The following is a 144,179-nucleotide window of genomic DNA, read 5'->3' on the forward strand; positions in this document are numbered from 1 at the left end:
CTTTTACTGTCTTATCATATCTAGTTATTGTTTAATTTGATTCAGGTGCTACACATTCTTTTGTCTCTACATTTTACATTAAATTATCTGGAAGTGAGACCCAGTTATTAGATATAGAACTGCCAGTAGCTACACCGTCTGGGTCAGTGATGAATTGTCAAAGGGTACCCAAAGGCTATCCAATAGAAATTCAAGGGAGAGTGCTACCAGCTGACCTGATTGTGTTTGATATGTGTGGGTTTGATGTAATACTGGGTATGAATTGGTTGGCAGTTAATGATGCCAGTATCAATTGTTATCAAAAAGAAGTAATTTTCATACCCCTAGCAAGCAAAAATTCAGATTCACTGGTTCATATGTACGTGCTCTTTCGCAGTTAGTGTCCGCTATTCAGGCAAGTAGATTGCTCCTGGACGGAGGTCTGGGGGTTTTTGGATTTTATAAAGGAATTGTCAGAAAATGAATCGAGGCTTGATAGTACACATGTAGTACGATAATTTCCAGATGTTTTTTCAGAGGAGCTACTGAGGTTGCCTCCCGAACGCGAGGTGGATTTTTCCATAGATTTACCTCCAGGGACAGCACCAATTTCTAAGGTTCCCTACCGTATGGCCCCTGCTAAATTAGGAGAATTGAAAGATCGATTACAATACTTGTTGGATAGGGGATTTATACGACCCAGTTTATCGTCGTAAGGAGCTCTAGTGTTGTTCGTCAAGAAAAAGGATGAGTCTATGAGGATGTGTATTGATTACAGAGAGATAAACAAGGTCACTATTAAGAACAAATATCCTTTGCCCCGTATAGACAACTTTTTTTATCAGCTCCAAGGTACGTGGATGTATTCCAAGATCGACCTCAGATCAGGTTATCGTCAAGTGAGGGTAAAAGTAGAGGATGTTGCGAAGACAGCCTTTAGGACCAAGTATGGGCACTATGAATACCTCATTATGCCATTCGGTTTGATGAACACCCCAGCTGTGTTCATGGACTTGATGAATAGAGTCTTTTACCAGTATCTAGATTAGTTTGTAGTAGTTTTTATAGATGATATATTGGTTTACTCAAGGAGTTTTGAGGATCATAAGACATATTTGAGACAGGTACTACAGACGCTCAGGGAGAAAAAGCTTTATGCCAAGTTTAGCAAGTGTGAGTCCTGGCTTGAGGAGGTGGCGTTTTTGGGCCATGTGATCTCGAGAGATGGTATTTCAGTGGATCACAGCAAGATAGACGCGGTGGTAAATTGGACCAAGCCGAAGAATGTTCAGGAAGTCATAAGTTTCTTGGGACTGGCAAGTTATTACCGTCGATTTGTTGAGGGATTTTTAGCTTTATCAGAGCCTCTCATGCGTCTAACTAGGAAAAATGCCAGATTTGTGTGGGATGAAGAATGCGAGCAGAGTTTTCAGGAATTAAAGCAGTGGCTCATCACTGCACTAGTATTGACGATTCCATCAAGAGGTGATGGTTATGTAATTTACAGTGACGCGTATTTGAAATGGCTCTGTTGTGTATTGATGCAGCATGGTAGGGTGATAACTTATGCATCCAGTCAATTGAAAGAATATAAAAAGAACTACCCTACTCACTATCTGGAATTCGCTGCGGTGGTACACACATTGAAAATCTAGAGGCATTACCTATACGGTGAGAAATGTGAAATATTTTCTAATCACAAGAGTTTAAAATATTTCTTCACACAAAAAGAGTTGAATATGTTCTAGAGGAGATGGTTGGAACTCATCAAAGACTATGATTGCACCATCAGTTACCACCCAGGTAAAGCAAATGTGGTGGCTGATGCATTAAGTCGTAAATCAGAGGATACAGTCCAGTTAACAGCTGTAATTCAGCACCACTTTCCATCCTCAGATAGATGGTCAGACATAGAGAACAATCTAGGTACTTGAAGATATGCTGCGAGCGTGTGTGTTGGATTTTCGGGGTAGCTGGAGCGAGTATTTGCCACTGGTAGAATTTGCCTACAACAACAACTGTCAGGCTAGAATAGGCATGACACCTTATGAAGCGCTCTATGGTAGGAGGTATCATTTTCCTTTATACTGGAGTGAGCTAGGTGAAAGGCGAGTTTTGGGACCAGAAATTGTACAGTAGGCGTACGATAAAGTCTCACTTATTCGAGATAGAATCAGTGCAGCGTAGAGTTGGCAGAAAAGCCATGTGGATACTTGCTGCCGGGAACTGGTATTTGAAGTGGGTGATCATGTATTTCTGGAAATAGCACCACTGAAGGGAATCATGAGGTTTGAGAAGAAAGGTAAGTTGATCCCTAAGTTTATTGGCCCATTTGAGATACTTAAAAAGATTGGGGTAGTTGATTATCGGCTAACTTTACTACCATCTTTATACAGGATTCATGATGTATTTCATGTTTCTATGTTAAGGAAATACGTCCCAGATCCTTCCCATATTATCAGCTACGCAGAATTGAAACTCAGTGATGCTTTAGCATACGAGGAAGCTCCAGTACAGATCCTAGATAGAAAAGAACAGGAATTGAGCAGCAAAATGATACCATTAGTGAAAGTCCTATGGAGGAATCACGCGATAGAAGAAGCTTCTTGGGAGCTCGAAGATGAGATCAGACAGAAATACCCCCACTTGCTTAGTGGATTATAGCAATGATGTATAAGTTTAGGTAATAGTAGTTTTATTTTATTAAATACAGTGTAATTGTAAATTTAGTGTATAGGATAGGTAGTATTTTGGTTTTGAGGGAAATTTTCTTTTATAGTTGTAATCTCCCAGAACCACCTATGTAATCATAGTATTCCTCCGCCATAAGTGAGGGTAAGTAATAAAATAAGTAGACCATTTTGCCTTTAAGGGTTGATGAGTTGTATGAATTGTAAATTTCGAGGATGAAATTTTATAAGGAGGGGAGAATGTAATGACCCGAAGAATAATGGCATTTAAATAAAAAAGAGAGAGGAAAATAGAAATAATAAAAGAGGGCAACAGCAGACTTTGTCGACGACGTAACACTTTGGACTCGTCGACGAGGGTGTGCTTCGTTGACGAGAAGGTATCGACAGGCTATTTTCCAAGTTCTGAACTTTGTCAACGAGGAGATAGCATTCATCAATGAACCTCCTTCTTGGCCTTGTCGTCGAGATGACATGGCTTGTCGATGAAGCCTAGACCATAAATAGTGCAAACCTTGGGTTTTTACGCAGAAAAATCAGCAGAAAACCTCTCTCTCTCTCCTCTCCACAATCCTTCCTTTCTCTCTTTTCTATTTTGGCCCCATTAGTTGCTGGATTGACGATTTAAAGCCACCATGACGCTCCTAGGAAAGTTCTCTCCAAGTCTGCCGGAGCGGATCGTTGGTGGGACGAAGTTGAATTTCATTCCAGATTCAGGGTAAAGCCTTTTGCTCAAAATTAGGCTTTCCAACAGTTGTATGAAATGTAGTAGACGTAGAGATAATGATATTTTGTTCTACGAAATATTGCTTTCAAGGTGTTGAGTGGGGAATCCTGCGGGTGTAGGACCCATCACAGTAGAGGATTTTCGCAGGAAGTAGGTAAGGAAAATATATTATGCTAGGCAGTTCTAGTATGATTTTCAATATAAAATATATCTTTTTACCAAATTATTATTCACAGCAAGAATTTTATACAGTTGTCAATTATGTTTAAGACGTTTTAATTACTATGTGGCATGAAAATATAGATATAGTACAGATATATGTCTTACAATATTTTTAGGATTGTGTTTTACAGAATATACAAATAGGGAACATGTTTTATAGTATTTTTCAGAATACCATGATTATTTAGTTTTACAGTACCATGACATACAAATTTATAGTTAATTGCAGAAACATAGTTAATATAGATACAGTTTATTACAGCGTCATGGTTAATACAGTTATTACAGAATCATGGTAAAACATATAGTTGTATATAGAAACGTATTTTATAGTATCAGACCCTGATGGACCGTACCAGATACAGTTTACAGAGGACGGTACCGTAGTTATATACAATTCAGAGTGCAACCACATATTTAGAGAATAGGTGGTATTCAGAGTTGATCGTGCCTATGTTGTGGACAGGGTCCCCATTAGATATGGGTTAAGGGGGCCGATCCACCTTTCGGAGTATAGTGATTTATCCTGGTAGGCCGGCCAGTGATAGATCCCGCCTACGGGCCACACAACCCTGTTATGAGGAAGTTTTTCTAATATTTATATGTATATACAGTTTATAGATACAGAGGATGTACTTATGTATATTAGAAGTATTATGAATAGAAAACTTATAAAGATAGTCATGTTAAGCAACATGAACAAGGTAGTATTATATATTATTTATACCTGTATTCCCAGATTCAGTTATTCATAATTTTATAGAATCAGATTTTTATAGAAATGTAACTCCTTTGCCACACACTAGTAATAGCATATTTTGTCTTACTGAGCATCGTCTCATCCCAATAAATTGACATTTTTTTTCCAGGTGATCTAGTTAGGCGAGCAGATGAGGCTCACAGGTAGAGGGGCTACAGCGCTGCCCTATTAGTGGAGTGAGTATTTTTGGAAGGTTATCTCTGTATAACCTACATATGTTGAGGGTATTTTGGGAACAGTAGTATATTTATATTTTGGGAGCATTTTAGCACTCTAGTATTATATATTTATGATTATGGTTATATAAATTAAGCTTCTCGCTGCATAGGTTGATGGTTATTTATAGTAGATGGTATCGGATTGGTGGAATTTCATAGTATTTATTATTGGAAGAATTTAAAATATTTATAGAATTTAGCAGGTCGTTACAGTTTGGTATCAAAGCCTGGGTTGCTAGAATCTGTAGACTTTAGAGTGTAGCGGAAGTAATACCAGAGTATAGGAAAGGATTTGAGTTTTGTTATGTAGTCTAGATACAGGATTTTCATGGTGGTTTCTATGTTTTTCCCGGGGACGATTTTAGGGAAACCATAGTAAACTATTGCCGGGTCGTGTGTCTAGGTTACAGAACTTGATTTTGAATTAAGATAAGGGAAGGTAGTTAATTAAGAATTGGAATAGAATAGGATTGCATGAGAAATAAGGTTTTAAAGTGTGTTTCTTGTTTTTCAAGATAGACCCAGGAAGTAGTGACACGAATGCTGGGGAGGACAGGCTAGGACCTTCTAGCATGGGGGGTGGAGATACTGATGTCGTACTGCGTAGCGTCACCCAGAAGGTGATGGCTGAGATGACCAGGAACTCTGGGGAGCGTAGCTGCACGATAGAGCAATTTACATGGATGAAGCCCCCATCTTTTTCTGGAGGAGATGACCCGATTGTAGCTGAAAATTGGGTTCAAGATATTGAAAAGACGCTGGTTGTGCTTCCATGTACAGATGAACAGAAGGTGGTATTTGCGGCATTTAAACTGATATGAGAAGTGAAGCACTGGTAAAGATCAGCACGTCTAATTGAGGAGCAGAGGCCGGTTCCAGTGCCAATGATGTAGGACTAATTTAAGGAGTTGTTCTTTGAGCGATACTTCCCTGCTATCATTGGAGCACGAAGGCAGTAGAGTTTATGCACTTGGTACAGGGGCAGATGACAGTTTCTCATTACGTAGCTCGATTTATCATGTTGCCGCGTTTTGCCCCACATCTAGCACCAGATGAAGAGAAAGAGGCAAGGAAGTTTGAAGAGGGTCTGAGGCAGAACTTGTTTAAGCAGGTGATTGGCTTCAAGGCTCAGACGTTTATAGAGGTTGTAGATAGAGCTGCTATTATCAAGAGTGGTATACAAAGAGGTATAGCAGCCCTGAGTTAGAGGAAGAGGCCTACACCTCAGGTCCAGCAGGGGCTCATGGAGAAGAGGCCATGATAGGGGAGAATAGAGGCAGACGATTGGACCTCGGGAGAATCAAGGTAGGTAATCTTACCCGGAGTGTCAGACATGTGGGAGACAACATTTGGGGGAGTGCCGGGTTGGGAGAGATGTTTATTACCGTTATGGGAGACCTAGTCACATGGCATGTGCATGCCTAGGATAGCCAGACCAAGTTCCAACTCCCAGGCCCTATCGGAGAGGATATCAGGTGCCTCGTGGAGGCCAGCAAAGGAACGTAGCCCCGGTGAGGGTTTACGCTTTGACGCCAGGTGATGCTGAGGCTACTGCGGATGTGGTGATAGGTACTTTTACTGTCTTATCATATCTAGTTATTGTTTTATTTGATTCAGGTGCTACACATTCTTTTATCTCTACATCCTACGTTAAATTATCTGGAAGTGAGACCCAGTTATTAGATATAGAACTGTCAGTAGCTACATCGTCTAGGCCAGTGATGCGTTGTCAAAGGGTACCTAAAGGCTATCCAATAGAAATTCAGGGGAGAGTGTTACCAGCTGACCTGATTGTGTTTGATATGTGTGGGTTTGATGTAATACTGGGTATGAATTGGTTGGCAGTTAATGATGCCAGTATCAATTGTTATCAAAAAGAAATAATTTTCAGACCCCTGGCGAGCAGAAATTCAGATTCACTGGTTCATGTGTACGTGCTCTGCCGCAGTTAGTGTCCGCTGTTCAGGCGAGCAGATTGCTCTTGAACGGAGGTCTGGGGTTTGTGGCTTTTATAAAGGAATCATCAGAAAATGAATCTAGGCTTGATAGTACACCTGTAGTACAAAAATTTTCAAATGTTCTAGAGGAGCTACCGGGGTTGCCTCCCGAATGCGAGGTGGATTTTTCCATAGATTTACCTCCAGGGACAACACCAATAAATTAACTGAGAGTTTAGTTGAGTTTCGAATATTGGGAAGAGTGTGGATATTGTGTTGATTGAATGTTATATTGCACATCATATTGAAGAAGCAAATCCATCAATACAGGGTTATATCAGCAAGTACAAAATTTCATATATACAAGGCTTATATAACCAAACAAACCTTTCTAAGTTCTTATATTACCAAAGTGTTGTATGTGTTAATTTTGGTTTGGTTGTTTGTTTTCACATTGTGATTGGTTAATTGGATGATTGATTACTTGGATGGTTGAATGATTGCGTTGTTGTAAATTGAATTGAGAAATAAGTTTTTGCTGAAAGTTTGAAAAATCAATAACAAGTTAAGATCTCCTAAAAAGATTTAAAATAAATTTTTAACACCCAATTCACCCCCCTCTTGGAACTACACCTTGCTTTTCAAGTACCATGACATACAAATTTACAGTTAATTGCAGAAACACAATTAATATAGATACAGTTTATTATAGCGTCATGGTTAATACAGTTATTACAGAATCATGGTAAAATAGATAGTTGTATATAGAAACGTATTATATAGTATCAGATCCTGATGCACCATTACAGATACAGTTTACAGAGCACGGTACCATAGCTATATACAATTCAGAGTGCAACCACAAATTTAGATAATATGTGGCATTCAAAGTCGATCGTGCCTATGTTGTGGACAGGGTCCCCATTAAGTATGGGTTAAGGGGATTGATCTAACTGTCGGAGTATAGTGATTTATCCTAGTAGGCCGACCAGTGATACATCCCGCCTACAGGTCACACAACCCTGTCATGAGGGGTTAAATCATGACATACAGTTATCCACAGGGAAGTTTTTTCAATATTTATATGTATATACAGTCTACAGAAACAGAGGATGTACTTATGTATATTAGAAGTATTATGAATAGAAAACTTATAAAGACAATTATGTTAAACAACGTGAACAAGGTGGTCTTTTATATCATTTGTATATGTATTCCCAAATTCAGTTATTCATAATTTTATAGAATCAAATTTTTATAGAAATGTAACTCATTTGCCACACACTAGAAATATCATATTTCGTCTTACTGAGTGTCGTCTCAACCCAATAAATTGACATTTTTTTTTTCAGGTGATAGCGTTAGGCAAGCAGATCAAGCTCGCAAATAGAGGGGCTACAGCGCTGCCCTGTCAGTGGAGTGAGTATTTTTGGAAGGTTATCTTTGTATAAACTAGTACTGTTGAGGGTATTTTGGGAACAATGGTATATGTATGTTTTGGGAGCATTTTAGCACTCTGGTATTGTATATTTATGATTATGGCTATATAAATTAGGCTTCTTACTGCATAGGTTGATGGTTATTTATAGTAGATGGTATCGGAGAGGTGGAATTTCATAGTATTTATTATTGGAAGAATTTAAAATATTTATAGAATTTAGCAAGTCGTTAAAGTATAATATTTAAATAATAAAAGAAGGGGAAAAGGAAAATGGGGCCTCGTCGATGAATTCTGGGGATTCGTCGACAAGAGAGCATGAGGGGCTCGTCAACTAGGGAGCATTTCATCGACGAGAAAGTACCTAGGGGATGTTTTAGGGCACTTCTGCATTTCTTTGACGAGTAAAGGGTTCGTCGACAAATTGCCTCTTGACCTCGTCGACGAGGTGACGTGACTCGTTGATGAAGGTCAGTGTATAAATGGGCCAAATATTCATTTTTGGCCGAAAAATCATGCACAACTTTCATTTTCTCTCTCCTCTTTGGTTTCCCATCCTTCTCTCATGATTTCTGTGTTCGTTCTTCGTCGGATCGATGATCCAAAGCCACCACGACACTCCTGGGGAAGTTCTCTACATAACTGCTAGAGTGGATCGTTAGTGGAACGAGTTTGGAATTCATCACAAATTCAAGGTAAAGTTTTTATTCAGTATTTAACCTTCCCTGCAGTTGTAGAAAGTGTAGTACGCGTAGAAAAACTGAAATTTAGTTCTGGGGAATATCATTTTTAGGGTGTTGAATGAGGAACCCTGCGAGAGCGGGACTTGTTATCTTAGGGGCTTTTCAAGAATCAGGTAAGGGGATAAACTATGTTAGATGTTTTATGAAAAATAAGTATAATTTTATAGCATTTGATTTCAGGGAAATATATGTTTATATATATGATTTTGCATTATGTTGGAAAATACTGTTGAAAATGGCGATATGTTATAAATATACGTAATACCCATTTTGTGTGGCATTAGTAGAATTTATGGTGAATTACTATTTCTGGTAATACGATAATGATATAGATTTTTATAATGGAAAATTGACATACGGGCTGAGCTATGGATATGTTTGCCGGCGTACGGGTCGAGTTATGGATATGTTTTGCCAGCATACGGGTCGAGCTATGGTCAAATATGAAATATCGGCGTTTGGGCCGATGATTTCATATATATATATATATATATATATATATATATATATATATGCAAAATGATGTGATGATATTGATTTGGCAATTAATAGTATAAAATATCCATGTATCACAGTTTCATTATATGTTATATGTTATCAGAACCTGGTTGGCTTGGTTTAGGCTAGCACTTGCACGGTATTGTTGCTATGTGTTCATGATCATCATGATATTGTGTTAACGCTGCTGTACGGAGTAGCGTGAGGACGGATAGTCGATGTGGTTTTAAGAAGTGTGGACGCCCCTAGTGTACGGACCAAGTCTGGAAGACCCATCGTACTTACAGACTGTACTTTTGACTTGGCAGTGGTTGGCCAACCATTGACAGGTCCCGCCTTCGGGCCACACAACCCAGTCATATGGGGGTAATACATGACAACAACCATCTAACCTACCATGGTTGTTTTCGTATTATTATTATTATATGAGATGAATTACATTTATGAAAATCTAGTATGTTCTATCATGTGATGAGTATATATGTTTTCCCCAGATATGATACAGACAGTTATATTAATATGTTTATGTATGGCTTATGTATAACATATATAACTCATGTTTCCACATACTAGTATTAGTTTACTGCCCTTACTAAGAAGTGTCTCACCCCAAATTACATGATCATTTCAGGAGCCCCTGATAGGAGAGCGGATAAAGCTCCGCTGAGATAGATACAGCTAATCTGCCCTTTCTAAAGGGTAAGTACTTTGATAGGGTCAGATGGATTCTGTGAAAAGTGAACCTAGGTCTCTTTTGGGTTGTGTATTGTGTATATATAAATACAATGGATGTAGTAACTCTGGTATTGTGATGAGTGATGTTGGGTTTATGATATTATATGATTTTATGTTTCCTGCTGCTTAAACTTCCGTATCGTATTCTGATGTATCCCTGGTACCCACGGGTTCAGGTTGATTATGATCTACTGAGCTTGTCATGTTGGTTTTATTATATTATGAAAAAAATGTGAAAATTAAGCGGGTCATTACAGTTTGGTATCAGAGCCTAGGTTGCTAGGTTCTGTAGACTTTAGAATGCAGCGGAAACAATACCAGAGTATAGGAACATGATTTGAGATGTTGTTCTACAGTCTAAAGGCAGGACTTCTGTGGTGATTTCTGTGTTTTTCCTAGGGTGACAATTTCAGGAAAACCATAGTAAACTATTGTCGGGTTTTGTTCCTAGAATGTAGGACTGGGGTTAGGAATGAGATGAGAATGTTAAGATAAGAGGTTAGATTTGGTGAGTAAATTATAAGGATAGGATTTCTAAGTTACGTTCGTTGTTTTTCAGGATGGATCCAGGAGGAGGTAGTGCCCATGCGAGTGGCAGTGATGGGGCAAGGCCCTCGAGTGCAGCCGGGACTGACTCTGACGCAGTATTACGTAGCGTGGCTCAGCAGGTTATGGCTGAGATCGCTAGGAGTTCTAGGGATTAGGGTGGTCCATCTGTAGGCCATGGGTGTACCATAGAGAAGTTTACCAAGATGAATCCTCCGACATTTTTAGGAGGAGTAGATCCTGCAACCGCCAAGAACTAGATATAGGAGATTGAGAAAGTTTTAGCTATGTTGCAGTGCACGGAAGAACAGAGGGTCGTATTTGCTACCTATAAACTGACAAAAGAGGCTGAGAGGTGGTGGACTGTTGTAAGACTTCTGGAGAAGCAGAGGACGACCCCAATAGCCATGACATGGGATCGGTTTAAGGAATTGTTCTTTGACAGCTATTTTCCAGCTACTGTCAGGGAAGCTGAGATGGAAGAGTTCCTGAGTTTGAAGTAGGAACAGTTATCAATCCAGCAGTATGCGGCACATTTATTGAGCTTTCTCATTTCGCTTTGTATATTGTCGCTGATGAGGTGATGAAAGCGAGGCAGTTTGAAAGAGGTTTGAGGCGGAGCATATTTAAGCAGGTGGTAGTGCTACGATCCAGGATTTTTCTGAGCTAGTCGATAGAGTAGCCTTGGCGGAGGTCAGTGAGCATATGTGTTGACCCTATGGGTCATACCTTATTTTGATTATGATAAATACTCAGGTGTTTAATTGGTTGCCAAGTTTGTGTGCAGTCTCTTATTGGCAAATAATCATATAAAGGCATGCGGCAACCTGAAGTGAAGCCTGACGACCCTGAAGACTATTTTCATGTTGTAATTCATTTTACTATTATTGGGTCTATAATATTTAAGTAGGAACGATCTGTAATAATCTCTACGTATCATGCATGTAGGTTTTGTAAGCTCAAAACGACCATAGATTGACCATAGGGATCGAATGACTTTAGGGCACCCTTTGGTCGACCGACGCCAGGTTTTTGGTTGCACTTGAAAAGACCCTAGGTCCCTACACACTGTGCACAAAGTCCCCATAATCACTTACAATATCAGAGGAAAGAATTGAATTAAAAATTGGGCTTAATAGGCAAATACGTGAGAGTTCGGGCGACCGAACCCCTGGAGTTCAAAACTCCTCGGGTGCCTGAATTGTTGGAAATTCAGCAATTTGACTTGGGTTCGAGCTACCGAACCAAGAATGAACGTATTGCCCTCGGGCGACCAAACCTCTGTCAGGATGCCTTTTACCAACTCGGGTACCAGAACCTTTGCGTTCAAAAAGGGCTCAGACGACCGAATGTGTTAGTTCGGTTAACCGAACTTAGTTTCGGGCACCCGAACTGCGCAACAAATGTTTCTGACTTTTGTTTAAGCAACCAAAAATAGACCCGGGTGACCGAACTATTTAAAAATACTTTTTTAACTAAGTCTATTCGGGCACCCGAACCTCAGACCGGGCACCCAAACTTCTCAGGTTAAAATAATTTTTATAGGGGTTAAAATTAAGTAAACAGGGTTATTTTTCTTAATTGGTTTTAAAACAAATCTAAAAATTCCCTACATGTCCCCAATAGTTATAATTTTGCCATTCTCTATATATAGGGGCTCATTTGCAAAATTAAAGGGAGATTAGCTGTGACGCTCTGATTTTTGTACAAATTTTTTTTTTCAATATCAATAATAAATAAATAATCACGTCATAAATCCATATATCGGCCACATCAACAATCCTTGTAACAACCTCAAAATTCATACATTTTTTTTTAAATATATACAATAAACATTCCTACGCAGCGGAAACAAAAATCATAAAACCATTTATACATAAACTGTACAATACCAGAATCCAGAATATACAGACCATACAAAAATATCCTTCCAGTGTCATCTACTCAAAAAGATATACAACTCTGACAAAAACTCACCCTATAAACAGGGTGATCTAACTACTTCCTATCCGCGAGCCTGATCTGCTCGCCGAGCTGGCTCACCTGAAAAATGTTAGAGTAATGGGGTGAGTCGACGCTCAGTAAGTGGAAATATGCTATTGCTAGTGTGTGGCAACTAAGTTAAGGATACTTTTAAAAATAATAACTGAACTGCAATGTAATAAATAATCTGTAAAACATATCTTTCTTTCACAATTTAAAACATATTGTATCGTCTGTTTTTTTACTTTTCATACTGGTAATATCATATTATACTCATTATATACTGTAAACATATATATATATATATATATATATAATTGTGCTTTTATCCCTGGGACTTTGTACGTTATTATTTGACCCCTCATGACAGAGTTGTGCGGCCCGTAGGCGGGACTTTATATGGTCGGCCCTCCAAATAAGTCATCATACTCTACACTACCTCAGCCCGGCCAAATTGCATCCTCTCCTAAGCTCGGGACTGGCTACTACCTCGTCAAAATGGCCCCCTCAACCAAGTGTACTGGGGAGCTGCATGCTCTCCGAGCACAGCTGACGGTACCCACATACTATCTGAAATATATGGTTGCACTCTATCTGTATCTAGCAACGGTACCGTGCTTTGTATTCTGTATCTGTCTGTGTACCTTTCCTCAGGGATCTGATACTATATACATATATACATATATATTCTTTTACTATTTTCATCATGTTTCCAAAATTACCGTAACGCTATCTTTATGTACTATATATATACTGTAAAACTGTATACCGCATCTGTAGCATCTTGATGCTACCTTTGTATCTCTGTCTGTATATTACAGTAATAGGAAACATGGCATACTAAATTCTGTATAAAGCTATGGTATAAATACCGATCTGAATAAATATGCATACATGTATATGTATATATATAAATATCTGTTCATGAAACTATTCGTATAAAAACTGTATATGCATGTAAATTTCTCTGTATATGTATATCCTTATCTGTATAATCTCTCACTAAGATTGAGGCATTACGTACCGCAGCCCCTCAGTTCAGTATAGTATGATATATTATAATAACTGTATGAATTTCTTCATCTCATAAAAAATCTACTTAGGCCACACAAGCATTTAAACTCATATTCTAAAACAAATACTGTTTCAAACTTATATTCTGAAAATTCTGTATAGTAAAATGGTGTAGTTATGCCTCTATAAAATCTCTAATATCATTACAAAAACTCCTAGCATAACATATTTCCCTTACCTCAACTTTGAAAAGCCCCTATAAAAATCTAGCTCTATACCGGCAGGATTCCTAACTCAACATCCTGAAAACACAATGTCCCAGAACAAAACATCAGTATTTCTTAGTCTACATCATTTCCTATAACTACGAGAAAGTCAATAACTCAATAAAAGACCTTACCCTGAATTTGGGATGAAATCCAACTTCGTTTTCTCGAAGATCCGCTCCAGCAAACTTGTAGAGAATTTCACCAGGAGCATCGTGGTAGCCTTAGATCTTCGATCTGGAGAGAAACGGGCCCAGAATCGAATAGAGAAAGGAGAGGGTTCGTAGAGAGAGAGAGAGAGAGAGAGGCGCGGTTAAATGGATAAAAATTCCAGTTTTCCTTCATTTATACTGCCAGATTCGTCGATGAGACACGTCACCTGGTCGACAAGTCCTTCATTAAATTCATCGACGAAGCCCTGTATTCATCGATGAAATTCAGGCTGCCCCAAAACCCCTCTCGGCATTTTCTCGTCGACGAAGCCCTATATTCATCGACGAAATCCTTAAAGCCTTCATCGACGAAACCCTGTGTTCGTTGACGAAGCTTGGCAATTTCCCGCAATTATGATTATTTAATATTATCTCCTTCTGTTTCTGTATCTATTTTCTCTCCCTCTTATTATTAAAATGTTATTATTCTTCAGGTCACTACAATCCTACTATCATTCATACGACCCGACCCGCATTAGGGATCGGGTAAATAATTATTTTATTATACAACCTAACAGCGGAAGACAATATACACATATCAGTCAGAATACAATACCCAGAGTATCCATATACACATATACACAATACTATCTCATATCCAAAAACAATACAACCCTAGGGAATCACACCTCCCTAGTCCAAACTCACCCTGTATATCAGGGTCCCAACTCCCTATGATCACGGAGCTCTACCACCTGGCCTATCTCTGTCCCTTGAAAAATTTAGATAATTTGGGTGAGACACATATCAATAAGAAGGAATAAATTATTTACAGTATGTGGTCATATGAGTACAATTATAATACACTTTACTTTTCAAATCACCATTTCATATGAGAGAATACACTGATATACACATTCTCATAATCGTATAGATATACAACACAAGTTTTTATAAGCTGTAAAACCATTTATCAAATTCAATGATATCCAACACAAAATTATCCGCGAAGTTCCTGAGAATAAGGAAGATTACCCGCCCATACAGGTAGCTTCCCTCTGCCCAAATACGTTATGTAGCCGGGTATGGCCACATTTGATACCTATCAAGGCACTCACCTTACTCAGTAAGCCCTCGGGTGGAGAGTTTCACTTCGCCTTAATTATTTATATTATTAACTCACACGGTTCCATTTCTCAATTTTATCATTCTTTATTTCTCAATTTCCATTCTTTCTTTCATTTCTCATTTTAGCCAATTTTATCATTCTTTCACTTTTCGTTTCCGTTTTACTTTCCGGCTCATGAGTATCCTCGGTATCAAATACCAACATCACGTATGGCCACCCTGAGGATCTTTCTATCCACGCCATGCTTCCCCCCATGGTCAAGGTTGTGCAGCCCAAAGGCTGGATCTAACCGTGGTTGGCTGACCCGGTTAGATCAAATATCATATTACATATCGCGTATATAGTATGACTGGCCGACCTATAACCCTGATCCGAACTCAAGGGGCCCAACAACCCTACACAATGGCACAGTCGACTGTCACGCCACACGCTCCAAGAGTCCGTGTGGTTGCACTAACACCACTAGCAACGGTACCGTGCTCAATATCATAACCATCCAATAGGGTTTACCACCACATACCCGCAATCATTATGCGGTATTGGCATTTTATCATTCATATTTCATGTACTTCCACATTTCTCATTTTCATATTGCAGAATTAACATTGCAATATTTTCATTTCACATATTCGCATTTCAATATCAGTATTCTCAACACATTTCATCATTTAAATGATTTTTTCTCAGTTCATAATTCATCTCATTTCATACTGTCATATACATATCTTATTTCACAATTACTCAGTATTTCTCAAAATACATTTCCATATTTCACCTTTCTTCATTTTCTCAGAGAATACATTTTTTGCACATTTCACTTTCATCATTTTCCCACATTTCAATTCTCATATTAAAACACATTTTAGTATCACATATTTCACAGGGTAAATCATCAAACTCAGTTTAAAAATTTCTCAATATAAATCATATGCCACACAAATTTCATCTGATATTTATATCATAATAAATTTCAGGTAAAATAACATACGACATTTTCACATATTTCTCAACCCATAATTTTCATTAAAAAACTGTTATAATTTATTCCCCTTACCTGGCTTATTAAGAGTCTCGCTAGAATCCCAAATCTTACGCCTTTCGCGCCCGAAATTCAACTCCTGCAATTTGTATTTTCCCTAGGTTAATTAATCTATTTCTCCAAAATAATACTCATCTAGCCTTCCCTAGGCTCCATATACCTCAAATTCATATTTAAACTATTATTTAATACCCCCACTTAATTTTCTGAATTTTGCCTGTGGGTCCCAAAATTACACCCGTGACGCTCACTCGGGCCCTAAATTCCAGAAATCCTACTTCAACCCCAGATGCTCAATATTTTAGCATTTTTAAATTAAGACTAATTAATTAAAAATAAGCCCCTTAATAACCCCCGTACCCCAAATTTGGGATTTTGGCCCAACACCCCCACGAGAATTCCGTCTCGCTAGACTTGTAGAGAATCATCCCTAGATTCTCGTGGTGGTATCCGTTCGTCAATTAGGTTTATATTTTGCAAGAAATTAAAGAAAAATGGGAAAATGGCTTACCCCAAGAGATACATCTACACCGCTCCTACCACCGATCCGCTTCGGTAGAAATGACGGCAGCGGAGAATGGAGTCCAGCGATATCTTCGGATTTTCAATAGGGCGAAAAGCCGTCACAAAATCGAGGAGAGAGGGAGAGAGAATGAGAAGAGAGAGAGAGTGTGTTCAGAAGCTACGCTGCAGCAGAATAAAGAAAAGAAAAGAAAGAAGAAGAAGAAGATAAGGAAGGGGGGGGACGGCTGCTCCTTTCAAATATTTCAAACCTTCCTGAAGGATTCAGATCCTTCAGGAAGGTATATAATGATAATAATAATAATCTATTTAATTAATATTAATAATAATATATTTTATTAATACAAATAAAATTAAAAATAAAATAAATTTTAATTATTATTATTTTTTTATCCGATTAATTAATTAATTAATTTTATTTTTTATTTTTTATTTTGGGAATCATTCTACTAATCTTCTATATCCTTTTTTGGGATTATTACATTAGCCAAAAATCTCATCTCTTGAAAATACTCCTTTTGTCCAAATACTCTCAAATTTCTATTCTCTTGATACATTTTAGTATTGTGAGAGTATATTGGTTGTGCTGGTGTATGTTAGATTGCTAATACTCCCATTGTTCTTATTTGATTGATTGATTTATTTTTAGAGAGTCAAACAAGAGTTTTCCCAAAGATTTTTATTTGATAAATCTAGTGTTGGGAAAAACCCATTAGCTTAAGGATCTTTGCATTGTCATTGCAAAAATTCCTATAGCTTGATTTTGTTGTGCAAAAAATTTTAACAAGCTATATTATTCTTTCAAGCAACTCTTGAGCATACTACATTGAAGAAAATATTTTGAGTTGTTTTGAATATTTGCAGCATCTTTGAAACCCTGATTACTATTGAGATTTGATATATATTGTTTCAAAGAAATAACTTGATTAGAAAGCTCTTGAGCATATTAGCGATCATATCTTGTTGAGTGTGGCTTGCACAAAAATACACATCACTGAGCTTACATTTACTTACATTGTTGATGTGTATGTGATTGCGCATATTGGGTACATATATGCTTTACATGAAAGCATAATCACTGTACCATTTGAGAAAAATACTGTTGTATTTCCAAGCGTGGCCTAAGGGGGTTTGATCTAACCCGGAAGGATCAGGTTGGGGTCAACCCTGTGAATTTGACCTAAGGCCTTCTCCGCCTTGCAAGGAGAGTTTGTAAAGGTTGAGGTCAGCCCTGTGCTAATTGACCTGGTTGTATTAGGTGCCGCTCCACCTATTAAGTGAGTCATTAGGGGAATCCTCAGGCTTGCGAGCTAGAGGTGGGGACGTAGGCACAGTTGGCTGAACCCCAATAACATATCGTGTGTATTCTTTACATTTATGCAATTTACTTATTGCACGTGTATGTTTTATTGTGAATGATCGGGTTTATTTTTGCACAGACAGACCCTAGTTTGAGTAATACTATTGATCTGGTTTAACCTAGGCAATAATTTTTAAATACTCAGTTCACCCCCCCTCTTGGGAATACACCAAAGCTAACAGTATGGATGAAGAGGAGCAGGGATGGCAGAAGAGATCTGCATCTACAGGGTATCAGCAGAGTCATAGGCCGGGTTAGTGGAGGAGAGTAAACCATGGCAGAGGACGGAGGCAGGAGACTGGAAAACGCGAGGTGCAGGTAGTGCAGGGGCCTCTTGTCTGTCAGACTTGTGGGAGGAAACACTGGGGAGAGTTTCGAGTAGGTGGAGCTGTCTACTATCACTGCGGTAGATAGGGGCATATGGTGCAAGACTGCCCTACACCACCAGATGCAGCTCCTGCTCCCAGACCGTAACGGGGAGGCTATCAAGCATCATGTGGGGGCCAGCAAAGGAATACGGCTCCAGCCAAAGTGTTCGCTCTAAAGTCGGGTGATGCTGAGACAGCCGGTGATGTGGTGACAAGTATGATTAGCATGCTTTCTTTTAAAGTTATTGCATTGTTTGATTCAAGAGCTACACACTCGTTTGTGTCTTCAGAATGCATTAAACTATATAGGGCAGAAGCACAGTTTTTAGACATTGAGTTGTTGGTATCTACATCGACTAGGGCAGCAATAAGGTGTAGTAGGATGCTCCGGGGTTGTCGAGTTGATATTTAGGGCAAAATCTTGTTTGCTAATTTAATAGTGCTGGATATGCATGGGTTCGATGTAATCTTCGACATGGATTGGCTAGCAACTAATTTTGCCAGCATAAAGTGCCATTCACGAGAAGTGATATTCAGACCTCCGGGACAAGCAGAATTCAAGTTCATAGGGTCGTGAGTGCAATCTCTGCCTCAGCTAGTTTCAGCTATCCATGCTAGGAGACTACTGCTGAGTGGTTGTCAGGGGTTTGTGGCAGTTGTGAAGGAGATGTCATAAAATGAATTGAAACTTGCTAGCATGCCTATAGTAAAAGAATTTACAGATGTTTTAGCAGATGAGTTACCAGGCTGGCCACCTGATCATGAGGTAGATTTTCCTATTAATCTATTTCTAGGTACAACACCAACTTCTAAAGTACCTTATCGAATGGCGCCAGCAGAGTTAGTAGAATTGAAGGCGCCAGCAGAGTTAGTAGAATTGAAGAATCAGCTGCAAGATTTGCTTGATAAGGGCTTTATACGACCCAGTGTATCTCCGTGGGGAGCTCCTGTTTAATCTGTGAAGAAGAAAGATGGGTCTATGAAGATGTGTATAGATTATAGAGAGATTAATAAAATGACAGTCAAGAACAAATATCCTCTACCCTGTATAGAAGATTTGTTTGACAAGCTCCAAGGTACACAGGTTTATTCAAAGATTGACCTTAGATCTGACTATCATCAGGTAAAAGTGAAAGCAGAAGACATCTCGAAGACGGCCTTCGAGACTTGGTACGGGCATTACGAGTTTCTTGTTATGTCATTTGGTCTGATGAATGCTCCTGCAATATTCATGGATTTGATGACTAGGATTTTTCATCCATATTTAGATCAATTTGTTGTTTTTTTTATTGATGATGTACTGGCCTATTCGAGGAGTTATGAGGAGCATGAGATGCATCTGAGGCAGGCTTTGCAGACGCTTTGGGAAAAGAAGTTGTATGCTAAATTTAGTAAATGTGACTTCTAGCTTGAGAATGTCGTGTTTTTGGGGCATGTTATTTCTGAAGATGGTATATCTTTGGATCCTAAGTAAAATTGAGGCAATAGTGAATTGAGCTAGACCAAGGAACGTTCAGGATGTCAGGAGTTTCTTGGGGCAAGCTAGGTATTATCGTTGTTTCGTTGAGGGATTCTCAGGGTTATTGGGGCCTCTAACACGACTAACTAGGAAAAACACCATATTTGAATGGGATAACAGCTGTAAGTAGAGTTTTCAGGAATTGAAGCAGAGGCTAGTCACAGCACCAGTACTGATCATCCCATCAGGGGGTGAGGGTTATGTTATTTACAGTGATGCGTCCTTAAAAAGACTTGGATGTGTATTGATACAGCATGGCAGGGTGGTAGCATATGCTTCTAAGAAGTTGAAAGAATATGAAAAGAACTACCTTACCCATGATCTTGAATTGGCTGTAGTGTACACGCATTGAAGATTTGGAGGCATTACCTATATGGCGAGCGGTGTGAGATTTTCTCCGATCACAAGAGTTTAAAGTACTTTTTCACTCAGAAGGAATTGAATATGAGACAGAGAAGATGGTTGGAACTTATTAAGGATTTTGATTGCACCATCAGTTATCACCCAGAGAAAGCAAATGTGGTAGTTGATGCGTTGAGCAGAAAGTCTAGGGAACTAGCATTGGCAGCTATGGAGATCCAGTATCCGATCATGATGGATTTGGAGAGACTCGATATAGAGTTAGTTAAGAATGACTCTCAGGTATGTATATCCAGTTTAGTGGTGCAACCTACTCTGCAAGAAATGATTAAAGCTGCTCAGAAAGAAGACTCAGAATTAGTAGAGGTGATGGACAGAGTGCAGAGTGGTCAGGTAGAGGAATTCAGTGCTGCAGATGACGGAGCTTTATGGTTTTGTTCCATATTATGTGTTCCTGCTGATACTGAGATTAGGAAAACTATTTTAGAGAAGGCTCACTGATCTTTGTACACAGTTCATCCTGGTAGTACGAAAATGTATAGGGATCTACGAGAGTCGTACTGGTGGAGTGGTATGAAGAAAGAAATTGTTGAATTTGTAACCCAGTCTTTGATGTATCAGTAGGTAAAAGTTGAGCACCAGAGGCTAGTGGGGCAATTGCAGCCATTATTTATCCCAGAATGGAACTGGGATCATATATCTATGGCTTTTGTGTCAAGACTACCGATGACGTTGCATGGCCAGAATGTCATTTGGGTGATTATTGACCGTTTGACTAAGACCGCTCATTTCTTACCTATCAAGATCAGCTACTCCCTTAACCGTTTGGCGGACATTTACATTCAGGAGATAGTTCATTCTCATGGGGTGCTAGTATCTATTTCTTTAAATCAAGACCCACACTTTACGTCACGTTTTTGGAGGAGCTTGTAGGAAGCTCTAGGGTCTTAATTTTCTTTTAGCACGACATTCCATCCTCAGTCAGACGGACATACTGAGAGGACGATAAGATATTAGAGGATATGCTCTGAGCGTGCATACTAGATTTCGGGGGTAGTTGGACTCAGTTCATGTCATTGGTAGAATTCGCGTATAATAACAGTTATTAGCCCAGCATAGGCATGCCACCATTTGAAGCACTATATGGTAGGAGATGTCGTTCTCCTTTATTTTAGAATGAGGTGGGTGAGCAGTCAATTGTGGGACTGGAGCTTGTTCAACAAGCGCATGATAAAGTTCGGCTTTTCAGAGACAGAATCAGTGCAGGTCAGAGCAGACAGAAAAGCTATGCTGATACTCACCGCAGGAAATTGGAGTTTGATGTTAGTGATTATGAATTTTTGAAAATAGCTCCGTTAAAAGGGTTTATGAGGTTTGAGAAGAAGGGTAAGCTTAGCCCTAGGTTTATTGGTCCATTTGAGATTCTAAATAAAGTGGGACTGGTTGCCTATAGGTTAGCTTTACCCCCAATATTATCCATAATTCATGACGTATTCCTCGTATCTATGTTGAGGAAATACGTCCCAGACCCTTCTCATATTATCAATTATGGTGAATTAGAACTCAGTGATTCACTAGTATACGAGAAGGTGCCAGTACAGATTATGGATAGGAAAGTGCAAGAGTTACGTAACAAGAAGATTCCTCTGGTAAAAGTTTTATGGATAAATCATGCGATAGAAGAGGCTTCTTAGGAGTCAGAGGAACAAATAAGACAGAAGTATTCGCATTTATTTCAAGAAGTTTAATCAGGGTAAAATGTAAGTAGTTAGGTAATGTTTCTTTTGCAGGTATATGTAATAATTTAATTAGTAAGTACTATTTTAGTTTTGGGAGGATTTTATTTTGTTTATGTAATCTCCCAGGACTTGGAATGTAACAACGGTATTCCTCCGCCATAAGTAAGGGTAAGTAATAAAATAAGTAGACCATTTTACCGTTAAGGGATGATGAAGTATATGAATAGTAAATTTTGAGGACAAAATTTTTTAAGGAGGGGAGAATGTAGTGACCTAGAGAAATTATAATATTTAAATAATAAAAGAAGGGGGAAAGGGGGAAAAGGAAAACGTGGCCTCGTCAACGAATTCAGGGGGTTCGTCGATGAGGGAGCATTTCATCGACGAGAAAGTACCGAGGGGATGTTTTAGGGCACTTCTGAATTTCGTCGACGAGCGAAGGGTTCGTCGACGAATTGCCTCTTGAGCTCGTCGACGAGGTGACGTGGCTCATTGACGAAGGTCAGTGTATAAATAGGCCAGATCTTCATTTTTTGCTGAAAACTCACACACAACTTTCATTTTCTCTCTCCTCTTCGATTTCCCATCCTTCTCTCGTGATTTATGGGTCCGTTCTTCACTGGATCGATGATCCGAAGCCACCACGACACTTTTGGGGAAGTTCTCTGCCTATCTGCTGGAGTGGATTGTCGGTGGAACGAGTTTGGAATTCATCACAAATTCAAGGTAAGGTTTTTATTCAGTATTTAGTCTTCCCTACAGTTGTAGAACGTGTAGTACATGTAGAAATAGTTAAATTTAGATCTGCAAAATATCATTTTCAGGGTGTTGAATGGGGAACCCTGCGGGAGCAAGACTGGTTATATTAAGGGCTTTTCAAGAATCAGGTAAGGGGATAAACTAAGTTAGATGTTTTATGAAAAATAAGTATAATTTTATAGCATTTAATTTCAAGGAAATATATGTTTATATATATATATATATGTGATTATACATTATGTTGGAAAATACTGTTGAAAATGGCAATATGTTCTGAATATATGTAATACCCTTTTTGTGTGGCATGAGTAGAATTTATGGTGAATTATTGTTTCTGAGAATATGATAATGATATAGATTTTTATAATGGAAAACTGGCGTATGGGCCAAGCTATGGACATGTTTGCTGGCGTATGAACCGAGCTATGCATATGTTTTGCCGGCGTACGGGCTGAGCTATGGTAAAATATGAAATGCCGGCGTATGGGCCGATAAATAGATATATGCAAAATGATGTGATGATGTTGATTTGGCAATTAATAGTATGAAATATCCATGTATCACAGTTTCATTATATGTTATATGTTATCTGAACCTGGTTAGTTTGGTTTAGGCTAGAACTTGCTCGGTACCGTTGCTATGTGTTCATGATCATCATGATATTGTGTTAACGCTGCTGTACAGAGTAGCGTGAGGACGGATAGTCGATGTGGTTTTAAGAAGTGTGGACGCCCTTGGTGTACAGACCAAGTGTGGCAGACCCATCGTACTTACAAACTGTACTTTTGACTTGGCAGTGGTCGGCGAACCATTGTCAGGTCCCGCCTTTGAGCCACACAACCCAGTCATGTGGGGGTAATACATGACAATAGCCAGCTAACCTACCAGGATTGTTTTCGTATTATTATTATTATATGAGATAAGTTACGTTTATGAAAATCTAGTATGTTCTATCATGCGATGAGTTTATATGTTTTTCCCAGATATGATACAGACAATTATATTAATATGTTTATATATGGTTTATGTATAACGCAGATAACTCATGTTGTCACATACTAGTATTAGTTTACTTCCCTTATTAAGAGGTGTCTCACCCCAAATTAAATGATCATTTCAGGAGCCCCTGATAGGAGAGCGGATAAAGCTCCGCTGAGATAGATACAGCTGATCTGCCCTTTCTAAAGGGTAAGTACTTTGATAGGGTCAGATGGATTTTGTGAAAAGTGAACTTAGGTCTCTTTTGGGTTGTGTATTGTGTATATATAAATACAATGGATATAGTAACTCTGGTATTGTGATGAGTGATGTTGGGTTTATGATATTATATGATTTTATGTTTCCTGCTGCTTAGGCTTCCGTACGGTATTATGATGTATCCCTGGTATCCACGGGTTCAGGTTGATTATGATCTGCTGAGCTTGTCACGTTGGTTTTATTATATTATGGAAAAAAATGTGGAAATTAAGCAGGTCGTTACAGATATACTGGTCTATTTAAGGAGTTTTGAAGAGCTTGAGGCGCATTTGAGGTAGGTACTACAGACGCTCTTGCAAAAGAAGTTGTACACCAAGTTTAGAAAGTGTGAATTTTTGCTTGAGAAGGTTACGTTTTTGGGTCACGTGATCTTAAGGGATGGAATTTCAGTGGATCCCAGTAAAATTGAAGTGGTGGTGAATTGGGCAGGTCGAAGAATGTTTAGGAAATCAGGAGTTTCTTGGGGCTAGCAGGTTATTACCGTCGATTTGTTAAGGGGTCAACTTTATTAGGGCTTCTCACGCGTCTAACCAGGAGAAATTCTAGATTTGTATGGGATGATGAATGCAAATAGAGCTTCCAGGAATTAAAGCAGCGGCTCATCACTGCACCAGTATTGACGATTCCATCGGAAGGTGATGGTTATGTAATTTATAATGACGCGTCTTTGAAGGGGCTCGACTGTGTATTGATGCAGCATGGTAGGATCGTAACTTATGCTTCTAGGCAATTGAAATAATATGAAAAGAACTACCTTACTCACGATCTTGAATTGGCTACAGTGGTACACGCATTGAAGATTTGGAGGCATTACTTGTATGGTGAAAGGTCCAAGATATTCTCTGACCACAAAAGTCTAAAGTACGTTTTCACTCCGAAAGAATTGAATATGTGGCAAAGAAGACGGTTAGAGCTCATCAATGACTACGACTGTACCATCAACTACCACTCAGGTAAGGCTAATGTGGTGGCTGATGCACTAAGCCATAAATCAAGGGATGTATCACAGTTAGCAGCAGTAGTTCAGCACTCGATCTTGATGGACTTAGAGAAGCTTGGCGTGGAATTAGTAGAGAGCGATCACCAAGCATTCATTGCCAACCTGGTGGTGCAGCCTACCCTACAAGAAAGGATTAAGGCCTCTTAGAGGGATGACGTAGAATTAGCAGAGTTGATAGTTAAGATGCAGGACGAATAGGGAGAATAATTCATTATTTCTATTGACGGGGCTTTGAGGTTCCGTTCCACGTTGTGCGTGCCTATAGATATGGACATCAGGAGGACAATCTTAGAGGAGGCTCATAGATCCTTGCACACGGTTCATCCAGGTAGTACGAAAATGTATAGGGATTTGCGAAAGACTTACAGGTGGAGCGACATGAAAAGGGAGATTGCCAAGTTTGTGCAGCAATGCTTGACGTGCCAGAAGGTTAAGGTTGAGCACCAGAGGCCAGCGGGCTAGTTGCAGCCACTTTTTATCCCTAAGTGGAAGTGGGATCACGTTTCTATGGACCTAGTGACAGGTTTGCCGCCGATGAGACAAGGGCAGAATGTTATTTGGGTGGTCGTTAATAGATTGACGAAGACCGCTTACTTTATTCCCATTAAAGTCAACTATTCCATGGATAGGCTGGCAGAAATATATATTTAGAAGATTGTACGATCTCATGGAGTGCCAGTGTCTATTGTATCGGACCAAGACCCACATTTCACGTTGCGGTTTTGGAGGATCTTACAGGAGGCTCTGGGGTCTCAGTTATCTTTCAGCACGGCGTTTCATCCACAGACAAATGGCTAGACTGAGAGGGCTATTCAAATATTAGAGGACATGCTGTGGGAGTGCGTGCGTGCTGGATTTTGGGGGTAGTTGGACCCAGTATATGCCGCTGGTTGATTTTGCATACAATAACAGCTATCATACCAGCATTGGCATGGCACCATATGAGGCGCTTTACGATAGGAGATGTCATTCTCCTTTATACTAGGATGAGACAGGTGAGAGGCGAGTGTTGGGACCGGAGATAGTGCAACAGCCGTATGATAAAGTTCGACTCATTAAAGAAAGAATTAGTGTAGCTCAAAGTCGGCAGAAAAGATATACTGATACTCACCGCTGGGGATTAGAGATCAAAGTTGGAGATCATGTGTTTTTGAAGATAGTGCCACTAAAGGGGGTTATGAGATTTGGGAGGAAGGGTAAGTTAAGCCCTAGGTTTATTAGCCCTTTCGAAATACTGGAGAGAGTATGGTGAGTTGCCTATCGGCTAACTTTACCACTAACATTGTTTAGAATTCACGACGTATTCCATATTTCCATGTTAAGGAAATACGTCCCAGATCCCTCCCATGTTATTAGTTATGCTAAGTCAGAGCTCAGTAATACCTTGGCTTATGTGGAAACCCCAATGCAGATTTTGGACAGGAAGGAGCAAGAACCGCTTAGTAAGAAAATTCCTTTAGTGAAAGTCCTGTGAAGGAATCATGTAGTGGAAGAAACTTCTTGGGAACTTGAGGAAGAGATGCAACAGAAATACCCATATCAGTTTAGCGGGGGATAGCAATAATCAGGAAAAGTACAAGTAAATATGTAAAGTTTCTTTTATGCAGGTTAAACAGTATATGTAATAATTTTTAGTTGGTAGGTAGTGTTTTGGTTTGGGAGAATTTTCTTTATGTATATAATGTAATCTCCCAGGACCCTGTATGTAACCATAGTATTCCTCCACCATAAATGAGAGTAAGTAATAAAATAAGTAGCCTATTTTCTTTAAGGGATGATATATAGTACAAACAACAAATTTCGAGGATGAAATTTTATAAGGAGGGGAGAATATAGAGACCCGAAAATATAAATAATAAAAGAAAAGGAGGAAAATGGAATTTTTAGCAGAGTGGGAGGAAATCAGTGACGGTTTTGGTTTACCGTAGAATGGTAAAGATGAAACGGTAAAAACCTATGCCAGTTAAATAGAAAATCGATGACGATTTTCTGAAGAGCCAGAAAATCGGTGATGGTTTTCTAGCCTGTGCTGATGGTAATAAAATACCGAGAGGCATTTTTTTTAAGAATGAAATTCAATTTTCTCTTTCTCCCTCGCGTAACCCACGTCCCTACCACCAACTTTCATCGATTTCGGCTTCATTGGGCCTCAGTTTAATAATCAGAAGCCGCCACGACACTCTTGGGATGATTCTCTACAAGCCTGCAAGAACGAATCGTTGGTTAGACTTAGTTGGGCTTCGTCCCAAAATTTGGGTAAGTTGATTAATCTTAGTTTAATGGGTATTTGGTATTTCTGAAATTGTAGAAAAGTAGTATTTGGAGAAATACTAAAGTTTTGTTAGGGAAAAATGTTAATTTCAGGGTGTTGAGCTGGGAACACCACATAGGTTGGTTGGCCTAGAAATTATGGGCTTTTGGTAAGCCAGGTAAGGGAATAAATTAAGTCAGTATTTTTCATGGAAATATTTACTATTTTACAGCATTTTATTCCAGGAAAGTATGTATTGTATAGAATTATGTTTGGGAAATTACTGTTGTTAACAGTGAATGTTTTAATATATATATATATATATATATATTATCAGGGAAAATGATTTTAGTGCGGATTTAATGTATAGAACATGGTTTACTCTAGTGTGGCATAGGTATGAAACTTTATGAATTTTTGTAATATCAGATTGTTATGTTTTCAAAATTAGCAAGCTATCATTGTTTTCAGGAAAATTGTTAATACAGTACAGAAATTATGTTTAAAGTATGTTATAATGTATAGGCGCAAGGTCCATGTTTTATGTAATATGATGTACCGGTGCAAGGGCCATGTTTTTATGTGATATAAAATGATGGCGCAAGTGCCGTGATTTACATGATAGAAAACGTTAGCGCAAGGGCCATAATTTACTTGATACGGCGCAAGGGCCGTAATTTATATGATATGGCGCAAGGGCCGTAATTTACATGATATGATTAGTCAGCGCAAGGGTCGTAATGTAAGATATGCTATTTTCATGAAATTATTATTATTATTATGATGACAGATATTGTGATGAAACAAAAAACAATTATGTTTAGCATAAGAAATATAGTATATGATATCAAAATTCGTATGACTTAGTTTAGTTCAGTTCAGGAGCATGGTATCATAGCTATATGTTCAAAATATGATAACGCAACCACATGACTAAAGTTTGGTAAGGTGACAGTCGATGCGGCTTCAATGTAGTTTGGAGATGTCCCCTTGGCAGTCTAGATCGAGTGGGGCAGGCCCATCGTACTTATAGATCAGAATTTTGATTTAGCATGGTTGGCTAGCCATTGCAAGGTCTCGCCTTCAAGCCGCACAACCCAGTCATGTGGGGGTAATACATGACATTAGCTAGCTATCCATTTTGGGATTTATTTCACGTATTATAAAGTTGTATAAGATGATTTACACGTACAGAAATATAGCATGACATGTATGTTATTTTTAAATATGTTTATTCAGTAACTTTATTAGACAGTTTTCACATATATGATTTATGTACGGTATATGCTTATGACACATGAAAATACCCATGTTACCACACACTGATATTAGTTTATTTCCCTTACTAAGAGATGTCTTACCCTAACTCTAAAACATTTCAGGGAATCCAGGTAGAGGAGTGAATAGAGCTCTGTAGCGTTAGTGGACAGCCAATCTACCCTGCCAGAAGGGTAAGTCACTATGCTAGGGTCAGATGGGTTTTTGGGTAGGGACCGTAGGGAACTTTTTGGTTAGTTTGGAAGATGTGTATATGTATTTGACAGGTTTTTGTATAACTTTGGTATTGTGTTTGGTTGGATGGTTTGATATGTATATGATGTATGTTTTCCGCTACTAGGGTGTCAGAGATATATGACAAGTTTTTTCGCCATTACCCTCAGGTCTGGGTGGATTTTGTTGTGGTTATTATGATTATTGGCATGCTATTATGTGGAAAAAAATATGTAAAATTAGGCAGGTCGTTACATCTTTGGTGCTCAGCTTTGATGTAACGACCTGAACCCTTAAATCCGAGTCCGACGCGTTATACCTGATAAAATCCTGATAATTCATAATCCATAATATACGCAGCGAAAAACATAACCATAATCTTCATATAACATAATACCAGAGTTTACTAATTCTAACTACCAACCATAATAAATTAATCATCCACCTGTATTCAAATATATACATGTCTCCAAAACATTATCCACTAATATCAGTATGTTTCACAACCATCCATATCTTATAAAACTTAAAACATAAATCATAAAACATAAAATATACATATCAAAATTACATAAAAATATACCATTTTTTCTTTTTATTTACCAAAAATGCTATAAATTCTCGAGCTCTCTAAGCTCGATCTCGAGGAACTCCTGAAAAAGATAATTTCATATTCGGGTGAGACACATCTCAGTAACGGAAGAAACAATATATTAAAACAGTGTGTGGCCAACATGAGTTTATATATGACATATTATTTAACATTTGAAAATCGTTAACATAATTTCTGAAATCATTCCTTGAACCTAATCAAACACATGCAAATATTTAACACACGAGATTACCCGAGGATAAGGGTGATTACCCGCCCATACAAGTAGCACCCCTCTACTCTGATATTTAGGCAACCCAAAGGTCGCAGCTAAAGCATACCAGGGCACTCAACTTACTCAGTAAGCCCTCAAGTGATAAATTGATCTCGTACTCACACAGTTCATAGAAAAGTTTACCGACGAAGGCCCTACGGATAGGAAAATCTACCCGCTCATACAAGTAGGTTGCCTCTACCCTAATACGTTATGCGGCTACTGCCACATTTGTAGCTACTAGTACACTCGCCTTACTCAGCAAGCCCTCAGGTGAAAGGTACGCCTCACCTAATCGCAACATGTTCTACGTACATATATACTTCTAATATCATAATACATCATTCTTTCTATCATTATTCAATCATACACATCTGTTCATATTCATAGCTTAACATTGCATTGCATTGCATTTCACTTTAAGTGACTTTTTTCCATTCGTATCATTCACGTTTTACATTTCATTTCATTGCATTGTCATTCTATTGTCATTTCATTGCATAATGTTTTTATTTCATTCCTTTGTACTACAACTGCTCTTTAGCCATCATCAGTTAGTCCACATAGAAATGCGCTAGAATCTAACACAGTTCCTTTTAGCTGTCATCAGTTAGTCCACATAGAAATGAGCTAAATCTGCTAACATGGCTGTCTTTCAGCTGTCTTACATTTACATGGTTGCATTTAACATACACAAGCAACATTGTCCATATCACATTTTATTCTCATTGTTTTACTTACTTAACTTGCATCTCGTATATTTAACATAAATTTGCACAGAATCTCATGCCACACAGTTTAGTAGAAAATTCATACATCGCCTTTAAAATAAGCCAATCAACATTTAACATTTATATACTGAAAATACCTTTCATTCCTTACATAATTACACTGAAAATATTTTTTCACTTTCATCCGTTCATTTTCGCGTATACATATCTAATAAACAGCCCAAAACTTTAAAAAAAATAGATAATTTAAATGGCTGGCATTTTACCCATACTGAAAAATTACACGTACGTATAACACAATTTATTTTTCATTTAATTCATAAAAATTCTGATTTAATATATATTTTTCCCCTTACCTAGTTTCTTGAACTACGCCAACAAGGACTCCGAAAAATACCTGCGGCGCTCACCCAAACCCTGAATCGAAAATTCCTAACTCCAATAAATTATTCCTGAATAAAATATTATTTAAATATTTCCTAGGGTCATAATTCTTAAATAAATAGTAATACCCACAAATATACTTAAATTGTCAAATTTCCCAAATCTCACTCTCGCTTTGGAGTAAGGCTTAGAAAACCTCAATTGAAACTTTACTTATGTCAAAATGACGACATCGACGACTAGGACCCGGTGGTGGTGCTTGATCGTCAATTTAACAACACATTTAAAGAAAAATTAAGAAAATGGGAAAAAATTACCTTTCCGCAGAAGCAGTGCCTAAGCCATTCCCATGACAAATCCGCTCTAGTAGAAATGTTAGCAGCGGAACCAGGAATCCAACGGCACCTTCCGTTTCCTGATCCACTGCAAACTCGTCGAGAAATTAAGAGAAGGAGAGAGATGGAGACGAAGACGGAGGTGGCTGGCGACTTAGAGGGTTGTAGAGAGAGATTGAGAGAGAGAGACGTCTGAAAAGATGCTTTCATCTTCTTTTTTTTTTTTTTTTTAACCTTACTTACTTACTTAACTTAACTAATATATATATATATAACTTATACTTTAACTTATATATATATATATATATATATATGTAAGCTTAATATATATATATATATATATATATCTTTATTCCATTTTTTTTTACTATTTATTTATTTATTTAATTTAATAACATTTAATTAATTAATTAATTAATTAATTAATAATTATTTTTTTATACTATTTATTTTTATTTGTTTATTTAATACATTAATTTAATAGTGTTTAACCAATTAATTAATTAATAATTTTAATTAATTTTTTTTAATTTTCTTTTTCAGGTTATTACATTTGACCTGTTGACATGTCAAATACTGTTCTACGAATTGAGTAATCTTTCTTTTTATGTTGGACCACTAGAAAGATTCCTTAAGATTTTGGTACATCTTCATACTTACAGGATGTACGGTATAGAGCGAACGGTGTGCCTCCTTTAGAATGACCCATTTAATCTCAACGTCATCTGGTACACATACCCTGCTATGGACTCTCAACATCCCATCACCAGAGATATTAAAATCTAGCTTTAACCCACTCTGGACTCCTTACCTAACCTCAACAAGCTCTGGATCCTCCTTCTGAGCTATTCAGATCCTCTCCTGTAAGGTCGGTTGTACCACCAAGTTAGTAGGAACAACCTGATGATTCCCTTCTATTACTTCCAAGCCCAACCTTTCCAGGTCCATACAAATCTAATGCTGAACTCCCACAGCTGAGACCGACGCATCAACTGACTTTCAACTCAGAGCATCAGCTACCATATTTGCTTTTCCTAGGTGATAACTAATGGTACAGTCGTAGTCCTTTATCAACTCAAGCCATCTATGCTGTCTCATGTTCAGCTCCTTTTGGATGAAAAAGTACTTAAGACTTTTACGATCAGTAAAAATTTCGCACTTTTCATCATATAGGTAGTGCCTTTAGATTTTCAATGTAAACACTACAGCTGCCAATTCCATATCATGTGTCGGGTAGTTCTTCTCGTACTCTTTAACTTGATGAGAAGTATAAGCAACCACCCTTCCATGCTGCATTAGAACACAACTGAGTCCTTTCTTAGAGGCGTCACTGTAGATAACAAATCCACCATCTCCCGAAGGAATGGTCAGAATTGGAGCGATAACCAGTCGCTGTTTTAGCTATTGGAAACTTAGCTAGCACTCATCAGTCCAATCACACCTCAAGTTCTTCCTCGTGAGTCGCATCAAGGGACCTAATAAACTAGAGAACCCTTCTACGAACCGACGGTAGTAACCTGCAAGACCTATAAAACTTCTGACCTCATGAACATACTTCGGTCTCGCCTAGTCCACTACTGCCTCTATTTTACTCGGATCCACTAATACTCCTTCTTTGGACACTACATGCCCTAGAAATGCAATTTGTTCTAGCCAAAACTTGCATTTCTTTAGTTTAGCAAATAACTTCTTCTCCCTAAGCATTTGCAGTACTAGCCTCAGATGAACTTCATGCTCTGTAGCACTTCAAGAATACACTAGGATGTCAACATGAATACCATGATGAACTGGTCTAAGTATTCATGAAATACCTTGTTCATCAGATCCATAAATGCTGTAGGTGCATTTATCAAATTGAAAGGCATAATCATAAACTTGTAATGGCCGTAACGAGTTCGGAAAGCTATTTTTTGAATATCCTCCGTTTTCACCTTCTGCTGGTGATACCCAGATTGTAGATCAATCTTAGAGAAAATCTGTGTGCCCTGAAGCTGGTCAAATAGATCATCGATCCTGGGTAACGGGTATTTGTTCTTTATCGTCACCTTGTTAAGTTCTCTATAGTCGATGCACATCCTCATCGACCCATCCTTCTTCTTTACAAATAGCACAGGTGCTCCCCAAGGAGAAACACTCGGTCGAATGTACCCCTTATCCAGAAGATCTTGAACTTGTTCTTCCAATTCTGCTAGAGCCATACGATATGGAGCTTTCGATATTGGCGCCATACCTAGAGCCAACTCTATCACAAACTCCAACTCATGATCTGGAGGTAATCCTAGCAAGTCCTTTGGAAACTCGCACACAACAAGAATCTTCTCCAGTTTACATTCTTTCGTTAGCGTGTCTTTCACAAATGCTAAGTATCCATGGCATTCATCCAGAAGTAATCTACTAACCTGGATAGCAGATAGGATCCGTGGTGCTGAACGCACACATGACCCTAAAAAATTTGAATTCCTGCTCCCCTGGAGGTCAAAACACCACCTTCCTTCTATGGCAATTTATAGAGGCATAACTGGCTAATAACCAGTCCATCCCTAAGATGATATCGAACCCATACATATCAAATACAGTAAGGTTGACTGGTATTATTCTCTCCTGAATTTCTAAAGGAAAATTCAAAACTACCCTATTATAAACAATTACTGACCCTCAAGGCATAGCCACTACCAGTTCCTCATCTAATTGCTGCACCTCTAAGCCACACAGTTTAAAGAACCCCCGGGAGATAAAAGAATGCGTTGCACCTAAATCGAATAGTATAACAGCTTTATTGGAAAGCATGTAAATGGTACCCGTGACAACATCTCCCGCATTCTTTGCGTAGCCTGGAGTTAGGGAGTACACCCTAGCCTGGGCTGTTCCCCCTTGCTGCCCACCTCGCAGCGCCTGAGCACCTCCTCTATAAGGCTGTTGTGGAGCTCCACTGTTCTTCAGCATGCGACAATCTTTAATCAAATTTCCCTGCTTACCACACCGAAAGCAAGAACTAAAACTCCCCCAACATTATCTTGAGTGAGGTCTCCCACACTTAGAACAAGTCAGAGTAGTTGTGGTACTCTGAGAAACGCCACTATTGTTCTTCTTCTTCCAGTTGCCCTGCTTTAAACTAGAACAAGAACTAGGAGGTGTTGGCCTCTTATTTGAAGTTTGAACCTCAAAGTCCTCCTACAGACTCTCCTCTACTACGGTGGCTTTGTCAACTAGAGTGGTAAAGTTCTGCATCTGCTAGATCGCAATCTGCTTATGGATCTCTTTCCTCGGACCCCTCTGAAACTTCCAGGCCTTCATTGCCTCGTCTAGAATCACAAATGAAGCAAAATGAGATAGCTCCTGGAATATGGCAGCGTACTGCTGAAATGTCAACTGCCCTTGCTCCAAACTCATGAATTCCTCCATCTTGGCATTTTCTAATCGTGGCTGGAAAATATAGTTTAAAGAATAACTCCTTGAACTGACCCCACATCATAACTACTGGAATAGGTTAATGCTCCTCAAGCATCTTAACTGATTTCCACCCCCTTTATGCTTCGCCCATCAACTTGAACGTTGCAAAGGCTACCTTCTGCTTCTCAGTGCAGTTAAAAACGTCTAGGATTTTCTCAATCTCCCCAATCCAATTTTCAGCTCGAATCGGATCTGCACTCCCTATGAAGACGGGATGTTTCAATAGTGTGAACTAGTCAATAAAGCATCCCAACTTAGTAGAGGGACGATCTTGACCCTTATTTGTTCAAACAACCTCAGCCATAAGCTGCTGAGCGAAGTCTTGCAGAACACTCGTGGAGTCGCTGCTAGCCTCATGGCCAGCACCCTCATTACTACTGCCTCCAATGTTGGCAGTAATATCCCTAAATTCCATCCCGAAGAAGCAATTGAGGAAATTGATTAGAAGCTTAATGACCTATATATCAACTAATACTACAATACTATAAACTCATTTCCCACAATAACTGTAACACCCCAAACCCTTAAACCCGAGTCCAACGCGTTATACTTGATAATATCCTGATAAATCATGTATAACGCGCCGGACCCGAGTTTAAAGGTTCGGGGCGTTACAAATGGTATCAGAGCACTCACCTTACTCAGTAAGCCCTCAAGTGTTAACTTGATCTCGTACTCACGCATTCAACAACAGTTTACTGGCAAAGGACCTGAGGATAGGGAATTCTACCTGCCCATACAAGTAGGTTCCCTCTGCCCTAGTACGTTATGCAACTACTGCTACATCTGAAGCTACTAGTGTACTTGCCTTACTCAGCAAGCCCTCAGGTGAAGAGTGCGCCCCGCCTAAATGTAACATGTTTTACATACATCAATACTTCTAATATCATAATACATTATTCTTTTCTGTCATTATTCAATTATACACATTTGTTCATGTTCATAACTTAAACATTGCATTTCATTTCACTTTAAGTAACTCTTTCCCATTTTACATGTTCACATTTCACATTTCATTTCCATTCCATTCATTTCCATTCCATTCATTTCCCTTTTCATTTTATTTCATTTCATACCCAACATCTTTCAGCTGTTTTACCTAACATCTTTCAGCAGTTTTACTTAGCATTTTTCAGCTGTCATACATTTACCCAACATCTTTCAACTGTTTTACCCAACATTTTTCTGCTGTCACACATTTGCCCAGCATCCTTTAGCTGTTTCACCCAGCATCTTTCAGCTGTTTTACCCAGCATTTTTCAGCTGTTTACCCAGCATATTTCAGCTGTTTACATGGTTGCATTAACAGAGACAAGCAACATAGTCCATATCATGTTTTATTCACAATACATTACTTACTTAATCTGCATCTCATACATTTAACATATATTTGCACAAAATTTACATTTACTCATGTCACACAATTTAGCAATAAAATTCATACAATGCCTGTAAAATAAATTTACCAACATTTAATGTTTATATATTAAAAATACCTTTCACTTCTTACATAATTATCCTAAAAATATTTTCCACTTTCATCAATTCATTTTCACATATACATATCTAATAAACAACCCTAAACTTGAAAAAAAAAAAAATTTAAATGGCTGGCATTTTACTCATACCGAAACATATACACGTACATATAACACAATTTATTTTTCATTTAATTCATAAAAATTCTGATTTAATATATATTTTTCTCCTTACCTAATTTCTTGTACTACGCCAACAGGGACCCCGAAAGATGCCTGTGACGCTCACCCAGACCCTGAAATTAAATTTCTAATTCCAAAAAATTATTCCTGAATAAAATACTTTTTAAATATTTCCTACGGCCAAAATTCTCAAATTAACAGTTATACTTGCAAATTTAACTAATTTGTCAAATTTCTCAAATTCCACTCTCGCTTTGGAGTGGGGCCTAGAAAACCCCAATTGAAAAATTACCTACACCAAAATGGCGACGAGGATGACTAAGACCCCGTGGTGGTATCCGATCATCGATTTAACCGCATATTTACAAAGAAATTAGGAATATAGGGAAAAATTACCTTTCCCCAGGAGCAGTGTCTAAGTCGTTCCCATGACAAATCTGCTCCAGTAGAAATGTCGGCAGCGAAACCAGGAATCCAACGACACCTTCCGTTTTCTGATCTTCCGCAAACTCGTCGAGCAATTAAGAGAGAGAGAGAGAGAGAGAGAGAGAGAGAGAGAGAGAGAGAGAGAGAGAAAGACGGAGACAGAGTGAGCCTGCAGAAGAAATTTCAGGGGGGGGGGGATAGCCGCCTCTGACTTCTTCTTCTTCTTCTTCTTCTTTCTTCAGTATATATATTTATTTATATATTATAATAACTTACCTATATATATATATATATATATATATTTCTCTTACTTCAATTAATTTTTTTTTAAAATCCAATGTAAAAGTATTTAATTTAATAACTAATTATTTAATTTATCTTAATTTAATTTAATTTCTTTAATTTTAATTTTTTTTCTTCTTTTTCCCGCGCCATTCCTTTTATTTATTTATTTGTTATTTTATCTATTTTTTTTTTATTATTTCAATCATTTTAATTTTTCGGGTCTTTACAATAACCTTCCTAGTACTGACGTACTTTGACAATTCTACATTCGCATTTTAACTTAAGTTCCGCTCTTCTACTTAGAAACAAAACCGTCAATAGATTATCGTGATTTTCTGAACCTTTCGATTGATCTAGAAAAGCACAGAAGTCTGCCAATGGATTTCCATCCCCAGGTATACAAAGCTAAACTCGAAAATCATATTCACATCTTAGACTCTGGTATAGTCTAATCTACAGAACCTAGCAACCTAAGCTCTGAGCATATCTATAACCAGGCAGTGTAAATCACATCACACTTCTGGCTGGCTATGGCTCTAATACCAACTGTAATGCCTTGTCCCTTTATACGGCTCCAAAGTATTATTATACATACATAACCTGTACAATCAGATAACATATATCAAATACCCGCCCTAAACAGAGACATACAAGTATATCAAACTGATCTGCACTTTCCTACATTGCAGAAAACATAAACATTCATATGGAATCTATTAGACATACCAGAGTACCTAACTGTTCCTTACACACATTCATCAGTACATAAAACATAAACTGTATTACATTCCCAAAAATGACCTCTGGCTAGCAGCCTAGTACTTATACAGACTTACGAAAATCAATAACAACTAAGCTCCACATCCCTCCAGCAGTCTAGGACCGATTACCTGCTGGACCTGAAAACAAAGGTTGTATGATAGAGTGAGGCACTTTTCAGTAAGGAGGAAGATATTACATCAGTGTGTGACTATACAAGTTTATTCCAATGCATTATAGGTTCATTTCATAGCATATATCACACTCGTTTCGTCAAAAACTGCTATAAGTAGTAATCAGATCAAAATATCATTTAAGTGGAAAATGAGGGTTCAAACATTTCCTACTAGTAGTTTAAAGCAACTAGGGAAGTTTTTGAGAAGTTTGGAGATCATATGCAAAAACCCTAAAATTTACCAAAACCGTAAAATAATTAAAACGACACTTTTACCCGGTAGAATTTTGCAAACGAACAGTCATAACGTACATAATAACAAAGGCTACAGTTCTACTGGTTTGCTTTTAAAAAATAACTGATGTAAACAAATCCCTTTACCTTTAACCATAAAAAGAGACCTGAACGAACCCGAACAGCTTGAAACAGTAAACTTCTGAAATTTCTAATTCGGTGAATATGTAATGACCTAGGAAATTTTAATGATAAATAATGGGGAAAAATAATAGATGAAAAAGATAAATAAGGAATAAAAGAGAAAAGGGAAATAGAAGTAAGGGAAAAGAAATTGTAACGGGATAATAAGCAGGTGCTCATTAACGATTAGGACTTTCTCGTTGATGAGTGATGTAGTGTGCCTCGTCGCCGAGTAAGTATGTCTCATCGATGAGGATTAACCGAGTAGTTTTGGCTGCTTTGAAACTTGTCGACAAGCTCACGGCCTTGTCAATGAGTGTTCTTCAGTGGTTCGTCGATGAGTCCACGTGGCAACAACTTCTATAAATTGAACTAGGGTTGCTTCCATGCGAAGGAAGACAAATTTCCTTCGATTTTATCTCTCTAGGTCGTCTTCTCTCACTTCTCTCTAGCTTTTCGACCCGGATTCATCCCGAATCGACGATTAGAAGTCGCTACATTGTTCTAAGGAGGATTCTCTACACATCTAACATATTAGTTTCCTAAACTGGGCATTTTGGGAAACGCTCCTAAGTTGAGGTAAGAGTCTGGATTTATAGTTTTGGGTTTTTAAAAGGTTATTTAAGGTTTATAAGTTGAGAAAATGCAGAAATAATAGTTTATTTGGAGTTTATTTAATTAAACTAGGGTTTTTGAACTAGGGTCCAAGTGAGCATCACGGACATCGGTTTGGGATACCTGATGGTGTAGTTCGAGGATTCAGGTAAAGGTGAAATTATATATATTAAATCAGGTTTTTATGAATTAAGTAAAAATGGACTATGTTATATATGTATATATGTTTTCATGTGGGTATAAAATGTCAACCATGTAAATTATGTTTTCTGGGCTTAGGAATGCTTATTTAGTTACGTATATGTGAAAATGAACTGATGAAAGTGGAATATATTTCCAGGATAATTATGTAAGAAATGAAAGGTATTTTCAGTATATAAACATTAAATGTAGGTTGGCTTATTTTACATGCAATGTATGAATTTTATTACTAAAATTGTGTGACATGAGTAGATGGTAATGCAGTGTAAATGTATGTTATATGTATGAGATGCATGCTATGTAAGTAATGCATTGTTAATGAAATGATATAAGAACCATGTTGTTTTTGTTTGATATTGTAACCATGTATGCAATGACAGCTAAAAGGAGCTGTAAACTAATTGATGACAGCTAAAAGAAGTTGTGTTAGCAAATTCTAGTGCATATCTATGTGGACTAACTGATCTACAGCTAAAAGGAGCTATAGTACGAATGAATGTAATGAAAATGAATGAAATGGAAATGTGAATGAAATGGATGTGAAATATGAAATGTGAACGAGGTAAAATGTTAAAGGTTACTTAAAGTGAAATGCTATGAAATGTTAAAGTTATGAACATGAAAAGTTATGGATGTTTGAATAACGAAAAAAAGAATAATGTATTATGGTATTATAAGGTATTTATGTTAATAGAACATGTTACTTTAGGGTGGGGCAAACTCTTTGCCTGAGGGCTTGCTGAGAAAGGCGAGTGCACTAGTAGTATCAGATGTAGCAGTAGGCTGCATAATGCACCAGAGCAGAGGGAAACTACTTGTATGGGCGGGTAGATTTCCTTATTCTTGGGGGCCTTCACTAGTAAACTTTTGTATGAACTGTGTGAGTACGAGATTAATTTGTTACTTGAGGGCTTAGTGAGTAAGGTGAGTACTCTCGTATGCTTTAGTTGTGACTTTTGGCTTGCCTAATGCATCATAGCAGAGGGGTGCTACTTGTATGAGCGGGTAATCACCCCTATCCTTGGGTAGTCTCGTGGGTAAATATTTGCTTGTGTATGATTAGACTCAGGAAATGATTTCCGAATTTATGTTAACAGTTTGCAAATGATATTAAAATGTTGATTATAGTCTCATGTTGACCACACACTGTTTTTAATATATATTGTTTCTTTCCCTTACTGAGATGTGGCTCACCTGAATACAAATTTATTCTTTACAGGACCACCACGTAAACGAGCTTAGAGAAGCTCGAGGTTGATAGCATTTTTGAGGTTATAGAAAGAGAAAATGGTGTAAACATTTTGATGATAATTATGGTATGTATATAAGTTATGTTTTATGTTTTTATGTTTTAAGTCTTCTGTGATATGGATGGTTGTGAAACATACTGAAATGTTTTGGACATATGTATATATGAGAATACAGGTGATGAATGACTATTGTGGATTACAGATAGAATTAGTAAAAACTGGTATTATTTGTATAATTGAGGATCATAGTTATGTTTTCCGCTGCGTATGTATGATTTAATTATGAATTATCAGAATTTAATCAGGTATAATGCACCAGGTCGGGTTTACGGGTTCGGGGCATTACAGAATATGTGTATACTAACTAAACAAAGGAAAAGAGAGACAAACGGCACCCAAAATGGAGCTCAAGAAGTCTTTTTAGAAAAAAAGGACTTTGAAACCCTACGAGAGAGAAGAGAGAGAGAATTCCCCAAAAAAATGAGCTTGAACCTATTTATAGGCAAGTTGTGCCAGAGGAAAATTGACGACAATTTCCCCTATCACCACAAAATCGTCCCCGGTTTTGTGGTTGACCTGCCTCTTTGACCCAAACCGATGACAAGTTTTCTGTGGCACAGAAAACCGTCCACGATTTTGTCCTGGACTTGTTGAATTTCATCTTTTTCTCACATTTCCTTTCTTACTCTCTTTTATTTCCTTTTTCCTTTATTTTTTTCGGGTTCGGGTTCCTACAACTTTGGTATATGAAAGCCTTTCCTCGTTTGTTGTTAATTTATATGCATATAATGGCTTTCTAATCTCTAAACAAATTCTTCCTATAGCCATTGAAGTCCACAGCTTTAATAGCAGATTCTTCAACTGAACCTAAACAAGAAGTGTAATCCTCTGTTCAGGTTTGTATTGAAAGAACTTGGACATCTTCTTCAGTAGTAGCGACCTACCATAAATCATGTATGGACCATTTTGCAACACATTACAGAGGTCCTCTTTACTCTAAAACTTGAAGATTATCCACCCCCTCTTATGTTGAATAACTTCCACCTACACTTTCCAATAGTTAACTAAAGAGTTCAAAGCTGATGCTTACCAGTAAAGTAACCCAACAGGTGTTTGTTAGAAATCCCAACTGAGTCTAACAGTTTTGTAGCCTGAATGCGAGCACCAACATTAACTAAAGAATAAGCCGGGATTACTCCATAACTCAGGGGGTTCCTATTGTTTGCAAACAACTCTACCCAAGGAACTTTCTTATTGTTCCTCAAGATTGTCCTACCCTCTGGTTAATCCTGTTGGAGCCGAACTTTCTTTTCTGATATCTGCAACTTATTGTTTGGCTTTAGACTCTCATCTCGACCAGATTCAACTCCATCCAATATCTCCATAATCTATATTGTGTCCTTCTTGCCCAATGTTTTCAAACATCGTGAGTTCATCATCCGCCCAGGATCTTTTCTTTGAGGTTGAAGAGTCATTGTATTCCTCCTTACCCATTAAGCCCATCTCTTCTAGTATCTTCTCATTTCTCACCATAGGAATATCCTGCTTTCCTGTTGCCATTTGTGTCTTGCTACTATTACCCTCCTTCGAACTACCAGTAGCCTAGTTAACATGCAAACCCATCTAAACATGGAGAGAGTCAAGCAGATTTGAAGATGATTTCCCCCCACTCGGACCACCTTGAATCTTTTGAATCGCCTCTTTAGAGAGCCTCGCTAACTCTGCCATAATCTCATAGTGTTTCCTTTTAACCCAATCATCCCTGATGTCGCCTTTAATTTCAATGAATTTCAAAGCATCTTCAATCTCATTCTTCGAGTCCATTTCCAAATTAGGTTTCCTTGTTGCCCTAGTCGCATCTCTACGACCCATGGCCACCCAAAAACTTTCAAATTTCAAAACTCACAGATGATCGGGAAGGTGAAGATGGATGTGCCAACTCGTGAAACACATATGGAGGCCGGGAATTGCCCCTTGGCCACCCCACAGTGCACAAATCTAGCAATGGAGAAGGGGAAATTAATGGAAAATCGCAAGGATGAAGATGAAACAGCCCCAAAAATTGTGCATCCCTAGAGAGGGAAGAGAGTTTCTTTCTCTAACACGACGTTTTTGCCTTTCGTCTTCATTTGATGATTATCTTAAGTTGTTGCGAGTGTGTGAAGGAAATGTTTCAACTAAGTTCAACTATCTGCTATTAATGCCTTTTAACACATCCATAATGGGACACATACATAATCCCCTTGCCACCCACATATGGTTGGGTTTGATTTGCTAGGGTGGTAATGCTAGCCCTTAATTGGGAGTGGGTGGAGGGCATTTTCCTCTAGGTTTGCAATTGAATCTTTGGAGCTGTAATGACACAAATACAAAGTTGTCGAGCCTTAACTCTAACAAAAGCTGTAATGCAAGCCCCCCCTTTCACCTGCCTCCTCCTCCTATTCCCTTCTACTCTCTAATCTCACTTCTGCTATCTTAAAATCCGATGAGAACCAATTGCCTTTTATAAGATTAAATCTTAGCGCTAAGTTTGGAGCCCTAACCGTTAAATGGAAACAACTAGCAGTTTCTGTTAATACCTAAACCAAAAATGTCTTAATTTATCATTATCTTCGACTTCTATTAGTATATTTGAAACTAGTGTTGAGATGATAATATTCATCTCTGGGCTTATGCAACTAAAATTGGAACGCTACATGAGAATATTGAAATACAGGTTTTTAGTACAATTATTGTCTGCAAGTTTTTAAGGGTTCATATTCTAGGGTTAAGGGCACAACGCGTTTACTAAAATTACATATATGAGGACAATATGTACTAAGGTATTGATAGAAATATGGAATATCTAGATGAGATGCAAAGATTGGGCGAAAAAATAAGGGAAAAATAAACTAAATAAAACTTTCAGCTCTACTCCACCTCCACTTCCTATTTCCTAGCAATTTGGCTCAAAGTCTACATAATTTAGACTGCTTTGTATTTATATATTTATGTTACCTAAATACATCATCTTGAATTACGCATACATTGTGTTAAGCTAAACTAAAAAAAAAAAAGATTACTTCAAAAACAAAAACAAGTCAATGATGACCCTCCATAAATTTGTCTATATAAGTCACAGTTAAAGTTGCAAAAATAAGAGATTGAATATTACTTGTAAATAATCAAACGAACATAATGAGTTTAGAAACTACTAAAGGTATTAAGGAAATAATAATAACAACTACTAAATTTATAGACTAATATATTCCCAAAAAGTTAAAAATTAAGTGATAAATATTTTTGTTTAAAATTTCTTTTGATGATTTGTTAAATTCAATGAAGTCAATTGAAGTGAAAATTTAAATATCCAAATGGTTTTAATAAAAAAAAATTACAATTTTTCATGTTGCTTTGGTAGTGTAAAAAACGCGCTGGATGGTCCTTGACCTTTTATTGCCACGCGTCAACCAATAGTAAATATTTTTATATAAAACAAACCAAAAAAAGGAAAAAACTCCAAAACTATGGGTCGTTTCGTGTTGATCACTGCCCATTTTCCTTTCACGAGGATCGCGCATTCCAGAGACATTCAGCCGTCGCGAGCCGAGTCAAAGGTTTAAAACCCCCCTTCCTAATCATCTCTTCTGACTTGGGTGAAATATCTTTCTCAACTACCACCAACTATACACGCATTCTGTACCCAATTCCTTCCTCTCCAACCATTACAGGCGTTGTTAAGCCCGGTGCGATCGCAGGTAAAGAAAACTGCATCTCCTCCGTTCTTTTTGCAACTCCTTCTAGCATTGGTTTGGGAGAAAGTTAGCTGCTCATTATAATTTTCGATTTTCTCGCTAAATCTATTTCTGGGAATCGATTTTACATTTTAAGTTCGTTTTGTATTGGTTTTCCTTCAACGTTCTGTTTTTATTTCTATGGAATTCATCATACACATGCATATATAACTCTGCCAATGTTGTTCTGTTCGTTTCGTTCTAGAGAGAATGAGGAAGCTGTTTCCTTGTCCCGACAGTTGTGAATTTTAACTGTTCTATTGCTCGCACAGAAAAAAGATTTTCTCCCTCATATCTGCCGTTTTTGATTTGTAGTCAATTGTTGGTGCTCTTGCCCAAGGACTAGGGTCTTGCTAGTTAATCAATCTGTTTTGCTGTGCTCTTTTTTGTTTTTTCGATTTTATGATTAAAATTGATAAATAAATCTGGATTCTAGATCCCAAATTTGTCCTACATCACCAACCAAAGTGAGACTGGAGTGATTCACCGTCAAGCTTGTTAAGTGGATCTACTCTCACATAGATTTCATCAATTTTTGTGTGTGTGTTTTTTTTTGGAATAACAAAAGATGATTTCAACCAAATAGAAGAAATGTACAAAAAAGGAGAATAAGCAATTCTCCTATACAAAAAACAAAGGAACAATAAGATTTCTACATAAAACCCTTGATTTTTGAAGGTCCCTTTGCAATAGATAGTTGGTGTTTATTAAGAACAACCAACCAAATAAAAGCCTTGATTTTTTAAGGAACTTTGGCCTTCCAAATACTTTAATGGAGTGGAAAGGACATAGAAGCACTAGTGAAATGTTCAACAAAAAATTTGCAAGAATGAATCCCAAAAGAATCAAGGGACCAAGAATGACAATCCCACCTAAAGGAAGGAAGAGTCCAGAAGAAAATTCTCCAACAACAATGATAAAAAAGGAAGTTCCAAGTTATGCGAAAATGAATCCCAAGAAGATGTATGACCATTAAATATCAAAAAGGAAGAAATATCATCACCCTATACTAGTCTATCACTAGCCGTTGCAGTTCTAAACAGATTGTTGGAGTTTCTAAAGGGTTGGATTGGTCGACCTATGGACTAGTTGATCGTTCGTATTGGGATGGACCAGTTGACTAGTCTACCGGTCTAGGGTGACCTAGTCGACTGCCCAACTTTCTATTTAAGCACAACAAATATCATTCTTTCTTTTCCAAGTAGAGAGCCCAGAAAGTCTTCTATTTTGTTTGATATTCTTGGTTGTGAGTTAATAGGATGGGAGTTAGTATTTTGATGAATTAAAATTGAGAATTGAACATGTTTGTTTTGCACCCCCCAATTTAATATCCATTTTCATATCTCTTCTTCTTCCTTTTTTTTTTCTTTCCCTTGCCTCTCCTATATGTTTCTCTTCCTATTTTTGCCCGAGGTAGCACCTATGCTGTTCTACTATTTTGTTCATTACCATTGATGCTCATCTTTTGCATTACCCCCTCTTCAAACCCCAATCATTGTAATTCGTAGAATATTGTGAGCTCTGCTAAATTTTGATGGTCATTCTTCACTTTTCTTATACCACCATTTAGATGAACTTTGTTTCCTCCAGGACTAGATAACTATAGTCCCATCTTATCCAATAGTTATTGGGCTTCTAGAGCCTTTCCGTTATTTTTCTCCATAGTATTGGGCAAAATCTCATTTGTACACTGTTGTTAGTCCATCTTTATAAATAAGAACTTCGTCCAAACATTCAGTTGGAGATGGTGACAGATGTGATATATTCTCAAGCAAGATTAGACACATACCCATCTTTTTCCCGAAACCAATAACAAAAAGTCATCAAAGACAAACTCATTGGTGACTTCACTCTCATTATTTGACATACCTCCCCATTGTTTTTCTCCTGATCTTTACTAGCTTCCATTTGTATCCCCATTTTGAATAGTAACATTTGGCTGCATGTCTTTTCGACGAGAATAAACCTTATTGCCCCTAGCCTTATGATAACTATTTCCCTTATCACTACGAATGACACCAAGCTTAACATGAACATCATCCCCACATGCTTCCCGATCCTTCGTTATCCATCCCCCATCAACAAATATTGATTGACAGTCTCTCATCACGACAACATTTCTTACCCATTAAGGAAGCAAAAACATCAACTAAACTCCCATAATTGCATAAACCAGTTTTAGCTTTTACTGCAACATGCTATCCAAGACCCATCACCCCTTTTTGTGATGAAGATGTAGCCAACTATTCCTCCAATTGCAGAATGACCTTATTAGGGTGGCTTGAACTCCCATTCATCTACAAGCCTTGAGAAGTTTGAGGATAACACCATTTTTCAAAGAGCTAAACCCTTTTTTAACTTCAAGGAACCAACTTTGAACTGGCATGGATTGGACTAAACTAGGGTTAGCAACGGTTCAATTCAACCCCTTACTAAAAGGTGAGAAAACTACACAACCCACACTTGAACTTGAGACCTCAACTTACGTTGAGGCTATGAGTTACCACTATTCCTACTCTACTTTTTTTTGGGTTCAATTTCCAAGCTAATAATGCATATACCATTACTATATAAATTTGCATAAACACACACACACACACACATATAGTGATGTGTACACACCAAGTTAAGTAAAATGGAGATTCACTCCAATCCTAAGGTTGAGCAAAGGTGTTCATCGTGATTCACCTTGATTCTTTTGAGGTTTGTATCCTTAATCTTGATGAAAAAGGATGAGTTCTGGTAAGTTTTTAGATTGATGGCAATGTTGTGTGCTGGAAGTCGAGGCCTTGAGGTGGGTCGGAGGGATTGGTTCTCATAGTAGTGGGAGGATATGTTAGAAATTGCAGTTGGATGGGAGGGGCAGATTCCTTTGCCTAGAGAAGGCTGTCAAAGGAGGGAAAATACAAAATTTACGTATCACTGAGGGAGAAAAGAGTTTAGGATGTTGAGCCTTCCTCGTTGCTCCTATGGATTTATCAATTGGGTTATGACTAGTTTGTTGATAATGTGAATCATAGTTTCCGTTATGCTGATTGTGAATCCGCAAGCATTCAAAGGCCTGCCGTGTAGGGGGATTAGGTGAGCTTCTTTCAGAGGCTTTCAGTGGGGTGTTCTCTTGCCGACGTACTTTAGGGTGTTCTGATGACTAGGTGGAGGATCTCCGGTAAACTATGATGGAAAGGGTTTGAAAGGGGGGTTCCTTGGCTAATATTGCTTAGTTTTATTTTTTTTTTTTATTTATTTTTTCTTTATAATATATACTTTTTGTTATTTGGTGGACTTTTTGCCTCCGTACGTTGCTCCTTATCTTCTTTTCTTATTAAAAATTTTTTTCCTAATTTTTCTATTGAACCCTCATGATCTGCCGGCAAACAGCTTTTCAATTCAGAATTTAAACTTTTAAATGGGCTACCAACCTCCAGCAATCTTGAGCCTTTAGCTCGTGGGCGTTCTTGGTATGGACCAAGTATTTTTATTTATAAGTGGGTTGTGAACAAAAAGAAACTTAGTCCCACTAAGTTGGTAGTCTTGAGCCCACGAAAGAAAAATGTTTGACCTCTCTAAATTAGATGAGATGAGCAACATTGGTGGTGAGGTTGTTGGAGTGGCTAAAGGTGGATCTCCTTTGGCAAGGGAGGGGCCGTTGTTGTGACTTGTGAGGGAAGTGCAGGACTTAGAAGAAAATAGGGGAGTTTGGCATAATGATTAGCATTAAAAAATTTCCCCATCGAGGGAGATTGCTCTTCCATAGAGAAGGACCTAGCAAATGATTGGAGAAAGAAAACTTGTGTCAATAATGCTTTCGTAATTTTGTTATTTGATCATAGGAAGGAACCAAGGGGTATGGATAATGTCAAAACAGAGGATGATTGTTCTTTTGATTATAAACATGAGCTGATCACTTTGTGTGAATTCGAGAAAGGCTTGTTGGTTGACCAATTGAGAGCAGATTTTGTTCCTAAAGGGGAGGATATTCTGTCACAGTTATGGGGTGGCATAGGCATTGATTTTGAGGATCTTATGCTTCTGAAAGAACAATAGCTTGAGGAAGGCTGTTGAAGTCATTGTCCTAATATGATCTCTAAGGTTGCATAAAAGGGTTAAGGCTTTTCTAAGCACTAGGATAAGAATTAGTTGTTAAGGGATCTTTGGTCCCTATCCCTAAGTATAATCCTAATTTGGTGGACACCATTGTACGTCCTTTTTAAAAAAAATGTAGCCTTCCCTTTCCTATTTAGTCCTATTGTTACTCATGATGTTTTATGCTAAGGGAGGGAGGGTCTTTGTGGGGGAGATGCGTATGGTTTTAAGCTAAGAGAGACAAAGAGACTATAGAGAGCCACAAAAACTCCTTGATGACTTGTGTTTAAAATTAGTGAGCCAAGAGGCAAGGGTGAGGATGAGTCTTAAAACGTATAAGAAGAGGAAGAAGAAGGTTTAGAAAGAATTGAAAAAATTAGTTTCATCAACTAATTATGTGGGAGGCAAGGGTGTAGGGAAGAGAGGTAAAAGAGTTAGATTATGAAGATTTTTATTTGGAGTGCGAGAGACCTAGGAGACTCAAGGAAGAGGAGCTGGAACTTTGTGGAAAAGATTTTTGTGAGGAAGGGGTTTGGAGAGAGATGGTGAAGATGGGTGAAAGGTTGTATGTCTATGTGAATTTTGTGGTGATGATGAATGGTGAGCCTAAATCTTGGTTTAGGGCCATGAGGGGATTAGGCAAAGGGATCCTTTTTCTTCATTTTCATTTGTGTTAGTGGCTGATGTTTTGAGTAGGATGGTTGATAAGGTGGTGGATTAGGACTGCAAATGAGTCGAGCCGCTCGTGAGCTACTTGGTGCTGGACTCTATAGTAGCTCGTTCGAACTCGTTTATTAAGTTAAATGAGCCAGGCTCGAGCTCAAATTTCGAGCTCGTCAACTAAACGAGTCGAACTTGAGCTAGTTCATACTTGACTTGTTAGGCTTGCGAGCTCGAGCCGGCTCGTTTAGCAACTCATGAACTAGCTCAACATTGAGCTCGTGAACTAGCTCGTTATTAGGCTCATGAACAAAATCAATATAAATCACATTAAATATTTGATTTATATTTTTTACTTTAAAATATATTTTTCTCAAATTATATTTATTATTTATCAATTAATTTAATTAATTAGTGGCTTGATTTGTTTATTAGTTTGAAATGAGTTTTAGTCGAGCCAAGTTTGAGCTGAGTTCGAGCTCGGCTTGGCTTGTTTATATATGAAATGAGCTTTAGTTGAATTGAGCTCGAGCTGAGCTCGAGTTATATATATGCTAAACGAGCCGAGCTCAAACAAAAAATTTTAAACTTGAGTTGAGCTTGAGCTCGGCTCGAGCTTGCTTATAAATAAATGCGTAGAGCTATGGCTCGGCTCGTTTGCAGGCCTGTGGTTGATAGAGTTTTAGTAAAAGGTCTAGGAGTGGGTAGGGAGATCATGGTGTCAAACCTTTAGTTTGCGGATGATACTATCTTTTTCCTAGAGGATCATAAGCCTTTCTTCCTAAATATATTGGGGCTTCTTCAAACTTGTGAAAGGGTGTTGGGGCTTAAGATTAATGTGGGAGAGACTTGTATCATGGCTATTAATGTGCTTGCAAATAGTGCTAGGGCATTAGCCTTGGTGATGTGGTGTGTTGACTTGGGGTGGCAATTGCCCTATCTAGGGTTCCTTTGGGGGGTAATCCTAAATCAGTTGTCCGGATTTGGTGGTGGAGAGAGTGTCCAAGCGTTTAGATGGGTGGAAGTGGGCCCTTTTTTCTTTGGGAGGGAGGATTACTCTAATTAGGCTTGTCTTTCTAGTATTTTGTTGTGTGTGTGTGTGTGTGGCTTTTTTTTTTTCCTATTTTAAAAATTCCAATAGGAGTCAATAGCAAGATAGAGAGAATTATGAGAGACTTTCTTTAGTTAAGGGTAGGGGGTTTTAATTATCATTTGGTTAGTTGAGAGGTGGGTTGTAGGACTAAGAGGGAGAGTGGTTTGGGTCTTGGAAATTTGGTGTCTACGAACACAACTTTTCTAGCTAAATGGCTTTGGAAGTACCTGCTAGAGGTTCCTTCCTTGTGGCATAAAGTTATTGAAAGTAAATTTGGACTTGAGGGGAATAAGTGGGATACTAATTTGACTTCTAGATGTTCTTCGGAAAGCTTGTGAAAAGTGATTTCCCATATGTACCCTCTCTTTATTCCCGATAACAAATTTGTTTTGGGTAAGGGCTGTAATATCCGTTTTTTGAAAGACCTTTGGTTGGGGAATGTTCTTTTTTCCACCTCTTTTCCTCGCCTATTTTGCTTGTGCTCAAGGCAAAATAATCCCATTTCATCTTTTAGTATAGACCCAGGCGGTCCTTTACTGTCTTGGGATTTTCACTTTAGGAGAGCCTTGAATGATAGGGAAACTATTTAGTTATCTTCTTTGTTGGTTATGTTGAATTACTGTAGAGTATCTTCTGAAGATGATAGTCCATCTTGGTTGTTGGATTCTTCAGGTGTTTATTCTTGTAAGTCTTTCTTTGAATTCTTGGTTGGTACCAATTTCTCCTTTCCAGTCTGCAAAGTTATTTGGAAGGTCAAAATCCCCTCTAAAATCAAAATGTTTCTTTGGTAGGTTGTGCTTTAATAGGATAAATACTAATGACTTGCCACAGATGAGGAGACCTTTAAAGCCTCCTCTCTTGATATATGCATTGATTTGTTTTGATTGTTCAAAATCTGTTTCACACCTTTTCTTGCATTGCGATTTTGCTTGGAAGGTGTGGAACAAGCTATTCAATTATTTTGGAGAAAGCTAGGTTTGTCCTAGAACAGTGGAGGAGTTCTTGGCAATATCTTTTGTGGGGTTTGGTAGGAAGAAGGAAGGAATTGCAATATGGAATGGTGCTTTATTTGGAGTCTTTTGGGGCTTGTGGTGGGAATGTAACTTGTGTATATTTTCAAGGAAAAAGTTACCATATTGGTTGGTGTGGGAAAAGGTTCTTTCTATGGCTTCTTTATGGTGTGTGGGCAATGGAAATTTCAAGGGGATGTGTATTGCAAATGTTCAGTGTGATTGGCAGTCTCTTCTTTGGGCGTGCTGATTTACTTTTGCTGTCTTTTACATTTTGTGTATATTTTTTTTGCCTGAAGATTCCCAGATTTTGTTAAGGAGATGTCTTCTCTGCTGATTGTACATTAGTGAAAGGAAAAGATGGGGGAATTTATATGGCAGAATGGAGATCAATTTTGGGCTTTGATTCCAAATGATGACTGTATCAAGGATTTGCAGCCATGAAAGAATGTGTAGGAGAGGAGAAGGGAAGAAGGCAGAAGAGAGAGAGAGGAGATACAAGGGGAATCAAACAACTTTTCAAATTCAAATTCAACAACCACCTTCTACATGACTTTCACATGCTATTTATAAGAAAGACTCTAACACGTGAAATTACACATATACTCCTAAAACTGGAAGAGATTGCAAACCCCTAAATTACACAAATATTACAAACAAGCTGCCAAATTCACATAATCCTATACTTATTAAACTAAACGTGCAATTAACTAATAACTAAACCCAACAACCTATAGACCCAATTCTTTTGAATTATTCTCCAACAAGGATCTTCCCAAGGTCTGCTTCTTGTCGTACATCACATGGCAGTCCATCCATCATCTTCATGCAACCATCCTCCATAGAAACCCTAGCCACATGGCCCACATCTGAACTGAAGTGCAAAGGATTAATGGCCAATGATGCATAGTCGGGCCTGGTGATCTGCATTGCATCTTCACACCGCTGATGAATCTTTTTACTTCCCACTGTGACAACCTTGCTCCACACAAATGAGTGTTGTTCCTGAATCCTTAGCCACCATATTAAATTCCTGCACAAACCTTAACTACCCTTCCTTTTTTTCCCCCTCTTTTACTTGCTGTAAGCTAGACCCAATTCTAAGTCAAAGTTAAGAATACTTTTATTTTGAAGTAATTTTAAGAAAAAATTATGGGTAATTTAGTCCAAACAAATGTTTTGCTCTTGGGTGTTGACATACATCTGTACAGTTTTTAAAAATTATAATATAGATTTTTATTTTTGGTTGGTTCCAGGGGAAGACAAAGGGAGGGAAAGTGTTTGGAGGCAACTTTGTTCTTACCATTTAGTGGGGACCTCTTGCATCATTCATCATTACTCAATAGATCTAAGTTTCTTTGTTAATCTCAGCTTGCACTGATAAGGTAATCACTGATGTTTGACGTGTACAGGCCCTGTGTGATGAAGATGCTATTATATGCTGAAATGATCTTGGGCTGATTATTTATTTTATTGGTATATCATCATGGTTTCAGCCTCTCACTATCTTGATTTAGCTTTAGAAATATGTTGATGGACATTTGCGTCGTATCTCACATTGTTTGCAAAGTGTTTAGAAATGTACTGTCAAGTTGTTTTCTTACATGTTTTCTGTTTGTAAAATTATTACTTTTTAGCTTTTACCTTTCAAAATGTCACTGAAATATTCTGTCAATATCAATCAGACCTGAAGTAAGTTATTTCTTCTTTATCTTCAAGTGTGCATTTGCAAAATAGCAGTGACTTGGCTTAGATTCACTTGTGCAGTTCACTAGCTGGGTTGTATTGTGTTGCTGATATTTAGTGAAGTTCTCAGCTATTGTCTGGCTACATTATGAGAAACGGAACTCAGATGGTGGGTGAATGTTCTAGCTCGACTTCCTTAAGCAGCCAGCAGGATGTTGAGGATGACCAGATGATTGCTGTTGTTCTCTCAGAAGAGTTTGCTGAGGTAGATGGTGCAATTGCTAGACGCCTTTCCAATCTGGCATCTGTTCCTGTAAGATACTTGATTATTCTTAATGCTTTAATTTATGAAATTTTTTATTTTGATTTGTAGAGTCAGTCCTTTTTTTTTTTGGTGTAATTCTTTTTAGTGCTCAACACTTTTTTTGGTACTAAAACTAAAAGGCTTTTTCCACATATTCTTTTCTAATATTGATGAAAAACTATTGTTACATAAGTGTAGGTTATTGCTAAGTTGCAATTAAGGAGATTTAGACGTTCAAATATCATTTAGAATTTATTTTTTTTGACTTCTTCTTTTTCCACCTAGTTTCTTCCTCTCCCTTGGATGAAAGCATGGTTGTTATTTGTTAGAAGAAAATATGTTATTTGAGTGAGAATGGTTGGAATACCAGTGTTAGTTTAAGATCTTCTTTGGAGATTCCATGGAGATCTATCTCTTAGATCCCTTGTTCATTCTTCACACTAAATTTATGCTGGAGAGGGGTTCTCAAATTTGTTTTTGGAAAGATGGTTGGGAAATGATGTCTTATCCGCATTTTTTCCTTGTCTCTTCTGATTGAGCTTAGAGCAGCATAGCGTGATTTCCTTCTTTGCGGTTGATTCGGTTAGCCCTTTGGTCTCTTGGAATTTCCATTTCAGGAGGTCGTCTTTATTGAATAATTGTCATCTTTCTTCAAATAGGGATGTTTGGTCTCGGTCTTTGGATTATTCGAGGGTTTATTCTTACAAATCATATTTTGAGTTCTTGATCCATTCGAATTTTTTTTTCCCTCTATATTCATATATTTGGAAGGCCAAAGTACCCTCACAAGGTAATACTTTTATCTGGTTGGTTGTGCTTAATAAAATCAGTACCAATAACTTGTTGCAGATCAGGAGACCTTTGAAGGCTCTATCTACTGATGTTTGTGTGCATTATTTGAATTCTGAAACAGCATCTCATTTTTTTTTTTTGTTCTTTGCATTGTGATTTTGCTTGGAGGATTTGGAATAAGTTATTTGGTGTTTTGGGAGTTGGGTGTTTCCTGCGTTAGCGGAGGAATTGGTGGCTACTTCATTTGAGGGTTTTGGAAGGAGGGAAGATAGGGTTGTGTATTAGGGAAATGTGGTATTTTGGCAGTGTCGTGGGGATTATGGTTGGAGAGTAATGCATGATTTTTTTTTTTCGGGGAAAAAAAAATTGAAATGACAGCTGGTTTGGAAAAGATTCACTACTTTGCCTATTTATGGTGCATTGGTAATGGAGGATTGCTTGCGAATTATTCTGTGTGACAATATTTTGTTTGAAGATTTAGAAATCAGGGTTTTTATTTTTAAAATTAGTAAATTTAGATATTTTAAAAGTTTAGCTACTTTGGGTTTATTTGTGTATTTTAAGTACTTTCAGGATATTTTGTAATTACTTGTTTAGTTGGAGTTACTTTGTAAATATGTGTTAGTAGTAGTGGGTAAAAGTGCTGGAGATTTAAATTGTTGTACAATTATCATTTCGAATTCAGAATTACTGCAGTTTCCCTCTTTCTCTCTCTCTCTCTCTCTCTCTCTGCAGGTTCTCCTTCCACTTCTTCTTCTTCTTCCTCCCCCATCTCTGTTCTGTTCTGCTTCCTCTTTCTGTCCTTTTCTCTCCCTGCTTATTCTTCTGTTCTGGTTCTTTGTCCTGCTGCATCTTCTTTCCTTCTCTTCTCATTCTCTTCCCTAATTCTCTCTAATCTCCCTTTATCGCTGAATTCTAATACTTGTCCTACATCAGTTGGGTTTGGGTTTTTTTAAGGGATTTTGCTTTTTGGAAGTTTAGTGAGATTGGAGTAATCTTTTGACTTGATTTTTCCTCTTCTTTCTTTGTCCTTTTTTTTAGTTTTTTCCTTCTGGTTTCTTCCAGAATTTTTTCCGGGAGATGTCTTTTTCTTCTTCTTTGTAAATTCTTCTCCTATTAATGAAATCTCTTCTTTTGCGGTAAAAAAAGTTATTTTAGTTATTTTAGAGTTAGAAACCCTAAACCCTAAAACCTAGACCCTAAATCCTCAAACCCTAAACCCTAAAACCCAAAACCTTTAAACCCTAAATCAGGTTTCTGTGAAGTTGATTAATCTGATGAAGTCACAGCCCTCTCTTACTCTCCTTTTCTCTCCCTTGTCAACGCTTAAAGTAGAGGTTTATTTTTTATTTATTTTTGGTTTGAGAGTTGTTTAGGGCATTTTAGGGCTCATTTAGTTTCTTCTTCTTCTCGTCGTCTCTAACCGTAAGTTCTCTCTTTTTTATTTCAGATTTACAACATGGTATTAGTGTTAGAAACCCTAAACCCTAAAACCTAAACTCTAAACCCCAAAATCCTAAACCCTAAATCCTAATACCCAAAACCCTAAACCCTAAATTCTGAATCAGGTTTCTGTGAAATTGATTAATCTGATGTAGTCCCAGCCCTCTCTTACCCTCCTTTTCTCTCCCTTGTCAACGCTTAAAGTAGATGTTTTTTTTTTTTTGTTGGTTTGAGAGTTGTTTAGGACTTTTTAGGGCCCGTTTAGTTGCGGAAAACATTTTTCATTTTCCATTTTTCAGTTTTTTGAAGAATTTAAATTTTTTTTTCCCATGTTTTAGTTTTTCAAGAGTTATAGTAAAAGGGTAGAAAATAAAGATTTGTTTAGATGTGCAAAACAAATTTTCATTTTTTATTTCTAGATTTCATAATAATTGAAAAAAGACAAGTTATTTTTTGAATTTATAAAAATTATATAAGGTAGCTATGTAGTATTTGGGATCATGAATTTTGAGGTTTGGATTTGTGTGGATTTGGAAGAAACCTAATACATAATCCCCATAAATTAAAGTCCAAGATCCGAATTCCATACTATATGCAAAGTAAGATCTATAAAATAATAAAAGATGTTTTCCAAATCTTGTATAAATTTGGAAAATTGGAAACAAGGTGGCATTTTTGTTACTATTTGAAAATTAGAAATGAAAAACAAAGCTATTTCCCTGGGCAAATACTGCCAAAACTTTTAATTGTTGTTCATTTATTTCATAGAAATGTTGTAAAAATAAAGAACTAGCTAACTTTTTTGCAATTTTTTTGGCAAACTAAAATAGAAAATGAAAGTTATTTTCCACAACTAAATAGGCTGTATCCTTCTCCTCTCAGCTGTGAGCCACTCTTGTGCGTGTTCTGTGGCTTGTGGTAGTTTGCTCATGTAAAGACAGCATCCTACTGTTTCCTGCAGACAGCTGCTGTTGCTGTTCTGATGCTTCATTTGACGGCTGGTCCAGTGATGATACTGTTATGATGCTGTAATTGCTGTTTTCATGCCTGCCTATGCTTCTAGCTGCTGCCAGGTTGGTTGTGAAGTGTCTGTGGTGTTCTGCTGTGATCTGCGCTGTTCTATGTGTTCAAAAGTGTGGTCTTCTTTGCTCTGTGTGCTCAATGGAAACTTTGACAGGAGTCATTTATGCCTGTGATTCCTCCTAGGATACTGTGTGGCTGTAGCTTCTGTTGAAGTTCTGGAACTTTTAAGATTTGGAGTGCTGTTCTGTGCTGCCTGATTTTGCAGAGTTGCTTTGTTATTTAATTGTGATACTGGTGTAAGCTGATTGTAATGTATAAGGGGTGGTTTTGAACTTTTGATGACCTCTACAAAGGGGGCTACGGTTAATGTACAGATCACGACTATCAAATTGGTAGGATCCTCCAACTACCTATTATGGTCTCGAGCAGTGCCTGTGTATATTAATGCAAAAGGGAAGTCCAAGTATTTGTTTGCATTCTCCTTTGTCTCCAAACTCCAAGGATAATGAAGATTGGATGGAAGAGAATGATATACTGCTAGTGTGGTTGTGGGATAGCATGGACCACAAATTTCTGCAGACACGATGTTTTATAGAACAGCCGAGGCTGTATGGGATGATCTTTGTGAAAGCTTTTCTTACAAGATAAAAATCAAACTCGTGTTTTGAACCTATATGAGAAGTTTTTCGAATATGAGCAAGAAGGTAGAGTACTCTTAACATTTTGAAGGGTATGTGGGAGGAACTCAACATCTATCAACTAGTTAGCACTAACGTTAAGATGATTAAGAGGCATAGAGCAGAGTTTTTGGCTGCTATTTTTTTTTTTTTGTTGGATTACGCACCGGGTTTCCACGTGTCCGTTTTATGGTCCACGTGACTAATCCCGCACCAATTTTTTGTCTGGGTTGAGTCTTGAGTTTCAATCCCCTTGTGATCTGATTCTTTACACTGAATCCATTCCATCCCCAAATCTCATATATGATAAAATCCAATGTGTCACCAAAGATGTCTAGTAGTTTCTTCTCAAGCTTCTTCCTATGATAGTTTAGCCATGGTTAGCACTACCACCAACTGTGGTAAGGAAGTGTTGGAGGACAAGGATGGGGCTTGGGAAGCGGCCATGGCAGAGGTAATGTATCAAGATGAGGAGTTCATTGTGGCAATTCCTGCGTTTGCACAGATTGTGGTAAGGAAAACAATATTGTTGACAATTGTTGGGATCTCTAATTCTCTATGGGAAACCCACTTGGGCCTATAAGTTTCTTGCTAAGGGTGATTCTATTGTTGAAACTTCAAATGCATATGGCCACTCCACTAGGGAGTTAAGTACATTATCTACCGTGTCTCAAGAGGAGTATAACAATCTTGTTTGCATGCTTCAACAACTCCGAAGTCTTCTACATCTAGTACCACTTGGTCCATTTAAGCTTCTTGCCTTTTCATCCTCTTCACCCTAGTTATTGATTTTGGTGCGTCCTCTCATATGACAAGTAGTCCTAATTTATTTTAGTTCATGAAACCCACTAACTTACACTCTAAGGTTACTATTGCTGATGGCTTAGTTACACTAGTTTTTGGTTGTCGCAATATTCTCTTGTTTCCTTCTATGCCTCTCTCCTCTGTGTTAAATGGGCCTAAATTTCCTTTGAACTTGTTATGAGTTAGTTAATTAACAAAATCTCATAACTATTATGTGACCCTTTCTTCTAATTGTGTTATTCAAGATCTTCAGATGAAGAAGAAGGTTGGTGGAGGGCTTGAGGATGACTTGTACTATTTTGATGATGGTGGTAGTAGATCTAGTTCATGTCATATCGCTTCCGTAATTTCTACACATGGTGTTTCTCATGATTAGTTCCATGCTCGTTTGGGTCATTCATCTCTTCAAAAACTACAAGTTTTTCTATGTTCAAGTATGTTTCTTGTTTTGAATTTTTTGCGTATTAGTTGGGAAAGCTTGTTAGGACATCTTTTCCTTCTAGAATCAAGTTTCGTAATAAATCATTTTTTCCTCTTATTCATTCAAGTATTTGGGATCTATGTAGAGTAAAAAAGTTTGACTAGTCATCAATATCTTGTGTCTTTTGTCGATGATTCTTCGCATATGACTGGGATCTATTTGTTAAAAGACTGGGTCTGCATTTTGAATGTGTTTACTCAATTCTACCAGGAAATAAAAACTCAATTTGGCACTAGCATTCAATTTTTTTGATCTAATAGTGCACTTGAATTTGTTCAAAATAGGATTTTGTCTTTTTGCTAGTGCAAAGAGATTATTTATCAAACATCAGGTATGCATACCCCCTATCAGAATGGAATCATTGAAAAAAAAAAAATTAGATATTCACTTGACATAGCACTATGTCTATACTCCTTTATATGCATGTTCCAAGAACCTTTTGGGTTGATGCTCTTCTTAACCCATATTTTGCTCAATATGATACCCTCCATTGCTCTAGGAATACAGTCCCTTCACCATCATGTAACCAGAAACATCCATGTTCTCTATTGTGCCTCGTGTCTTTGGGTGTAGATGTTTTGTTCATGTTACACATACTGGTTAGGACAAGCTCTCTCCTTGTTATATATGTCTTTATCGTGTACCCAAGAGCTCAGAAAGGTTATAAATGTTATGTTCCTTATTGTCACAAGAAATATGTCAGTGAAATCGTCACCTTTTTTGAAGGAACACTTTATTTCTTGTGTAAGGTCCTCCTTGGATAAATGTGTTTTGAGTCCATCAATAATTTATGATCCCTCCTTGTGTGTTGATACTCCTATTCCTACTATTTTTTCTCTCTAGAAATCTTCTACTCTTCCAAATGCAATAGTTAGTGACTCAAAGAAACAACTGAGGGTTTATGGACAGTGGAAAGCAAGCACATACATCACTGCTACCATGCAGCCACCTCTTTTGCCCATCACTATTCTGACTTTTGGTTTTGGAGATCCATCCCAATGTAACTTGGATTTGCCCATTGCTGACCAGAAAGGTGCTCAAATATTTACTCGATAGTCCTTAGTTGCTTATCATATTGCTCATTATGTTTTAGTTCTACACATTCCTAGCCTATGCATTTTTTTCCTTGTTTATTTTTCTTGTTTCTATCCCTTCCTTACATGTTGAAGCCCTTGCTAACCTAGGTGGAAGCATACAATGGATGTAGAAATGGATGCCTTGGCCACTCATGGCACATGAAACTTTGGTGGATCTTCCTCCTGGTGAGGAGTTGGTTGGGTGCCATTGGGTCCACACCATCAAATATCTTCCTGATTTCTCTATCGAATGGCTTACGCTTTATTAGTTGCCAAGGGATACCATCATACACCCAAACATATTTTATTGGTTATTTTGATACCTTCTTTTTGTTGCTTAATTAAATTCTATTCATGTATTGATCTTGTTGACAATTAATTTGATTGGCCCTTATACCTTCAAGGTATGTTGCTTAAGGGGAGGATCGTAAAATATGTTGGTTGCATAAGGCCATTTATGGTCTTAAACAATCTCCTCGAGCCTAGTTTGACAAGTTTAGTGTGGTGGTCTCTACATTTGGATTTATTTAGTGCTACTCTTATCATTTGGTCTTTGTCCGCAAAAAGGAGACAAGAGTGGTACTTCTTGTAGTTTATGTTGATGATATCATCATTACTAGTAGTGATCAGAGTGGGATTGCAAATCTTAAGCTATGGCTTGAAACTAAATTTCAAATCAAGGACTTGGGAACCGTGCATTACTTTCTTCATATTGAGATTGTACAGTGTAGAAAAGGGTTTAATCTATCCTGACATACCTTGGACTTGCTAAGTGAGACTGGTTTGTTGGGAGCTAAACTAGTTGATACTCCTATGGATCTTAACATGAAGTTGCCTGGGTATGTCTGACCAAACTTTGAAGACAAACGTTGATATAGGCTGTTGATTGTCAAGTTGATCTACTTGATTGTCACTAGGCCTGACGTATCTTTTTTTGTGGGGGTTGACGAGTCTATGAAAAATCCTAAGCAACCACATTGGGATGCTGTTTGTAGGATTTTGAGCTATCTCAAAGGCTCTCCTAGAAAAGGTTTGATATATAAATGTAATAAAAAATGTGATATCATGGGATTCTCTGATGCGGATTAGGTCACTTCCGTTGAAGATTGAAGGTCTACCATTGGATACTGTACATTTGTGGGAGGTAATCTTGTTACCTAATGTTGCAACAAACAAACTACTGTAGCAAGATCTAGTGCTGAACTAGAATACTTAGCTGTGGCTCTTACTGTGAGTAAGCTTATGTGGCTGAAGTCTCCTAAGTCAGTGATGGGATTCTTGATAACAAAGCAAAAAATATGTTTTGTAATGAACAAGCTGCCATTTATATCACTAGCAATCCAGTATTTCATGAGAGGACAAAGAACATTGAAGTTGACTATCATTTTGTGTGGGATGCTGTTTTGAAGAAGGTAGTGAGGACTCCATTTGTGAAATCTGTTATCAGTTGGGCAATGTTTTCACAAAGCCTTTATTTAAGCCCACTTTGTCTAATGGTTATAACAAGCTAGGGTTAGATGATATTTATACAACTCTAGCTTGAGGGGGAGTACTAGAAGAAAATATGTTATTTTAGTAATTAGGTTGTGTGAGTGGGGTATTTTGTCCTTAAAACTTTTTATTCTTATTAATGTAGAAGAGGCAGACCTGAGCTGTACATAAGGGTTTCAGGAAAACTGCTTACTGCTTTTTTCTTCTTCTTTTCATCTCTAACTGTAAGTTCTGTATTTTCTTATTTGATTCTTCAATTTATTTCTGATTCACAACATTATTTTTATTGTTGTTTCTTTGCACCTCATACATAGAGTGATCATTGTACAGTTGGACTGTAATGCCTTCACGTTTTCTTATTTTCTTTGATAATGACTTTGGGTTGGATACTTGATTATTTTTATATTCCTACATAAAATCATTAGAATTTCTTCCACATTGGTCATTGACCTAAGTGTTTTCTGGGAAACTACCAGTGCTTCTTCATCTTCGTCTTCTTTCCCTTCTTTATATGATTTTTCATTTAAATAATTGTTCACTCCTTGTATTCTGAATTTTACATTGAAGTACTGAGTCTAGTTAAGCATCCTGCTGTTGAATTTAGTTCCAAATTTATAGTGTTCCCTTTAAGGAGTGTTCATTATCATCTCTAGTCTCACACTAAGAAAGGCATTTCCAACATCGACCGCTTCTTTTGGCCAGCCTGTAGAAGTGAGTTTCCATTTCTGGACTAATAAAATATGTTTATAGATATGGGAATGATATGCTGTCCTTTCATATTATTGAGTTGGCAACTTGGCACCCTGGACTTATTTAAGCTTGCAAGGATTTATAAATGTAGAATTTCTATTTGTATTCTTTTGAATTAAGGGTAGGTCATAATTAACTTGTCAGAATGGTTAGGTAGGAGTTTAATGAAGATAGAAAGAAATGAGTACAAACTGCAACAGAACAAGAAGTTCCCACAGGTAAAAGAGAAAGAAAAATAAAATAAAAAATCAATAAATTAAGACAAGAAACTCTTCTTTAGACCCTTCCCATCATAGTTTTTGGTGCACTTCAATTTATCCAGCTTTGTCCTTTATTCTTCTTACTCTCACCAACATCTCATTTCTCGACTCTTTGACTTCTGAAAGCAGTTAATCTCAAGTTCATTTTCTCCAAAAGAAATTGAGCTTCTTCATTCTTATCATTTATCTCTAACTTTGTCGAAAATGGGATCTAGTAAAATTCCATCCCCTCTGGTAGCGCTGTCTTGGTCCATCCTAACTTGACCACTGGCTGCATCTAAATCAATTCCGCCACCATTAAATATGGGAACCCCTTCCAAATTGCATCAGACACCTGAGAAACAACATGCAAAGAGATCCAAATTATAGCCATGTGTCACGGTCTGCCTTTTTTCACACCGTTGTGAAGGGCCGTGCGGCGCTAGCTAAAGCACTCTTGCTTAACTAGCCAGCCTATCGTTTACCAACATTCATCCACGAAGCACTTTCATTAACATTCAATCAGATAGCAGCGGAAATTATAATCAATTCATGAAAGTCGTGGCAACCAAGCAGTAAATATTGAAGCAAACGTAATTCATTAACAAATCCTCCGTTGACATGTTGTACTTAGCGAGGGAGGCAAGTAGGCTAAGCACGTTGACAATTGCTAGTGAGTTTTACAATGACTGATGAACACTCACCCTCCCCTAAAGAGCTTTCTGGGCCATTCTCACTCCGGCACTAGGAAACATCAAAGTGACCGAGGAGTCATACTGCCTTATTTGGCTTACAATGAAATAAATACTGGAAAATAACCCTACACTAGTATTTACATGATGGAAACCCATCCCAAACACACGAGGCAAGCGGTCACAGGCAAGCATAATGCCCTGAACAAGCTTAACTCGTGACATTCTCCCCCACTTATGCGGTCGACGTCCCCATAGACTTTGACGCTAGGTACACTTCAACTTCGTCTACGAATGGTTGCATGTCTTCTGCCGAAACCCAGCTAATTTCTTCGTCACCAAGGCCTTTCCACTTTACTAAGAATTCCTGCCGCTTCTTCCTTGAGGATTTGAACTCTCTGTCTGCAAGGATTTCTTCAACTTTACGTCTGTCAGGTTGCACTGTACTCACCTCTGCTCTGGCTAACTGATTTCTGCTTAGATCGTCGGTGTCGGCGTTGTACGGCTTGAGGCAGCTGACGTGAAACACAGGATGCACTTTCATCCAAGTCGGAGGGTCAATTTTGTAGGAGACCTTCCCGACTTTGGCCAAGATGGGGACTGGTCCTTCATATTTTCGAAGTAGTCTCCTATCTCGTCCTCGTAGTGACCTGACTTGTTCAGGATTGAGCTTAACAAGCACCAAGTCACCTACGTTGAAGTGCTGCGGTCTTCTCCCCTGATCTGCCCACTTCTTCATCCGCTTAGTAGCTTTCTCGAGGTAGGCTCGGGCAATCTCAGCATTTCGTTTCCATTCTTTGGTAAAGACATACGCCCTGGGACTCTTTCCTCTGTACGGCTCATCCACTGTGTGAGGTAACAGCGGCTGCTGGCCTGTAACAAGCTCAAAAGGACTCTTGTTGGTTGTGGAGCACTTTTGGGCATTGAAACATAACTGAGCCACATCGAGTAGCTGCACCCAATTCTTCTGGTTGGCGTTGACGAAGTGGCGCAAGTACTCTTCAAGTAGCCCATTGAATCTCTCCGTTTGTCCATCTGTCTGTGGGTGATAACTCGAAGAGATTTCTAGTTGTGAATCGAGGATTCTGAAAAGTTCTGTCCAGAAGTTGCCAGTGAATCTTGAGTCTCGGTCACTAACAATGTCGTGGGGAACACCCCAATATTTCACAATGTTCTTAAAAAATAACTGTGCTGTCTCCTCTGCCGAACAGTACTTCGGTGCGGCTATGAATGTACCATACTTCGAAAACCTGTCTATAATAACAAGTATAGACCCTGCGTCTCCCACTATGGGCAGGTTGGTGATGAAGTCCAATGAGACACTTTCCCAGGGTTTGGACGGTACTGGTAAGGGCTCCAACAGCCCCGCTGTTTTACTCCCCTCAACCTTGTCTTGTTGGCAAGTGAGACAAGTTCGGGTATAATCAACCACATCATCAAGCATGTGCGGCCAATAGTACCCCCGCTTTAGTAAGGCCAAAGTGCGCTGCCATCCTGGATGTCCGGCCCACATGGTATCATGACATTCCTTCAGCAATGTCTTCCTCAGATCACCTGCTCGTGGCACAAAGAGCCGGTTACCATGGGTTATCAGCAATCCATCTTCCATCCAAAACTGTCGTGCCTTCCCTTCTTCGGTAAGTTTCATTAAGTTCTGCGCAACTGGATCTTTGGCTAAGTTCTCTTTGATGCGCTCCCGCATCGTTGTGGTAACAGTACTTGAAGTCAGATGTGTTACCATTTGTAAGGCCGCCAGTTCGGCCTTTCTACTCAGTGCATCCGCGACTTGGTTCAATCGCCCCGCCTTGTGCTCAAATGAGAAATCAAACTCTGCCAAGAATTCCTGCCATCGGCCTTGCTTGGGTGTCAACTTTGGCTGTGTGAAGAAATGGCTAACACCTGAATTATCTGTTTTCACCACAAACCTTGCCCCAAGTAAGTAATGCCTCCACACACGGAGACAATGTATCACCGCTAACATCTCCTTCTCTTGAGCTGTGTACTTCCGCTTCGCTTCACTAAGCTTACGGCTTTCGTACGCAACAGGGTGTCCCTCCTGTACCAAGACTCCTCCAAGGGCGAAGTCTGATGCATCTGTCTGTACCTCGAAGGGTTTCATGACATCCGGAAGAGCCAGAACCGGATCTCTCATCATGGCATCCTTCAAGTCATCAAAGGCTACCTGGCACTCCTCTGTCCAGTTCCACCCATGACCCTTCTTTAGTAGTTCTGTCATAGGGGCCGTTCTCCGTGAATACCCCTCTACGAACTTCCTATAGTAGTTGGCAAGGCCAAGAAAGGAACGCAACTCTTTCACTGTTGTTGGGATCTTCCATTCTTGAATTGCCCTTACCTTCTCCATATCCATTCTGATATGACCTTGGTCAATCACATAACCAAGGAATTTGATGCTTTTCTGAGCGAAAGAGCACTTCTCTTTCTTTACATATAGACTGTTCCCCTTCAGCCTATCGAACACCTTCCGCAGATGCTCTTTATGTTCCTCCAGAGTGGAACTGTAGACAACGATATCATCCAGGTACACCACGACAAACTTGTCAAGGTATTCAAGGAAAACCTGGTTCATCAAGGTGCAAAATGTTGCAGGTGCATTCGTTAACCCGAACGGCATCACCAAGAAGTCATATGCCCCATACCGTGTCACACAAGTAGTCTTCGGCTCATCCCCATCAGCAATTCTCACCTGATAGTAACCTGACCTCAAGTCAAGTTTAGTGAAGTACTTGGCGTGACTCAACTGATTCAATAAATCAGCAATCAACGGAATAGGATACTTGTTGCGCACTGTCACCTTATTGAGCGCGCGGTAGTCTACACACATCCGCAGGCTCCCATCGTGTTTCTTCTGAAATAGCACCGGTGCTCCAAATGGTGCTTTGGAAGGGCGAACATATCCCGCTTCCAATAATTCATCAAGTTGCTTCCTCAATTCTGCCAACTCTGGAGGCGCCATCCGATATGGCCCTTTTGCAGGTGGTTTCACCCCTGGAAACAACTCGATCTCATGCTCCACACCCCGTAGTGGAGGTAATTCGTGAGGTAACTTATCTGGCATCACCTCCTTATACTCATCCAACACCGCTTGGATAGTTGTAGGCACCAGCTCTTTGCCTACTTCTTTATCTACCACCACCGTGGCTAGATATGTCTGCTCTCCCTTCCTCAGACCTTTCTTGGGTTGCATGGCTGAAAGGAACTTCCCATCGTCTCCTTTCGTTGCAATAGCTTGCACCATGCACGGGTGATCTCCCATCAGGCATAGGGAACCAGCCAAAGGCATCATCACTGCCTTCGTTCCCCTTAGGAACTCCATTCCTAGAATGACTGGAAAGTCATCCAATGGCACTGCTGTAAAATTCACATGACCTTCCCACTGCCCAAGCTTCACAGTAACTTGCTTGGCTACTCCCAGAGTAGGCTGGGCTACAGAATTAACTGCTTTCATGCGTCCTGTATCCTTCTCTAAGGATAAGTTGAGTCTTCCTGCTTCCAACTGCGAAACAAAATTATGAGTAGCTCCCGTATCCACCATAGCGCGAGTACTCTTCCCATTTATCCTCAAGTCCACAAACATTAACCCTTTTGCTCGTGTAACTTTCGGTGTTTTTGCCTGCTTTTCCAATGCGTTCACCAACCGCACTGAACCCACCCTCGGGGCATCATCCTCTTCCACATCGTCTTCCACTGCCTGTTCTATAATGGAAGCCTGTAAGGCATTAAGTGATGCTTTGTGAGGGCACTCAAAGACTCTATGAGGACCTTGACACAAGAAACACTCAATTTTACTCTTTCCCTTGGGTGTGTTGAACCCTCGAGACGACGACGCTTCCTTTGAGGTTGATGCTTTATAGTCGGCTCCCCCATTCTTGGGTTTGCCTTTCTTGAAAGACTTTCCATTGTTTCCCTCTCCGCCAGATCCTTTGGACGAAGTGGTTATCTCCCCAGCATAGTCAGTCAAGCGTTCTGCAGCAGCTTGTGCGGTAGGCAAGTCTTGAACTCTTTGTCTATGAAGCTCAGTCCTTGCCCACGGTTTCATCCCCTCAAGAAAATAGAACAACTTGTCCTTCTCCGACATATCCCGAATATCCAACATTAAAGCAGAGAATTGTTTCACATATTCGCTGATCGACCCCGTATGCTTGAGATCTCTCAGTTTTCTCCTTGCATTATACTCAACATTTTCAGGAAAAAATTGGGCCTTGAGCTCTCTCTTCAAGTCTGCCCAACTATCAATTACACAGTTTCCATTCTCAATGTCATAGTACTTAGCACGCCATCACAGTTTGGCGTCACCCACCAAGTACATGGTTGCAGTATCCACTTTCACCTGTTCCGAGGGCATCCTCACAGCGCGGAAATACTATTCCATATCAAATAAGAAGTTCTCTAACTCCTTAGCATCACGGGCACCCCCATACGTCCTGGGTTCTGGCACCTTGGTCTTGTTGACTCCCGGAGTGTTGGAGTTCCCCATAGCAAGAACCATCAGATTCACCTTTGCATCTAGATCAGTCATCCGGGCCTGCAAAGTTTCCACAGTGTGGTGAAAGTCCTCTGACATTTCACTTGTCAAACTTGCTTGATGTTGCTGTGATCCCATCACCTCATCAACAAGTCCCCTCAGTTGGGCCATCTCGTTGGCCATATTGTTGGTTGTCTCTTCAACCTGTGCTTCCCGTGCAGTAAGTCTTTCAGCAGTGTTTGGTGCCATGGTCACTTACCAAAGCTTTCCAAAATCCCACAACGAAGGTAACTGAATTCTCGTAGCAACTGAGCCTTGGCTCTGATACCAAATGTCACGGTCCGCCTTTTTTCACACCGTTGTGAAGGGCCGTGCGGTGCTAGCTAAAGCACTCTTGCTTAACTAGCCAGCCTATCGTTTACCAACATTCATCCACGAAGCACTTTCATTAACATTCAATCAGATAGCAGCGGAAATTATAATCAATTCATGAAAGCTGTGGCAACCAAGCAGTAAATATTGAAGCAAACGTAATTCATTAACAAATCATCCGTTGACATATTGTACTTGGCGAGGGAGGCAAGTAGGCTAAGCACGTTGACAATTGCTAATGAGTTTTACAATGACTGATGAACACTCACCCTCCCCTAAAGAGCTTTCTGGGCCATTCTCACTCTGGCACTAGGAAACATCAAAGTGACCGAGGAGTTATACTGTCTTATTTGGCTTACAATGAAATAAATACTGGAAAATAACCCTACACTAGTATTTACATGATGGAAACCCATCCCAAACACACGAGGCAAGCGGTCACAGGCAAGCATAATGCCCTGAACAAGCTTAGCTCGTGACACCATGCCACGCATGAATTTTTTATCCAATAATGATCCTTCATAGCACCCAAAATTATTGTCAAGGTACTCTCCTCCACTGACTCATTTCCTCAACTTTTTTAAAAAAAAAATAAAAATAAAATTTCAACCTACTCTCCACGTTTACAACTCTTGTCTCAACTTCAAGGACCATTGAATGAATCAGGCTGACCATTCCATAAGCAAAAAAAATTCTCATTGCTATTCCTATCAAAAAACTTATTTAGGGGAGACAGCTCTAGATGAAAATTTTGTTTCTCAAAAAGCTTGTGCATTGCAAGACTTGATTAAATCACTCTCATACAAGCAGCCTTGATCTCAGAAACAGCCGTTGTACATTTTGAACTGCCAACAACCTGCCTATTTGTGCCTGGGGAACTCCTTTAAAACCCCAGTACTAGTAATGGTGAGATCTGATATTACCTACTAATCATTGTCAACTACTGTCTTCACAGGAGAAGAGACCTTGAAACAAGGTGAGGTGACAATTTTGCCTCTTTCACCAGTCATTCCTGCTGTGCTTTCTGTTGTACATCTCAAAGACCTTCCACTCTGATGCTCACATTTCAACTCCTCCAAACCCACATTTCACTCCCAAACTTAACTTTGTCATTTATCCCCCAATTCAAACCATGGGAACAAACATGGAACTTTTTCTATTCAAACTCAAAATGCACATCAAGAAACTTCAAGGTGGTCTGATTGCCCCCCCAATAAGTGTATCTCCCTTTGCCCTTCAATCAAACAAAAACTAAGGATACACAATTGCAGATCCATCTCTCGGCCAACAAAGAGCTCATTGATTCCATACAATATTCTTCTCAAACAGATAAAAGAAAATCCTTCCTTCATGCCTTGCCTTTGATTTGGATAGATTTTCGTGAATTTCTCTTCCCCATACTAGTTGGTGAGCGCAGCTATCACAAAAGAGAAAATATAATAGAAATCAAGATAGAGGAGAGTGAAAGAGAGAGTGCGATGAAGTGAATGTCCTTTATTAAAACTTATGTTGAAATCTACATGATGGAGCTGCTAAATATGAAATGTTTCATTATGCTTTTTCAGTATATTGTTCTTGCATGATCTTGTGGTTGTAATATTATGTTGATAGATAATATGTACTTTGTTATTTATCCGTTTTCCAATGAAAAATATTCTTGTGAATTTCTTATTTCATTCATTTGTTGTAATTTCAGCATGTTCCACGGATAAATACCTACATTCCCAACTTAAGTGAAGCCAATTTGGATTACCAAAGATTGCTCCAGAGGTATTTCTTATTCTTGGCAATCATATAAGGGAGAGTTATTTGGAGAAGTATGTCCTTTTTGAGGAATGTGTTGAGGCTAAAAATGAAAATTTTTTTTTATACTAATGACTGCTGTTAAAATATGGCATTTTCCTTTCAAAGTGATGTAATTAACCAAGTATGTCTTTATATGTTCATTTAATTAACTATTTGTTTTTATTTGGAAAAGGCAATAGAAATAATATATTAGAAGAGAATTTACTGAAAATTACACAAGAATACTAGCTAGTTGTTTTGTCATCCACTTATAGGTTAATCAAGGAGAGGGTGGCAAAAAGAGTTACTCTAGGCATAGGGAAAACCTCATGGTATTGAATTACGTAGTGAAATTATTTTTTATTTTAAAGAAGTGACACTTGATCGTATGCAAGGACATTTTACCGATATTGTGGAGCGGCAAAAATAAAGCCAGAGCTAGACAAAAATACTTAAGGCTTTATTCCCAAATGGTTGGGGCTGACCAAAAAACTCCTTTCTTAGTTCAACTTCAACTGAATACAAGGCAGTAGGGCTGAACTCAGTTCTGTTTGGTTCGGTTATGTGGAGAACTGAAAACCAATTGCGGTTTCATTTTTAGTGAACCGAAACCGAAATTGAATTAGCTACTCCACGGAGAACCGAATTTTGGTGGTTTGGTACCGAATTTTGGTGGTTTGGTTAAGGTTTTTGGTTTTTAATCGAATTTTTTAATATACAATGAAATTTTTGCATAGGTTGTTGAGATTGAGAACCTAGTGGACCTTTTGATTTTTCTGTTTCATAATTTTTATAGAATTGAACCTACTGCTACTGGACAAGTTGAGAACATACAAATTATGAAAAAATAATTGAGAACATGCAACCTGCTAGTCCTACTGAAACTTTTTAAATAATAATTGATATGAAAATATGAAAGCATATATTCTTTTCTTTTTGTTCCTAGTTCATATTAGCTTCTCTGTCAAGCACTTTCTGCAAATCATCATAGTGCAAGTTACGTATCATTTTAACCAAGCAAATTCTTGGGAACTTTAGTAGTTAAGTCTTCCTGTTCCTAATTGCCCAAAATAAACAAACATCCAAAATAAACAAGAAAATATGAAATATATCAAATTACAAACCAAACAACAAACATTAAAATTGTTTCACCCAAAAAGAAAATCAATATTTACGACTTTGAAAGAATTGAAGTCATCCACATTCTTCAATATTCAAAATTGCAGCTTCAATTCTCTGATCTGTATACAAGCATCACTCATTCTTCCTAATAAAATAAAACAAATGAAAGTTAGAAGAAAACAAAATTAAATTGATAACAATGTTCATAACAGAAATAAATATATAATCTTACCAACAAATCATTGACGGTGTTAATGTTAGAAGAATTTAGGCCAAATTTATCAAAGTCTGAAATGAATTAAAAAGAAAAAAGTTAATGAATTAGAGAGAAGAAATGTGAAACAATAATTAGAATAAAACAATTAAGAAATGTAAAAAAAACAAACAGCAAGATTATCTTTTACCTTTTTCAAGTTTATCAAGTTCCGCAAGGCTTTCTTCATAGTTAATTGGTAGTGATGAATTCCGCAACCAATCTTAGAACATATAAGAGCCTCCACAATGTTGGGGGTCAATGATGTCCTAAAAGAGTCAAGAACATGACCTCCTGTACTAAATGCAGACTCTGAAGCAATAGTAGATATAGGGACAGCCGAAACATCACGTGCTACTTGTGAGAGGATAGGAGATCTCGGATTATTTATCTTCCACCATCCTAAAATATCAAATTAATGACTAGGCTCTTCAAGGTCATCATAAAGATACCTATCAAGATCATGTTTGCCTTCCCAACTTTTTTTTTTTTCTGATCTATGCCTCTTGAATTTATCCACCATAAGCATCCTTATCTTCATTGATGGTTGCTAAATATCCACTACACCACTAGAAGAACTAGAGCCAATTTCAGAAGTTTTACCGCCAGGTCCACTACATTGCTTACCCCCACTTTTGTACTCATCAAACATAGCAAAAATAACATCCTTCACCTTTTTACTCAAAATTGAAGATGCAGGAGGAGAAAACAATTGAGAAAGGTCCCACTCTACATATTCCAACTTATATCAAGGATCAAGAACGGTGACAACAAACATCATCATGTTCAGTTTTTTTGGATTCCCCCAATAATCATCATATTGATGTTTTATTTTGAATGCCATTTCACTTAATTCTAAATCATCACTATTGCACCAACCTTCTAACAAAGCATTAATCGTGCAAATTTCATTGAAAAAAGTTTTAGAAGTCACATAATTAGAACCAAAACCACGCAAAGGGAATTCATAGAAATATTCTAGGAATTGCACCATCCTCTTCACATCATCCCAATCATCTTCCATTGGTTTTCCTTTTCCACCATCTCTCGAAAGATCAAGTGCAAAGTCCCGATCTTGTTCATCAAATCTAGCAAAAGCTTTTTGAAATTTTTGAGCATTGTCCAACATCATGTATGTGGAATTCCTTCTAGCAGGCACATCCAAACACAAAGGCTTTTTACAATTAACCATCTCCTCATCTGCACGCTCTTTAAATTTTGCAGTTCTACCTGGTGATTTCCTAATATATTTCACTGCTTCCCTAATTCGAAGTACCGTATCTCCCACAAGTTTCAATCCATCTTGCACAACTAAATTGATGAGTAACTAATGGCTGTACCATTAGAGCTATCATTGTCCACAGTAATGGTAAAAATTTTATCTATTTCCCAATCTAACAAATATTTCTCAATAGCAAAATCTAGCACTTTTCCTCTGTGATTAGGAATTGGACCAAAACTCGAAATTCTTTTTTGTAACCTCCATTCATCGTCAATGAAATACATAGTCAAACACATGTAATGAACATTCTGTAAAGAAGTCCAAGTGTCTATTGTGAGGCAAATTCGTTGGCAATCATGTCTCAAAATTTTTTTTAATTTCTTTTTCTTTTCTCCATATAAAAGAAGACAATCCCTAGCCACTATCACTCGTGATGGAACCTTAAATCTAGGTTCCATGAAGTTACAAAAATATTTAAAACCTTGCCCTTCCACAAATCTAAAAGGTAGTTCATCCACTATCACCATATATGCCGTGGCCTTTCTAAGAACATTTGCATCATATTTTTGGCATGTTAATTGTTTTCCCCCCATTTTTGTTTCTGGTTTGAATTTAATTTGTGATTGATCACGATCTGGACTTGGGACATGTGTTCAAGTGATTCCACAAGGTCTTGTTCCATTTCTTCTTGAATCAGCACAAAATGCTTCTGGACAATATTTACATTTAGCTTTTACCTCTTGAGTATCATCAACACAGAATCTAGTAAAATGGTCCCATACCTCTAATCTTGATTTAAACTTTCTCTTATCACCCAACTCTATTTCTGAAGTAACAACATTATCGTCTGATTCTACATTTGTGCTTGGGCTTGGACTTGGGTTCGGGCTCAAATAAAGAGTTGAATTGACACTTGCGTTGTCCTTACTTTCAGACATCTATAAAAATCATATATAATTACAAATTCATTAGATTTGAACATAATCGTCAAAAATCATATATAATTACAAATTCATTAGGTTTGGACATAATCCTCAAAAATAGCAATGTATATAAAAGCTGTTTTTAAATAAAAATATATGGAAAAAATAATTACAAATAGATTAGATAGCTTTTTTGTCTTTGTCCACAAAAGATAGCTTTGCTGCATCTGACTATGTGGCCAATATGGGAATAGACCCGCCAGCAGCCGAAAGCTGCTGCTCAAGCAATTGTCAAAACAAATGCAAAGAGAGATCAAAGAGCCATTCAAAACAAAAATGCAGGAAAGGGAATCTTGCTCTCAAGAAAATTCAAGATCAAGAAAGAATGCATCTTATGAACTCACCTAAGCAAATCAAAGCCATTTCTTCCCTTGTGACTATGAAAGCTTTATTTTGTTGGCTAAGAAGACAGGAAAAGAACTGAAACAAAATGAAGAAGATGTGCAGAGGAGATATGGTAAGTTGACGGTTTAATCCATCGAAGAGCTCAAATCGATCAAACGAAGAAACAAAAACAGGAAGATCCAAGCAATGGAACTCCGAAGGATGAGCAGTGAGCAGCAAACCTTGAGGCGGCAAGGTGATCTTGAGGGTTGACGACGGTTGTGGTGGGATCAAGGGTTGTGACGGCGATCAAGGGGCGGTGATCATCAGAGAGGACTTAGAGGTGGTGATCGAGGGTTGTGGGCCTTGCGGTGGCGCAGCGCTGCCGACCTGTGTGGTTGCGTCGATGCGGCAGGGGGGGGGGGTATAGACTCTAGAGGCCACTCGCACAGTCGCATTCATTTGAGAAACTGAGATTTGAGAAAGCGTACCCTTCAGTCTTCAGATCTGAAGCCAAATTTATAATTGGCTCATTCCAGTGTTTTGTCCCCTACTAAAGCTGGGGGCAAGGACCAATGATATTCTAACATATATATAATTAATTAATTTATAAATATAATTTGTATTTAATTTGATTTTTTGGTTTGGTTATTACCGGAAACCGAAACTGAAACCGAAATTTTTCAAATTTAAAAATCAAAACTGAAACTGAAAACCGAAAAACCAAACTGTTTGTGTTTTTGGTCTGGTTTCGGTGAGGTTTTTTCAGTTTTTCAGTAATTTTTGTTCACTCCTTCAAGGCAGCACCTTCTGTTAGATTAAATTTCTGTAAAATCCTTTTCACAACCTCACCCATGTTCTGCATAGTCTTCCTTTTGTCTTTGCATGTCTGTCCATCTTAATCAAATTGCTCATTTCCATTGGTCTCTATTGAAGATGTCCGAACAATTTCTTTCAAAAATAGACAGGACATCGTTATACTAACAAAAACTAGTAAAAAACAAACAAAAATTCAGTACATCTGAGATTTTCAATTATGCTGTACATCAGCAAAACACACTCCCTTGAAAGCTTTGGAAACATATGCCCACGAGGAGATATGAAAAACAATTGATGTAGGACAGTGACAGCAGAACAGAATAAGAGAATTGAGGGGGGAGAAACAGAGAGAAGTAGAGAAGAAGAAAGAGGAAAGGAGAGGAAAAGAAGGGCAAGACAGCGACAGAACAGAGGAACGAGAGAGTTCAGATCAGGAAGCAGAACAGTGGAAGAAAATAGAGAGAGAACAGGAACAGAATATTCAGAAATTAGAGACAGAATTATGGGAGAGAATTAGGAAGAAGTGGAGAAAAAGTGAAGGAGAAGAACAACAGAGAAGAGAGAAGAAAGAAGGCTTCTGGGAAGCAGAGAACAGAACAGAGAAGACAAAAGGAGAAGAAACAAGAAGAAGAGAGGAGGAGGAAGAAGAAGGAGAAGATAGGAAGAACCTGTATGAGAGAGAGAAAAACAGTCTGGGAAATCTGAATTTAAATTGATAACTGTTCAAAAAACTAACAAATTTTTGCCCACTATTAAATAAAATATATATTTTCACAAAGCCCCTAGAAAGCAAGATAGTATAAAGTAACCCTGAACTAATAAAATACTTTTTTGATAATAAAAGAAGATATATTAGATAGAGAAAGAGAAATTACAACAAAAGAGGACAAGAAGTCCACCGTAATAAAATAAAATGAAATAAAAAAAAATAAAAAAGTAATATTAACAATTGAACAAGGAACCCCCTCTTCAATCCTTTTCCTTCATAATTCCCTAATTCTTCAAGCTAGCTAATTCCCTTTGACCCTTTTTAGCTCTGTTTTTCTACACCCATCAAAACACACTTCATTTCCCCCACTATCACAAAACTTTAAATCGAATTTATCCATGAGACTTTGAACTTAAAAAATCCTTCCTCGAAATTTCCTTCAGTGGTGTTGGTAAAATACTGTCCTTGCACTTCAGCTCATTCACCAAATTGTCATTTTCAAATATAGAGACCCCCTCCAATCCTACCAAGGGAATGGGTGTACATATGATAAGCCCCCTAAAACATCACTGGAATTAGAAACATATCCATATTGCTCCCTAATTTCATCCAACAGTAAAGCCCCACCACAATCAAACTCACGAAGACATCCATATTGTTCCCTAATTTCATCCTACAGTAAACCCCCACCACAATCAAACTCACTAAGACATCGCTTTCATTATCTGATACAACCCCCCATTTCATTACCTTCTTACCTTTGCTAACCCCATCACAAAAATTGCTCGTCTTTTTCTTAGCATTTATGTTTTCCACAATGACTAACTCTCTGATGCAGGTCCAGCATCAAGGTTCTGCAGCCATGGAGAAATTAGAAGAGAAGGAGGAAGGGGAAAGGAGGAGAGAGGAGATAATTTTTGGGGGGGGGGGGGGGGAGGGAGGGGGGGTAGAGGAATTCATGTTCACTTCAATTCAAATTCATCAACAACTACCTACATCATGGCTTTCACGCACTATTTATAAGAAAGTCTCTAAACACATGAAATTACACACATACCCCTAAAACTACATTACATTACAAACATTCCACTAGAATACACAATTACTATAAACAATCCCACAACATAAATAATCCTAATACAAGCAAAGTACACACACATACTTCAACAACTAACTAACTATGCACATTTTGGTTTCGGACCCAATAAACCATTCACCCTATTCTTTGTAGGCCTCCTAATTTGGTCGAAATGATCCATCCAAATAGCCACTTCTCATCCTATATAAATTCCCTCCTTCCAAAAAGAACTTGACTCCGTCGAGTTGGGGAAAGTACCAAGGAGTTCATCACCATGAACAGAGTCATCTCATTTCCTAAGAAAGGAATCAACAGTACGCTTCAACTTGGTGAGTAGAAGAATTTGTGCATCAATTTGTACTTCCTTTTGTCAATGGAGAGGGAATAAGAATTCTCATATCCATCATGCTTCACCTTCCTATCAAATAATCATGGTTGACCCAACAGAATGTGACAAATTTTGAGAGGAAGGATGTCACATTGCACTGTCTCCATAATGGAACCAATCTTGAAGGTAAGTAAGCAGCGATCATGGACCTTCAAGTTGGTATTATTCACCCAAGCAGTTTTGTATGGTTCGGGATGAGGCTCAACTTCAAATTTAACTTCTTCACAACTTCTTTAGAAACTACATTTGTGCAACTACCAAGATCACTAACCAAAGTGCAAAGTTGTTTTAGGCATATCACTTGAGTTTGAAAGATGTTAGTCCGTGTCCAATCCTCTGTATCTTCAACTTTGTGGGAAGAGAGCAATGTCGAAGCACTAAACAAGTTTTCAAATTGCCATCATCATCTAAGTCACGTGGAATTTTTGTTTCAGCTTCAACTACTAGAGTATCATCATCATCTTCTTCTTTTTCTGCAACAGCCATGACTTGGTTAGGACATGTGCAGCTCGATGTCCAAAGCCTTGACATTTAAAGCATTTGAGTGATGGTTGGCTATTATAAGTTGTTCCAGAATGCTCAGGAGTCTTCCAAGAGGTATTAGTCTGAACACCTTTTCCCAATTGCTCAACTTGTCTCATACTGAAGGGCTGATGTAGCTTTAGGAGGATTGAGTTGCATGCCCTCCTCAATCTAAGTGGCAACCTGTGCTGCATTCTCAACTGTAATGAGATGACATGCAGCAAGTTTGGAGACAATAGCTGGCTTCAACCCTTTTCTATACAAAGTTATCATAATGTCCTCTTTCCATTCTATATTGGCATGGATGGCCAAATGATAGAATCTACTAGTGTATCTTCTTGCTTCAAATCAAAGAGCTGGAGATGAACACGCTGCTGATAATTGGGAGGCACAATTTGCTATTGCATGGCTCACTTCATCTCATCCCACGTTGTAATCTTACCAAATCTCCTTCTTCTAAAGGTCTCCTTTTGTTTTATCCACCAAATTTGAGTTGCTCCCTTAAATTTTGATTCAGGCATTCAGCAAAGTACAACTTTCTAGCCTCATTCATGTCATACCATCGAAAATAGTACTCCAAAGAATACACCCAGTCATCAAATTCATCAGGAAAATAATCACCATTAAAATCTATGACTTCTAGTTTGATTTGCTTACTCAAATGATTATTTTGCCCTTCACACAACTCAAAAGCATGAGGGACAGCAGCTATTCCACAATCTTGTTTGGCAGGAAATTCCATGGGCCTTTTACCTAAGGCTGCAACTTTGGTTGTTAGCTTATTCAAAGCTTCTGTAATAGTCTCCAAAGCATGTTCCATATTTTGTGCCCTACTGGATAACTACTCCATCTTTGCAGACAATTCAACATTGGTCACCATGATGCAATTATATTAGGCAAGTCACAAACTTCACTTTCAATTATTTAAGAACAATCTTTGAGTCACCTTTAATCTAGAGTATCATGTAGAAATGAAACAAATTCACTCTCAAATGCAGCAAAAAAAGCCCTGATTTTTTATGCTGGCAGCGGCAATTTCAATGTTTTGTGCCAAAATTACCGTGCTTGTTTGTAATTTGTTGTATAAAAAAAAAAAAAAAATATCTCCTTGCAAGTCAAAATATCATGGAGAAAATCCAAAATCTCGTGGCTGAAGCAATTTTCATAAGATTTGGAATTGCAGAAAATTGTGGAAGTCTCCCAGTTGCATGTCGCCAACGCGTGGGGTGCGTGCGCCGTTGGTGAGGCACCTCTGGTGACGAAACTTGGATTGAGGGGAGATCAAGGGATGAGGAGTTTATTGGTTGTGGTGATGTTATGAGAATAGCACAGGAGATGAGAGTTTTCAAAGTGCAGATGACTAGAGAACTTTTGGCAGGAGCGTGGGTGTCCTTTGATGGTCGGACGTCGATGAAATTGAGAAGAGAGGTTTTGGGGGGGGCGTTCTGTTTTTGGTTTTCTGGGTGGTGTTGCAGGATGATCCCTAGAAAGTGGTGTTTGAGATTTGGGGACATGATTGGAATTTCTTAAAAGTTTAGAAACTCCCTTTTGGTGATTTTTTTTAGACAGAGACAGCCAGAAGACAGCTACATAATTTGGAAATGTGAAAGAGACTTGAGAGAGTTATGGGAGAGAATTAAAGAGAAGAAGAAGAGAAGGAGAAAAGAAACATCGAAGAAGTAAGAGGACAGAAGGCTGCTGGGCAGCAAAGGATTAGGGACAGAATAGGAGATCAGAACAGAGAAGAGAGGAGAAGAAGAGAAGAAATCAGAAATTGAGAGAATTAAGAGAGAAAGGGGCGGAGAAGAGCAGGGCAGGAGAGGAGAGAAGGGAACGATGTGGGGATTGAAATGGAAGAATGGAGATCGAAGTTGGGCTCTGATACCAAATGATGCAGGGACAACATCAAGGTTTTGCAGCCATGGAGAAATTAGAAGAGAAGGAAGGGAAAGGGAGGAGAGAGGAGATATTTTGGGGGGGGGGGGGGGGAACTCATGTTCACTAACATTCAAATTCATCAACAATTGCCTACATAATGGCTTTCACACTCTATTTATAAGAAAGCCTCTAAACACATGAAATTACACACATACCCCTAAAACTACATTACATTAAAAACATACCCCTAAAATGTACAATTACTACAAACAAGCCCTCAACATAAATAATCCTAATACAAGAAAACTACACACACATACTTAAAGAGCTAACTAAGCACATTTTGTTTTTGGACCCAATAAACCATTCACCCTATTCTTTGACTTAGGCCTCCTAATTGGGTCGAAATGATCCATCCAAATAACCGCTTCTCGTCCTACATCACTCTCCTTTCTCATTTCCTCCTTAAAATCTTTGGCACTACCTCACTAGAGTGCTTTCTTTTTTCTTCGGACAATTTGTTTTTCATATTTGCACCCATCTGTGCACTCTTTAGACGAGTACAAACCTTGGGACCCTTAGATCCCTTTGCCTTGAGGTTTTGAGTGATGGAGGACCACCTATACCCCCTAGGTCACCTATTTGACCACGCATTTTAGGTGTAGTGATGGAGGACCACCTATACCTCCTAGGCTCTTCTTCTTATTCTTCTTCAAAACTTTGATACCATGTTAAGAGCATTTGTAAATTGGAGGACTTAGATACTCAATCACAGTGATAGGTCTCTCTTTCTATTTATAATATATGTGAAGTACATTACGGTGACCATATTATCTAACTCACGCACTAACGTACTCTTAATAACACATGAATAGCGAACATATTAAATAAGTAATTAGTAACAAGTTATGTAATTAGATCAAATGAATGATCTTTGATATAAGGTTAGACAGTGTGGGGGAGAATCAATATTTGTTCATTCTCAAACACAATCTAAATTGCAATAGGTGGGTGAGGTCTTCTACAGGTGCTGCTAAATGGTTTTGATGGATTGTCTATTTTCGGTTGGTTAGGTAGTGGGTTTCATAACATGCATTTTGGGTAGCATAGAGATTGGTTAGTGATTTGTTTAACAAAGATGGAGAATTTCCTAGAATTAGGTTAGGAGGTGAAGTTTTGAAAATGATTGTGAGTTGGCTAAGGATCTCCATCATGAGGCTAATGGCAAGGATGAACGCATTCAACTTGATCAGGGATCGCGGAGTAAGGTGGTGGCAACAGTGAAGAATGTTGATGGTGAGGGATGTAAAAGTAGCAATTTGCCATGGAGTCAGGGAGGGGTTGCAAGCAATGGGCAGACTTGTTCTCCATGTGGTGATGAGTTGCAATTGAATAGTTTAGCTTCGAAAGCAATTAGTGTTTTGTTCAAAACTTTAAAGACGATGACTCTTACATGGTATTTAGCGTGTCAGCTGGAGTAGTGAAAGTTTTAGAGGCAGCTAGGGTTTCTCTTAGAAATGATGATGCAATGAGGATTGGCTATGGAGCTTGTTGATTGTTGACGTAGGCCAATATTTGATAAAGGAGTCTTTATTATCTAAACTAACCCCAATTCTTGAGTATGCCCATTGTGTGAAAGGGTTTGAAGTGAATTAGTTGTTTGGAATAAATGGAGGGCTCTTCCACTTATAAGATGCGCCATTTTGGTTGACCAGGCCTATACCCAAGTGACAGTCCAGGAGCCATCTAAACCCATGGTTATGATATGATCTATTTTCTAATAAGGGCCAGGGGGTTTCTTTTAGTTGGGTTTAGGCAGTAGTGAGGCCAAAGAAAGTTTCTGATAACAAGAACCAAGGTTTAAGGGATAAGCATGAGCATGAATTTTCGGATGAGTTGATGGTTTGAGAAGGGAGAATTTTGTTGAAGATATATAGGGGGAATCTTACAAAATTTTTCCTGATGGAGGAAAGAATAAGTGGGGTCTTCTTAGTAGTTCATGTCAAGAGGTACATTTCTAGGGATTTACAAAATGGAAATAAATGTAAGATGGTTGTGGACAAAAAAGTTACGATGCTCTCTCCACGATGTTGGCCACTTGCGCAAATGTGAGCATGGTGAGCATCCACAAACATTTTCCTACTAAATCTTTATGTTTGAAACCTTTCGTCTCTGATGTCCTAGAAGGGAAATTGGTTTGAAGCCCCAAAATTGCCTAGTTCTTGAATCGTTTCAAAGACCTATCATAGTTGAACGCTATGTTTCTCCCAATATTCCTTCGCACATATTTCTGCATACCCTTTGGCAAGTCATCCTTGATCTTGATTCTCTCGAACCCATCAATGACAGAGAAAGTGTGACTGACATCTCCAGCAACTGAGACTACACAAACTTTAGAGTTGTCTCGTTTGATAGAGGTTGCTTTGACTCTCGCTTTTAGTGACTCACATCTTCAAGGATTCTCGTCTTAGCGCCTCTTGCTTGACTGAGTCTGGGACTACTTCGAAACAGAGCCATCCGCTTCAACTCTCTTCTGGTGTCCCCATTAGTGACCGACTTTCCTCCTCTACGTTTGGGACTGCTGTTGCAATACTAGAAAAGTTGTCCCCTTCAATAGTGTTTGATTGGACTCTTTTCTTTGGCGTTAGAGATGTACTTGTAGTCCCACTAGCGTTGACTTTCACGCTAATCATTAACAGGGCTTCACAAGCCTTCTACATATGGAGCACTTTGGGAGGCTATTGTTCATCCTAATTGGTGTTGGTTGGTTGTTTTGTTTACTTGCTGTCTGTTCGTGCTCTTTCCCTTATTGGTACACATTTTTTTGGTTATTTAATCTTACATGGTTATATGGGAAGGGAAGGAGATAATCCAACATGCTACTGTGAAGATTGAGAGGAAAATTTTCAATGCTAATTGCTTGGACAGTACAACTTTGAGGTTGTTTGAATTTGTAGGGAGATTCTTTTTTTACATCTTACTGAGAATGGATTCTTATGGATCTTGAGATCCCGTGGGGTGATCTATTTGGGTCCATTAGGGCAGCGAATGGACAAGCAGGGGATGCTTTTTTTGGTAGAGAGGGAGGTAGGATTCATATAGATTGAGGAGTAATGAGGGGTAGGTTTATCTATATTGAGGAGAAGTCTTCTGGAGGTCACAGGCGAGCACTCCGTGCCTCAGAAGGGAATCAGAAGGAGGGAGGACACAAGTTTTTAGAAGCATTGATGAAGCTCTGTATTGACCTTGAAATTGAAGAAGCAAAATGTCTTTCAAAGGCTTTTGGATAACCGGTCATTCTCCTAAGTTTTCAAAGAGCACTCGATAAAGGAAAGGAGAACTAATGTGCTACTCGGGTGTAACTCCTTGCCTAACAATGGTATTGGGGACAACAAGCGTGGGCATATAAATAATAGGCTGAGAAGGGCTGTTAGCAGATGGGTTGAAAAGGGTAAAATTAACGATGCAAGTATCCCTTCTAGAGGTCAGATGAGTAAGCTTGGTGGATTGGGAGTTCGGGGGAAGGTTAGAAAGGGAGGGCTGACAAAGATTTGGAGGAAAATTGAATGGAGAGGTCTCAAAGACACAGTACTTGGAGGATTTGAAGGGGATGGAGGAGTATCTGATGAATGCGGCACTTGATATCAACCCATAGCTATTTTTATTTCAGCCAGTGGGACTTCAGAAAGGGAGTCAAAGATCCTTGAGAGTGGGGGGAGGGGGGAGGGGGGAGGAGACATTTGATTTGGAAGATGACTGAAGCAGCTTTTGTGAATCTTAGAAGGAATTGTCGGTGGATCAACTGAGAGTTAATTTAGCGTTGTATGAAGAGGAAGCCTTGGCTCAACTTACAGAGGAAAGCTTTAAAGGAGAGGAGTGGAAGCCTTGGGATAGAGTGACGACTTTACACGAAGCATACAACTGTATGGGAAGAGTGCATTCAATTGTTCTCCGAAATTGTGCAAAGGGCACTAATGATTTTTTTTTTAAAAGGAAAAAAAAATTCATTAGAAATATAAAGAATGTAAATTCAGGAGAGAAGACATCTCCTTAACAAAATTTGCGAATCCCTAGAAAGAACAAAAAATAAAATAAAAGAAAACACAAAAAATAAAGTACAACTACTAAAATCAGCTCTCCCTTAGAAGGAACTTCCAATCCCGTTGAAAGGGGGTACTAATGATATTAAACACAAATTAAACTAGATGAAAGAAGTGATAGATAAGGGGTCTTTCTCCCTTGACTCTGAGCGTAACTTTGATATGTTGGACTTTGTTGATATTCCTTAGGTAAAAGGAAAAGCAAATAAAAGATAACGGGAATTGGCAAGGCTTTAGAGCTCTATCAATTATGAAGAGAAGGGTTTAAATAGGGGTTTTTTTAACTAGAGTTTGTTAGTTCTATTTAGCTTTGTTTTTATTTTCTTTTTTGATTTATTTTCTATTTTTTATTTTTCTTTTTTGTACTTTTAGGCTCTCTTTTCTTCTTCTAGAATTTAATTTTCTTCATTATTTTTCTTAATATATTTATTTTGGTGATAAAAAAAAAAATCTCAAGCCCCTTCGACAATATGCCCTTACCTTTTATTCAAGTGGGGATCAGCACTGGTGGGCCTCTTCCCTAACCCCAACTGAATTGCCAAAAGATTGGAAGGTGGAGGGGAAGGGGTTCAAAAAGGATGCTTGGGAAATGACTTTGGAAATTCGTGAGGGGAGGGGGTTCAAAAAGGATGCGTGGGGCCCTTCTTGGGAAATGGCTTTGGAGATTTGTGAAGGAGATAGATCATAACTTAAGGGAAATGTCGCCTTTAGGTATGGTCTTTGCCATCACAGTTGGGCTACAAAAGATGTCAGAGGTGCTTATGGTGTTGGAGTTCAGAAATTCAATAGGAATGGATGGGATAAAATTTTCTCCTATTTGAGTTTCCAAGTTGGGAATGGGTCAATGTTTTCTTTTGGTAATGACATTTTGTTTAGCTCTTTGAAAGCCAGATTCCCTTCCATTTTTAGTTTGGTGTGCGACAAAGAAGCCCTAATCAGCAATTACCTTCAGTTTACAGATCATAGGCTCATGGATTATTCTAGAATATTCCCTGTTTCCAAATGCCCTTCATTGGGAAATGGACTAGCTCACAGGATTTTACGGAAGCTTGTATGAAACTCTTATAACACTTGTAATGATCTCAAGTGGATCTTGGACAAAAATGTTTGTTTTATGGACATACCCTATTATAAAATTCTTAAGCTACACTCTTGTGACAGCTACCAGCAGCAATATCACTTGGTAGTCCGTGTGGAAAACTGTCTCCCTGCAATGGTCACTTTCTTTGCATGGGAGGCAAGTTTTAGGAAGAGTCTTACCATGGGCAACCTGCAAAACAGGGTTCTGCCTTTGTCAGCAGGTGCTACTTGTGTTTGAATAATGCTTAATCAGCCTAGCACATTCTCTTGCACTGCTCATGGACCAGGCGTTTTGGAACCTGGCCACTTCTCTAATCAAGCAGCTGCGGGTCATTGCCAGAATAGTGGAAGGTGAGTTATGGGCTTGGAAAGGGATCCACCCAAGCAACGAAAGGAGGAAGGCTTTGTCCCTCATTCCCCTTTCCATCTCTTGGGCTGTGTGGAGGGAAAGGATCGGAGAGCTTTCAAGGAATGTTTGCCTCTTCTTCGTGTTGTTAGAGACCAATGGATAGCTACTGTTACTAGTTGGCACCACAGTTTGGTTTTGAATGACCCTTATTATGTAATGCTCGAATTTTTTGAATCTCTCCAGTATGGACGTATGGGTGATTTTCTCTGTTGTTTGTACTTGAGTACCATCCACGTGATGTCCTCTAACGAAAAAAAAGTAAAGTCAATCCTGAGCTGCCATCTGCAGATTTATTTGAGTGTACACTTCCAACAATCTGTGCAGATCCTTTTTCGCAAGATCGCAACTCGCCTTTTCCCTTTCTGGCTATTCTTGTGATGCCCCACAACCTCCAGCCTCTGGTTTCTTTCCTTCATATACAGATGTAATTCTGTAACTCTCTGGGAAGGCCCCTGGCTCTTGTGGGGTATTATTCTAAGTTTTGCACCATAAAGTTGCAAAGAGCTGTGTGAGTAGGTTCCAAATGTGTTTAGTCATGAGACTCATGATTACCTTGTTCCAAATTCTTTCAATTTTATTTTTCCTACTCATGACTACCTTGTTCCAAATTCTTCCAATTTTTTTTTCTTAATCTTGCCTTTGTATGTTTTTATAATGAGAAGTGCAGCTTTTTTATTATTATTATTTTTTTTATAGCAAAAGAAGAGATTTCATTAGAAAAAGAAGAATTTACAAATAAGAGAATGAGACATCTCTGGTCAAAAATCTGGGAACTTACATAAAAAGAAAGAAACTTGAACACAAAATATATATCAAAGCAACAAAATTCTCCAGTCTCGCTGAATTTCTGAAAAGCTTGCTCCCTTGAAACAACTAGAGCTATGCACCATAGAGAAGCCAAATAATGAATCTTTTCCCAAACCAGCTGCCTGATCAATTTTATCCCTGAAAATATCCCACAGCACTGCAAATATTCCACACTTCCATAGAGCAGTCCAATCCTTTTTCTTTCTGAAGTGAGAAGAGCAAGTTTTTTGGATGTCTAGCATATTCGATCAAAAGGATCCTAGTAATACACTCTGATCATTTTATTATTTGATTGATTCACTCACGCATGTAAATGTACATGTATATATGTGTGTGTGTGTTTTTTTTCATAGAAAAGAAAATATATTGAGAATAGGAGGATGTACAAGAAGGATAAAATATCCACCTAATGAAAACAGGGAAAAAAATTGAAAAATCCAAAAGCAAAATACAACAATATAGTCAAGCTAACAAGGCCATCCAATTTTTCTGAAAATCTGAGAAGTAAATTCTTCTAAAAGAGCCAGATAAATACGGAAATATGCTCACGCATAGTTGTCAAATCGAGATTCAAATTGTGAATTGAAACTCCAATTATGGGAATCAAGAATCGAGAGTCAAATTTAGTCATAAGTTTCAGTACAATTTCCAAAATCAATTATAAATGGTGTGCATATATTGATATACAAACAACAAGCAAAATGGTAAAGTACATTTAAAATTTGAAATAAAAAAACCAAATTTCATGTGTATACTTTCCCTGAGCAAATGAGAACTAAGAGAGAGTCAAGAAATATTAATAGAAAAACGAACTTTATGCTGTTTAAGGGAAGGAATCAAGAAAAAATAATGGAAAATTGAACTTTTGGTGTTCATCAACAATTTTAAAAAATAATATTTTATGTATATTCTTTCACAGACTAAATAGAAAAATATGATAATAGCTTAACTACCACAAAAACCAACTCTTGAATCTTAACAACACAATGAAACATGAGTACTACCTCAACCAGTGAGTGTTCTTTCCCTTCTCTCTACTAGCAGAATAGTGTACTCCTAGAGTGAAGAATGGTTTCATGAAGGCAATATAAGGTGTGAAGTTCTATTTCTTCTCTTTTTTAGCACAAAACTAACATAGACAAAAAATGGAAGGTAATAGTGTAAAAAAAAAAAAAAAGCAAGAAAAAAGAAAAAAAAGCTATTTTGGGGGCTTTAAACTAATCAGGTTTGTCAGGATATGATAGGTCTAGAATTGTGTGAATCGATAGATTTGGATCAATACATTAGATTCACTAGGTGAATTGATAGATTCAGCAATGATTCAGTAGGTTTTAGATTCACTAGAAAGATTCGAATAGATTTGGTGTGGAGTTGATACAAATTGTATGAATCAAATTGAGGATCGTAAGATTCTAACAACTATGTGCCCACGAAGAAGCAAAGAGAACATTCTGTCTGAAAACAGATGCAAAGGCAAAGAACAACCATGAAAAATATGAGCACCCTTTTCTAATCAAATGGGCCAAACACTACATAGACAGCACAAAATTACAACCTTCTTGCATCCTTACATGTATGTATATGTGTGCACGTGCATGTGTAAAAGTGCATGCATGTGTATACGAAGTTCAAGTGACATTGCCTCCAATCCCTTGCATCATTTTTTTTTTTTAATAAATGTGGTTAACCACACATTTTAAGGTTTATGCCTCTACACTTTTAGAGGTTTCAAAGCTATGCATTATCCATGTTCATTTTAAACAATGTTCATGAGCTAGATTTTAAATGGCTGCTATAATTTGTAAATATGGATGAACTTGAATACGTGATATGTTCCGTTGGCCTTTCATCAAACTGAGTGATTTCTTCATAATTTTCTACCAGGCTTAATATTTATGGTTTATATGAAGTTAAGGTCGCTGGAGATGGGAATTGTCAGGTATGTGTAGTTACAAATTAATGTTAATGTTGCCTGAGTTCTTTTTTATTATGAACTCCAATCCCCCTTTTGCAGTTTCGTGCACTTTCAGACCAGATGTATAAGTCTCCAGAGCATCACAAGCATGTTCGAAAGGAAATTGTGAAACAGGTATGGTTTCTTTAAAATGGTGAGGAACATTCAGAGGGTTGATTTGCATTAGAAATTGGCTTGGAATGGGTATTGAAGTGCTTAATGTCAGCTTTTGTATGAACCACATACACCTTGAAGGAAGGTATGAACTTAAAAAGATCAAACAAACTATTGCTGTCATCACTATTTTTTGTTCTTCTGCCAGTATTGATACCTCTTGTCTGGGGGAATTACATCTTTAGTTAAGGTGTCCAGCTGAGGGGAGGTTAGCATTGTAGTTCCATCTAAGGGTGAAACTAGGGAGAAGCTTAAGAAGTCGGAGAGAGTTGAAGAAGCTCAAGTCATCTACTAATTATGATGAGGAAAGAGATTGGACGGGTGGAGTTTCTATGGTGTATTATGAAAGCCTCGAGTTGGCAGTGAAGAGTTTAGGTGGTGTGATTAAGAGGAAGGTACTTAAGGAGTATACTTTTGTGGTTGCTTTGGATGCTGTCTTCACTTAAAAGCCTTAAGCTATAATTTGTGCTCGGGTTGTTTTTAAGTGTTGTCTCCTTTTGGGAACCTAGATTTTAAGATTGAGTGTGGATGGTGCCTTTTGGATCTTCAAGGTTTCCTTTTATTTATTTTAGACCCTAGGTCTACTTCGGAGATGGGTGTTTGTATGTTTCTGTGATTCCTCTGTTTATATGATATCTTTGCTTGATGTTAAGGGGTTGGGAGTGCCATGGTTTACTTGGTATCTGAAACAAGGATAATGAATTCAGAGATTTGTTTGAGCTTATGGTTCCCATTGGTGCTTTGGGGAGACTTTTTTACTCTTATCTAGTGCTACCTAGAATGCGGAACATTCTGACTCGATGGAATGGGAACGAGATCGCAGTACAGCACATGCTTTAAAATATGGAAAGTCGGGGACATACTTATATAGATATATTGGTGAAAAATATGTAATGGAACTCATATATTTTGGAGAGGATGTTGAGGCCTTTCTAAATTTAGAAGAGATTTTCTTTTGTTAAAATAGATTAATAATGACTGAAAATAGAATTAGAATGTCAAATCTGATGACTGGTCAATACAATAGAATCAGGGTACTTAATACACCATTACAATTTACACCCAACAATATGACAAAACAAATAATTATAAAATAACACCAATGCACTTAAAACACACAAAATAACCCTAAATTAACTAAACTTCTAAAATATCTAGATTTACTAATTAACAATATTTTATATGCCTAATTTCTAACTCTTCCAATAAAATGTGATTGTCTTATCAGCAAGTGATCCTCCATCGACCCTCTCTAAAACATTTCTGCCTAAACACTAGAGAGCTGCAATGTGCCATTTAAAAATTTTCTAGCCATGTGCCCCTCAAAATCCGGAACTGCCTGATATTTTCTTTTCATACTGCCACGACCACTGGAATCATTACCCTTGATCTACTACCCATCCAGAAAACCATTGTTCACGTGCTGGCAATGCTAAAAAAAAACTTCCAGCACCTTCGGCAACTTCCAGAATGCAAGAAATTGATTCTAGGCTCCATAAACTGGATTTCCTGCGTGATAATTTGAAGCTAACTTGAAGAAATTCCGCTGCTGGCTCTTGATACATATGATAAGAGATAAATTCAATTATGCTGGCTCCGTAGTCTAACCTTACTGCTGCATTTCGTGATTTGTTTGCAATAACTTAAGAAATTGCGAGCAAGTTTGAGAACATTGTGTGACTAAGCTGATTAGGCTGAAACTAGTTGCAAATTGTGCTTAGTGTCTTTGGCGAGGTCAACAAAATTCTCCCGTTCTTATTGATTAACAAATGATTAGGAAAATTAGTGATTGTATAATTTCAAAATTTTCTTGCTTCCCTAAAAAAACTATCTTTTCCACATGAATTCCTTTGGTTCATTAATTGCTTGAATCCATGTTCATAGTCATAGCCATAGTCCCTTCTTTTTGTACTATGTTGCACCATGTCAAGTCATTCACATTATCTCCAATTGCCTAATGTTTGTGCATTGTTGTAATTGTAGGATTCTTACCACCTGTAGTCAAGCTTAGTCTTTCTTAGCATCATTGTACCATAATGCATTATCCCATGGCCACGAACAAAAAACCAATTGAATTATCCCCAAATTTTTCTTGGTCGAATGTTTTCATGTTTCTAGTTTGGTGTGACGGTGGGGGTTCACTCCATCTAGATCAAAGGTAAGTCCTTCGATTGAGACTGGATAAGTTAGGAAACGTCGAAGCTTTGTTCATTCTTAAGAAGAACTGAAAGTGCAATTGGTGGGTTTGTCTCTCTTTACGAGTTGCTTCATGGTTTTCTCAAGGATTCTCAACCCTTAATAGTAAGTTGGGCGAAGGATTTCGAAGGTTTAGGGTTGGTTATGTTCATGGTCTTAAATTTCGATTTCGATTCAAATTTCGAAGCTCCAAAAGTACGGAAATTCTGATTGAAATTTCGATTTCGATGTCGATTTCGATTTCAATTTGAAAAAATAATGGAAATTTGTAATAAAACATGGAATTCTTTGTGAAAATTTAGAAATGGTTAACAAACATAATAATATAAGTTTTAGAACTAATATTTTACAAATTAAATACATCTATGTTTTGTATGAGGTGGAAAAGTTGTAAAATAGTATGTGTATCAAACATATTTGTAAGATAATGTACATTAAATATATTCAGTTAATACAAATGAAATTCATAAATCATTTAAATATTTTTTATTGTACAAATAATGATAATATAGACATGAATGGTTAAATAAAATGTTACTGTAAGTTTATTTTTTTCATATAATTTCAGAAGCACTTGTAATAATCTTTTGTTTCGATAAAATAAATTAAGATAGAAATTTCACTTCACTCCTAAATTTCTCATTAAATTCTAATGAAATTTCATCGTATAGTTAAAATTTCGACAAGTTCGCTAAAATTTTGAGATTTCGATAAATTTCGGATGATTCGTTGAGATTTCAACGGAAATTATGCAAGACGGAAATTGACTGCCATTTTGATTTCGAGGGTGACGGAAATCGAAAATTTCGATAGAAATTTCAACAATTTCGTGGAAATTTAAGACCATGGTTATGTTGAACCCTAGATGGGGGTTCACGTGACTAGGGCAGGGGATTTCATGGGATCAAGACTTGGATGAAAGGTTAAGAAGTACTTCATTTTTGTTTGAAGAGATGAAAGGGGAAGGGTGGTCTCAATTTAGGTAAGCCTTCTTATTTTGGAGAGTTCATGTTGGTCGGGCTCGAATGGAGCAAAAGTCCTACAAAATTTGCTCTTGGAGTTGGGTCATTGTAGGGAGTGTAAGATATGGTGAAGGTCGTTTGATCTTATGGAGTTGCAGGAAAAGGTTTGTGCTCACTGTGGGGAAAGGTCACAAGAGGTAGTGTCTCAAGCACAATTGATGGAGTTGAAGGCAATACCGCGATAGTGTCAGCTGAGCAGTCCAAGCCAGAGGTTCTTGCGTGGAAGACAAGAAGACGAAGACAGAGGCAGCTAGGGTTTTTGGCATGGAAGATGGACTACTAGGCCTAGATTGTTTGGGTTGGCTTTTAAAAAATAACAATAGTTTACTAAACTCTTTGATGGGCATTTTGGTTAAGGAAGCCCAAAAGCAAGCTTTTGATTTAAACTTGGGCCCATGGTTTTAAATCGTAGTAGCGGGTAGCATAATGTAACGGTAACGAGTGTAACGGCCGTGATTTTTTTTTAAGCACGCACAACCTTGCACATATTAGCATACTTGCATGTTTTAAGCTTTTAGCCCTTCTTAGAAAGAGTTTTAGTGTATTTTGGATCCTTTAGTTTGAGTAACTAAGTTATTTGGTAAGGGCGATAAGTTTACATTTGTTTTAAACCACCATTGATAGAAAAATTACGTGTGTGCATATTTATACTTCTCATCGTTCTTATTTGTGATAAATTCTTATGTGTGCTAAATTAATTAATAAAACAAAATACATTATACACTCCATTAATCTATTAGACACATAAGACATACGAATAATACAAATATAAATTAGCTAGAAAAGAAAGAAGGTTGAAGTTGAAAAATATAGAACATAAATATCGCATTACTAATATTATCAAAATAAAATATTTTTAGCATTTTTCAAATTGTTAATTAATGCATCTATTGTGAGTATTTAAAGAATTAGTAAATTTTGTATCATTGTTATCCTCTTTATAATCTTTTCCCCCTCTTGCACTTGGTATATTGAGAATGATATATGAACGAGAGGGAAAAAATGAGAAGAAAAAGTAAAAAATAAAATAATTTTTTGGTGTAACAATCTTGTAACGGTTACATAACGGCTGTAGCGGCCTTTACGTAATGGTCGCGGTCCGTAATGGCCGTGATTTTTCTTCCCACTGATTTCGCGGTGTGTAACGGTATTGGTAACCCAAAAAACCGTTACGTAACGGCGTTACGTAACGGTCGCGGCCTTTATTTAAAACCATGCTTGGGCCTGGGCAGTGGGGATGTTTATATAAGAGCAGATGGGCCATTCATTTGGAAAAGCCCAAGAAGATTGGATGGGGCACTTATTAGGGAAAGTCCTAGAGTCTTTTTAGCCCCCTGAACATAAAGGAATCTCTTTGCCTACATTTTGGGATGATATGGGGGTTCATTGCCCTTCTGAGCAGCAACATGCTAAACAACGCCCTTCCTCAAATGAAGTACAAGTTGTTCTGGCTTTGTGCTCTTCTTTGAATAAAAGCTTAGGTGGTCATGACGAAGGATGTTTTGATACAAGTAAAGTGCTTAAGTCAAAAAAAGGAAAAAGACTTGATAGGTTTGATGCTTCCCCTCAGATGGAGGAAAATGGCATCAGGGGAAGGTTAAGGAATGTTGGGGGATGTCTGGCTTAGAAAATTTTATTTCTTGTGAGTTGGAAAATTAGGTTTTGATCTCTAGTTCAGTAGGAAATCAACCTGGAAAGGGAGTCTATTAAAAAAATTTGAGGAGTGGTAAGGTGTATGCTTGTTGAAAGAATACAAAGATGAGCCTTGAAGGGAGGAAGTTTAATGAAGAAAAGCGAGAATTATCTAGTGAGAAAACATAAAATTATAAAAGGGACTTCAAAAGTGTTTTTAGTATAATGGAAAAGCTGAAGGGAAGTAAAAGATGGGAGAGATGTGTCAGACAAGGATTATATAGGGAGTAATGAGTTTGAATTTGAAAAAGGTATACTTTTGGACCATATTCAGGAATAGTGTGGATATTCCTCTAACCCATCTATTGATTGTCTTGAGGATCTATCTTACTTGCCCCCCCCCCCCCCCCTTCCCCCCCTTTAGATGGTTTAGAAGGTATTAATTTGTTTAAAGATGAGGTTCACAGAATTGATAAAAAGGTCAAGGATCAAATTTTTCCTACCTCTGTTCGAGATGAAATTCCTAGGAAAGGTATTGATACTTAAAGGCTATTAGATGACTTGGGCCTCAGACTATCTGACCAAGGAGGTAATGATGTTAGGCTTGATGGCGGCAAATCCAAGATGAAGAAGGGTAAGAGGGAATTAGCTAATTTGAAGTGTTTGGTGAACTATGGTGTGAAGGGTTCGAAAAGGGAATTTCAATTGCAGTTTTTTATGCTTTATTCTTTTTTATTTTATTTTATTTTATTTTTTATAGTATATGTAAATATTTTTGAGGATTTAATATCTTCGCTTTGATCGTACATCCTCATCCTTAATATATTTTCTTTTTATTATTAAAAAAAAAAACTATTGAACCATCCCCATTGAACCTGCATCAATTGATACCTAATCCTTGTCTATATGATTAGACACATTCAAGGACTTTGTATACTAAAAATTTTAGCATCTCATTAAACAACTTGCACAAATCCTAAAGAAGTTGTGTAATCACCCTTAGTAGAAGGCCTAGATTAGTAAGTTAGGCAACCTAATTGGCCCTGAATTTCATAGAATCCAATACATTCTTTCCAAGGTCTTAAATTTCGATTTCGACTCAAATTACGAAGCTAAAAAAGAACAGAAATTTTGATGGAAATTTCGATTTCGATTTCGATGTCAATTTCGATTTTGATTTGAAAAAATAATGGAAACTAGTAGTAAAGCATGGAATTCTTTGTGAAACTTAGAAATGGTTAACAAATATAATAATATAAGTTTTAAGACTAATATATTACAAATTAAATACATCTATATTTTGTACAGGGTGGAAAAGTTGTAAAATAGTATGTGTATCAAACATGTTTGTAAGATTATGTACATTAAACAGATTCAGTTAATGCAAATGAAATTCATAATTCATTTAAATATTATTTATTATACAAATATTGATAATTTGGACATGAATGGTTAAATAAAATATTACTATAAGTTTATTTTTTCATATAATTTCAAAAGCACTTGTGGTAACCTTTTGTTTCAATAAAATAAATTAAAAGAGAAATTTCACTTCACTCTTGAATCTCTCATTTGAATTTCGACGAAATTTCATTGTGTAGTTAGAATTTCGACAAATATCGAGGTTTCGATAAATTTCGGATGATTTGTCGAGATTTCGACGGAAATTATGCAAGACGGAAATCGATTGCCATTTCGATTTCGAGGGTGACGGAAATTGGAAATTTCGACAGAAATTTCAACAATTTCGTGGAAATTTAAGACCATGATTCTTTCCACCCGAAGAGCTCCTATAGCACCTAGGATGAGTCGAACCCCTACACCACTTAACAAACCACTTGAGCCCCTATAGCCTCGAGTTAATCTTGAGTTTGGGTTTGAGCCTTGAGGAGAGTAGTTTTTATGATTTTAGAAATTTGGAGTACCGGCCTAACCCTAGGCATCTCCCAAATTTACCTAGGCATGACCAAGATTACCTAGGAGACATCACTAAGAGGATCAAGGTATATGTGCATACCTATGATGGCAAACTAGATCCAAGTACCTTTAATGGTACGTGCATGAGAGGTGAGGACAAGGTTCAATTTAATGAAAATTGTAGGATCAGCCATGAAGTATTGACAAAATGTTGAGCAAACCCTCTAGTGGTTAGATGAACTCCTCCCATGACCCAATAGGAAGTGACGAGACAATGGTTGAAAAGGATGTACCCTCCCCATTCCCATAAGGACGAATTGTTTAGTGAGCTCTTGAACTATTGACAAACACCCTTGTAGGCAGCTATAGAGAGAGACTTGAGGAGCTTTTGCTTAGGAATGGTATTATTGAGGTCACACAACACACAATCATCAGGTTCGTTAATGGTCTTAAGGAGGATGTTAGGAGAGGCCAAATTGTATTCACTGAGTCTCTAGTGGTAGCTTATCAAATAGCTATTGGCATCAAGAAGTACCTCAAGATTCCTTGTAGGTCATTTGCTCACATGAGTCTCGTAAGTTCAAACCCTTTCCTCATCTAGGTCAAGAAGCACAAATGGAGGGTAATGTTCAAGAATCGATATAGTGTGAGTTCTAGTAAAGACAATGATGGCCGATATCATAGGTTTACGACTCACTAGTCATAAAAGCATGAAAAAAGAAAGAACTTCCTAATGAGGCAAATTAGGGAAGATGGTAGGCAGTTAGTGAGTTTTTGTAAAGACATAGTGATGGCAGTGTCATGTTGAGGAGCTTTCGAGTGGGTCAGAAATATATTTAGAAAGAAGGTTAGTGAGGAACACTTTACTAAGAAGAAATGGTGATGTTTCTGATGAGGGCTAGATAGTGATTCTGATTATGATGGACGCTACTTATAGATGAGGTTCATGAACAACTCAAGTTTGGACCAGATTTGATTTATTAGGTTATTTTTCCTTTCAGTGTCAATCTCCAATGGATGGTTTAGAGGGAGTTTCTGGTTCAAGGAAGGGAAAGAGACAAGATTGAACAGAGTGAGGATGTATTTGTCGGTCCATGTACCTTAAGTGCAACATTTCCTAGATAAAATGGCTCTTAGCTGATCTAAAGGAAAAGGAAGTTTGCTTGGTGGCATTAAAATTAAGGCTAAGAAGGGACAATGGGAATTGGGTAATTTATGGAAAGGGATTGAGAAGGGGTTTTTCCTAGGTTGCATTTTGTTAGGTTTTCGGTTGCTGGGTAGCTTTATTTCAGGTTGGTGAGGACTTATTGTTCTGTGTTTTTGGCAGTGTTTTAAAAGGTGAAGGCGTAAGGCGAGGCGTTTTACCCTCCGCGAGGCGAGGCGTAAGCTTTTTGGGACTGTATTTTTAAAACAATTAATATATATATATATATATATATATATATATATATAGTATTAAAATGAGAAATATGTTAGAATAATGGAAAAAAAAAAAGAATAGCATTCATAATTCTTAAGTATCATATTGGGCAATTTTAGGCTTTACCTAACAAACTCAAACAATGCATGTTAACAATAAGCCATAAGTTTTCAAAAAGAAGAGAAAACCAAATTACAACATCACAATGTCTCATCATCCAGGATTCTAATTTCTAAGATTTTAGTAAATCTTAATCAACAAAGTTCAGAGGGAACTATCAAGATCTTCATCAACGTCCTCATCTTCATCATAATAAATAGGAGTTCTTCCAGTAATAAATTCCTCTCCCACTTCAACATCATTGTCTTCCTCAATTGTTTCCAATGTTGGCCCCTTGCCTTTGTCTTGAGTGCCTACATATTCAATAAAGCTATAGGAGTTAGGAGAAATGGAGAATTATAAATTAGTAGATTAAAAAATGACTATTGATATGTATGTATTCAAGTTCTCACAATAATCACTAATTTTCCTTTTTCTAGGAAGATTAGAATGCGAGCTACCGGAAGCTTGTGTTGCTTGAGCATCATCTCCTTCAAGAGGTACCACGGGCAAAGCTCTAATAGCATAAACATCTAGGACATTTTCATCATCAACCCAAGAAGTGTCTTTTGGGAGGATAGGCTCTTCCTTCTCTGTGATCCATTCATCATCTGAAGCTACTTCTGGCACCAATATTGGATCATAATTTTGTCTTTTTCTTATAGCTTTCTCCCTTAGTTTGGTGTTGTACTTGACGTAAACTAGAGCATTCAATCTCTTGTGCTCTAATCTATTCCTCTTTTTTGTATGAATCTGCTCAAATGTGCTCCAATTCCTCTCTTATCCACTAGCACTACATGTTAGGCTAAGAACACAAATAGCAAAGTTCATCAATTCTGGGGTCTTGGTCCCAAAACGTTTCCACCAATTAGCTACAAAATAAAAAAGAACATGTTTAAGTTCCAAATTAGAAGAAGAAACAAGGATAGAGTACTACTAATTAACTATTTTTTACTGAAATATTATTTTTACCTGGGCTTCTCAACATTCTGCAGTCAACAGCCACTTGAGTCCCAAAATCCCCTCGTGCATTATCAAAAAAATCCAATTGGATGTCTGCAGCTAGCCTCTCCTCATATTTCAACATTCTATCCATGCTTTCAAATAATCCTTTCTTCACTTCTTCACAATCAGAGAAGTTCTCCTTATAACGCAATTGGGGATTTAAATAATATCCTGTAGCATGTAAATGGTGATGAAGTTGTGGAGTCCATCTATCATCTATTTTTCTCCAAATGGGTTCATATTTTTTCTCATTTCTAGAAAAAATTGCAGCAATTTTTTCCTTTGCCGAATCCATCATCTCATAGAGAAACCCCATGGCTGGTCTTTCCTCAGAATCAACTTCCCTTAGAACACACACAAGACAGACAAGACTCTTGATAACATACGCCACGTGAGGCCAAAAAATGTTGGTCAAATAAAACTATTGAGCGAGTCCTTATACCTTCATGCATTTTTGCATATGTAGAACTACACCACATCTCTAAAGAGAACATAGATTGAAGGCCTCGCTTTTGTTTGTAAATGCTCCGAAGTGTCAAAAATGCAGTAGGAAAGCGTGTCACTGCAAGGTAGATGAGTTCTTTGTTGTTGGTGAAATGCTTCCTCATCATTGCAAGTACATAGGAATGATTATAAATAAATTTAAGAACTTGCTTAGCCTTTAGGATTGTGCTTGCATGGATCTTCAATTTTGCAATATCCTCCAACATGAGATCCAAACAATGTGCAGCACATGGAATCCAATAGAGCTTCACCCTTTTTTCCATAAGCTTTTTTCCACCATTTATCATGTTTTTCACATTATCAATTATCACCTGCACAACATTCTCCTCACCAACTTCCTCAACCACCTCATCCATATACTTAAACAACAAATCACCATTTTTTATAGAATCAGAAGCATCAATGGATTTTAAAAAACACGTTCCAGCAGGACTATTCACAAGGAAATTAATTAAGACCCTTGAAAACCCATCAGTCCATCCATCAATCAAGATAGAACATCCATATTCCTTCCAAGCTTATTTTTGTGATCTTTCAACATGCTATCGATGTCTTTCACTTCATCTTTATCCAAGTCCTCATCTCATGCATAGATGGAGGCTTGAAACCTGGCCCATAATTAGCAATTCCATCCACCATAACATGCCAATATACGCCATCCATCAAATTAAATGGTAAAGCATTGTTAAACACACAACGGCCAACAACTTTCCTACACACTTCATTTCTTTCTTCCTTCTTCCATTTTGAGTTTAGAGTGGACTGTTTGGTCTGTGAAAATGAAAACTTATCCATTGAACCTCTAAACCTAGGAGTATGGCCACTTCCTCTATTTTGCTGCTCAAAATCTCCAACATTAGACCTAGCACACTGACTCCCTCCTCTTGGACCCTGCCCAATCTCTTCAAGAAGTTCATTTCTTTCACCCTTCTCTTCTTGAAATTTTTCAAGAGCATTCTTGCACTCACCACTCACGTTTTGAGGGACTTTTTGACAAGGTTTCATTCCTTTCCTTGTACCAGCCAAATGATGTTTAAACATTGTGACAGTCTCACTACAATGTTGATCACAAAATTTACATCTAAAATATTTTTCTCCATCAACTTCTTTTATATATTTCCAAACAAAATCTTTTTTTTGCCCCTTGGAATCAGCTTCACACATTTCAGCAGGTGCAGCAAGATTTAATTTAAGCAATTAAAATATGAAACAAAAATAAAACCTGAGATGAACTCAGACCCGTCAGACAGATTTCAAAAGACAGCCAAATGATCCTGAGAGAGGAGAGGCTTCGAAAGAGGGAGCAGATGGGACAGACTTCGAAAGACAGCCAAATGTGAGAGAGAGACAGAGAGAGAGAGAGAGAGAGAGGGAGCAGAGGCTTCGTCGAGCTTCGTCCAGGCTTCACCGAGCTTCTTCGAATCCTCGAAACAGAGAGCAGAGGCTTCGAGAGGCAGCAGAGGCTTCGTCGAGTCCTTGAAAGAGAGAGCCGAGGCTTCGAGGGGGAGCAGATGCTTCGTCGAGGCTTCAGCAACAGAGCAGAGGAGAAAAGCTTCACAGGAGAGACAGAGAGAATAGGGTTTAGGGTGTTTTGGGTTTGAACTTATAAAATTGTGTTTTAAACCCAGGAATATCGAAAGGCGTACGCCTTTCATCTGAGGCGTAAAAAGCGTCATTTTTTGGCTGAGGCATACGCATTCGTGGAGTTTCGCCTTTGCACATACGCCTTGGTGCGTTTTCCTCCCAAAATACAAATTGCCTTTCAAAACACTGGTTTTTTGTATTCACCATCTCTCTATATATCTTTTTTATCTGAGAAAAGCAAGTCTACCCCTGAGGGAGTATTTCAAGGCTAGTAAATCCTATCCTCACTCGTTTTAGTGGGTTTAGCATTCCTCAAGCTGGCAGCTCATTTGTAAGTGTCGCACTGCAACGCTAGAGGTCACATAGCCCACGAAGGTGGAACATGAACCCTATGTAATGTACTTTAATATATATATATAGATAGATAGAGTTGAGAGAATTAGAAGAGGAAGAAGAAGAAGAGGAAGTGATGCAGCAGCAGCAGGAAGACAAAACAGACAGAGAAGGGGAAGGAACAGAACAGAGGTGAGGGACAGAATTAGAAGAGAGATAAGAAAAGAGGGAAGAGGAAGAAGAAGATGAGCAGGAATTTGCAGGAGAGAGAGAGAGAGAGAGAGAGAGGCAGAAAGGGAAACTGCAATCTGATTCAAACAATAACTGTACATCCACTAGCATGTACAGCACTTAAATCACTAATACAGCTAACACCTATTTACAAATAGGACCAGCTAAATACATAATTACAAATACAAAAAAAATCACTAAAAAAGTACAAAGAGGTCCTCCATACACATATTTCCTATACCTTTGTAAGCCTAAGCCTAAAATATGTGTGGTGAATGGGCAGCCTAGGGGATATAGGTGGTCCTCCATCATTCTCCCCCAGCTGAAAGGAACTCTGATCCACAGAGTGGGACTGCAAATATGACTCCAGCAAGTTAGGAGTGCTGTCACAAACATCATCCTTAGCAAGCCATGTCACATCTGACTTGGGACAACCTCTCCCCTGAACCAAGTGAGCATCCTCGTGAGCTACCACTAATGCGGGACATTTGGTATGACATAGATCTGGTCCCATGTTCATAGCTGCCTAACCTGCCTCGTTATAGTGTGAATCTAAAAGATTGTGCTGAACTAAATAGGCAGGGATGAGAGTAGCTTGAGAAGGGATTTGTGAGAAAGCTTTAGTTCTTGTAATTTCATATTCATATACCAGTGGTTTGCAGGTGGATCTGGCTTGGGACATTGGTCTCTTTTCAGATCCTATGCAGAAGCTCAGAGGTTGGCAAAGTTGAGTTGAGTTTTTGTGGTACGTGGTGAGTTGGAGCAAAAACAGGATCATTTGGTTATAATAATGTTGTAGACCCAAGTGTGAGGGTGGTCTAGGTTGGAGTAATTTGATGTCTTAGAACACTACATTAATGGGTAAATTGTTATGGAGTTTTCTTTCAGTACTCATCTCCCTTTGGCACAAGATGATCTGTGGTAAATGACAACGAGGGGAGAGTTCATTGCTTAAGGGAAATGATCTTATTCAGTTTGGGGTGCTATCTTTTCTTTGCTCCTTTTCACACAAGATCATAGAATCTAGACTTTTGGATGCTTCTAGGGAATTTTTCTTATAAATGCTTCTTTGGTCACTAAATTTTTCTTAGTGGTCTATATTGATAGTTGCAATTCTTTTGCCTAATGTGGCTTCCATAAATTTTAAATCATTGCGATTCATAACAAACTTGGTGCAACTATTTGACTGAAATTGCAATGGTTTAGAAAATACTATGATTGAAATTGCAATGATTTAGAATCTATAATGACCACTTTCGGGAAAAACTTTGCATTGACCAACATAAAATATTTTTTAAAATTCAATCGTTGATGGTTTAACTCAATTAATGGAAGTGTTCCCTATATTCTTCCAAGTGTCCTTGATGATTTTCCTTTAAAATATTTAGGATATTAAATCAAAGCGTGTCTTGGGTGCACCAACAAACACCACGCACCCAAACACCAAGGGCTGATGCATAGAGCAGTAGTGGGTGCGGCAACTTGAATGGGAAGCTCGCCTAAATGCTCAGGCCTGTGCCTTTTGTCCAGGGACTAGGTGCAAAACAGGGAGTCCCTAATGCTAATTGTCCCCTTTTGTTGTGGGTTGTGGCATCCCATATCCAGTAGTCTCACCAACAGCAGCTCCTAATAACAAAATCAAAAACTCATTCAAGTAAATGTCAGTTTACTCTCTCTTTTCCATTTTCTTAAGGCTTTAAATGCAAATAAGAAAATACAGCAATTGAGTTCAATAAAACGCTTAAAAAATTAAATCCATAAAAATTAAAAAGAAAAATCTCCCTTTCAAGAATAAAATTAAAAACAATGTACATGTGAAATAAATTCCAATGGGAAACCCCATTTGCAAACACATGGAAGTTGTTTTGCTAGTGTTTATTTTTTGAAGTAAATGCTTATGATAGAGCTCTTGTAGTTATTTTTTCTAATAACCAAATTTTACTGTGGTTTGTTTTCTGATAACTTTTTTGGTTAAATAAAGTTGAAATTATAGCTAGAGAAGGCATTATATTGTAGAAATCCCTACAGTGTGAACGACGACCACGGTTGGTGAATGACGGCTAGCAGTGTGAAAGACGGCCACGGTTGGTGAATGACGGCCACCTACCATGGTGGGTGAGCCACCACCACCTACCAAGAGATCTTGCCACAAGCTAGAGGCTATAAATTGAGACCCCCCACCGAAGCTACACTACACATCTCGACTGCAAGTTGTGTCCTCACCTATTTTTCCATATTTTATTCTTTGTGTACATGTTAAATAGGGACCCAAGTATGTAAAGAATACACACTTGAATATACAATTGATTCATTCTCATTCTCTACATGGTATCATAGCTGGTTTTTTCCTAAACCAAGCTAACTATGGGGGACAACTCCATCAACAGCCAAGAGTCGACAACCTCAGAAACTCAAACGAGTCGAACCAATGCCATCATCAGTTCGAATGGACTAGATGGCTCTTTTGTCCAACTATCGGTAGAAAAACTCAATAGGAAGAATTTCCGAGAATGGGCCCAATTCATGAAACTCGCAGTCGATGGAAGAGGAAAGCTCGGGTATCTTACCAACGACTCAAAGAAACCCGATTCAACGAATACTGTGGCACTCCAGCAATGGAGATCGGAAAATTCCTTGATTACCTCATGGCTTATCAACTCCATGAAGCCAACTATCGGGAAAACATATATATTCCTGCCCATGACAAAAGAGGTGTGGGATGGTGTTCGAGAAACGCACTCTGACGAGGAGAATGCTTCCCAAGTCTTTGAACTTAAGACACACCTATAGCTGATGAAACAAGGCGAGAGGGAGGTGACAGACTATTACATGGAGATGCTGGCACTATGGCAAGAACTGGATTTAAGTAGTGAAGAAGAATGGCGTTGTGCTGAGGACAATGCGTTGTTCAAGAAGAGATTGGAAAAGGGGAGAGTTTTTGAGTTCCTTGTAGGCCTTAATCAAGATTTAGATGATGTATGAGGAAGGGTTCTCGGCCGCAGACCTTTACCATCCACTCGAGAAGTGTTTGCTGAAGTGAGGCGTGAAGAGGCAAGGCGCAAAGTCATGTTGAAGGAAGCTACATCCACGGTACCAGAGTGCTCAACATTTGTATCCCGTGGGACCTACAGTGAGCCAAATGCCAAGCAACTAAAGGGCCGCCTTTGGTGTGAACATTGTTGAAAGCCTGGCCATTCTAAGGATAATTGTTGGGAGATTCATGGCAACCCAGCTGATTGGAAACCACGGCAGAGCACCAAAACTAGAGGCTATCAAGCTTGTTTTGAGACTCAACCCGAGAGGCAACAAGTGGCGGGCAACCATTCTGACAGTGGCAATAGCAGCACCTCCAGCCATGACCAACTACAGAAAGTCATGGAGATGCTATTTGCTCTCCAAGCCTCGGGTTAGTCACCAAAAAATACTCCATCTGGTAATTTGGCACACAGAGGTAATTTCTCACAAGCCCTATACACCTTTCGTAACCATACACCCTGGATTATAGATTTTGGAGCCTCTAACCATATGATAGACTCTTATCACCTTTTCTTATCATATACCCCATGTGTTGGTAACCTAAGAGTCAAAATTGCTGACAGATCTCTTGCTTCTGTTGCCGGAAAAGGGAGTATTCGAATTTCTGACTCAATTACTTTAGAGTGTGTTCTTCATGTTCCAAAATTATCTTGTAATCTTTTGTCTGTCAGCCATCTCACTAAACACCCCAATTGCTCTGCTAAATTTATTTCATCCCATTGTGTTTTTCAAAACCTGTCATCGGGAACAACGATTGGCAGTGCTAAGGAGTATGAGGGAATCTACTACTTCGAGGAAGCCAAAATGAGCGATCAGTGTCAAAGTAATTTTGTCTCTATCCCTAAGAATAGTGACCTAATGTTATGGCATTCTCGGTTGAGTCACCCCAATTTTTAATACATGTGTCATTTATTTCCTTCTCCATGTTCAAATAAAATGTATCTTGATGTTCAATGTGAAGTGTGTGAACTCGCAAAACACCAAAGAACTTCATTCCCAAAATCCAAATACAAACCCACAAAGCCTTTCACAATCATTCATAGTGATGTATGGGGACCTTCCCGAATTTCTAATCGCGCTCACACAAAATGGTTTGTGACATTCATTGATGATCACACTCATACTTGTTGGGTCTACTTGTTAAAAGATAAGTCTTAAAGTACGTTTGGTGTTTATTAACATTTGTGCCATGGTCCAAACACAATTTCACACCAAGATTCAAATCTTGCGTATTGACAATGGCACAGAATATTTCAACCACACATTGGGTTTCTTCCTTCACGAAAAAGGTATAATTCATCAAGGCTCATGTGTTGACACCCTCAACAAAATGAGGTTGCCGAACGCAAAAATAGACACATTCTTGAGGTAGCACGAGCCTTAATGCTCACTACCCACATGCCTACGATGTTTTGGGGTGATGTTGTTCTAACAGCCACTTACCTTATCAATAGAATGCCCAGTCGTTTTCCGTCTTATGCTACACCCCTTGACACTCTTCTTGAATTTTTCCCTACCTCTCGGCTGGACTCCAATCTCCCACTTCGTTTATTTTGTTGCACTGCCTTTGTGCATGTCCTTCCTCACCAGCGCACCAAGCTGGATCCTTGCGCCGCGCCACCAAGTGTGTCTTTGTTGGGTATTCTCCATCCGAAAAAGGTTACAAGTGCAATGACCCTATTTCTCGCCATCTCTTTATCAGCATTGATGTCACCTTTTTCGAGCACTCCATTCTATCCTAAGTCTTCTATTCAGGGGGAGAATGTGAGTGAATCTCAGACTCGGAATAATTCCAATGGTGACATGTTTTTCCTAGACTTTCCTCTCACCAATCTACCATTCTCCTCCACTTCCTTGCCAGTCACAGAAGGAAACTTAAACTCAGGGGGAGATATAGAACAACAGAATAACAAGGAGACACTAGTCTACTCATGAAGGCCGAAGCCAAGTGCTAAGAAAAACTCATACCCGAAGCACTAAGAGAGTCAGAACTGGTGGCAGCTCCGAGCAACCAAGAGCCCAACCAAGAACCTCCCAACAACTCAGAATAGGTAATAGAACCTACTCCTAATAAATCTGATGATATTGATCTGCCCATTGCTCTCAAAAAACATCCTCGTTCATGTACCCTTCATCCAATTGAAAATTTTTTGTCCTATAATACCTTGTTTGTCCACGGGATACCGTGCCTTTACTTCTAACCTTGATAGGGTCAAAATTTCAAAGAACATTGAGGAGGCACTTGAAATTTTGGAATGGAGAGAGGTTGTAAATGGAGGAGACAAGGGCATTGGAAAAGAATGGAACATGGGAGGTTATGAATTTGCCACGAGGAAAGAGACCAGTAGGCTGCAAGTGGGTATTCATTATAAAATACCGAACAGATGGGACAATTGAAAGATACAAGGCACGGTTGGTTGTGATATACTCTGACATGTGGCATCGATTACACAGAAACCTTTGCACCTGTGGCAAAGTTGAACACTATTTGAGTGCTCCTATACCTGGCAGCCAATCTAGACTGGTCACTTCAACAACTCGACATAAAAAATGCATTCCTAAATGGTGAGTTGGAAGAAGAAATGTACATGACATTACCCCTAGATTCAGTTAAAGGGGTGAGGAAAACAAAGTTTGTAAACTAAGAAAGTCCTTATATGGACTCAAACGATCTCCCAAAGCATGGTTTGATAGATTTACAAAGGTGATAAAAGGAGAGGGATGCTGCCAAAAATAGTCTGACCATATTATGTTTTTCAAACAAAAAAATGGGAAGAAGACTATTTTGCTTGTGTATGTAGACGACATTATCCTCACCGTAGATGACATCGAGGAAATAGGAAAATTGAAGAAAGTTCTAGCCACAGAATTTGAAGTGAAGGATTTGGGGCAAATGCGATACTTTCTAGGATGGAGGTAGCTAGATCAAAGAAGGAAATTAGTGTTTCACAACAAAAATACACCCTTGATCTCTTGATCGAAATAGGCATGCTAGGTTGCAAACCAAGCAACACACCTATTGAAGCTGGAAAAAGAATAGAAGATGTTGGAAAGCTAGTAGATAGGTAAAAATATCAAAGATTAGTCGGCAAACTAATCTACTTGTCACATACCAGACCAGACATAGCTTTTGCAGTAAGTGTAGCAAGTTAGCATATGCAATCTCCAAAAGAAGCACACCAGGAAGCAGGCTTCAAGATCCTAAGGTATCTAAAGGGATCTCTAGGGAAAGGCTTATTGTTCAAGCGAAGTGAACAAAAGGAAGTGGCAATATTCACTGATGCTGATTGGGCTAGCTCTATAGAGGATAGAAGATCCATGACTAGATACTGCACCTTTGTATGGGGAAATCTGGTCACTTGGAGAAGCAAGAAACAAAATGTTGTAGCAAGGAGCAGTGTAGAGGTAGAATTCAGAGCTGTTGCTCAGGGAATATGTGAAGGATCATGGTTGCGGAGGCTATTGGAAGAACTACATGCTGAGTTAGAGTTACCTATCAAGTTGTACTGTGATAATAAGGCAGCTATCAGTATCTCAATCAACCCTGTCCAGCATGACAGAACCAAAATATGGAAGTTGACAGACACTTCATTAAAGAAAAGGTGGAAGAAGGAACTATTTGCATGACATATGTCCCTACTAAGGAGCAGATTGCAGACACATTCACCAAGGGACTAACTCGGCAACTCTTTGAGGATTTCATTGGCAAGTTGGATATGATCAACATTTATGATCCAACTTGAGGGGGAGTGTAGAAATCCCTACAGTGCGAACGAAGGCCATGGTTGGTGAATGACGGGCAACAGTGTGAACGACGGCCACCTACAATGGTAGGTGAGCCACTACCACCTACCATGGTGGGTGAGCCACCACCACCTACCATGAGATCTTGCCACAAGCCAAAGGCTATAAATTGAGACCCCTCACCGAAGCTAAACTATACATTTCAACTGCAAGTTGTGTCCTCTTCTTTTTTTCCATATTTTATTCTCGGTGTACATGTTAAATAGGGACCCGAGTATGCAAAGAATACACAATTGAATATACAATTGATTCATTCTCATTCTCTACAGATATATTAACAATTGTTACATGACAATAATATAAGGTGCTAATATACCACTAATAGCAAGTTAGCAACACAGCACATTAACATGATAACACAAGCTCAATGAAAGACCTAATCAAGTCTGTTTATCCTTAAAAACATGTGCATTACGATCCAGCTAGATACACCGAACAACAGCTAATGTAGCACATTTCCAAATTTCCTTTCCCTCATCATTTCTAGAACCCTTAAAAATGGTGATGATGAAAACTCTCCAAAAAAGAAGAGGTAACCACATCTTGCAAAAACATGTGCAATTGTTCTTGTTAGTCTTGAAGAAGTTTTCCCTTTAAAGGAAACAAAAAGAAGGAAAAGAAAATAATAATAATAAGAATCTTGATAAATTAAATGGATCCATTAAATGATGTTTCTAATGCTAACTTGCAGAGATGTGATTGCTTGCAAAAGCTCATCTTGTATCAGAGGCAAGATGTTGCATATAGTAATTATTATTTCTGAACAATAGCCAAAGGGCTAATTTGAGCCTTGTTATCTTTTGTTAATTCTGTGTTCCAGCTCAAAGACTACCGTTCTCTGTATGAAGGCTATGTCCCAATGAAGTACAAACATTATTATAAGAAAATGGCGAAGTATGGTACTTTCTTGAATGCCTTTATTTTTATCATTTGGATGCAGCAAGCCTTTATGTTATATATTTAAATCACGGTGGCTTTTCATTCTGTGTTGGTAGAATGGACTTTCATTTTCCGCCTGTAAATTTTTTTTTTTTGGCAAAAAGCAGACCTGGTGAATGGGGTGACCATCTTACCTTGCAAGCAGCAGCTGATAAGGTATAGTATCCCTTGTTCAAACAGTCATAAGTTGTCCTTATATAATTCTCTCAATACTCATATCTTGAACAATTATTACACCTGAAGTGCATTAATAATATGCTACAATATGCGCATTCAATTGTTTTTCATTGTTATTCAGTGATCTTAGATACACATTCCCATATAGGAAAATGGTAGAGCATATAGAGAGCCTGTCATCCATGAAGTAAGGCCTGAGATGGATTGTTGGCCCACTACCTAACAGCCAAAGCTTTTAGGTGAAGAGATTGTCTAACATGTTATCAAACCAAGTTACTAGGAGGTCCTAGGTTCTAGTCTTATTGCCCATGTTTATTTTGTGGTGTTCGAAAAATTATTGTATTCCCTGTAATGGGTGTTATTTTCCGTTTCTTTATCTTCCCATTTGCTGTCTGGCTGCACATGTGGGGGACTGTAGACACTGTGAAGGCCTAATACACATTGTTGGCCCACTACCTAACAGGTTAAGCTTTTAAAGGAAGTGGTTGTCTAATAGTTATATACTTGGCATATAAATAGAGGGAGAGACCTATCGTTGTGATTAGATATTCCAATTTATCCAATATTTTAACATGGTATCAGAGTGTCATGCCAAGACCTAAATCATAATTACCAAAGGCACCACCAAAACCAAAAGCCTAAAATCCTGATCCGCTGCAACTGTCACAAGATTCAGCAGTTTCCGGAAATTCTTTCGATGATTTACTGCCAGTTCAGGAACACAAAAACCCCTTTATATTTTGCAAAACCAAAATTGTAGTCACCCGTAGACATTGCTGATCTGATTACCACTAAAATCCCATCACTGGAGCTGCTGTTGCACGCCGTCATGCGCCAATTGAAGGCAAGCAGTGTCAACCCCACATGCTGACATATGAAGCTACATACAGGCATGTTTTTGGCCTGAACTGTTGCTAAACTGCTTGAATCGCTCTATAAACCATATTATTTTCCCATGATGGTTTTTGGTCCATAGATCTCACATTTGTAGTCGCTCATGTGCCACACTGCAACAATTATTGTATGGTACTGCTCAAAGCTGTTTGTCAATGTTTATTGAGATCATTGGCGCTTGAAACAATGGTATGTTGCTGTGCTTGTGATTTGTTTCAGTTGTTTGTCTTTTTTTTTTTCTGTGATTTGCTCTGGTGGTCGAAGTTGTATTGGGCTGGAGTCCATGAATCCCAAAAGTATGTTTCCTTCATCATTGTTGCAGATAACAATCGAGAAGTTGGATGGAAAGAATTATATGCAGTGACCTAAGACAGTCAAGATCTGACACTTTTTTCAGTTTGGGTTCAGTGACTATAAAAGAAGTATGGAATCAAGAAGGCACATTGATTGTTTCCCTACTATGGAACCCTAGATTGTAGGGATGTGCAAGTATCTGTATGGATGGAAGGAGATTTGGGGTTACATCAACCTCATATATTCTAGTAATGTTACATCTATCCTTGGGAGAGCTTTTAGTTACAACAAACGACACCAAAGCTGAAGCGCATTCACAAGGAACCTAAAATGTGCGACCACCTATAACTACAGATGTCTGTGGGAGATGCAAAAGCAAAGGAGTAGATGACCTTTGAGTCCTAGACTCCCAGTGGATTTGAAACGCTAAGTGTTGATCCTGTCCAAGAACCTTAGTAGTGCAAAGTTGCTCTTTGTTTGTTCTCGTGTCCTTCATGCTTCCTCCAGCACAAACTCAGCCCCCTCCAATTTTCTTTTTTTTTTGTTTCCCCATGATTTCCAAAAAAAAATTGGGAGAACAACTGAAATTTTTGAAATTTCGTTTGAAATTTACCTAAATCTCGAAATTTTGGTTGAATTTATGCAAACCCGAATTTGTATCTCTATTTTGTTTTGGAACCCCTCGAAATTCGAAATTTCAACATTTCAACTGAAATTTAAGTCCTTGGTATGGGTTTGTTTGTAGTTTATGTAGTTTTAGGGGTATGCGTGTAATTCTGTGTTTAGGATTTCTTATAAATAATGTGTGAAAGCCATGTTCTAAGCAGTTGTTGATGAATTTGAATTGGAATTGAACATGATTTTTCTCCCTGGTATCTTCTCTCTCCTCCTGTCCACTTCCTTCCACTCTTCTATTTATTATAAGTTCTCCTATGGCTGCAGAACCATGATGCTGCGTCTACATCATCCTACCCCTTTAGATTTGAAAATATGTGACTAGAACACGAAACCTTTCAGCCTTTGGTGAAGGAGTCTTGGAGCAAGGAGGTGGATAGGGGATTTGAAGTTTTTAGATTCATGAGGAAATTGAAGAGGCTGAAAGAAAAATTGGAAGAGTGGAATAGGGAGGTATTTGGGGATATTAGGCCTAAAAAAACTCATAATTCTAGGTGAGCTAACTGAGCTCGATAGTAGGGAAGAAGTTACTAATCTCTTTGGGGGGAGGAGTTGAAAAGAATATCCTTAGAGAATGATTTGAAGAGATAATTTTTAAGGAAATGAGAAGTTGGAGGCAGAAGATGAAGCTTAAATGGGTAAAGGAGGGCGATCATAACACCGCACTTTTCATAAGGTTAGCAAGCAGAAAATTGAGGAAAAATTCTGTTAGGGTCTTGGAGTACGATGGGGCTTTGAGTACAATGGGGCTGAAATTATCTCGAAAAATAGCAGGACAGCTTCGGAGGTCATTGATTTATATTGTAATCTGTTTTTAAGGAAGATGAATATAGACCAATGGTGGAAGGGCTATAGTGTGACCCACCATTTGGTGATAAGATAGCTTGGCTAGAGAAACCTTTAAAGGAAGAGGAAGTGAGATCTACTATCTTTGCAATGGATAAGGATAAAGCTCCTAGGCCGGATCGTTTTAATTTGCCTTTTTTTTTTGTCCAAAATTGTTGGGCAGTGGTTAAGGATGACTTGATGGTGGTCTTTAAGGAATTTTATTGTAACGGAATTTTATGCAAGAGTATTAACTCTTACCTTCATAACTTTGGTGCCTAAGAGTACGTCTATCAAGATTTCTGATTATAGTCTTATTAGTTTAGTATCTAGTGTTTATAAAATAATCACTAAAGTACTAGCTAGAAGATTGAGTGTGATTCTTGATAAGACTATTACTAAGGCCCTAAGCACTTTCATGGTGGGGACATTGATAATGGACGCGATTTTTTTTTTTATTTTAAAAGTCACGAGTGAAGTCATTGAGGATATTAGGAGTAGGAAGAAGGGGTTTATATTTAAGTTGGATTTTGAGAAATACTATGATATGGTGAGTTGGAATTTCTTGGTTAAGATTTTTACAAAGAAGGGTTTTGGAGAGAGATGGTGGAGTTGGATGAAAGGTTGCATGTCTATTGTATTTTACTCGGTGTAGTGAATGGGGAACCTAAATCTTGGTTTAGAGCTATGAGGGGGATTAGACAAGGAGACCCTCTTTCCCCTTTTTTGTTTGTCTTAGTGGAAATGCCTTAAGATGGATGGTTTATAGAGCTATGGTTAGAGGTTAGTGAAAGGCTTACAAGTGGAGAAGGAGGAGGTAATGGTTTCGCATCTTCAATTTGCTGATGATACTATCTTTTTCTTAGAGAGTCATAGGTAATCTTTTTCAAATATTCTGGGGATTTTTTATATTTTTGAAAGGGTTTCAAGGCTTAAGATCAATTTGGGGAAGAGCGGTATAAACGCTATTAATTTGTCAAAGGATCATGGTAGGGAGTTAGCCTCGGAGGTAGGTTGTGTTGCTTTGGATTGGCTATTATCTTACTTAGGAGTGCCTTTAGGGGGTAATCCTAGATCTACTAGTTTTTGCGACCCTATTGTCAAGAGAGTGGCTAAGTGATTAGATGGTTGGAAGGGTTTGCTTTTTTATTTAGGAGGTAGGATTACTCTCATTCAAGCTTGTCTCTCTAATATTCCACTATACTTTTTTGTCTATTTTCAAAATTCCTATGGGGGTGGCTTGTAGGATCGAGAGAATCATGAGAGATTTCTTATGCCCAAGGGTGGGGGGTGTTGGGGATCCTTTGGTAAGTTAGGTGGGTGGTCTATAGGCCTAAACAAGAGGGTGGCTTGGGTCTTGGTAATTTGGTGTCTAAAAACACAACTCTCTTGGCCAAGTGGCTTTGGCAGTTTCCTTTAGAGGGCTCATCCTTGTGGCATAAAGTTATAAAAAAGTAAATTTGGACTTGATGGGAACGGGTAGGTTACTAATTCGGGTCTCAGATGTTCTTCGAAAAGTCCGTGGAAAGCCATCTCTCAGATTTATTCCCTCTTTATTCTCCATACTAAATTTATATTGGGTAGGAGCTATAATATTCACTTTTGGAAAGACCTATGGTTGGGAAATGTTGTTTTGTCCAATTCCTCCCCTATTTTGCTTAAGTTTAGGACAAGATGGATCTATTTCTTCTTTCATTGTGGAATGGGTGGTCCTTTACCTTCTTGGGATTTTCAATTTAGGAGACTCTTGAATGATAGGGGGATGGATGATTTATCCTCCTTTTAGTCTTGCTGAATAATTTTCGAGTCTCTTTGGAAGCTCATAGTCGTTCTTGGTCCTTGGATCCCTCTGGGTTCTATTCCTACTAATCCTTTTTTGAGTTTTTGACTAGCTCTAGTTTTTCTTTTCCTCTCTATAAAAGTATCTGGAAGGCCAAAGTTCCCTCTAAAATCAAAACTTTTATTTGGCTGGTTGTGCTTAATTGGATCAACATCAATAACTTGTTATAGATTAAAAGATTGTTAAAGGCTCTATCTCTGCACATGTGTGCGCTTTGTTTTAATTGCCTTGAAACTGCTTCGCAGCTTTTCTTACATTGTGATTTTGCCCAAAGGATTCTAGTTATTTTGGGGAATGCTAGGTTTGTCCAAAGACAATGGAGGAGTTTTTGGCAATTCATTTTGTTGGTTTTGGCAGGAAAAAGGAGGGTAAGGAGTTATGGATTTGTGCCTTGTTTGCTGCCATTGGGGTTTGTGTATGGAACAAAACTCACATTTTTCCTGGGAAGTTCTCTTTTACTGGTTTGGGAAAAGATTGAACATTTGGCATCTCTTTGGTGTGCGGGTGATGGGAACTTAAGGGGGATGTGTTTTTTGGATGTTCAGCATGATTTGCTTTCCTTGTTGAAATGATAGGGCCTGCTGATTTTTTTGGGTTGTTTCTAATGTTCTTTTTGTTGTCTTTTTTTTTTTTTTCATTTTCGTGGGGTAACCCTGAATTTTGAAAGAAGATGCTTTACGCTCTCATTCTTGTACATTCCTATTCCAATGAAACTCTTTTGTTATAAAAAAAAAAAAAATGAAAATTCTAAGGGTTTAAAATTTTTTTTTGATTTCTTGGAAATGTTAATTTTCTTTCTTTTTTTTTTTTATTTACTTTGCTCCATTTATTTTATTTATTATAGAAAATCTTTTAATTTTTTTCATTAAATGCACAAAAATTCTAGAAAATGCATATTCTTTTTTAAAAAATTATGAAAATATTTAAGAATTTTGTAAGCATAGAGTAACTCATAGGAACTCACGCACGCATATATTATTCTTGTTTTCTTTTATTTGTTTTTGCTTTAATTGTTACATTCCTATTCCAATGAAACTCTTTTGTTATATAAAAAAAAAAATGAAAATTCTAAGGGTTTAAATTTTTTTTTTAATTTCTTGGAAATGTTAATTTTCTGTCTTTTTTTTTATTTTATTTACTTTGCTCCATTTATTTTATTTATTATAGAAAATCTTTTAAATTTTTTCATTAAATGCACAAAAATTCTAGAAAATGCATATTCTTTTTTAAAAAATTATGAAAATATTTAAGAATTTTGTAAGCATAGAGTAGCTCATAGGAACTCACGCACGCATATATTATTCTTGTTTTCTTTTATTTGTTTTTGCTTTAATTGTTATATGATGGATTGTTCAGGCATGTTGCACTAGCAAAGGGACGATATATTTCAAAGTATTTTACTTAACTACTCAAAAACCATAACAAGTTATTTCATAAATAGGGATCTTAAATGTCTTGCATATTTCCTTTTTTGAGTGCAATTTCTATCTTGCCTGTTAATTTCCAATAACAAGTAATTCTTTAAATTATTATGATGTAGATTATCCAAGAAAGGTGCACTAGTGTCTTTTGAGGTAATCTTGACATGCGGGAATCCTTGCATATCCAACTAAAGTAGCTAAGGGGTTGAGGGTGACTCAGTATAAAATGGAAGAGATAATTTAACTGAAATTAAATACTATTTAATATAACTTGTGATAATCAACGGTTATTTGATTTTATTTGTGGTTCGAGGACAAGGAGGGCGCTAACGCATAATTGTATTCCTCAATTTAGCTCTAGTACACAAATTTAACCCTATCATTTTTATGAACGTAGGTTCAACTAATTAATTTATTGAAGTTATTACCCAAATAGGTTATCTAACTACATTTAATATAAAATAAAACGTTGGTGGTCTCTCAATTGACCTTTTGAACTCTTCCTGCACATTGTCTTGCTCTCAATTGGAACAGTAGGTCTTGGGACGTGCATGTTGCAACAAACCATCATTTGTCTTTAGGATCTTGAAATGTTAACTTGGGGCACTAGCTTGAATTTCCAAGTGGAATCTTTTGTGACATGAAAAAAAATTTTATTTCCATCCATTATGAGTGAGAATAGATGTACTAGATTGTGCAATATTGACACTGCATGATGAAAGTGTTGATTGATTCACACTGGAGATTGTTAAGATCCGGAAACCAAGCCCATGCTTGGCGAGAACTCCACTAATGATGATATTAGGAATACACTTAGTATTCTGGGGATGAAGATGCTGATGGTAATGTTACCTGGTTTGGTGTTTGCTTGGTATCAAATTCTTTATTTATGATATTTTTGGTATAATCATATCTTCAAGATTCAAGAATGTTGGTCTTGCATCATGAAGCCATAGCTGTTGCGCTTGTTTTGTGCTTTAATTGCTTGTTGATATGCAGTTTGCTGCGAAGATATGTCTACTGACTTCATTTAGAGACACCTGCTTTATTGAAATCATTCCACAGTTCCAGGCACCAAAACGAGGTAATTTAGTAGGTCTTAAGTGTCCCACCTGATAAATTTGAGCTTTTGTTAAATAGCATTTACTTAACAAAGTTTGATGACTTCGGATTTTTCCATGTCCAACTAACCTGCAGTCCTCTCAAATGTCGTCTTCCTTAGGACATCATGAATTTATTTTTTTTTCTGCTTCCGCAGAACTTAGAATTGCCTGTGCCAAACTTTAAACCCAAACTCAATTTTTTACTAGTTAACCATATTGGATTGCTATTTAAATAGTTAGGTGGAGGTAGGCTGGTAGCATATTTTCTATAAACTATTATCACTTGGTTTTGAAAATTTTCAAGTAACTGACGTGTGAATTTATATGATGCAGAGTAGATTTAGTTAGTAAATGTGCCAATTTAGGAAGGATTTTAAAAAAAATACATTTAGCACCTTAGGTTTTGCATACCAAGCGTAGCGGGAACCTGCTTATGTGAAATGCTAGGGTTAAGCTGCTTTTAACAAAAGCATCAGTATAAATATCTGATAATATGCATTTATGTTCTTTATGAACTTCACATTCTTACATTCTGATCTTTTGTTCTGATGATACAGAGTTGTGGTTGAGTTTCTGGTCTGAGGTACATTACAATTCAATATATGAAATCCAAGGTACATTACTGTAAAACCTGCTTCTATCGCCATTAAACTATGTATTGTTAAACCTCAACAATTTTGAATAAGCTATTCAAGAAATTACTTTTGCTGTTCTGCAGACGCTCCAATTCAACAGAAGCCAAGGAGAAAACATTGGCTGTTCTAGAGAAAAGAGATGGTTGATTTTTTTAAGGCAAGGTGGTCATAGAATTTTGTAGGGAGCGCACTTTCGACCCATGTTACATATTTATTCTTTTTCCCATTTTGCCCTTTCAATTTTTCTACTTATCTACATTATTTGACATTATAATCGTATATTTGGCTACATGCATTGATGTAGGTGGACATGGAAAGTTTAAATAACAAAGTCTAAATATTATTTGATCCTTCTAAAATAGATTTTTGTGTTTGATCAATAGAATTTGATAGGAGCATTTTCATTTGTGTAAAACTATTCTTTCCCATTTCTAATTTTTCAAAATAATAACAAAAAAAAAAAAATCACTTTGTTTTTTTCAGTTTACTAAATTCATGTAAGATAATTGAAAAATGTTTTTCCATTGTTTTCTAGAATTCTTATGTGTGTGTGTGTGCGTGCGCGTGTGTATAAGGGGATTAGGGAGGGGTAAAATTGTAATTTTGTAAGGGGATTGTTAAGGGTTAAGAAAGAGGGATACTTATGGGAGAAGAAAAGAGGAGGGGCAATATTATAATTTTATAGGAGGAAGAAGTGAAATTGAATTTGAACTCTCCATAATTAATTAAGAGGAAGAAGAGAACTCTTATATTATTATTATTATTACTATAATATTATTTTATTTTTTGATTTTTTATTATTTTTATTATTATCTTGCTCCTACTTATAATATATATATATACATATTATTTTGTTATTTACTGTACGTATTATTTAGAAAGGAAGTGTAAATGAAAGTGGGAATGGACTTCCTAATATTATATATATTATATTATATTACCTTATATATATTTTTTGGGTCATTACATTCTCCCTTCCATATAAAAATTTCGTCTTTGAAATTTGTTGAATATAATTTTAATTAAAATATATTGTTTAAAGAGTAACAAAATCATAGGTTAAAAACATCTAGCTTACTCAATCCTACCCTCATCATAATTCACGTCTATACTATGGTAAAAATTCTTTGTTAAAGTCTACATAACTATAACCTAGCGCTAATACCAAATGAAATGCCCCGAACTTAGTAGGGCCTTGGGGTGCGACTTTCTATAAATATTAGTAAATATAAATAGTGGAAGTAAATAAAACCTCAAATATATTTATATCAGAGTACTAAATAACCTCATTACAAAAGTATCTTCAATATCAAAATTGACATCCTTAAAAATTTCTTAATATGTAAACATCTCCAGCTAATACTATACTAGTGTTTATCCTAAATTTCTTTCTCGAATCCTGCCTATGATTACTATGTCGAACTCTTGTATGCTCCTCAAAGTTATCTATAAGGTGGGAAAATATTTGGGGTGAGATAATGCTCAATAAGTAAGAGAGATTATATCAATGTGTGGCTAAAATGAGTTTTACAGTATCATAATAAATAACATTTAATACTGCAACTTCAAAACTGCATTTGAAATATTGTAAAAATATATATAAATTCTCGTAAACTATAGCCGTAACTGTAAATTGTAATTGTAACTGTAAATGGAAAATTATATCTGTAATCATAATTGTAATTGTGAAATGTAACTGTAATACTTGTATATATATATATATATATATATATATATATATATATATATTCATACTTTCTCTTATATTTGTTTTGTAAACATCTTTCTTTACTCTGATACCACAATTGAAACTTTCCTTTCGGGGCTAACGCCCATGGCAACAATGGACACCTATCAAAGCATTTACTTTGACAGGGGGGTGATTATCCTAAACCAGCAATCTCCTGGGCGGAAAGTCCTACTTCGCCACAATCATTCATAAGCGAAAGTTTCCAAAAATTGGGAGACATTAGCTGTCCCTTTCCTCTAATACCAACTTTTTAATTTAAAAACATCCTTTGGGCCTATCAAATCATTCACTAAGAGTGAGAGATCAGCTGTCCCAAACTTAACCTGTTATCATATCATTCGTTGTGAGTGGGAGATCAGCTGTCCCAAACTAGCAGTAGTGGAAGATCGACTGTCCCATAAGAGCACTCACTGAGAGATCAATTGTCTCAGCAAACCCCCGGAGAGTCGGGGATTGGGAGATCGTTGTCCCTTTGCTTTATAAAATCATTCTATAAACTATAAGTTACAATATCAAGCATCTGTAATTCTGTAACTTTTGAGGCATAAGGGTTTTTTGAAAACATCTTATTATAATTTATGTAATAAAAATAATATCGTGAAAATCTCATTTTTACTCATATTTTCATAAAACATGCAACGTAATAAAAATAGGCTCATACTACACGATTTTTGTGCTAAAAATGTTTGTTTTAATACCATATCATAATGCTGTAAATTACCCAAGAGAAATTAAAATATTTCTTTAAAAATAAATTCAAGAATATTTAATAAAAACTAACATAATCAAACTTAGTTATAAATAAAATCAGGTATAAATCTTATGAAAAAAAAAAAATTGATATAATCAAACTCACTTACCCTGAACTCCTCTAACCGGTTAAAGATGGATTTCTATCTTTAGAAAATGAGATTGGAAAGAGTGAAAGAGTGAGAGTTTTTAAATTGATAAAAATTCTTTTTCCGCCACAAAATCCTTCTTTGAAATTTCCGTCCTTCTCTCACCTTTCCTTCAACTCTTCTTTGAAATTTTCTATGAAAAATAAATTGAAAACTCTCCTGTTTATAGACAATTAGGGAGGGATAAAATTGTAATTTTGTTAGGGGATTACTTAAGGGTTAAGAAAGAGGGGTATTTATAGGAGAAGAAAAGAGGAGGGACAATATTGTAATTTTACAATAGGATGAAGAGAAATTGAATTTGAACTCTATAATTAATTAAGAGGAAAAAACTCTTATATTATTACATATGCGCGCGCGCGCACACACACACACACAAATATATATATATATATGATTACTACAATGTTATTTTTTTATTTGTTTATTTTTTTTTAATTATCTTGCTCCTACTTATATAATATATATACATATTATTTTATTATTTACTGTATGTATTATTTAGGAAGTGTAAACTGGAAATTTGTAACGACCCTAAAAATAATGTACATGTAAGTATAAAAAAAATATTAATTAGTTAATTAATTATTGATTATTGATTAAATAATATAATATAATATAATATAATAATATATTAATATGATATAATATAATATATATATATATATATAAATGTTAAAGTAGGATCAAGATGCTTCCTAATCCTACTGAAAGCTAATTCACCCCCACTCTCTGCCATTCTCTCTCTCCCTCTCTGATCTCTCATCCCTTCTCTCAGTTTCCCTCTCAAATTTCTATTCCTCTCTTTGCAAAATTAAAGAATGGAAATCATCCCTAGGTCCCAATCCCGCTCTCCAAAGATTTGACCATGGGAATTTAGTCTTCTGCACACGTTGTAGGCACTACTCCAGAATTAGGATAAGTAGATTAGATTATGTTAGATTTTATTTTTAAAATATGAATGATTTAAATTGATTACGTTATTTCAATTATATCCATGCTATTTAAATATATGTTTGAGTTAAATTAAACCGTGGGGATTTGATCATATTTTTATTTTAATTATGTCCAATTAAATTTGGGTATATGAATTTGGTATATTTGTTTTATTTAAATATATACCTAAGTAAAATTGAATTACATAGATTTGACCATGTCCGTTTTTATTTAAATATATTTGAGTTAAATTAAAATATGTGGAGGTGATCATACCCGCATTTTTATTAAAATTTCCCAAGTATATTATTATACATTTTCTCAGGAAATTTATAAAATTATAATTATTATATAAATCGCATGGCACGAGTTTATGTTATTGCATAATTGAGCAAGTTTAGGGATTTTTGCGGAATTATGCCTATTACTTGATTTATTGCAAATATAGATGTGATTTTATTACAAATTTTATGTTGGGAAAATGATCAGATTATTATAATGTTTAATTGTAGTTATATTTTTTTAAGAACCTTGATGGCTCAAATGTGGTGAATGCTTGGTACCGTAGCTATGGATGAATATTAGTGCAGCCACACTGTTGTGGATGTGTTGGCGGTAGATAGTGGATGTGTCCTAAGTAGGGGTGAGTACACACTTGTTTCCGGACCAAGATGTGATAGGCAATTGCACTTATAGATATAATGTTTTGATTTAACTTTGATCGGTCAACCAAGTTAAGTCCAGTTTTCAAACCGCACAACCTAATCATGGGGGTAAACATGACATGCATCTGCCAAAAAAGAGTCTTTTATGCATATTTGGGTATTTATGTGATTATGACCATTTAATAGGCTTAAATGATGTTTTGGAGGAAAGTACGGATATATATATGATCTACGGTTTACAAGTATAATTTTTATTAAAGTAAAATTATTAAATGTATTTTTATACTATAAAGTTCATGTTAGTCACACACTGATAATAATCTAATTCATACTTACTGAGAAATGTCTCATCCAATTATTATACATTACAGATACCTTAAGGAGCATAACCGAAATCAGAGTAGCGTAGCGAAAGCGTGGATGAGATTAAAAAGACCGGATTAAATTAAATATTAAATTTGTTTATTTTTTTGTATATTTTAGAATTTCTAAGGATGTATTATCTTTGATATTGGAAATATTATTATAACGAGGTTATTTAGTACTCTGATATAACAAATTTGAGGTCTTCCGCTGTAAAATTATTTATAGGTCCGGGGTACTACAGAATTGGCTTCCTAATATGGAGAATGTTTTATATATATATATATATATATATATATATATATATATATATATATATATATATATTAATATTACCTTACTCAACTCATGTATATATATTTTTAGGGTTATTACATTCTCCACTCCTTATAAAAATTTCGTCCTCGAAATTTGTTGAATATAATTCTAATTCAAATATATTATTTAAAGCGTAACAAAATCATAGGTTAAAACCATCTAGCCTACCCAATCCTACCCTCATCATAATTTACGTCTATACTCTAATAAAAATTATTCGTTAAAGTCTATAGAACCTATAACTTGGCTCTAATACCAAATTAAATGTCTCGGTCCCAGTAGGGCCTGGGGTGCGACTTTCTATAAATATTAATAAATATAAATAGCGAAAATAAATAAAACCTCAAATACATTTATACTAGAATACTAAATAACCTCATTACAACAGTATCTCCAATATCAAAATTGACATCCTTAAAAATTCAAAAATATGTAAACATTTCTAGCTAATACTATACTAGTGTTAATCCTAAATTTCTTTCTTGAATCCCGTCCACGTGCTTGCTATGCCGGACTCCAGTATGCTTCTCAAAGTTATGTGTAAGGTGGGGAAATAATTGGGGTAAAATAACGTTAAGTAAGTAAGTAAGAGAGATTATATTAGTGAGTGGTTAAGATAAGTTTTACGATATCATAATAAATAACATTTAATACCATAACTTCAAAACTTCATTTGAAATACTGTAAAAACATATATAAATTTTTGTAAATTGTAGCCATAACTATAAACTGTAACAATAACTGTGAATTATAAACGATAAATTGTATCTGTAACCATAATTGTAATTGTAATACTTGTATACATATATATATATATATATATATATATTCATACTTTCTCTTATACTTGTTTTGTAAATATATTTCTTTACTCTGATACCACAATTGAAACTTTCCCTTCAGGGCTAATGCCCGTGGCAACAATGGACACCTATCAAAGCACTCGCTGCAAGTGGGGGGTGACTATTCCAAACCAGCAAGCTTCCAGGCGAAGAGTCCTACTTCACAATCATTCATAAGCGAGAGTTCTCGAAAATTGGGAGACATTAATTGTCCCTTTGCTCTAACGCCAACCTTTTAATTTAAAAACATCCCTAAGGCATGTTAGAGCATTCGCTAAGAGTGAGAGATCGGTTGTCCCAAACTTAACCTGTTATCATATCATTGGTTGTGAGTGGGAGATTGTTTGTGATGGGGATCGGCATATGTTGCCCATGTCATTTTCAGATATTATGACACGTGGACGGCCTCCAAATGTCCACATTTCTTTTGCAGATGTCACGACACGTGGACGACCTCCAGAAGTCCACATTTCCTTCGTTGACATGCTAACACATGGAAGACCTCTGAATACCCCTTTGTTTGTTGCTACGCAGGAACTCATGGAGTATCTAGAAGATGTTCCAATACGAGAAAACCCCAAGTTGAGATGCCAAGGCAATTCCGAGATCAAGACCCCTTGTGGGCCCCACATGGTTTCATATTGGGCCCCACACGGCTGGGCCTCCCCTTTGACTTATATTTTTATTTAATGTAAGATTGCAAGTCAACTTAGCTTGCAAGTGTGCTTAGTATTTAATATGTGTTGTAAGTTGTGCTTATTAATGTGTCTAGTAAGTTGGGTCATTTAATAGTTTAGTAAGTTGTAATATTTATTGTCTCCCATGCCTATATGGGAATTGTTTGTGTCTAGTATTTGTTCCCCATGCCAGCTTAATTAGTTATTGTTGTGCCTTCCCTTTCCCCATGTGAAGTCTTTATAAATCTCTATTGTAATAGTTGTAACAGCAGCTAGAGTTAATATATTGTTATTCAGTTAAAGACTTTGTCTTTGTGAGCTTGTTTAAGCTTGTTCTGATCCTTGTGATTGAGTGGCAAGAGGCTACATTCGTTCTCCCCGGAGATCAGTTGGTGTGAGACCAATATCTATCCAGTGATACCATTCATTTCCATCATTCACGACCTCCATCCATCATCCACACGGCCACCACCAAGTTACTCCCCACAGCCAAAAATATCCATTTCAGTTGCTTATATATCAATATATCAAAGTGTGCACAAAAGACTCCATAAGAGTTCTTACTTGTGGAGAAAATCATCAAGGCATTCTTCAAAGTTTGTGGTGATTTCCGTATTTGCTTGGACCATCCCAAGTATACAACAGCTTCATTACAACTTCAAAGATTGATTAAGGAATTTCAAAGGTATAATTTGAATTTGTGTGAATCAAACCGAGCCATTCAACGATTTACCTTAGTAAGATTCTTCTTAAACCAACCTAAAATTGCTTGAGAACCTTTTTAAAGTTCCATAAGCTTTTGTTGAGAAACAGCCTTGAATCCTCGCATTTTCATTCAATCTCGTAGCAGGTTAGTCAACTGATCTTGATGGTCAGTCAACTGACCTTGTACTGACTCTTGGTATTTTTTCTGAAATCTCAATCAGTCAACTGAGGTTCTTCTATTAATCAACTGACCCAACACTGCCACTCCAGAAATATGTTTTTAAATTCTTCAAACGACTGACCCTTGATCTACAGTCGACTGTAGTTACCCACAATCTAAAATTTCAATATTATTTCATATTGTTTGAGTCCTTTTTTAACCTTGTGTAAGCCCATGCTTGAAACTTGAACTTCCATGATTGAGAAAGCATATTTGAGCTATTTAGATTTCAATATCGATACTTGCTAGCTTGTAAATCATTGGGAATATTGTTTGCTAAGTTTAGAATTTTATTCTTGAAATATTGAAATAACATCTTTCCGCATTTTAACTTGATATCCCTAGAAGCTTCCTCAACCTCGTGGTTTCACCACAATACCTTCACCAACGATATTTCTTTGGTACGAAGCTTCTAAACTTTACAGTCTAGAACCTGAACAGGTATCTCTTCAAGTTAAAATGCTGAGAAGGTATGTGTTGGATCCATCTCATCTAAAGTATCCCCGAGTTCCAACTCATCATAACTAATAACATGAGATGGATCCAACACATACCTTCTCAGCATGGATGCGTGAAATACATCGTGGACCCTCGAGAGTACTAGGTGTAGTGCAACTCTGTAGGCTACCGGACCCACTCAATTGACCTCAAATGGTCCAACATACCTCAAGTTCAACTTGCCTTTCCTTCTGAATCTCATCACTCCCTTCATCGGAGCAATTCTAAGGAATACTTTACCCCCTACCTCGAACTCCAACTCACATCGACAAACATCCGCGTAACTCTTCTACCAACTCTGAGCTGATCTAATCCTCTCCCGGATCAAACCTACCTTCTCAGACGCCTGCTGCATGAGTTCAGGTCCTAAAACTTGACATTCACCAACCTTCTCCCAATAGAAAGGAGATCGACACCTCCGACCATACAAAGCCTTGAACGGTGCCATCCCTATGCTAGCCTGGAAGCTATTGTTATAGGCAAACTCCACTAGAGGCAGAAACTGAATCCAACTATTATCGAAGTCCAATACACAAGCCCGTAACATATCCTCCAAGGTCTGTATCGTCCTCTCCGACTGTCCATCAGTCTGGGGGTGGAACGTTGTACTAAAAGTAAGCTTCGTCCCCAACGCTTCCTACAAGCTCTTCCAAAATCGAGAAGTAAACTTTGGATCTCGATATGAAACAATAGACACCGGAACTCCGTGCATTCTCACTATCTCATGCATATATAGGTCCGCTAGTCTACTCAAAGGGTAGCTGATCTTTGTCGATACAAAGTGAGCAGATTTTGTCAACCTGTCCACAATCACCCAAATAGCATTCTGCCCGTGAAGTGCTGGCGGTAATCCGGTAACAAAATCCATGAAAATGTGCTCCCACTTCCACACCGGAACAGGCAAAGGCTGCAACGGCCCTGCCGGCTTCTGATGTTCAGCTTTCGCCTGCTGACACGTCAGACACTACTCCACAAACCAGGCAATATCCCTCTTCATACCACTCCACCAGAAGGACTCACGTAAATCCCGATACATCTTCATACTACTTGGATGTATCGTATACAAAGAACGATGCGCTTCCTCTAGAATCGTCCTTCTGATCTCATCGTCATTTGGAACACACAACCTGATCCCAAGCCTCAACACACCTCTGTTAGAGATGTTAAAGTCCGCAGTCAAACCCCGCTGCACTTTTTCCACAATCTCAGCTAACTCCGCATCACTAGCCTGCGCAACTTTAATACGCTCAAACAAGGTCGGTTGGATTACCAAGCTAACAACAAAAGCCTGATGATCACCAAACACCAACTCCATGCCAAGGCTTTCCAGATCCCGTTTGACATGATGTTGAGCTACAACTGCAATTACTGCTGCATGCTCTGACTTCCGACTCAACGCATCTGCGACCACATTAGCCTTTCCTGGGTGATAACTGATTGAGCAATCGTAGTCCTTAATCAACTCCAGCCACTGCCTTTGCCTCATATTCAGCTCCTTCTGCGTGAAAAAGTACTTGAGGCTTTTGTGGTCAGTGAAAATCTCACACTGAACACCAAACAAATAGTGTTGCTAGATCTTTAGGACATGAACAACAGCAGCTAACTCTAGGTCATGCGTAGGGTAATTCTTCTCGTACTCCTTAAGTTGCCGAGAAGCATAAGCTACCATCTTACCCTATTGCATAAGCACACATCCCAAACCCTTCAGGGATGCGTCGCTATAGATCACAAAACCCCTATTCCCCAAAGGAATGGTCAATACCGGAGCAGTAACCAGTCGGTGCTTCAACTCGAGAAAGCACTGCTCGCAATCACTAGTCTAGTCAAACTTCACCCCTTTCTTCGTCAATCGTGTCAGAGGTCCAAATAATTTATAAAAACCCTCTACGAACCGACGATAGTAACCCACTAGTCCCAAAAAACTTTGAACCTCCTACACACTCTTCAGTCTAGCCCAGTCGATCACAGCTTCGATCTTGCTAGGAACACGGAGATACTGCCCCTAAACATCACATGGCCAAAGAACATAACCTGATTCAACCAGAACTCACACTTCTTCAGCTTAGCATACAACTTTTTTTCCCGCAGAATTTGTAACACTAATCTCAAATGTTTTATATGCTCTTCCGTACTCCTCAAGTATACCAGAATGTCGTCGATGAATACCAGTACGAATCGATCTAGGTACTCATGGAAAACCCTGTTCATCAGATCCATGAACACCGTCGAAGCATTTGTCAACCCAAAAGGCATGACCAAAAACTTGTAGTGACCGTATCTGGTTCGAAAAGCGGTCTTTGCTACATCCTCAGATCTAACCCTCACCTGATGATACCCCGACCGTACGTCAATCTTTGAAAAGACCTGAGTTCCCTGCAGCTGGTCAAAAAGATCATCTATCTCAATAAAGGGTAACGGTTCTTCACAGTTACCTTATTAATCTCACGGTAATCAATGCACATCCGCATCGACCTGTCCTTCTTTTTCAAAAATAATACTGGAGCTCCCCAGGGCGAAACACTCGGTCGAATAAAACCCTGGTCTAGTAGTTCCTGCAACTACTCCTTCAACTCTCGAAGTTCCGCTGGAGCCATCCAGTACGGAGCTTTAGAGATCGGTGTCTTGCCAGGCAGCAACTCTATCGCAAACTCTACCTCACGATCCGGAGGTAAACCGGGTAAGTCATCTGGAAACACATCCGGAAACTCATTGACCACCCAAATATCCTCTACTCTCAACTTATCCCGCTGCAGTTCCTTCACGCAAGCTAGGTACCCCTGACAACCATCCAAGAGTAACCTTCTTGCCTGTAATGCCGATAGAATCTGTGGTGGCGAACGCACACACGATCCCACGAACTCATACTCTTGCTTCTTAGGAGGTCTGAACACTACTACCTTCTTCTGACAATCAATCACTGCATAACTGGAGAATAACCAATCCATTCCCAGTATGACGTCAAAACCTGACATGTCGTATACTACAAGATTTGCCGGTAGCAGTCTCTCCTGAATCACAGCTGGACAGTTTCCTAAAATCTTACTAAAAATAGTTACACTCCCAATTGGTGTAGTTACAGACAACATCTCACTCATCACACAAGTTTCAACCCCACACAATTTCACAAACTAGCAGATATGAACGAATGGGTTGCCCCCGATCAAGTAACACAACAGCTCTATTCGAAAGCAGTAACATAATACCTGTCACCACGTTCCCAGCGTGTTCTGCATCTACTGGAGTAAGTGAATATACTCTCGTCGAAGCCGTGGTTGCCTGGTAATTTCCCCGAGGCACTTGATTAATCCCACGGTTCTAGCTCTGTGCAGGAAAAATCCTCCTTTGTTCCTAACAGCTCTTCGCCATGTGGCCTGACTTACCACAGTTGTAGCAAACACCCCAAAATGGCGGACATTCACCATCGTGCCATTTATGGCACTTGGCACACTGTGTGGAGGATGGACCCCCTTGAGTAATCGACCGCTCGGTGTTTTGCCGAAAACCAGAACTGTAGCTCTTCTTCTTCTTCCAATGTCCCTGCCGAGGACCAAAAGATATTGGCCTCTTCCCCTGAACCTGCACTATCTCATCTCCCTGAAGGTCGGTCTCAACAATGGTGGCTTTATTTACCAGGACAGAGAACTCACGGATCTGCAGCATCCCCACAAGACGGCGGATGTCTTTCCTCAGACCCCTCTCGAACCTTTGAGACTTCTCGTGCTCATTCGGAACCAAGTACGGTGCAAATCGAGACAACTAGATAAATCTCGCAGCATATTTCTGCACTGTCAAAGTACCCTGTATCAGGCTCAAAAACTCATCGGCCTTCGCATCTCGAGTGGAGACCGAAAAGTATCTCTCGAAAAATACCTCTTTGAAGCTGCCCCACATCATACCAGATGGACCAACTCTCTGCCTCTCAAGCAGACTCACCGCCGTCCACCATCGGCCTGCCCCCCCAGTCAGCTAGAAGGTAGCATACGTGACCTTCTGCTTCTCAGTGTAGTGGAGGACTTCCAAAATCCTCTCGGTCTTCTCGACCCAGTCCTCCGCTACTATCGGATCGGGTCTTCCCGTAAATGTCGGAGGGTGCATGCGTGTGAACCTCTCGATCGTACACCCCGTATTAGTAGGAGAGCTCTCGCGTCTCCTAACACTCCGTCCAATCTCTCAGATCACCTGTCTCGCCAAACCACAAGACACAGAAGGAGACTCATCGCTTGTCGTCTCCTCGGAGCCACTTTCCAAGTTATTATCCTTGGGCTCCATTTTGAAAATAGAATAGGAATCAGTTAGAATTCCTATATCATATGCAGTTAACACGATCATAGACCTAATCATGTCAACTATTATTCTCACATATCTAAGCATGTCCCGTCACACCGACATGAAAGTCATCAATGGTCTACCCTGCCTTTACTGGGATCGTCATCTCAGGAAAAACACGGAATACTGCCAACAAATCCTGGTCTAGCAACAGAACAACCCTTAACCAATACTACTCATTTCCTACATCTTATACTATGGTATGTACACATCAATACTCCTAACCAAGTCTACAAGACCTAACAACCTGGTTAGCTCTAATACCAAGTTGTCACGCCCCAAACCCGCAAGCGGGTCCCAGGTGTGAGTTTAAGTAACCTAACATGTCTCTGTATCAATTTAAAACATACCTGATACACTACAAATAGAGGGTCCGACCCCGTGGGGTGAACGGATGCCTACATACATATATACAATCATCTATACTCATCCATAATACGCAGCGGAATACGGTCTTTATTACATAAACAGTATCATACCAGAGTTTATACAAACTAAGATATACATTCCCATAATTACAACACGTACCCCAAGTGTCCACAAAACTATCCCGACAACCTAAATACCAAAACTCGTACCTACTAGGTACTAGCAGTAGTTACGACACCCTTGTTCTCGGATGCTAGGATGCTACTTACGGTTACTTGAGGGACCTGAAAAACATTGTACGTACATTCGGGGTGAGACACCTCTCAGTAAGGAAGAAAACAGTTTATGTCAGTGTGTGGCATACCAGTGTCATTTTACATACTTTATAACACTATAAAAGATACGATATAGTTTGAAACAATTCGTACAGTTTCATACAATTCCATACAGTTCCAGTATTTTCAAAAAACCATTCCAATTTATACAATACCCAAAACATACATACATACATACATACATAGGGTCAGTGTCGGCACACTAGTTCGCAACTACACCAGGTCACCTCGTCTCACAGCGATTACATTGCTACATACGCAACTACGCTGCGACGATCAAGGCCCAATAGTGATTACATTGCTCCATACATAACTACACAAGGTCACCTAGTCTCACAGCGATTACATTACTACACGCGCAACTACGAAGTGACGACCCAGGCCCAATAGTGAATCCATTGCTACATATGCAACTACAAAAGGTCACCTAGTCTCACCACAATTACATTGCCACATGCAAAACTACGCTGCGACAACTTAGGCCCACAATGAATCCATTGCTTCATACGATGTAGCATATAGCTCACACCACTTCGGTGACCAACCGAAATTAGACTAGTGATATTTCACACCCTTGGATATAGAGTCAGACACTCTTGCCTATGATAGTTAACCGATGCATGGCATAGCGTACGGTAATTAGCCGCCACATAGCTGTTTCGGCGTACAGTAATTAGCCGCCCCTAGCCGATTTCACAAAACCTGGAATCATTTTGGAACTCACGTCCCTATACATTTCAACGTACAGTAATTAGCCGCCACATAGTTGTTTTACAAATACCTGGAACAAATACATACAACCACACATACCACACTTATTTGGTTTACGGAAAATCATATCATTTACAATTTCAAGTATACAGTTTATGCAAATATGGATTACGGTCACCTCAATAATACAGTTTCAACGTAACAAAACAGTTTTCCAATCAAAGTAGAGATGATACCCGAAATCCCTAATTTTCCCTAAAACTGTAACCCGAAAATCCCACATTTTTACCCGATAGATTTCCCCAAATAAGTAGTCAAAACATACATACGATCGTAGCCTACAAGCTTACCAATCCCGATTTCAAAAATGAATTGATATAAACAGAATCCCCTTACCTTAACCCGAATTCCAACTACGAACTCTACGGTCCTCAAAACTACGAATCGGGACTCCAAAACCTACAAACCATGGTACAGTTCATGCTTACAATACGCACTACTACACATATACCGAATCAAAAATGAAAATCAAGTCTTACCTCGATTTTAGCCCAAAACCCGAAATCCTCTGAAACGAGATTCTGATTCGCTAGAAACGTAGAGATTCCTTCACTGATCCTTGTAGTAACCTTAGATTTACAAACCGGGCAACGATCAACAAACAAAACTAGATAGAGAGAGTGTAGGGAGAGTTCTAGAGAGAGAGAGAGCATTTGGGAAACTTAGTCCCAAAGCAATCAAAATATCCCTTTATAAAGACCTTTGACCCGGGGGATTTCGTTGACGAGATGACATCCTCATTGACGAGGTCTTCAGAAATTTTTTCGACAAGACATCGATTTCGTCGACGAAGCCTGATATTTCCAACTTTCCAAACCTCTCGGCTTTTTCTCATCGACGAACCTTTGAATTTCGTCAAAGAGAAGTCTTCTACCTTTGTCGACGAATTATGGCCTCGTCGACGAAGTCTGCAGAATTCCATTTTTACCACTCTTTTACATAATAAACCCACATCTCATAATTCGGGTTTTTACAACAAGTCCCAACCAGCGCAATCAAGTCTAGTCACCTCTCGAGGAAGCAAGTCCCCAGTCCAACAATTTATGGACAAAGGAAAAGCACCTATGAACTTGGAGCTAGAAAAGGAAGATAGTAAGGAAAGGAAGAAGGAAAAGAAAAAAAAAACTAGTGGTGAATCCTTAAACACCATAATTAAAAAGCTGTGTGAACAGGAGAGTCAAGATACCAAGGTGATGTCTGTGAATGTTCCTAAGGAAACTAAAACACCCCTTTCTCAGCAAGAAACACCCCTAGAAGTATCACCCCTTTCTGAGATTAACGATGTTATTTCTGAGCCATCTAGTGAGTTACCTCTCATGGGAAAGATTCCACATGTCACAGATCTTGTTCCTAATTCATCTTTGCCTCATTATCACATCATAAAGTGAACCTGATAGAAAATGAGGATTTGAATAAACAAGTGAATGAATTGAAGGAACATGACTTTGTTTGAAGAGTTTAGGTCCACTTGGCTGCCCTACTTTCCCTAATCCCAAGGAAGATAACACTTTGAGCACATGCATCAATGATAGAGCAACCAACAAGATTGTCATCGAGAATAAGTTTCTCAAAACCATTGTTTCTAATGAGGATGTACAACTCATAGGTTACTTCTTGAAAGCCTTAAGGACCGTGTTTGGAACCAAACTTAAATGTCCTAGTGCTTATCACCCCAAATCTAATTGGCAAGTTGAAGTAGTGAATAGGAAGCCTGTAGATCTTATTCCACTCCCACTTAAGTTTAGAGTGAGTGAGCCGACTGATGCTTTGCATATACACAATATACACTCTGAAATAAGAATGAAGGTTAATTTGAATCATGAACATTCTACTGCTAATATACATTGCATGTTGAAAAAATTTTCATAGGGTGATATGGTTATAGTCTGTATTCGTCCTGAGCAGATTCCTATAGGAAAGGTGAGGAAGTTACATGCTAATAAGATGTATTATTTCAAAACTTTAAAGAAAATTGATTTTGATGCTTACATGGTTAATATTCCTATTGATTTTAGCATAAACAATGCTTTCAATGTTGAAAATCTAACTCCATTTCTTGTAGCATCTTCTTTTCAAGAATCTTTTTCAGGTGACCCCGCTCCATTTTCCACTCCTCTTGTCCCTGAAAACCTAAAATTGTCTTTGCCTCTACTGTAATGCCCCAGACCCACCAAGTGGGGCTCAAAGGTTATGTGTCCAAACACCTGTTTCTGATACCATATACCATAATCAAGCATCGGAATCAAAATAAACATCCTCAAATTAAATACCAGAGTCTATTTATAAACCCCTTAACATAATAGCATATAACTGTTTATAATACAACCTAGCATTTATAAACATAAACTATACATAAACTGTTTATACAGTCGCCCCAAAATTTACTAAACATACTACCTTGCCCAGAGCTCTAAGCTCGATCCCCTAGTGGACCTAAAAATATAATCATCCACTAGGGTGAAACACATCTCAGTAAGGAAGAATAAATCATAGCAGTGTGTGAAAAAGATTTTAAATAAATACAAAACATATATATTCATTTTTGTTTCACTAGTCCAAATCAGCTAAAAGAAAATGTATCATTGTCAACAATACTGCCATCTGATATCATACACGCATACATAATATTTTACCAATAATACCCGAGAATAAGGAAAATTACCCGCCCGTACAAGTAGCTTCTCTCTACTCTAATACTAACATCAGGACACTCACCTTACTTGGTAAGCCCTCAGACTATGTATATAAGTAAAGTCTCCAAGAATAGGGAAAATTACCCGCTCATACAAGTAGCTTCCCTCTGCTCTAGAACCAAATAGAAAATTACCAGGGCACTCGTCTTTCTCAGCAAGCTCTTGGCAAGAAGTTTACTTTGTCATAAATATACATATAATTAAATTAACACATCATTATCTTTTATTATCACATACCACACAAACTATCCATACCGGAGAACACGGTCCACACGGGACTCTCCACACAGAATACATGGTCCACACAGGACTAACATCTTCACAAAATACATGGTCCACACAGGACTAACATCTTCACAGAATACATGGTCCACACAGGATTAACATCTTTACAGAATACATGGTCCACACAGGACTGGACCACACAAGACTAACATCTTCACATAATACATTGTGGCCCACACAAGCACCACTAACCACCAGTACTAGTTCCCATAACCTACCCTTAGTATATTAGTATAACAACCTCCTCAATCCTGCCAACGTATATTGTGATTACATCTATGCAATATATCGAACTCCTCAAGCCTTCCAACGTTATATTGTGATGCACACTAATAGCCACACAAAATGACCCATATACACACATCGTAGTATTTGTCACGCAGCAATCTCTAACATCCAGTAATCACTAACAATCATTATTCACCAATAAACTATGCTCACAGCTAACCAATGTTCACAGTCCATCAGTATATTCCATCATTCGATACTCATAACAGCCAATTAAAATTATGAAAGTTGACACATAATTTCTTTTCCTTATATATATATATATATAGTAAAAGTCAATATTTTTCTAAATGCCTAGCTATTCAGATAAAACATACCTAAAGGTATATATTGTTGTACACTCAAATTATCCGATTTAAAATTAATAAAAATCTACTACAATTAATTCCCCTTACTTGTTTTTCCTAGATTACGCCCGCAAAAACTCCGAATGACGCTTGCGGCACTCACCCGAACCCTAATTCAAAAACCTGAGTTTATTAACCCAATTTTTAATAAAATGCTATTTTATCATTCCCTAGGCCCTATATACTTCATATTAATAATAAAATTTTAAAATGCCTTACTTACCTTGATTTTGAGATGATGCTCCAAAACCCCAAACCAACGATCTGCTTCGGTAGCTTTACATAGAAAGATCCCACAAACCTTGTGGTGGTTCCAGATCGTTAAAATAGACCTTGATGGAGCGAGAATCGAAGGAAATGGAAGGAGAAACCGTAGGGTTTCAGAGAGAAAGGAAGGAGAAATTTTTATTTCATTTGAAACTCTCGTAGGATCTCTTTTTAATATCACCACTGTGTAGAAAACCGTCGACAATTTTCTCAGGTCTCCAGAAAACCATCGCCAATTTTATTTTTAATCGGCCCAAATTTTTACCGTTTACCTGTTACCATTTTGCGGTAAATCTCCAAACCGTCGCCAATTTTCTACCCCCTCCAGAAAACCATTGCCGGTTTTCTCTTGAACCGGCAAAAAATTCATTTTTTCCAAATTTTATTTTTATTATTATATTTTTCGGGTCTCTACATCTACCCTTATCCTTACCCAAGACCCTTGATGTAATCTTGGATGACAAGGCAAAGTTCACACAAATAGAATTATATCATAAATTCTTGATCAAGTGGAGAGGTGAGCCATTTACCAATGGAAGCTGGAATTTTAATGAAGACCTCCTTCATCTTAACTTCGAATGTTACTCCCAGCACTTCACCTTTAATTCTTCGGAAAATAATTCTTTTGGGCCCTAGAGAGATGATGGGGATCGGTATACGTTGCCTATGTCATTTTCAGATATTATGACATGTGGATGGCCTATAGATGTCCACATTTCTTTTCCAGATGTTACGACACGTGGACGAGTTCTAGAAGTCCACATTTCCTTCACTAACATGCTAACACATGAAAGACCTCCAGATGCCCCTTTTGTTCATTGCTACGCAAGAACTCATGGAGTATCTAGAAGATGTTCTAGTGCGAGAAAACCCAGAGTTGAGATGCCAAAGTCTAACGTCCCCAAAAATAATTATTACAGGAAGATGTAGTGGTTTTCAAAAAAAATAAAAATAAAAAATAAAATTAATTAATTAATTAATTAATTAATTAAATTATTATTTAAATAATATAATAATATATATTAATATAATTATCTATATATATATATATATATAAAATAAACAAATCCTTCCTGAAGAATCAAGAAGGATTGAAATTTCAATCTGAAATTTCAAAATAGAGCCCTCCCTCTACGCCTATCTCTCTCTCACGCCATTCTCTCTCCTCTCTCTCCTGCGTCCCTCCTCTCTCTCTCTCCTCGATTTCCTCGGCTAAACGGGTGCCGATCAAAAAACGGAAGATACCCCTAGGTTCCATTCTCCGCTACCGACATTTTAATTCGAGTGGATTTGTCGTAGAAACGACATAGACACCACTCCTGGGGTAAGGTAACCTCTCTCTATCTCTCTCTCTCTCTCTCTCTCTCTCTCTCTCTCTCTCCTCAATTTTTCCTTAAAACTTTAGCCAAATCGATGATCGGACACCACCACGAGGTCCTAGCTCCGATCCTTGTTAGGGTGAGGATAGTGGAATTATATTCGTTAATTATTTCTAAAGTTTAATTAGAATTAAGAGTGTGTGTGCCTAGGAAATATTAAAATAATTACTATTCTGGGGAGTTGAACTGATTAATTTGGGGGAAATGTGATTTCAGGGTTTTGAGTTCCGAGCGCCACAGGTGTGGATGTACGGTTCTAGGCAGATTTCTCAGTAAGCAGGTAAGGGAAATAAATTATAACAGTTTTTTTGAGAACTATTGGTTGAGTTAATACGTGAAAATGAGAATATGATATTTTGCCTAAAATTATTATGATACGAATATCAAATAAAATTGTGTGGCATATGATTTATACTGAATTGTGATCTTTTGTGATATGAAATATGGGAAATGATGAAAAGTGGTAAATAAAATTGTTTTATTGAGAATGATGAATTATGTTATACTAGCGTGTATTTTACTAGGAACTGATGGAATATGAAATATGAATTGTGTGGCAATTTATGTTCATCGACGAATTGCCTACTTGGGCTCATCGATGAAAAGATACCGAGAGGGGATTTCCAGGGCCTGAAATTCGTCGACGAGAGTAACAAGTTTGTCGATGAAGTCCCTTCTTGCCTTCGTCGCTACGTGGCCAGAGGTCTATAAATAGCAGAAAACGACGGTTTAGCGAGACAATTCATTTTCTGTTAGCTTTTTGTCTCTCCTACTCAATTTTTCTCCCCTTCTCTCTAGATTTATCACCCCGTTTCGACGTTCAGAAGCCGCCACGTTGATCCTGGGGAGATTCTCTACAAATCTGTTGGAGTAGATTGTTGGTTTGGCTAACTTGGGCACCACCCCAAAACCAGGATGAGTAGATTATTTGGGTATTTTTACTATTACTAGGCCTATTTGAGTTTAGATTATATGTTGTAGGGGAATATACTGGTTTTTTATGGAATAAAATTAGGATGTTATGATTTCAAGACTGAGGTGTTTTTGGGGCCCTGCAGGCATAGGTTGAGGACCCCAGTGGACATTTCCAGGAGCTCAGGTAAATTATAGTTCAGAAAATTACGAGTATGTAGGTTCGGGAAATATAGTAAATTTATTGGAAATATGTATATATGTATTATTTCAGGATTTTGGGGATAGTACGCTGTGAGCGTGAGGATAAAGTTGGAGGCGAGCCTCCCAACCAGTTAGGTAAGGGAAATATGTTATGTCAGATAAATTAGAATATTTATCAGTAAAGATAGTATAAGATTATGAGTGTTTTTCAGAGTAAATATTATACATATTTAAAAATTATATTTATTGAGTAATTAATTATTGTGTGGCATGAGTAATATAAGTACAGTATCTAGTTTATACAACTTTTACAAAATCATGAATAGGTATACAGTTTTATAGAATTATGATATACAAAATATACAGTTATTTACAGAGTAGATTATACAGTATTTATTATAGAACTGTGGCTAACCAATATTTTATAGAATTATGTATTTACACGGTTTAACACAGTTTAATAGAAAGCATAGTATATAGTTTTACAGTGAACATATTATATACAGTTTTACAAAAATCAGTTGAATAGTTTTCAAAATACCATGATATACAAATCACAAAGCCATAACAAACAGTTATATAGTTTATACAGAATAGTTATTACAGTGTTATGACAATTACAACAAAAATAGAATTATGGTAAACAATAAAACACATGTATATATCAGAGTATTACATATATAGTATCAGACCCAAATGGACCATTACAAATCAGATTACAGAGTACGATACCATAGCTATACAGTGGAGACAGGGCAACCACACATCTTAGATAAAGTGTGACATGTTATGGACGATTGTGTCGTTGGAGAGATTGCAGACTCCCTAGTAATCTAGTCCAGGTGGAGGGGAGAGATTATAGTGCTCCCTAGACAGACCCAGGTTGAGGGGCCAATCGTACCTTAGTGGAGTTATAGTTGACTTATCTTGGATGGCCGACCACGATTAAGTCCCGCCTATGGGCCGCACAACCCTATTATGAGGAGATTTGAATCATGACATACAATTATCCATCCAGGGAAGTTTTCACAGCTATTATATACGTACAGGAAACAACAGAAATACTTATACTACTAAACGTAGAGTCAAATAGAAAGTTAAGTAACAAATGTATTTTAAGAAACACAGGTGTGAGTTACACTGTATATTATTATTACATGTTACTTTAGATTCAGTTAATTGCAATTTTTATATATATATATATATATATATATATATATATATAGTTTACAAAAACTCATATGCTACACATTGGTAATAGCATATTTTGTCTTATTGAACGATGTCTCATCCCAGTGGTTAATATTTTTCAGGTGATCTATCTATACAGGCAAACCAGGCTTGTAGATAGAGGAGATATCAGTTCTGCCCTATTCATAGGGTAAGTAGTTTTTGGGAGAGATGTATATTTGTATAGATCCTATGGGATCTGGACTTTTAAACTAGAGTGATGTACATAAGTGGTGAAAAAATATGGTATTGTGTTTCTGGTTGTACACTTTATGTTTTTCGCTGCTTAGGTATGAGTTTGTTTGAGGGTATCAGAGAACATGATATATTTACCAATCAGCATTATGTTTATTATTAACAAAAAAATGGCATGAAAAACCAGGTCGTTACATTTTGGTATTAGAGCCTAGGTTGCTAGGTTCTATAGACTCTAGAGTACTGCGGAAAATAATACCAGAATATAGGAATGAAATTTTGAGAATAATAGAACAGATCAGTGAGTTAATGTTGAGGAACTAAGATGAAATTTAGGGTTCTATTCTGCAGTTTGGAAGCAGGAACTTCGGGGTGGTTTCTATGTTTTTCCTAGGGTGATGATTCTAGGAAAACCATTGTAAACTATCATCGGTTTCTATTTCTATACGGTAGAACTAGACCTTAAATTAGAAATGGGAGGTATAGAGATATTTAATTAGAATAGTATTATGAGGTTTGGATTCTCAGGATAATATGTTGTTATTGCAAGATTGATTCAGGAGGCAGTAGCGTTCACACTAGTGGAGATGATAGAGTAGGACCTTCTGGCGCGGGAGGTGGGGATTCATATGCGGTATTGCGTAGTGTAGCTCAACAGGTCATGGCTGAGATAGCACAGAGCTCCAGGGAGCAGGGAGGTCTGTCTACAGCACAGGGCTGCACGATAGAGACATTTACGAAGATGAACCCTCCAGCATTTTCAGGAGCATCTGATCCCACATTTGTTGAGAACTAAATGAAGGAGATAAAGAAGATACTGACAGTGCTCCACTGCACCGATGAGCAAAGGGTCCTCTATGTCATAGATAAGTTGGCAAGAGAGGCCAAGAGATGGTGGATGGCCATGAAGTTACTAGAGGAGTAGAGATCCATTCCAGTGCCGATAACCTGGGCCCGATTCAGGGACATATTCTTTGACCGATACTATCCTGCCTCGGTCAGGGAGGCTAAAGTACAGAAGTTTCTAAGCTTGTCCCAGGGATCGATGACAGTCTAACAGTACGTGGCGAAATTCATCAAGTTGTCGTGCTTCTGCCCTTATATTGTCCCAGATGAAGCTAAGAAGGCTAGGATGTTCGAGAGGAATTTTAGGCGCGACATTTATAGACAAGTCGCAGTACTTAAGATGCAGTATTTCTTAGAGCTGGTTGATAGGGCCATAATAGTAGAGGAGGGTTTACCGAGGGAGACTAAGACATAGAGCCAGAAGAAGAGGCCTGCGCCTCTGGGTTTTCTAGCGGGTTCTAGCCGAGGTCCTTGGAGAGGAGGTAGATCCAGTGGGGGGTCAGAGGTAGATGACAAGGTACAGTAAATTTCAGGGTGGGCAGCCTCATCCCACCTTCCCCAGGTGTGGTCGGAGACATTTGGGTGAGTGCCAGCTGGGTAAGAATGTCTGCTACCGATGTGGGAGACCTAGCCTCATGGCTCGATCACGTCAGGGACCGTCAATTCATGCACTAACTCCCAAATCATATTGGGGTGGATAACAGGCGCCCCGTGTAGGCCAACAAGCGAACATTGCACTGGCGAAGGTCTACGCATTGACATCGGGAGACGCTGAGGCCGTTGGAGACGTCATGACAAGTATCCTTACTATCTTATCATATAAAGTTGTTGTTTTATTTGACACAGGTGCCACACATTCCTTTGTATCGTCGGGGTATGTTAAAGTAGCTGGGGTAGAGGCACGGTTGTTAGATGATGAGTTGTCTATGGCCATGCCGACTAGATCTACTGTGAGGTGTAGGAAGGTACTTAAGAACTTTCTAGTGAGCATTGAGGGGAAAGTACAACCAATTGATCTCGTGATACTAGATACGCAGGGATTTAATGTAATTTTGGGTAGGGATTGGTTGGCAGCTAATCACGCCAGCATAGACTGCTATCAGAAAGAAGTGATTTTTAGACCCCCCGGGTGAGCAAGACTACAGATTTGTGGGTGCACATGTGCGTGCCTCACCACAGTTTGTGTCAGCTATTCAGGTGAAGAGACTACTTCAGGGTGGATGTCAAGGATACGTTGCCTACATAAAAGAATTACCAAAAGAAGAACTGAAATAGGCTGACATTCCAGTGGTTAGAGAATTCCCATATGTTTTTCCAAAGGAGTTACCTGGCTTACCACCAGATCGGGAGATAGAATTTGCAATTGATTTGCTTCCAAGCTCGACACCAATATCTAAAGCACCTTACAGAATGACTCTAATAGAATTGAAAGAGTTAAAAGATCAGTTGCAGGAGCTGTTAGATAAAGGTTTTATCAAGCCCAGCATTTCACCTTGGGGAGCATCGATTTTATTCATGAAGAAGAAAGACGGGACCATGAGAATGTGTATTGATTATAGAAATATAAACAAAGTGACAATAAAGAATAAATATCCTCTTGTAAGGACCTGCTAATTCCTTTATATATTTACATATATTAAGTTAAACTGCACTGATAACTCTTGATGGAATAAAACATCTGCCTAAGCAGCGAGAAGCTGAGGTCGAGTATCCACAACCATAGTCATATGCAATACAATACCAGAGTGCTAAATACTCCCAAAATATAAATACATAACTGAACTAGGGCTACAAAAAAATACCCTCTTTCCCAAAACGCTCACCCTCTTGGCAAGGTAGCACTGTATCCCCTCTATCCGTGAGCTTAATCTGCTCGCTTAACTGGATCACCTCAAAAATATCAATTGAATAAGATGAGGCAACGCTCAGTAAGAAGAAATCAGTTATCAGGACCCGGATGATAGTTCAAATCAGTTATCAGGACCACGGTACCGTAGCTATACAGTTCAATTCAGTTCAAACTTGTGCTAATTGCCCCTACCAGTAGAGGGGGTGGGAGATGGATAGTCAATGTGGCTTTCAGTGTATAGTTGTTGTAATGCCCCGAACCCTAAAAACCCAGGTTCGGTGCACTATACCAGATAAAATCTTGATAATCCATAATATACGCAGCAAAAAATATTACCATAATCTTCATATAACATAATACCAGAGTTTACTAATTCCAACTATAATCCATAATAAATCATATATCACCTGCATTTTCATAAATCTACATAACTCCCAAAACATTTCAATATTTTCACAATCATTCCTTACTCAACAGTCTTAAAACATAAAGACATAAAACATAAATATTTACATTCCCCAAAATTAACATAGAAATATATCATTTTCTTTTTCTATTTCCCAATAATGCTATAAAAATCTCGAGCTCTCAAAACTCGATCTCAAGAAAATCCTGAAAAAGATAAATTTATATTCAGGTAAGACACATCTCAGTAAGGGAAGAAACAATATATTAAGACAATGTGTGGCCAACATGAGTCTATATAACAATATAATATTTAACATTTGAAAATCGTTAACATAATTTCTGAAATCATTTTCTAATCCTATCCAAACACATGCAAAATATTTAACCCACGAGATTATCCGAGGATAGGGGTGATTACCCACCCATACAAGTAGCACCCCTCTACTCTGATACTTAGGCAACCCAAAGGTCACAATTGAAGCATAACAGGGCACTCATCTTACTCAGTAAGCCCTCAAGTATTAGATTGATCTCGTACTCACACAATTCAACAATAGCTTACCGGCAAAGGCCCTAAAGATAGGGAAATCCACCCGCCCATACAAGTAGATTCCCTCTACCCCAATACGTTATGCAGTTACTGTTACATCTAAAGCCACTAGTGCACTCGCCTTTCTTAGCAAGCCCTTAGGCGAAGAGTTTGCCTCGCCCAATCGTAACATGTTCTATATACATAGATACTTCTAATATCATAATACATTATTCATTCTGTCATTATTTATTCATATGCATCTATTCATGTTCTCAGCTTTGACATTTCATAGCGTCTCATTTTATATGAATTTTTCCCATTTTGCATTATTCACATATCATATTTCATTTCCATTTCATTCTTTTCCATTTCATTTTCATTTCATACTCTTTTTTATTTTAATTCATAAACATTTGGCATCTTTTCAACCGTGGTTGGTTAGCTTTGACATCCTTTCAGCCGTGGTCGGCATCTTTTTAGCCATGATTGGTTAGCTTTGACATCCTTTCAGCCGTGGTCGGCATCTTTTCAGCCGTGGTTGGTTAGTTTCGGCATCCTTTCAACCGTGGTCGGTATCTTTTCAGCCATGGTTGGTTAGCTTCGGCATCCTTTCAATCGTGGTCGGCATCTTTTCAGACATGATTGGTTAGCTTCGACATCCTTTCAGTCGTGGTTGTTTCCATGATTGCATTAACACTCACATGCAACATATTTCATATATCATTTTCATACTCAATTCATTTTTTGGTATATCTTGCATCTCGTATATATAACATAATTCCACACAAAATTCTATTTTACTCATACCACACAATTTAGCAGTAAAATTCATATATATGTATTCCCCATAAAATAAGCCAACTTGCATTTAACATTCATATACTAGGAAAAATACCTTTAATTTCTTACATAATTATCTTAAAAATATTTTCCACTTCCATCAGTTCATTTTCACATATACGTGTCTAATAAACAACCCTCAACTCATAAAAACATAATTTAAATGGCTAGCATTTTAAACTCATACCAAAACATATACACATATATATAACACCATTTACTATCTATTAAATTTATAAAATCCTTATTTAATATATATTTTTTCCCTTACCTGGTTTCTTGAACTACGCTAACAGGGACCCCAAAAAGATGACTGCGGTGCTCACCCGAACCCTGAAATTAAAAATTCTAATTCCATTAATTAATCTTAAATAAAATATTAATATTTTCTAGGCCCATAAATTTTAAATAAATAATTATACCTTAAATATAGTCAAATTATCAAAATTTTCAAATCCCACTCTCGCTTTGGAGTAGGTACTAGAAAACCCCAATTGGAACTTTACTTATGTCAAAATGACGACGATCACGACTAGGACCCCATGGTGGTGCTTAATCGTCGATTCAACAGCAGATTTAATGAGAAATTGAGAAATTAGGGAAAAATTGCCCTACCCCAGGAATGGTGCCTACGCCACTCCCACGACAAATCTGCTCCAGTAGAAATGTTGATGGCGGAGTTAGGAATCCAATGATACCTTTCGTTTCCCGATCAGTCAAATATTCGTCAAGAAATGAGGGGAGAGAGAGAGAGAGAGAGAGAGAGAGAGATGGAGACGGAGATGGAGGAGTGGACGAGAGAGCGCAGAAGCTCTCTGCAATTGAGAGAATCGCTGGAAGCTTCAGGTAAGCTTCCTTTATTTTCCTTTATCTTTCCTTTTTTTTTTTTTTTTACTTACTTACTTTAACATAACTTGTATATATATTAAACTTACATATATATATATATATATATAACTTTATTCCAATTTTTTTTTTTAATATTTTTGTTTATTTATTTATTTAATTTAATAATGTTTAATTAATTCATTAATTAATTAATAATTACTCTTTTTTTTCATACTATTTCTTTTTACTTGTTTACTTAATACATTAATATAATAATGTTTAACTAATTAATTGATTAATAATTTTAATTATTTATTTATTTTTTTTAAAAAAAAATTTCGGGTTTACAGTTGTAGATGTCCACCTGACAGTCCGAACCAAGGTGTGGCGAGCCCATCATACTTACAGACATTTTTGACTCAGTAATGGTCGGTCAGCCATTGTTAAGTCCTGCCATCGGCTACCCAACCCGTCATGGGGGATAATACATGACATCAGTTAGCTATTCATCCTGGATAAATTTCAGAATTACTAGTTATATTAGATGATTTTATGAACAGTGAAATACAATATGATTTAGTATAATTATGAAATGGTATATTTATTCAGTTATGATATTATCAGTGTTTTCAAGCATGTAACATGTACTGTATATTTATGATAGCATGCAAATATTCATGTTGTCACACAATTATATTTAGTTTATTTCCCTTACTGAGAGGTATCTCACCCCAACTTAAACCATTTCAGGGAACCCAGAAAGATAGGTGGACCGAGGCCCATGCCATCGAGGCGGCTGTACCACCATGTTAGGAGGGTGAGTCTTTTGAACTAGGGTTAGTAAGTTCGATGTAAGATCCTAGTTTTATCTTTTGGTATTTTTAGGATTGTATATATACATTTATAGTACATGGTGAAAATGTAGGCAACTCTGGTATATTGTGTTATATAGTTGGGTGGATGAAATTTATGTGTATAGCTGCTTAGGTTTCCGCTCTATATGACATGTGTGTCCCCATTACCCACGGGTTCGAGTTGACTTTGTTGTGTTTTAAGTTAATGATAATTAATAGGGTTGATTATGTAGCAGATTAGGTAGGTCTTTATAGTTTGGTATCAAAGCTTAGGATGCTAGGTTTTGTAGGCTCTAGAATGTAGGAGTAACAATACCAAAGTATAGGATAAGGGAATTTGAGGTTTGGTTTCTAGTCTAGATGCAGAACTTCTATAATGGTTTGGGTGTCTTTCCTGGGGTGACGATTTCAGGAAAGTCATGGTAAACTATTGACGGGTTGGGTATCTAGGTTGCAGGATTGAACTTTGAATCAAGATCAAGGGTGATAAATTAGTTAAGGATATAATATATTAGTTAGATGATATGTTATGGTAGTAGGATCCTAAACTAAGTTTATTGTCTTTTCAGGATGGACCCTAGAGGTAGTCGCGCCCATGCTAATGGTAATAAGGGAGCTAGGCCCTCGGGTGCTGCGGGTGGAGATTCAGACGCAGTACTCCACAGCGTGGCTTAGCAAGTCATGGATGAAATTGCTAGGAACTCCCAAGAGCAGGGTGGTCCGTCTGCAGGCCACAGTAGTTCAATTGAGAAGTTTATTAAGATGAATCCTCTGGCTTTCTTAGGAGGAACTGATCTTGCAGTTGCTGAAAATTGGGTGCAGGAGATTGAAAAAGTATTTGTAGTGCTACAGTGTACTGTGGAGCAGAGGGTGTTGTACGCTACGTATAAACTGACTAGAGAAGCCAAAAGATGGTGGACGGCAGTGAGACTTCTAGAGCAGCAGAGGACAGTGCCTATAAAGATGACATGGAAGTGATTTAAAGAGATATTTTTATATGGATACTTCCCAGCCTCATCCAAGGAAGCCAAGATAGAGGAGTTTCTGAATCTGAAGTAGGGATAGCAGACAATGCAGCAGTATGCAGAGAGGTTCATTGAGTTATCTCGTTTCGTCCCGTATATTATTTCGGACGAGACGAAGAAGGTAAGATAGTTTGAAAGAGGTTTGAGGTGTAATAGGGTGCTCCAGGGCTGTCTAATTGATATTTAGGGGAAGATTTTGTCTGCTGATTTGATAGTGCTGGACATGCACGGATTTGATGTAATATTCAGCATGGATTGGCTAATAGTTAATTTTTCCAGTATAGATTGTCATTCTAGAGAAGTGATATTCAGACCTTTAGGAAGACCATAATTCAGGTTTATAGGGTCGCGAGTGCAATCCCTCCCTCAATTAGTTTTAGCAATTCAGGCGAGGAGACTGCCCCTGAGTGGTTGTCAGGGATTCGTGGCCTTTGTGAAGGAAATGTTAGGGAATGAATTGAAGCTCACTAGTATGCCAATAGTAAAAGAGTTTATAGATATTTTTCTAGATGAGCTACCAAGCTTGCCACCTGATCGTGAGATAGATTTTCCTATTGATCTGCTTCCAAGTGCAGCACCAATCTCTAAAGCACCTTACCAAATGGCGCCCGCAGAGTTGGCAGAATTAAAAAATCAGTTGCAAGATTTGCTTGATAAGGGTTTTATATGGCCTAGTGTATCTTCGTGGGCAGCTCTAGTGCTATTTGTGAAGAAGAAAGATGAGTCCATAAAGATGTGTATAGATTATAAAGAAATTAATAAGGTAACAATCAAGAACAAGTATCCTCTACCCCGTATAGATGCTTTATTTAACCAGCTCTAGGGTACATGGGTGTATTCTAAGATTGCTCTTAAGTCAAGATATCATCAAGTAAAGGTAATGGTAGAAGATGTATCGACGACAGCCTTTCAGGTCAAGTATAGGCATTATGAGTTTCTTGTTATGTCTTTTGGTCTAACGAATGCTCCTGCAATATTCATGGATTTGATGAATAGAATCTTTCACCAATATTTAGACTAGTTTGTTTTTATTTTTATTGATGATGTACTGGTTTATTCGAGGAGCTATAAGGAGCATGAGATGCATTTGAGGCAGGTTTTATAGATGCTTAAAGAAAAGAAGTTGTATGCTAAGTTCAGC

At 37.8% G+C, this 144,179-nt stretch overlaps 1 protein-coding gene across 13 annotated transcripts; it reads left to right on the plus strand.

Moving 5' to 3' along the window:
* The first annotated feature begins 43,755 nt into the window (after window positions 1–43,755).
* Window positions 43,756–114,741, plus strand: LOC131167889 (OVARIAN TUMOR DOMAIN-containing deubiquitinating enzyme 12). Of its 13 annotated transcripts, none has more exons than XM_058126939.1 (11): window positions 43,756–43,994; window positions 52,133–52,261; window positions 52,644–52,875; window positions 68,886–68,959; window positions 86,553–86,607; window positions 86,683–86,757; window positions 106,400–106,473; window positions 106,626–106,674; window positions 113,644–113,728; window positions 114,305–114,361; window positions 114,466–114,741. In XM_058126939.1, exons 3-11 carry the CDS (start codon window positions 52,711–52,713, stop codon window positions 114,510–114,512), a joined length of 681 nt encoding a protein of 226 aa, XP_057982922.1. In that variant the 5' UTR covers window positions 43,756–43,994; window positions 52,133–52,261; window positions 52,644–52,710; the 3' UTR covers window positions 114,513–114,741. The 13 variants fall into 13 exon arrangements, with proteins under 13 accessions (XP_057982922.1, XP_057982918.1, XP_057982916.1 ...); XM_058126928.1 differs by having other exon boundaries at window positions 43,778–43,994; window positions 106,623–106,674; XM_058126938.1 differs by having other exon boundaries at window positions 43,778–43,994; window positions 52,681–52,875.
* The last annotated feature ends 29,438 nt before the right edge of the window (window positions 114,742–144,179 follow it).

Source organism: Malania oleifera, chromosome 11 (genome assembly GCF_029873635.1).
Source record: "Malania oleifera isolate guangnan ecotype guangnan chromosome 11, ASM2987363v1, whole genome shotgun sequence".
Taxonomy (NCBI): Eukaryota; Viridiplantae; Streptophyta; class Magnoliopsida; order Santalales; family Ximeniaceae; genus Malania; species Malania oleifera.

Excerpts from the sequence above, each read along its gene's own strand:
- LOC131167889 (XM_058126933.1), top strand. The coding sequence starts at position 52,711 with ATGAGAAACGGAACTCAGATGGTGGGTGAATGTTCTAGCTCGACTTCC. Across the intron at positions 52,876-68,885 it reads CCAATCTGGCATCTGTTCCT|CATGTTCCACGGATAAATAC; the intron begins GTAAGATACTTG and ends TTGTAATTTCAG. Across the intron at positions 86,758-106,399 it reads GAAAGGAAATTGTGAAACAG|CTCAAAGACTACCGTTCTCT; the intron begins GTATGGTTTCTT and ends TCTGTGTTCCAG.